Genomic DNA, 144,179 nt, shown 5'->3' with positions numbered 1-144,179 from the left:
CAAATCTCTCGAGATGGTTCCACGTTTCTAACCATAGGAAAGGAAAATCACAGTTGAGATCTCCTTGATTGTCTCCTTTTTTTTGACTGTACTAAAGCATAAAAATACCATAATATGTGATATTTAGGAAACATACTAAGTTCAAATACTTGTTTGTGTTCCGTGTCAAAATGTCTGTTTTTGTTTTGGTCTGTGTGATCCCGCCTACTGCCAATTTACCCCATCAAATTCTTCCAAATTTTAAAGCTTTATTCTCTAACTGTATGTCAACAATTGTGTAATTTACTTTTATTCCTCATATGGGACTTTAGGAGAAGCATCTGAGTCAACGTGGACTAGCAATAACATTGTCCTCTTGGTACAGTCTGCTGTAGTCCAGCACTCAGAGACTGTAATAATAGATCAGCGAGTCATGATGTACAGTATGGTTCCTCTTTGCTGAAGGCTTTCACGTCATGAGTGTAATAAAGAGAGACACTTCAGCCTGTGTTCAGTGGGATAGCCGCTGAGCGCAGAGGAATCAGCTTGCACACCTCAGCAAGTTTATGGGCTGGTGAGGGAGATGGGAATTTCATTTGCTAGAGGATTGTGCAGGTTGATTGAGTGTATGCATATTTACAGGGAGCTTGAAAGAACAGCTTCATGACAAACAAGAGGTTTGATCTGATAGTATCAGAGAGAAAGTGAGTGCAAAAGACTGATGTGAAGAAATGCTACAAGACATGACATTAATGTCGTTGTACTGAACATTTTTTGGCTACTTTTTCTAGACAAGTATAATCTCAAAACCCACCGAAATATTTAAGATTAGAAAACGATTGACTACTTGTCTTGTAAATGTCAATATTGGTATCATTCACTATTGGGGTCATTCACTGAAATGCAAATTTAGCTGCAGCCAAGTGACTTAGCACGACCCACCTTTCACCATTCTGCGACCCACAGTTTGAAAACTCCTGTACAATTTATAGTTGTTTTTTTGCTTGTAAATGGTACCATGAACACCCAGTGCTCTTTATTTGAGAATTTCTGTTGATGAGTCTTCTGAGACGGCAGTCCAAGGTGACTTCCTCTTTAACAGCTGTCTAGGAGACTGATGATTCATGAAACTCCTGTGCCTGAGCTCAATCCATTGATATAGGTCATCTCCCACATAGACAGGAAGATGGATGGGAAAAGCCTAATTGTCTCTTGATTGGTCAGACGGCCCAGTCTGTTGTGATTGGTCTACCACTATCAGCATGTGTCTGAAACAAAACGCGCGTTACCATATCTGAATTTCAACGCCGAAGGCTTCCTTAACCGCTTGATACACAGTGATATGAACAATGGCGTCAGTTTTTCTGTATCAGTTCCAGTGCGAGTCCTCATCCTTTTGAAGTGGATTCGCAGTGCTGAAAACAGCTTCTCAACATGTGGACAACACGAACCAAACTGTTCTCAGCTACAGCAAAGTGTTTGAGGGTCAAAGTAGATGTTGTTCGTGGGCAGCCAATGAAAACCACAGACTGGCATAATTGCAAATTTGTTACATTATTACGTAGGAATGTAACAGGAAGTGAGACTGCAATTGCTCATGACTCGTTTCAGCAGTTCAGAATCTTTTGCTTCATGCACTTTGATCTTAAAAACTTTGCAGACCTTTTAATTCACAAACAACTATATTACACACTGCATTAAAGGGAATTTTCAATAAAGCATAATAGGGGCACTTTAAACAGAGCAGCTTTTAAAATAAATGTATACATATGTAATAATGTGGTTCATAATCTTTCATGTTTCCTTATAAACAAATGACAGATTTATTCTCATCCTCATGTAGAGTTCCTCTAAAGATCCTTGGGAGAGAGCAGAAGTGTTTCTCCCTCTCGTCAACACGCACACAGTGCGCTTTATGAATTGGCTTTGAAATGGTTTTGAAGTTTGACAGTGTTCAACAAAAGCTGTCTCTCTGAAGTAAGTAGCTGTCAGTTTCCGTTCTCATATCTGAAATGATATTTCTCAGCCCAAGCCCTGCTTCTGCAGTACTAGTGTGCAGGGGAAAAAAACACTAAAAGATAAAGCTGAATCATAATATTTTGTCATTCAATAATGAAAAAAAGAATAGAAAGTTTGCTGCAGATATATCATAGGTTTTTGTCTTTTATATATTTTAGGAAGAACATATAATGTCCATTTTGTTTACATTTGAAAGAATTTATCTCTCTGCTAATGCATTAAATTATGCATTATGCAGCATTAGAATAAAGCAGTAATTATATATTGTTTCAGAACAATTAAAACAAAGTATTATTATTTTTTTTTTTATAATTCATTAAAGCAACAAGCTTATAAGAAACATTTGTTTCGGCAATTGATCTACGCTTGTTGTCATACTGTCTGTTTTTGATTCACTGAAAGGAACCGGCTTATAAGAGTCATTTGTTAGTGAGCCCGACTACACTGGTGGAGCTGTATGCTTTTGATTCACTAAAAAATAACTGATTTATAAGAGCCATAGGTATTGTGATTTGCACTACACTGGTCATACTCTATGTTATTGATTCAATAAATTGAACCAGCTCATAAGAGTCATTTGTTAGTGAATCTCACTACACTGGCCATGCTGTACATTTTTGATTCACTAAATTGAACTGGCTCATAAGAATCATTTGATAGTGACTCTGACTACACTGGTTGTGCTTTATGTTTTTGATTCACTAAACTGAACTGGCTCATAAGAGTCATGAGCCCATGACACATAAGAGTAATTTATTTGGGAATCTTGCTACTAGTCACTCTGTACGTTTTTAATCCTCTAAAAACAACCACCTCATAAGAGTCTTTTTGTTCTTTCCCAATGCTAATTAGGGGTGAAACAAAATATTAGTTTTATTGTATTTTAATTGTAGTGTAGAAAAAGTTGTTTTCCTTGGAAAGTTTCATGCATGGTGAATGATGCCTGAATGGGGTTGAAGGTTCATTAGCCTCTTTTGACTCTGTCCTGGTGTGTGTGTGTGAGTGTGTGTTTACGGATCATTAGATCCTTGCACAGGTGGGTGCTGTAATCCCATTCTAATGACCTCATCTGTCCTCATCACTGAGCTGCAGATGCATGGAAGCAAGGACATGCCTCTCTCTTTCCATTGTTCCCTCTTTCTTTTGTTTTTCTCCAGTAATCTTAAAGGGGTCCTATTATGCCCTTTTACGAAGTCTTAATTTTGTTTTTGGGGTGTACTAGAATATGTTTTCATGCTTGATTGTTCAAAAAACTAATTATTTTTCCTAGAGATGCACCGATTACAATTTTCTGGGCCGATTCCGATTTCCGATTTCTCATTAAGTTTGACCTGCCGATACCGATTTTAGCCGATTCCGATTTAATTTTTTTCTAACCACTTTACAGCACACACAAATATTTATTTTATATCTTTTCTGTAATAGAACATTTTTCAATTTGCATAGTTCACACACATACAAAGTGCAGTGTTATGGAAGAACCATTTCCTTTTCACATTCAATATTCAATAATTTTTTTATATATGTATTTAGCAAACTAAACGGCTGTATGAAAACAGGGAATGGCAATAAAATAATATATAAATAAAAAATAAAATAAATATAGCCTTGCAGTATAAAGATATTTCTCAAAGCACACACACAGGCCTATTGCAATCACCTGTACAGACTGAATAATAAAACAAGTTTAAATGGGTACATTTTCTATAAATATTAGTCTTCGTTTTCTTTTCTGACATAGCCTACTCCAGTTCTTGTTAAAACACGCAAATTCTGTGCATTTTGGGCACTTTTTTTTTTGTGAAACCCTATTTAGGCTATTTTGTCCATCAAAAGTGTGCTTTCCCTTTAATTGAGCGTGAGCAGTGCAGCAAATAGACTCGGCGCCGAAACACGCGCTTCACTGCTCGCGACGCTCCTGCTTGACGCTCACGCGCTGCTCCTGCTCCCGTTGTGAATGCACTCAGTGATTAACATGCACGCCGAAAAAAAAAAACGCTTGCGGTCTGAACGGACGTAATTCACGAGGTTTTCTACATGTGTGTTCTGTGTGCACGTGTGATGCTGATGTTGCGCGATGTTAATCATGCGGCGCCCGAGTGCATTTGACCGGAATAAAATCGGCATTTATCAGACCGACCGGCCGGTCGCCGGCCACGGCCGATCACGTGAAAATCGGCCAATTCCGGTCACCAGCCGATCAATCGGTGCATCTCTAATTTTTCCACATTATTGCAGCTCCTCTCTCCCCAGTCTGGATGAACGCGTTGTTTTCGATGAAGCCCCTCCTTCCGAAATACAAAATGTGCTGTGATTGGTTAGCTGGCCCAGTGTGTTGTGATTGGCAGCACGTGTTCGGGAAATGTCCCGCCCCTTCATAACCGCGAGCTCTACTCAGATGTAAATGGCGTCAACTTCAAACCATTTCGAGACCGTGACAATGTTAACGGATCGTTCAGAATGGATTTCAAGCACGGACTTCGCAAGCACGGATTTCACAAGACGTTTCAGAGTGGTATGTTTTTTTTTCGTAATTTTATTATAGATACCATGTTGTCCACCATTTAATCATATTTGTCAGAAAACTATGGTAATACAAACAGTAATCAATCACAAAATCATGGATAATTTTCCTAAGGGGCGGTGAACAGTCTTACAAAAGCGAGAGCTTACAAAAGCTACAGTAAACACTACATCAATACTGTAATGTTAGTTAGCAGGTTAGCGGAGGCAAAGCTTTACCCTTTGTTTAAATCATGCTTATCATAGCAACTACATAAACTTAGAATTGAAACTGTTAATAGAAAACACAACTACAAATAATAAGACATACTTACAATTTGTGATCCATAAACAACAGATCGTCCCGACAATATGTGAATCGCTACGTCTTTCAGGAGAAGCTTTTGTGTGTATAGCCTGCGTTGTACTCTGTCTGTCTGCTGTTCTACGTAAAATGTGGAGCGCTCAGACAAACGTTGAGTTTGTAATGTTCTGGTACTGTGTTAAAAATAAATTGTAACCTCTCGAAGTTCGTCAGCCCTAGGGCAAACTTTTTCCGGGTTGGAAAAAACAGCTACAACACTCTTCATCTTCTCTAGCCTCGCCAACTTTTTTGCGTATTCCTTGGGCGGGGATTATTTAAATGAGGAACATTATGACTTCATAAGATCCGGAAAAAGTGTGCTGTAGTCCAAACGAGCCGTTCGTTGTAGTTCTTGAAAAGTGAAATCTGTTAGATTACATATTTCCCTTTGGAGTGGACTTTGAGCTTTGTAACCTTGCAGTTCTTTTTTATGCTCAAACAGCAACATTACAGAATAACTAAAATTGAAAAAGTGAAAAGGCATAATAGGACCTCTTTAATGCTTATTCACACCGAATAGATTTTTTGCTTTGTACTTGATGTGCATAGGCCTTGAATTATTTTTTATTATTTCTCCAATGTATATTCATTTTTATTAAACTACAAAACATACCTGCCATTTTTATAACTTCTGCCTAGGCCCACATATCTTGATGGTGGTGTCGTATATCTGACATCAGGCGCCCAGGAGACCCACATTTATTAGGCGCTCATGTCATTAACTGCAGAGCGTTGATCAATTCTCTCTCCATTAGAGGAACTGGAGGTTGAGAGGTGACATGAGAGACCTGCTGGGTGGAGGAATGACATTTAATTTGAACAAATTGTGTATCAGCTTTCATTTTCTTACCAATACATGACAGGCAGATTAAAATGGATTTCCAATAAAAAAAAAAACTATACTTTATTGCACTAGATGAACTAAAGAGGAATCTTCTCTTCTCTTCTCTTCTCTTCTCTTCTCTTCTCTTCTCTTCTCTTCTCTTCTCTTCTCTTCTATCTATCTATCTAATCTTGCAAGTTCTGGTATTTTCTTGTGCTAGAATTTTCTAGAAATATTAACCTATTTTTATTTACTATCCATACTGTAGCCAAAGGAAAGCTGGTCTCTGATCAGTGTTTTGCTATTTATATGGTAATGAAGATGACTTTATGAGTCTCATCAGTATCAAGTGTTGTTCAGAAATTAGTTTCAGAGCTGACTGCAGGCTTGATAACTGTAGTAATGTTGATGCATTTCAAATCAAAGAAACAAAGAGGTCTAGACCTATTGCATTTCTAAGCATCCGTGATTGTGGTAGTAAATATGTGTGTCTGTGTGTGTGTGTTTGTGTGGTGAAGCGCTCTTTTTCTGCCTCTGTAAATAATGAATGAGAGGATTGGATCATCTTTGTCAGGAGGAGAGACAGAGAGCAAGAATGGAAGAGGGAATGGGAGAGAGGGAGGGATAAGGGGGTAAATAGAGGGCAAAACAATGACACAAATATTGGGAAAATTGAAACTCAAGAACTAATTGAATTAGTATTATTAATTTTATTATTATTATTAGCTACATTTGCAATCAGCTGTGATGCAGTGGTTTGTGTCACATTGTGCTGTGGGAAATGCAGGTTTAAGCATGTGCCATTTTCTCTATTCCTTCCCAATAGTTTCTTGTTACTCACCTAATTTTCTGTCAAGTAAAAAAAAAAAAAAGGTGGAAAATGCTACATATGTTCACATAATCTATCTCAGAAATTGTATTTCACCATCCGCACTTTCAGATGACCTGGCAACCTTCGAAACTCACCTTTAAATGCTGTATTGACCCTCACCAATCATGTTTCTCCCTCAAAATCATTCCCTGTGTGATTCCATCTGTGATTCAGCCCACCTGCCCTGTCTCACCCTTCTGCTAGCCTCTGTGTCCTTTTCTTGCTGCAGTAAACAGCCAGTCTCACCTCATGACCTCATATAGCTCCAAATTTTCCGTTCTCTTCTCTAACAACAGCCACGTGTCAGCCAAGCAACCCTAACATGTTTTTCTCCCCACCTTTGCCATTTTAACTGCCAAGTTATTGCCAACACTGTGTCACCTTGCATCATTCCGGTGCCTTGTCAAACACAGTGCGTGTTTTTTGTTCCATCTGTGCCCCTGAAAGTTTGCGGAAATGGTAGCCTTTATGCCAGCATCCGCTGCTGGACTTTGAAGGTTTGTGCAGGAGAGGCCACACGCCACGCATGCTAATTCAGCTTTAAAGAGTTAGCAATATCTGACTAAAAAAAGCTCTGGGTTGCATGAACACATGATGTAAATCTTTGTAACAATGTTCAAGCTCAGGGAAGAAGGATGCGGGAACCGGCAAACGATCAATGTAAAGTTCGATCATGAAATAAACAACAAAACGAAAGTAAAGCGTCCCTCACGGACAACAGCTGCATACATTAAAACAAAACAACAACATAAAGTCCCAGCCCTGGTCCTCTCATCCTTCACTGTCTTCACTCCTCCCTTTATGGTCATTATCAGGTTGAAACTATACATGCATGGTCATAGACTATGTGAATCTGCTGATTTATGATAATTAGCTGTTTCAACTAAACAGTTACGGTCATTTTCTGGGTTAAGCTGATCAGTTATGGTTATTAACTGGACATTTGATTAAAAGAGTTGTTTTGGTCATTAGCTTATTTCAGCAGGTCAGTTATGGTCATTAGCTGGTTGAAACTGGTGATTTAGACTCATTTGCAGGTTTCAGGTAGAAATTTATGGTCATTATCAGGTTTCATCTCTTAATTTAATGGTCATAAGCTAGTGATTTGTGATAACTAGCTGGTTGTAGCTGTACAGTTATGGTTTAAGCAGCTCAGTTATGGCCATTAACTGTTGAAACTGGTCATTTCTAGTCATTAGCTGTTTGAAGCAGGTTGTTTTTGGTTATTAGCTTAATATGTAATGTATGGTTATTAGGTTACGACTTGGTCAGTTATGGTCATTAAAGTTGAAACTATTAATGTATGGCTATTTTTTTTGGTCATTAGCTGTTGGAATCTAGTCATTTATAGTCATTTGCTGGTTTGAGTCTAGTTATTTGTTTACTTATATCTATAGTTTAGACTAGCTTGTTGTGGTCTTTAGCTGTTTGACGCTGCATGTTTAAAGACTGGTCGCGACTGGTTGTTTGTGGTCATTTTCTGGTTGTTAAAAAGGATAACATGAGAGAAGAATATGAATAAACCCAAACCCATCTGTGTGTGTGTGTGTGTGTGTGTGTGTGTGTGTGTGTGTGTGTGTGTGTGTTTTTCTGGACACATTGCTGTGATGCTCAGCAGGAAATCTCAGCTCCTGTGGTGTGTGTGTCTCACTGAGCTCCTCTCCATCACACATTAGAGAGCAGGAGAAAGAGAGAATCAAACAAAGATTCATTCATTTTCATTCAGTCTCATTTTCCCATCATGTTGCACACACAAACGGATCACCCTGTCTGTTCTAAGCCACACCTAGCCGTCACAGTTATTACACTGCGTGAATGTGTGCATCTTTTTTTCTCTCTGCCACTCAATCATACTGCGATTCACCCTGATATATTCTGTATCAACCCTAATGACATTATTATAGCTACACACACACACACACACACACACTCTCTCTATCTCTAATGGTGATGACAGAGGCACACATCTCTCTCTCCCACGTCTATTGCCTTGAGCAAAAGTTCTAGTGTCATTAAGCACACGCACACACACAAACTATTTTTATATCACATTGAGGTCCTTATATTAGCTCTTTTTTTTTAAATCAAGCTTAGTGTAATTAACCCACACACTAATCATTCAAAGAATAAATCATTTTTGACAATTTTTCTTGACCATTTATCAAAAATTAGAGAGTGTGGCTGGGCTGAACGATCTAATTGCAATTTTTCTGATAAAAATTGTGAATTAAAATGGAATTTTTAAAAGACTTTCAGGATTGATTTTTGTAGGGCTACACAAGTTGGCCATTCTTCTTCTCCCTCTTCTTCTTCGTCTTCTTCATCTTATTAATAATATGCGACCCAAACTCAGAGCAGATGTGGAGATAGAGTTTGTGTGAAGCAGCATTTACTGTGAACTTGAGAAACTGATAACACTGTATCATAAACTGCTCATGTGTAAATGAACACAGTGCTGCACTTCACTATGAAACTTGCAGCCCATGTATTTATCTAATTAAATGGATGGCTCATCCCAAAATGAAAATTTTGTCATCATTTAAAATATCACTAAATGACTTCAAAATATCTTCTTTTGTGTTCAGCAGAAGAAAAAAGTTCATACAGAGGGTGAGTAAATGCTGACAGAATTTTCACTTTTGGGTGAACTATCCCTTTTAGCATTTTTACAAGTGAAATAAGACATTATTTGGTCTTTTTATTTCCTCTTTGTTATTAATGACATGTGGTTTTTCAGGACATTTGTTCCCCTCAACCACAGCTGTCCTCTCCTCACACATCTCTCCTCCTGCGTTACCCCTTCACTGAACGCCTTTTCATCATCTTTTTCCCTTGAAAACCGCTATATGCTCTTTATCCACTCCTTTGTATACAGACTCATTGACTGTGACAGGCTCTTATCTGCTGCCTGGCTTAATGAGTTTCCCCTTCGCCAAACACACACACTCTCCCCTCCTTTACGCAACTTTTACTCCCCTGCGTTAGAAGGGTTTCCTAGGCCACGTCTCCGGCTCGCACCGCCGATCAAGCACCGATCCTGCTCGAGCATGACTTGTTGTCTTTTAATTGGTTTCACCCCACCTCTTCCTCTGGCTCTCGTCTCCCTCTCAATGTTTCCTCTCTGCTTGAATCGCAGTGAAAAGAAAGCTGGTCTGAAAAAGAGAGATGGGAAGAACGAGAGAAAGGAAGATAAATAAACTGCACTCTTTTAAATGCATCTTGGTTTTCAAAGGTGGAAAAGAAGTGGAGAAGTTGGGATTTTGGGGGTTTTCGTAGGGTGTAAGGATCCCCTCCACACCACCTGAAAGGGCAGACATCGCTATCGCTCATACTTGGGGTTAGCGTAATTCATCTCACACTGTTTGTGCTACATACATGAATGATACCTCAAATAAACTCCAAACAGAAAATGGAAAATGTGCACTTTAAATAAATAACCGAAAAAATTAAGTGTGAAATGTTGGACACTCAATTGTCGCAGCTTTAATTACGTAGCGGACTGGCTTTCAGACTCCAATGTTGAATGACAAAATAACCTTAAAAAAATCATACACTAAACGGATATGAGTACATAGTGCATGAATGAAGGAGGGGACTAGAGACTAAGATCATAGAGACTTGAGGACATGGAGCAAATGTTGGTTTTTTCTTCTTTTTTTATAATTATTATTTAATAGAAATCTTTGTTCCTCTCTTAGTCTTTTAAATAATGATTTGAATAATGACATAACAGTCTGTTTGCGCTGAGAGTAAAGATTTGTTTATTAATTTACTGTTTATTGATCATAGTATATCAGACATGGTGCTTCTAGTTTTTTTACATTCACTCTAAAAATCTGGTTTCTATCACTCAGTCTGCGTTTGAACAATCTAGCTGAAATCTGTCCACATAATCAGGACATAATGTAATTATTATATTGCTCATTTCACATTTATATGTTTATTTTAATCGATGGAGTTAGTGTTGAGATGTTTGAGGTATATTCTGCATTTGTGTGCTGCCCCCTGGTGGTTCATAGTAGATCTCTCACAACATCTTTGCGCTTGGAACCCCACTGCATTTAATTTGCATCTTATTAGATGTTCTTTCATTTTTTTTTTTTTTTTTATCTTGCTGTTTTGAACTTTAATTTGATTCTGAATTTAATTTAGGTAGACCTCATCTGAAACATCTACACAAGGCATTATTCTGAGATTATGTTCTTATCTTAGACATATTTAAGTATAATTTAATCTTTCCCATTTATACTCACATTTCCACAGCTATGCAGTTATTACATTCAGATGACAGCTGATTATATTAATAATAATAAAAATCAAATATGACAGCCAGTTATTAATTAAAAAATCACAGTTATTTAATTGAAAGTGAGCAAGCGACAGTAAAGTCATCGGTTTGATTTTCAGGGAACACACATACTGGTAACACGTACTTTACTTTGGACAAAAGAGTCTGACATATGAATTCATAAATGTATAAAATGCTTCAGAGGTGGATGTAGTTCAGCAGTGTAACTGCAGGTGGCGCTTTGACATCAGCACCTGCCTAAATAACTGATCAATACAGATATGAACCTGACTGATCAATAATTCATTCACAGTGTCTGGATGAAAAAAAGATTCAAACTCTTTCACTGTTGAATTGAGCTTTGTATCAGACAGCCTGAAGGATTTTTTTTTTACTACTGAAACTCTAAATATAGTGATTAATTATTATTAATTAAAGGGAATTTTGTCATCATCCACTCACCCTCATGTTGTTCCAAACCTGAATGAGTTTCTAACAAAAAGACACAAAAGATTATATTAACAACACCCATTGACTTCCATTGTATTTTTTTTCCTATACTATGGAAGTCAATGGGTGCCGTCAATATCATCTTTTGTCAACTGTCTTGTTATCAGCAGTCTTTCAAATATCCTCTTTTGTGTTTAGCAGAAGAAAGAAACTCATACAGGTTTGGAACAACTTGAGGGAGAGTAAATGACGACAGAATTTTCATTTTTCGGTGAACTATCCATTTAAAGCACTTAAATCAATTATTTGTCAGCTAAATGTTATATTACATCTACATTTTTTAGAAAGATTAATCTGCCTATATTGAATTAAACAGCTTGTTCACTCTTAAAAATAAAGGTTCTGTATTGGCATCAGTGGTTCCATGAAGCACCTTTAACATCCTTTCCATCAAAAAGTGGAAAAACATTCTTTGGATCATTCAAATGTTCTCATTCAAAAAATGTTTTTTTTTAGCTTATCACTGAAAGGTTCTTTAAAAGGACCAATAAACGGTTCTTCAATGGCATCTCTGCATCTCTTTTGGAAGCCATATTTTAGAGTGTAACTGTCTTCGATATCCAAAGTTTGAACTCTGTTTGTTCAGAAGTGTTTCCATTGACTCGCTGCTGATCCCAGAGCAGTATTCTGTGTATTCCGGGTCACTCTGTTTGTGTTGAGTTTCAGGAATGCCGTTAAATTCAGTTTTCACAGTCTGCATCTGTGAAAAAAGCCTGTGAAATTATATCATCGCCAAATTGTCTGGAGGCAGCGCTTAATCTCATTAAATATGTAGAGCGAAAGCCAGTGTAATAATCATAATGTTTTAATTACAAGGGGATTTTAAACGCTAACCAGACTGTATTTTTCTCCTCTCTATTGTGGTGAGGCTTTTCCTGAGGTTTATCTCGTTCTCATCCAGAGATTTGCCTTCCCTGCTCGTTCTTCAACTGCAGTTTTATCTCTTTAGCCCGACGGGAGATGATACGGTTGGTACGATGGCTGTAATTCCTCTGACACGTTTTCACACACACGAACAAATGAGAGTTATGTTGTTTTTGCCTAAAGCGTTTCAGGCCCACCCAGACACTCCACGGCACACAGCAGACTGTGAATATTGGCTATGATCACAGATGCAGAGTAATTCTTAGCATGATGTGACGTATATTGGTCTTAGACACAAGCAGCTCTCTGAAACTTTAACCCCACACTGTACCTGTAGTGAGCAGGGGCGTAGCACAAGATCCTGGGCCCTATAGGCAGTCCTGATGGGCCCCCATGTTCCTCAAAAAAAAAAATAACAATAATAATATGGCCTCTGCACACATGAATCTGTAGACCTAGATATTTATAGCGTAATAACTATTAACTGTAAATGCTTAGAGTAGCCTGATAATTTGTCATGTGTGCACACACATTTCAAACCTCCTTTCAACATTCTCTAGCCTACTTTACTGTGGTTACTAAGTTTAAGCTAAATGATATTACAATTTTTTTGTATATAACACTCAACGTAAGCTATATAATTGCTAATTATTGCTAATTTTAGATATTATAGCCTATTAATTTAATTTAATTTAAACAGGTTTCAATTTAGGCTATTATAATGGTGTGTTGTGCAAACAGCATTGTTAGTGTACAGTTTATTTATTTAGCCTTTACCTCAGATTACATGTATAACCAAATTATCATCTGAAAGTGTATGTTCTGCTCTTTCAATGGGTTGTCTCTCAGTTGATTTTAGCACTAACGATCGCGGAGATATTCAAGCAGTTTAGCACTACAGATTTCGTGTTAGTTTGTGCTCACCTTTCTTTGAAAATAAGTCAGTTACCAATTGTTTCCCCTCATTTTGTTTTCTTTCCTTCTAATGTCGTTCCTTTCATTTTGGGGGGCCTGATTTGCCTTGCTTTGAGAAAGACATTTCTACAGCAGAAGTGTGCGCTCCTCCAGATGCTGAACTAACTAACATAAACAAAATGCGTGCAGATGGACTAAACCATTTGGCGCATTAGCAAGGGGTGGGACCAGTCAGTCAATCAACAAAGTTATTCAGCCAATACACTTTACATTTCATCTGACATTCATTATGAAATTTAATTAGGAAATGAAAATATCCAGGTAACATAAAACATATTCCAGACTTTTCAAGGGCCCTCTCTCCCTTTGTGGCCCTGGTAATCAGTACTGGTTTTACCCCCAGTCCGACGCCCCTGGTAGTGAGTCTACTGTAAGTCACTTTGAATAAGAAAGCTACTAGTAAATGAAGAGTGTTCACCATCATGATGAAAATAACGGTTTTCTATCCAAGTCAATATTGAGAAGAGGTCGGTCATAGGTCAGTTTAAAGATTTAGCTTTCTTCTGAATGCAGATAGCCTACCATTCAAAATTTGGGCGTCAGTAAGACTTTTTAAAACACAAAACAAATTAATACTTTTATTCAGGAGGGATTAATTTAATTGATCAAAAGTGACTGTAAAGGCATTTATAATGTTACAAAAATATATATTTCAAATAAATACTGTTCTTTTGAACTTTCTATTCAGCAAAAAATCCTGAAAAAAAAAAAATGTCAACATTGATAATAATCAGAAATGTTTCTTGAGCAGCAAATCAACATATTATAATGATTTCTGAAGGATCATGTGACACTGAAGACTGGAGTAATGATGCTGAAAATTCAACGTTGTGTCAAAGGAATATGTTTCATTTTAATATATATTAAAGTAGATAATAGTTGTTTTGAATCGTGACCATATTTGCCAATGTTACTGTTTTTGCTGAATTTTTGATCAAATAAATGCATGGTTATTTACTAAACAATCAAATTATTAACCTATTCTTTTCCATTAAGCCCCACAAAAGCAAAACATAAAAAGAGTAATAATTCACAAATGTATTTTTGAGTCATCTAATAGATTCAGATGGAAGATAAAATTAAGTGTCACTGATCCATGTGGTATAGTTGATGTAGATTGGATTTATTGTAATTCGTGTAGAATAGATTACACCACTAGGGGGTGTAGCATTTCCAAATCCTCACAATCTTCAAAAGTCTCATAAGGAAATGTTCCTCAAAAGTTCTGTATTTTAAAATACTAAATTAAGAATGCTTCTATGCTTTCCTTTTGCTTGCTCAGCTGTGTGTATGTGAGTGGGCATTGTGTTTCACTCTCTCTGTGATTTGTCATTGTGTGTGTCGACACGAAAGTGTGTGATGATAAGCCACTATGACATCTCTCTCTCTCTCTCTCTCTCTCTCTCTCTCTCTCTCTCTCTCTCTCTCTCTCTCTCTCTCTCTCTCTCTCTCTCTCTCTCTCTCTCTCTCTCTCTCTCTCTCTCTCTCTCTCTCTCTCTCTCTCTCTCTCTCCGGTCACTCACTTCTCTGCCATGTGGCATAGCCTGCTGCATCCAGACATGTCACCATAGCAACACCATCATCTCCTCCTGCAGCACGGCAGCCGCGCACGAGTGTGTGTGTGTGTGTGTGTGTGATGTGATGTATGAATATTTCTCACTAGATCACACTCCATTCAGCCTGCAGGAGCTGCAGTACATTACATCCAAGCTTTTACACGTGCGTCACTTTCATCTTGTTTCGTGACATAATACAAGTAAAGATATTTTTGAGTCTGCTGTAACAAAAATACACCTCCATCTGTTGGACAGAACTGAGAGGAAATGAATTCAGAAATGAACATGTTAATATGGTAAAATATAATTATTTATAAAATTAACTTCTAAAGAAAAGTTGTTTATCTAATATTGTTAATCAATCACACACACACACATTTATATATATATATACTATATATATATATATGTATGTATATATATTATATGTGTGTGTTTGTGTCTACACCACTTTTTAATAAATGTTGTTCATTTGAACTTTCTTTTCATCAAGAATCCTGAAAAAGTTCCCCAAAATATTATTTAGCACTGCATAACTGTTAACTATAGAGGCTTGTTTCCGCCATGGAATAAAACCATTTAAAAGATAATTGAACTTTTTATCTCGCAATTCATACTTTTTTTCTCACAATTGCGAGATATAAACTCGCTATTCTTTGAAATAAAGTCAGAATAGCGAGTTTATGTCTCGCAATTGCGAGAAAAAAAAGTCAGAATTATGAGAAGTGGCAAAAATTTCTTTTTTTATTCAGTGGCAGTTGATTTTTTATTCAACATTGATGATAATAATATGTTTCTTGAGTAGCAAATCTTCATATTAGAATGATTTCTGAAGGATCATGTGACACTGAAGACTGGAGTAGTGATGCTGAAAATGCTGCAGCACAGGAATAAATCACCTTTATATATATATATAAGACAATATACAAGACATCTGCAGAACACACTGTCATTTAAGGTTTGGCCTTTAATAAATGTGATTCTCTATTTTCCATGTGGCACATGTGTCATGTAATATAGACTGTTGTGTGGTCATGCGTATTTCCTCAGGCTTTTACGTAAAAGCAGAGCAACATCAAAGAAGATGGGCGAGCTGCAAGGTTGAGACTGTTAAACTGCGTCAGTTTATGAAAATTAAAAAAAACCACCAGCCACATGTTGCCTCGTCAAACTCAAAGTGACTCTGGTTGATACGTGTGTCTGTTGGTCTTAAATGTTCACACTACAAATTGAGATATAAAGTGGCTAAAAAAGTATTTGAACAATTAAGTTCCAAATTCTCAAACTTCTAATGCAATGATATTCACATGTTTATAAAAATGCATGAATATCATTGGATTGGACAAGTTTGTTTGGTTTTAAGTGGCGAAACAATAGATATAAAAATAAGGATACAAAGACTTGTGATGAAATGTTACCGCTCTTAGCACTCTTGTTTTTGGCTAATATTCTAGTTAAAATATAATTTAACAATTCATACCAAGACATCACATCTTTAATTCAACAAATATAAGTTAAAAAGTGGAAAAAAGTGCTCATATTCAAGATACAGCTGTATATCTTATGAATGTTTGCTTTTTACTGGAAAAAGTTAAAGAAGGGTAATTAAAAACCCATTAAGAAGTCATTTCCCCCCGGTTTGGATCATGTTCATAGCTAATCATTAGATTTCATCATTATCATCGTTTGTGTGATTTATTATGTTATCTGCTGTACAACTGTGACTTTAGTGTCTAAATAGGTAAAAGTCCTACATGTCAGCACAGACTTTTGTCTGTCCTCAAAAGGTATGTTCATATTTTCACCTAATAATTGATGCTCAAAAGAATTGTCTGTTGTCTCAACTGAATAATATTTGTGACAAACTTAACCTTTTCACGATGAATCAACATCGTCATAGAATCCAATTTGAAGCCTATGACAGAAAATTGGTCCCAGATGATGAGTGAGCCTCATTTATCCGTCTGTGTTCCCATACGCATTTATAAAGATACGTCAAGACAAGCCTTTTAATAACTCATTTGAAAAGAACCATAAAACCTTCAGCCACAGAGACTAATGCACAGCATCTGTCACAGATGTCTGAAAGACCAGACACTGTTTGCTTACAGAATGACTGGTCAAACTCTATCTTTCAGCAAAAAAAAAAAAGTGATTTATGTAACTTAAAATTATTACATGTTTTCAGTGGAATCATATACACTCACCGGCTACTTTATTAGTTACACCTGTTCAACTGCTCATTAACGCTAATATCTGATCAATGTATGGTCAAGACGATCTGCTGAAGTTCAAACTGGGGAAGAAAGCTGATTTAAGTGACTTTGAACGTGGCATGGTTGTTAGTGCCAGACAGGCTGGTCTAAGTATCAGAAAAAAGAAGAATTATCCGGAAAAGAGAAAATATCCAGTGAGTGGCAGTTCTGTGGGCAAAAATGCCTTGTTGATGCCAGAAGTCAGAGGAGAATGGCTAGACTGGTTCCAGCTGATAGAAAGGCAACAGTAACTCAAATAAGCACTCGTTACAATCCGAGGTCTGCAGAAGAGCATCTCTGAACACACAACATGTCCAACCTTGAAGCAGACGAGCTGCAGCAGCAGAAGACACACACCGGTGACACTCCTGTCAGCTGAGAACAGGAAACTGAGGCTATAATTCACACAGGCTCACCAAAACTGGACAATAGATTGTAAAAACATTGCCTGGTCTGATGAGTCTTGATTCCTGCTGTGACATTCAGATGGTAGGGTCAGAATTTGGCGTAAACATCATGAAAGCATGGATCCATCCTGCCTTGTGTCAACTGTTCAGGCTGCTGCTGGTGGTGTAGTAGTGGTCTAATGGTTAGAGAGTCAGGCTGGCAACCCAAAGGTTGCGGATTCGAGTCTCATTACCAGCAGGAAATGATTAAGGTTCCCTTGAGCAAGGCACCTAACCCACAATCACTCCCCGGGCGCCACAGCAGAATGGCTGCCCACTGCTCCTGGTGTGTGTGTCCACGGTTTGTAGTGTGTGTGTTCACTACTCACTGGCTACATTTACATGCAACCAAATAATCCATTAGTAATCAGATTGACGGCTCAATCGGATTGAAAAGCCTTCATGTAAACACCTTAATCGATCCAATTGAGCTCGATCCGAATGAAATTTCGATCGGACTGAAAGGGGTGATAAACAATGTACATATGAACCGGTGTGCCGTGCTGCTTACCTGTATGTCTCCAAATTATGACCAGAAATGAATAAATATTAAGTCTGTTTAAAACAAATAAAGAACCAATGTAAGAGAATGGTTACTATGTGCAAACAGCGGGAAACTGTATATTCGTGCAGAAGCTTGTGGCATATAAATGCGCATCAACCCGATCACATGTTTAGTGTTCATGTAAACACTTCGTTCAGATTCACCAATCGGACTGAATTCATTCCGATTGAAACACAAGTTGTACATGTAAACATATCCACTGTGTGTGTGCTCTAACATGGAAGGGTTAAATGCAGAGGACACATGTCAGGCCTTCACATGTCACTTTCACTTAATGTTGTGGTGGATATTTTCTTGGCACACTTTGCGGCCCTTAGTAGCAATTTGCCACAGCCTACCTGAGTATTGTTGCTGACCATGCTGACAAATCTGCAGCAATTTCATCATACTATCATATCAGTATAGACCAAAATCTCTCGCAAAGAATTGAGGCAGTTCTGAAGGCACAAGGGGGTCCAACCCAGGACTAGCAACCAAATAAAGTGGCCGGTGAGTGTAAAATGTTTTAGATTTTCATTGTAAGATTGAGAACAGTTATTTTAAGTCTATTTCAGATATTCCTTATAGCTTTAAGTATGAAACTACTATTTGAATCCTTTGCTTGACCTCATTAGTATTTACTGTATTTTTTTCCTTTGTTATTTTTATTATTCACCGGTCAGAGCTTTAGGCTTGACCTGATATTGGCACCTGCTCCCCTAGTGTGTGTCTGTGTGTGTGTCTGTGTTTATGCCTGGAGCTTGTGTTGAGTGAAACGTCTGTATTCATTTCGGTCAGATTGAGGAATGGTAACAGAAAGAGGGCGACGCTTCATGTGTTTGTGTAAGAGACGTTTAAAATTCTGGAGCTTATCCTCCATTTATCCCGAAGTAAGAATGTTAAAAGCATTTACGGAGAAGCACTGCCGTGCCTCTGAGGGTTTGCCGTTAAATCCTGTCAACGGTTTTGGGAGGTGTGGAAATTCCTCTTCCTCTCCTTTACGTCACTAACGTCTCTGAACTTATGATCCGCCCACATGAAGTTGAAGACAGCAGCTAGTTGTGTAACACACACACACATAATTCAAAAGAAGCTTGTAAAACAAAACTATATTTAAACACAAAGCAGCAAGTCTGTTCTAGTCTTGATGTTGTCCATGTCTTTATTCTTCGTTCACTGCCCACTACATTTGAATCCTCTGATGCATGAATTTTCAAATAAAGAAACTATACTACTGTACTATTCAAAAGTTTGAGGTCAGTAAGATTTTGAAAAGATTTAAAAAAAAAGAGGTTTCATATACTCACTAAAGATGCATTTATTTAATAAAAACTAGAGTAAAATGGTGATATTGATAATATTGAAATACTGTTACAATTTAAAATAGCTGTTTTCTATATTCATAGTTACTATCTAATATGTAATAGAAGATAATGGTAAATCTTTCAGGGACTCTTGGTGCATCAAATCATACAAAGTATCCAATTAAATTTAAATATGTTTTTTTTTTTTTTATATATATATATATATATATACATTTTCCCAGATATTATATACATTTATATAGATGGTATGGTAAAGTATGGTTAATTTGTTAACATTAGTTAACATGAACTAAATATGCTTTAGTGTGTTAATCTCAACATTTACTACTACATTTTAGTTAACATTATAGTTAATGCACTGTGAACCAACAAGAACATGAACATTTTAATGAACCAATATTAACAAAGGTTAATACATGCTATTAATATTATACTGCCCCACCCCCCTAAAAGTCGCTGTTTCGATTTAAATAGGCAAATGCTTAAGAGCACTGGATCATTATTGCAGTGATTATTAAGTTTGGCAACTGTTCTTCTAACCCTAATTGAAGAAGTGTGTAGCTTTTCATGTCTTAAACAACCATGTAGAAAGACACATCATGGCCATATTCCAGGAGATCCTGACCAAAAATTGATGCACCTCTTGATGGAAATAACATCACAATATTTATTTCCATCAAGATGTGTACATTTGTGTATTGACAATGCAAGAGTCCAGCACTCTGTAAAGTCTCCTCCAGCACATCCCAAAGACTTGCAATGAATTGTGAAAATTATTCTTCACGTTCCCATTCTTTCACAAGTTGAGCCTGATGAATCTTGACTCTGTCATCCTTGAATATGGACATGCTGTGTCTTCCTACATGGTTGTTTAAGAAATGAAAAGCTACTGTACACACTCCATCAATTAGGGTTAGAAGAACTGTTGCCAAACATATAACATGCTAGAAACATAATAATCACTGCAATAATGACCCAAATCCAATCACAGACTCTTATATAACTATACAAGAAGATATGTATAACTGCTATAGCTCATCTATGGCACACATTTCTATTCAAGAGTTTAACATTCTGGTGAATTGAAGAAAAGTTTAATAGGTTCTCGTCATGGCACAAGTTTCCATGTTAGCTATGGAAAGGTCAATCATTAAAACACACCCTTCAGTGAGATGGAAACCTGTGTGTGTGTGTGTGTGTGTGTGTGTGTGTGTGTGTGTGTGTGTGTGTGTGTGTGTGTGTTTAATTGCGTCATAGCTGTAAGAAAAGTGAGGTGTTCATAGCAGACCGTGGGATTGGGTGGAGTGTGTGTTTACACGTGAATGTGTCTCAGGATATTTAGCCCCTTTTTAAAGGATCTTGAAACCCCCTCTTTCAGTACTGATTTTCACACTTCAGATATGAAAAAGGCAGATGTTTTAACTTCTTTTATGAAGTATTACGTTATTTGGGGGGGTTCATTGTGGAGAGAGCAGTGTGATTGTTCTTTATTCCTCACGTATACACTCTGAAAGACCATAAAGACAACACAAATGCAAACGTTTAATGTACACTTTAAAAAATAAAATAAAACTGTGGCTGCCGGTAGCATAATTTTAGTTTTTATACCATCATAGTAACACAAATGACAGTTAAAAAAATAATTTAACAACATAAGATGTAACAAGGTGGTATTTAAAATAAATAAATAACATGTCTTATTATGATTTTAATGTATTTAACAATGTAGCTAATTTATTACTGTGCGGCAATGCTGAATTTTCAGCATCATTACTCCAGTCACATGATCCATGATCCTATCAATGTTGATATTACTATCAATGAAAACAGTTATGCTGCTTAATATTTCCTTGAGGAGAAAGAACAGCATTTGTTTTTCATTATTTGACCTCTCTTGACTATACTGTAGCTGCTCTAGTGTTTTCTCTGTGTGTGTGTGTTGATGGGTGGGTTTATGTGTGGTGAGTAAATGAGAGAGCCATTCCTCTTGCAGCGCACCGGTCTGACAGTTTTTAAATGCAGCCTGCAGCCTCACACACATGCAATTACGTGTGAACGAGCAAATGTGTGGTACTGGCAAATTAAGACTCTGACGGGGTGTGTGTTTGAGTGTCTGTGAATAATTGTGAATCTGTGTGAGAAACAGAAATTTGGCTGCTAATGACAGAAACAGACAACAAAGATGGATGGATGGATGGATGATAGATAGATAGATAGATAGATAGATAGATAGATAGATAGATAGATAGATAGATAGATAGATAGATAGATAGCTAGATAGCTAGCATAGGTTACAATACCTATTCAAGTTAGTAGTCACAAAAACACAAGTGTGTGTGTGTTATTTTGTGTATTTGTGGATTCAGATGACATGCTTTTTTTAGCACTGTTGTCAAATTGATTGTCTAATAGACTAAAATAGCCCATTATCACAGCCTCATATTTTCCATTCATCCTTAGAGAATTGAGAGGTGTGTTTCCATGGAAACAGGAGAACAAGGAATCAAGTGTTTAGGAGTGGAAGAGTCCTGAGTGTGTGTGTGTGTGTGTTTGATTCTGCCTGGAACATCTGAGGTGACCTAATTGTTCTGGTTGTTTTTCTGTATTTGTCCCGTCCTGCTCCTACAGGACATCTTGGATCACAGAGAATGACTCTACAATGATTCTACACATTCTACACGCTGTGCTTCCCTCAGAGGTTCTGATTATTCTTTAAGGGTTCATTTTACAGTAATGACTAACTGATCGTGCATTTCATTTTGTATTTCACCAGTGGTTGATCAAAAGTGTTTTTATCAATTCTTTTTTTAAATGTTTACTATTGGTTTCCCAACCCTCCCCTCTCAAGGCTTGACTATTTGGTTTCATCATTGATGAATATGTGCCATGGTACAGTGGTTATAGCTGTGGTTCTTATGTAGTAACTCAAGTTTGAGTCCGGCCTGGGACATTTTCCGTTCCTCTTACCCTATCTCTTCATTTTATAACAACTTTCATTAGATCATTGGGAACATTTTAATGCTTAACAGATCAGCATTTCATGTATATATATGAATATATATGGAAATATGTTAATCATTTTATATATTTCCTTAATATTTAATTTATTTTATGCTAAATATAAAAGAGATAGTTCTTTCATTAATTACTCACCCTGATGACGTTCCAAACTCATAAGACTTTCATCTTCGTAACACAAATAAAGATATTTTTGATGAAATCTGAGAACTTTCTGTCCCTCCATTGACAGATACGCAACTGACACTTTGATGCATCAAAAAGTTCATAAAGAGATCGTAAAACTAATCCATATTCGTTTTAAACGAAAGTCTTACTGGTTTGGAATGACATGAGGGTGAGTAATTAATGACAGAATTAAAGTTTTAGGTTGAACTAACCCTTTAATATGTAATTATGTAATATAGGATATTAATCATATCATATAATATTAATATGTTGAAGGTTAATAACTTTTTTTGTAAAAAAACAAAACAATATGTAAGCATTATGCTAATATAATGTAATAATGTTTGTTACATTTATACTGAAACTTTTTGTAAAGTGTCACTGATGTAAATTTTTAGCGTCTGAATTGGATGGTGTACCGCTCTCAGTTCTGAGACAGTTTGGTATTACATTATTTTATATATAGCTAAAATACATTTGACATTATGTGTGGGATTACGTCAATACAGCCCCCACGACGAATGAATAAATTTGTTCTTTCTGATCTTCCCTCACACAACATCCGTGGTAGGAAGCGTGGAGCAGCGGATGGTGGGCTCGTCCCACTGCGGTCACAGGCTTTACCGGTGGAGTGAGTCATGTTTGGGATGAGCCAGATCCAGAAGGAGTTTAATCCCACATGCTTATCTCTCTTCCCAAAGTCTCTGACTTTCTCCTGGTTCATGAGGAGACAGCTCCTGGAAAGAGACGGCTCTTCCAGAACGTTCCTCACTATGCCCTTCACATAAAAGGATACCAGTAGATTTACTGGTGTGATTTACGGTTCTTCCAGAGCAGGACATAATGTTGTCAAAATCAAAGTGAATTTCAAGGGTCATATCAGGTACTGTAGGTCGAGGTAACATCTGCACTTTGCTTCATTTTTGCAGTGATGAAGTGTAAAAAAAAAAAAAAAAGTAAAATATCAGTAAAAAATATGTTTCAGTATTTATGCAGGAAAACAAGATTGTATGTGTTTTCTACAGTAGCTTTAAGGTCTGAAGGTACAGTAATGTTCATGTCAATAGAAAGATCATAGATATTAATACTATGCATTTATTGTTAATTAGTTCTATTCAGTTTCATTAGTTTAAATATATATTTTAAATAATAAATAATAATAAAAATATATTTTTATATAATATAATATATTTGATGTATATTTTCATTCCAATCTCTTACATTAAATTGTAACAGTTCACAAGAAAAATAGCCGAGACACAAAATTAACCAAGAATATATATATATATATATATATATATATATATATATATATATATATATATATATATATATATATATATAATGTAAACAATAATTTTTGGTGAACTGTTACAATTATATTTTAATTATGAGATATATATATATATATATATATATGATATATGTTTTTATGATATATTATTTCTATTTATTATTATTATTAAATACTAAACTCATTTTCTTGTAGTCGTAATATTGAGTGCATCTAGCTGATGTTACAGTGTGTAATTTTAGCCAGATGCTAACCTCCGTTACGCAATTCTGACCTAATTTGTTGGAAATGTCATATAGGAAAAGGTTAGCACTTTCCAAATATTCTTACACTGTTCATTGGGATTTGTTCCCAATTAGACTATGAAAACCTGTGGAGGAGTCAGCAGTCATAGATGCCTGTGTTTGTGTCATGTTTGCCATGAGTATGAGGCGTGAGTCACATTCAGAAGGTCACAGACTCTCTTCTTCTGTCTGCTTCTTAAAGGAGCAGTTCGGACAGATATATTGCGTTGTCCCTCAGGCTGGCACATGACGCAGACACGTCCTTTGAAATGCTGTGAATTGCTGGTTGTAAACATTCAATCCAAACCTTACGAATAGTGGCTCATAGTGGGAGTGTTTAGGGAAACCTGTCTGGAAACACTCATCATATTTTTGCTATTTTGATTGGTGGAGGTAGTGACAGAAACTGCGCACTTCAACTTTTTCCAGTGGATTACTGCAGTGGGACCCAGCATGTTTGCATGCATCACCCAAGCGGTTTGATTGAGTTTCCAAATGAACATGAGCAGATGGGATCTTCATAACCGACTGAATTTGACTCAAACAGCTGGTCTTGAGATCTCTGTGGCTCCGCTCAGTCGTTTATGCTTTAAGAAAGAAACTATTGAAATGTAACAATTTTCTGCTAGTTAATGAATCAACTTCTTGCTGTTAGACAGAATCACACTGAGTTATAATTTATAATTATAATATATTGAGACAAAAAGCCTACGCCACAATTTAACATAGTGCTGGTTTACAGCCCAAGTTATGGTTAGGGGTACAGTCATGCAACCGTCTATCAAATTAATATTAATTGATATACTATACTGACAGTAAATAATTTTTTAGAACTTACATAATAATACATTATTTTCATTGATTGTACAAATCTGAACCTGATGCAACTCTAAACCTGGACTAAAACCCAACAGTTTATCAGACGCACTCAGTTTGGGTCGGATAGCAGCCGTCAAATCCCAGTTTCCATATGGTAAGTTTGGCTTATGAAACGCTAATACTTTTTTCTTGACCTAAAATGACAGCTGAAACCATAGCAGCATTATGACACCATTAAGTCAGGCTTTTTACCCCGAGTTCATGTAAATTACCACTACTGTGCTCGTGTCAAAAGCCTTATGAGCTGAATTTCATGGCCCTTTGAGCCCGGCCGTTTATATTCCGGCTCAGAGAAGAAAGAAGGGAAGCCCATGCTTTGCTGTCACTTTGTGAACAGTCAGCTTGCGTCTGCCGCGCGGCCCTTAGGGATGTGCGAGCGATTGGGCGGTAGAAGGGTTGGGGGGCTGTCAAAGCCGACTTCTCCTGCTGCAGCGTTTTAATTCAAGTCTAAAGTTTATCTGTAGCTGTAGGTGGAGAAGTGGTGAACATAGAGAAAAGAGCTCTGAATTGGGTCACATGTGACACCAGAAGAAGGATGGTAGATTCACTGATGGCATTTCGAGCAGATCTGCAGGAAAACAGGCAGCAAAGTACTGTACCCAAGCAAAGCTTTTTTCCCTTATCATAACCCACTGACCATGTTCAGCAGTGCTGTAAGCCGGTAAGATCCTGTGGGAAGTGCAGGGAGTTTAGATTTTACACCTATGGGTTTCACGTTAAGCTGTTTCGGGTTTACGAAAGGTTGTGTTGTCATTCTTAAGGATAAGACCCAGTATTCAAGAACTCTCAAACTCTCTCGCCTGTTCTGTGAGCCCAAGGCTTTCTGTACTTCTGTCTGGCTTTTATATTTGAGACTAAAAAATCCGGCCACAGCAGTGATGCGATGTGACACAGTTGGGGCTAGCAGAGGATGCCGCTAGAGATTTAGGGCGTACCACATAAACAAGGACCCCCGCTCTTCCAAAACAACACTCCATGCTTTTCCTGTCGTCTCATTTGGCTTGCATCTCCCCAAATTAGAGTAATTTCACGTCAATGCACATACTTCATTCTCTATCAGCCGTTGTTAGCCTCCATAACAGGCAAATTGTCTTGGTGTTTAGCATTAGCTGCTTTTTTGCACGTAGTGATGGCCTAAATATTCCACTATACCGAAATATTCATCCGAAAAAATAAAAAAATAAAACCACTTTCACCTGAAATAGTTTTGGGTGCCGAAATCATTGACCATGCAGTGATGTTAAATGAACACTCCTCCGATCATAGATAAATATACACAAATGCCTCGTTAAGGCTGTTTCCATGAGCCGCTATACGTAAGCTGTCCGCCATATTGGAACAGTCAAAGCCGTGAACATTCGAGAGCAAGCTGACTATGCGTCTGCAACCATACTTATACACTTGTATGAATATCTATATCTGCAATAGACTTCAGCAGATGATATCCATACGATTTAGTTGATCATTTATGTTAGATAATTCGGCATATGCTAAAAAATATTAATTACCGCAGTTTAAAAACTTGTAATATTGAGGTGCATAGATATAAATACACATAAAAACAAAAACCAACACATTCTCAAAACATCATCTTTCTCCAGGAATTTAAATCTCAGAGGCTGCGCAATATTGTGGTATCTTGGAGAGCTCATTCATTTTTTTTTAATGTGTGTGATGACAGCATCTGAAATGTTGACTGTTCCAAGATGGCAGACACATCGACAGGTCCTGAGCGGTCGAATGTGCTGGGATCTATGTATGCATATCTGTCTCTGATGATGTGATTTGACTGGTAACAGTGTTTGTTTCATGCACACAATGTGGATAAGCTACACAGGTAAACATGTTAGCAGTATGGATGCATACAAATTTTGCTAGCGTAACAATATGTAAATTAGCTCCAGCTGAAATATCAAGAAGCGACTCGTTTCTAACCTTTATGTTTGGTTTAATTTATTACCTGAGAACACGACGCCCTGAACAGCATACTTACTGTAGTTCAATTATCTAAATTTAATTACAGTAACTATATCTAAATGAAAACTCTAGCATCTATGGCTCAGATTCCTTCTCTGATCTAGCTCTAGAGTCTAGGGGATTTTTTAGGCAGCGGCTATTTGCACTAAGTGCGAATAGCAATAGATGGATGCTATTTACACTGAGTAAATAGCAACTAGAATCTATTTACACTAAGTGAAAATAGCAGCATTTTCTTAGTGATATGCTTTAGCGAGAGATTGTAATTACACTATGTAAAAATAGCACTGTTTTCTTTGCAATAATTGTAAATAGAAGTTAGATGCTATTTATTGTGGCAGATACTATTTGCACCTCAGTGTTATTGTACATTAAATGGTATGCAATAATGACAGTGTAAATGATTATATTTATTACAATTATTAAATGGGTGCTGCCTTATTGGGACAATACACTTACCCCTAACCAATAAACACTTTATTATTAAACACACGTTAGACACTTTATTTCCACTTTTCGTACATTTTCTTCATTTTTATTGAAAATAAATGCCTTTCCAATCTGATATGTGTTGGGAAAAGGGAGTAGAGCGAGTTCGGCAAAAGGCGGACACGAACTCGGGTCCATTTGCATCAAAACTTTCTACCACGTGTCTTACCCCTACACTATTGCTACTATTGACTATGTAGCAGCTTTCGTAATTTTGTTTGGCCCAACCTGACGTCAGTGGGCGGAGCTAGTGTAAATAGCTTCTGCCAACAAGGTGTAAATAGACACTACTAGACAGAACTCATAGACAGAAATTACTAGTATATTTCACAGAAACAAGAAGTAACACATTGTATTAAATGTGGAATTTAGAAGTAGAAAGACTGAAATAGTATATTCTTGTAAAATGTACTCCAATAATCTTATTTACCATTTCAAAAATACAAGCTCAAGATCAAATGGTAAAGCAAACTTTATTTTTCACATTATTTTGAACTATTTTGCAGATATAAGTGAAAATGTAATGGCTTTTAATATGTCCTTCATATGTACATAGCCTTATTGCTAGACTTTTGCATGCTGCACAATTAGAAGAAGACAGGATTATCATTAGAGAGGAGATGTCGGTTTTATCGTATGCCAAGACACCCGCCACCGGCATCCTTTAAGCTGTTTAATGGATTCCTCTCTGCCTTTAAATCTAATCTGGTTAAGAAGGATTGTCATTACTGCTAGACTGGACCTCTATAACCCATCTGCAGCAGGCCCAGTCAAAGACCTTAAAGACCTCTGGACATTTCGGACATAACCAGCTACTAAGTTAATATTGTATGTTACAGTACGTTAAGAAGCTGAACCATCAAAAACCATAACCGTGGTCCATATTGGCTTGATGTTAAATCAACTCATTGTACATTGTACTCCCAATACAGTAAATTGCAGACACCCGTTGTCCCCTGCTACAAAACTGAAAGGACAGCACAGATGGCTAAGTAGGTTTTTCAGGTTGTGCATCACAGAGATGCTCAGAAGTACAAATGAAAGCTATTTTAAGGACCCACTTGACAAATTTGTAGCTTGTGAGGAAAACGGTTGAATTTTAGTTGTTTCCACCAAGAACTGAGCGTATATTCACTCATCAGACGTAGGTGAGCTAGGTCCACGTGGGTGGTTTTTATATTAAAACCATTGTCTTGTAAAATTGCCCAGCTTGTTGTATTGGACCAAGATGCCTGAAGTCAATTCCAAGGGGGATTTGTCTTGTTTTTGCATCTTTTTTTCTTATTGCTGGGATTATCTGACAGTTTTGACTCCATTTAACAAAGTAATTACTTAATTATTTATAGAGAGATGGCACCGAAGGATGTTTGGCTAGAGCCACTGCTTGCTTTCATCCTCAGTTCATTATTTCCATATCACAAATCTTCACAAAAGCCTCCCGTTAAAAACTCTTTGAATATTTGCCTCGATTTTATGTCTCCTAGCAAAGTGAAACAAAGTGTACTCACAATGAAAGAATTTAATTAGTCCCGTATTATGCGGTTCTCCCGGTTTTCCCTCCTGTTCTGTATTTGGATTATCCCTGACACGCAGGGTCTGATTATTTTCCGAGCAGTGTGCTTCCTCTTTACTGCTCTTTATAATGTGTTGTTAAATTAAAAACACTGATTCTAGTCTCCCTGAAGCATCAGGGCAGGAAATGAGAGCAGTAGTCGTGTGTTCGGGAACATTTCCTCTGTGTGTGGTTGGTGGTCAGAATCAACATTGGTTCTGCTCCAGATCAGAGCGAAGCGTTTGGATCGGGTGAAGCTCTACCACATGAAGCACTGCCGTATGCTTTACAGTACAGTTTGTTGTGACAACAGATGGTCTTAAAGTTTGATGTTATGTTGTTAGGGTTATTGAATGTTGAATCATGCTGTATCATACTACACTGTACTATACAGAACTGTACTTTACCACACTACATTACCAATTATTATTCGGCCCAAAATAATATACTAGTTTGTACTATTCATCACTGCATTGTACTATATAGGCTATACTACATTGCATAACACAATGCTGTACTATACTGTACTTTATCAAACATCACTATACTCCACAACTTTGTATTGTAATAAATTATACTGTACTGTACAATATTGCACTATACTGTAATACGGCACTGTACTGTACTAAATTATACTTACTGTGCAATACTGCACAATACTATACAGTATAAAACATTGTACTACCATGTGTTACACTGTAATGTAGGGTTTTGTACTGTACTGTACTGTACTTTACATGTTCAACTTTCTTTAGTGTTTAATGTTGCTGTTTGAGCATGAAAATGTCTGTAAAGTTACAAAGCACAAAGTTACTAAGACAGTTATTCTCTATATCAGTGTCACTGTTTCTGAACTCCGTGAAACGCCTCCATTGTAGTCTTGAGTTTTCCTCCGGGAATGAACACTTCACAATATTCATCATTTAAATAATTCCCTGCAAAGGCATACGCTAAAAATAAAAAAGGTGAGGCCTAGTTTAGTTGCATTAGTAGTGTAACACTTGTGGTTATGGTAAGGGGCGTGGCTTTTCCAAAACGCTCTCAAAGCAGCTGACCAATCACAACACACTGGTCCTGTCGACCAATCAGAGCACAATGCACCTTTCAGAAGGAGGGGCTTCATAGAAACAGCAACTAAACAGAGCGATACTGACAGACTGGGAATAGAGGTGCTGCAACTCAAATATCAAATATGTAGGATGTAGGTCTATTTTTAAAACATTAAACATTAGTTGAGTAATTGCACTGAGGCAGAAGAAATTGTATCTGAATTGGTACAAACATGAAATTAGCTGTTAGTGATTTAATTTGTTCGGTAGCAGCTCTCTATAGTGTCTTAATATTCTGTTTGTATTTATTTATTAAATATTTCTCAGAGTAGATGCAGATCTTTTAGATGAATTTAAGGAGTGCATTTCTGGTCTTGGTCTTGACACTGTCTACTGTACTATACTATAGAAATAATACTGTATTGCACTGTATTTTACTATACTACAGTATGTGCTACTATTCTTTCAGTACCATGGTATATCAAAGTACCATGGTATTCCCATCTCATACTCTCAATACTATAGTACTGTACTGCCGCAGTACTTTTTTTGTACATATTTGTTTGTCTGTTGCCAGTGCCGCCCACAAAGCAGATCACACACACACACGCACGCCCTCACTCCTGACTCACAGGAGCTGATCTGAAAGTCTTTCTGCGGTACTGCTCTAGATGTGACAGTGTCAGCTGAGATGAAGATAAATGAGTTCAGGTTTCAGGAAGATGTGTTCTTTTATCTCTGGAGTGACTCTGCTTTTGACAGCTTAGGGTCACAGCAGCTCCTGGAGAGATTATTTTTGGGAAACCTCACAGCGGGATGCCACTGTTTTTGTTGCGTGTGTGTCGAATTTACATGCATGCCTTGCTTTATATCAGCGCTTGTGTCTGTTAATTTTCCCAGCACATAACCAGTCGGCAGTCCGCACTTGGCCGTCCTTGTTCAAATATTCCCCGATGATAGTGTGTTATTTTGAAGAGTGGAGTCCAGCCAGCCGGCTGAGTGTTGAATGTGTTTGGGTGACCTCCACTCCTGTTATTCTGGGTCAAGCTGAGTTGTATGGCTCACTGCGTAAGCGAACACACACAACAAACCCAGCAGGACAAGTTTAGATGAAGCGTGATTAAAAAAATATGTGGTGTTGTTTATTCATTGTCCTTAAGTTAGAACCGGGAATCGCTTGGAAAAAGTTAAATGTTGTTTTTGCTTTCCAACATACGCGTCTGTAAATACTGGATTCTAACTATATTGTATGTATTTGTTTATATATATATATATATATATATATATATATATATATATATTGTGGCGGGAAGAGCAAACGACAGACACAGTGGGAGTGGTGTCAATCAGTGATATGGCAATTTTTAACATAAATAAACATAAAATGTCCAAAAATGGGGAAATAAATTGTTAAAATAAAAGGGGATCTGGTGTCCTCGTTGTGCCAGGGAATCGTGAAGGACGTGTAGTGAAGAGATGGGATGGGTCCAGATAAGGGGGCGGTGTCCGGCGGTCGCACACGCTTCTCTCTCTCTCAGGTCTGAGGCGCGAGGGCTGGCAGCTTCGGCATCGCGGCTTGTCCTCTTTAGCCATGACAACTTGAGGAGAATAGCGGCCCTGCATCCTAGCTTGTCAGTGGCATCACGCATGATTCTCTATTCCGGACCGCGGAATCCCTCCGCGCTCCCTTCCTGGACCCACGAGGACACCAGTGTGCATGCACGGGGAAAGAGACCGGTCTCACGAGGAGAGGCACGCTCAGTATTTAACAGCGGCGGTGATGAGGCTTCATTCTCATCAGGTGTGCCTCATCACACACTGCCAATTCTCCTCTCCAATCACACCCACTCCAGTTGGGAACCTGGCGAAGGGCGGCGGATTAAGGGACAGGGTGGGAGGGATTGGCAGTCTATCCGTCACATTTTATATATATATATATATATATATATATATATATATATATATATATATATATATATATATATATATATATATATATATGAAGAGTTCAGATGCAAAAGCCTCTAAGTGCCATCTGAAATTTTCTTCTAGAATGATCATTTTTATCAAGCTCGTATATTTAAGTTCAGTAATTTCACTTAAATGGCAATGAAAATTACCTATTAATTGTCTTAATTAAGTGAAATTACTGAACTTAAATATACAAGCTTGATAAAAATGATCATCGTAGAAGAAAATTTCAGATGGCACTTAGAGGCTTTTGCATCTGAACTCTTCATATATATATATATATATATATATATGTACAGTGAGGAAAATAAGTATTTGAACACCCTGCTATTTTGCAAGTTCTCCCACTTGGAAATCATGGAGGGGTCTGAAATTGTCATCGTAGGTGCATGTCCACTGTGAGAGACATAATCTAAAAAAAAAAAATCCAGAAATCACAATATATGATTTTTTAACTATTTATTTGTATGATACAGCTGCAAATAATTATTTGAACACCTGTCTATCAGCTAGAATTCTGACCCTCAAAGACCTGTTAGTCTGCCTTTAAAATGTCCACCTCCACTCCATTTATTATCCTAAATTAGATGCACATGTTTGAGGTCGTTAGCTGCATAAAGACACCTGTCCACCCCATACAATCAGTAAGAATCCAACTACTAACATGGCCAAGACCAAAGAGCTGTCCAAAGACACTAGAGACAAAATTGTACACCTCCACAAGGCTGGAAAGGGCTATGGGGAAATTGCCAAGCAGCTTGGTGAAAAAAGCTCCACTGTTGGAGCAATCATTAGAAAATGGAAGAAGCTAAACATGACTGTCAATCTCCCTCGGACTGGGGCTCCATGCAAGATCTCACCTCGTGGGGTCTCAATGATCCAAAGAAAGGTGAGAAATCAGCCCAGAACTACACGGGATGAGCTGGTCAATGACCTGAAAAGAGCTGGGACCACCGTTTCCAAGGTTACTGTTGGTAATACACTAAGACGTCATGGTTTGAAATCATGCATGGCACGGAAGGTTCCCCTGCTTAAACCAGCACATGTCAAGGCCCGTCTTAAGTTTGTCAATGACCATTTGGATGATCCAGAGGAGTCATGGGAGAAAGTCATGTGGTCAGATGAGACCAAAATAGAACTTTTTGGTCATAATTCCACTAAACGTGTTTGGAGGAAGAAGAATGATGAGTACCATCCCAAGAACACCATCCCTACTGTGAAGCATGGGGGTGGTAGCATCATGCTTTGGGGGTGTTTTTCTGCACATGGGACAGGGCGACTGCACTGTATTAAGGAGAGGATGACCGGGGCCATGTATTGCAAGATTTTGGGGAACAACCTCCTTCCCTCAGTTAGAGCATTGAAGATGGGTCGAGGCTGGGTCTTCCAACATGACAATGACCCGAAGCACACAGCCAGGATAACCAAGGAGTGGCTCTGTAAGAAGCATATCAAGGTTCTGGCGTCTCCAGACCTAAACCCAATAGAGAATCTTTGGAGGGAGCTCAAACTCCGTGTTTCTCAGCGACAGCCCAGAAACCTGACTGATCTAGAGAAGATCTGTGTGGAGGAGTGGGCCAAAATCCCTCCTGCAGTGTGTGCAAACCTGGTGAAAAACTACAGGAAACGTTTGACCTCTGTAATTGCAAACAAAGGCTACTGTACCAAATATTAACATTGATTTTCTCAGGTGTTCAAATACTTATTTGCAGCTGTATCATACAAATAAATATTTAAAAAATCATACATTGTGATTTCTGGATTTTTTTTTTTAGATTATGTCTCTCACAGTGGACATGCACCTACGATGACAATTTCAGACCCCTCCATGATTTCCAAGTGGGAGAACTTGCAAAATAGCAGGGTGTTCAAATACTTATTTTCCTCACTGTATATATATATATATATATATATATATATATATATATATATATATATAGTTTAGTCATGAAACTCTTCCGAGCAGCTGATGATTCTCTTAAAGTCGACGGCTTTGTCCAATCAATCTGTTTCTATGTAGCCTATTTATTTCCGCCCAAAACCGGCTCAACTCAACTAAATTTTCCTAGCCCTCCTCCTTCCCCAGCACCACCTGTCTAGATCTGCTAGAGGATTGGATTCCCCCTACTTTCCTTGCAGCAGCTCACGTTCTATTAACTGTATTTATGTGCACGTTTCGGCAGTAGCCTTCGCTCATACAGCAGCAGTATCAGCAGCGTATATTTATTGGACACATATCTTGTTAATACGTGTTGAAATAGACGAGGCTGAATAAAATAATATGTGTTTGTTTATTCATTGTCCTGAAGTTAGAACCAGAAATCACTTGGAAATAAAATGGGATGTTGCTTTGCTTTCCAACATTATGTGAATACAAATGTACGCTGTGTTTTGTTTTGATGAATGATGTGCTTAATGCTCCTTGACTGCTCTTTCGAAGATATACATTTCATAAAGCACTCGCCTTCCTGTGTAACCGTCATCCTCTGGTTTTCGAGAACACAACGTTCACATGGCCAAACAACACAACTATGAGATCCCTCCTGCTCTTGACTAACGATACATCACTTTGCTTCAGGATTTCTTGAGCTTGTAAGGACTAATAGCTTTTGTTGGCGTAGAGATTTTAACCTCTGCTCTCGTGTGGGAGAACTGAATGGGTATGAAGCGGTATGAAAATTAAAGCAAATGTGATCTGTCCCAGTCAATGACAGTCCATCATTTCATTGTTAAATCTTTTGCTGTTACCTTGTCAAATTGTTTCCAGCATCCAGTACCTGTGATAGTAACCTACATAAGATATTTCATATACGTTTCATGTAGTTTTACAAAAACTTTATGAATGATTTATAGGAACAATTTATTTGCTGCATTATCTAGTGCAGGGGTTTTCAAACTTTTTGAGGCCACATACCACCAAATGATCATCCATTTTTATTTTTAACATTTCCACGGACCCCCTAGCACTCCCTTGTGGCCCCTGGGGGTCCCTGGACCCCAGTTTGAAAACCCCTGATCTAGTGCAATGTCTGATGGAAAGAGAGTGAAAAATGATACTGTTTTCACTCTTCCTCTCTGTTTGCAGCTTGTACTGATATGAAATGATTTGAATTTAACTCTCAGTAGTGAACATTAATGGTAGCAGATGGAAATGTTTGATCAGTAGTTAAGTGCCTCACGGCTCACTACTGATCATTAGCACAGTCGCGTCTCGTCTTTTTCGCTGTAGCTACAACAACCACAGCAAAATTTCTCCTTCATAACATTTTTCGAGTTTTAAGTTTCCTTATGTGCCTAGCTAACTGATGCCATGTCTTATGAGGAGACACTAGTTGAGATCTCAGAACAGCATCACTAATCATAATGAATGCTTATTAGCATCTTAATAATAAAGTATGGGAGCATTAGTGTGTATAAAATTAAAATTCTATTTGTAATACAGGGACATTAAGATGTGAATTATATTAAAATAGTCATTTTGCAGCATGGGGTGGAGAAGACAGCGCAGGAGGCAAATGGAAGCTAATGATGAGTTAATTATGCACGCTTCATTAAAGCAACGTGCTGCGGTCTCACGTTTTTTTTAGTTATGTGAATAACAAATCAACCAATATTTGCGGATAATTTAGTTGTTTTTTGCTGCACAAGGTTGTACTTGAATTGTTGGGATAGATTTACATATAAAATATGATACTTTTTTTTGCACACCAGGAAGATTTATATATATATATATAATTTTTTCCTTTATTTTTTTAATTCTACAATCAGATTTAATTTAAAAAAAAATCTAGTTTTAAACAAGTTATTTTTACACTTTAAATAAAAAAATAATAAAGATGCATAACATAAAAGTAGCACGGATGAGTGTTTGTGCACGTTATGTCATTAAAAGAAGTATGGTTACTTCTCAATCTAATGAGAATAGATTAAATAGTGTGTTTATTTTGGCTTTACTCTTAAGTGTTTTTTTTTTTTTTTTTTTTTGAAATGTCCTACAGATTAGCTTGAGGATTTTATTGTAATTAAAACGCCGCAGATCTCCATGGTTTGGTATAGTCTCAAGTGGTTTTCAGGGTCCAAAAATAGACTGAAAATGTCAACCTGCAACTACATAGCCAAAGCAAAGGTTGCTCTAATGATGAAGTGTGTGTGTGCGTGTGTGCTTCATTCTGGTCTCAACAGACTCTAGTCAACCAGCCCATGATATTACACACCTGCAACTGTTTTAAAGAGGACCTACTATGCTTTTTTAGTGTGTAATGTTGCTGTTTGAGCATGAAAATGTCATAAAGCACAAAGTCACTCCAAAGGGAGTCATTCACTTTATCAGTAAACACTGTTTTTGAACTCCCTGAAACATTGTAGTCTTGAGTTTTCTTCCGGGAACGAACACATCACAATATTCCTCATTTAAATAATTCCCTGCAAAGGCATATGCAAAATAAAAGGGGCCTGGATGAGTTGTGTTAGAAGTGTGGCGTTACCATTAGAGATTTGTCCAAAGCCATACCTTATTCGGAAAGGCACAGAAAATAAATAACGCATTCTACAGAGTCCCTAAAGGGACATGGTTGGACTTGCTGCGGTAGTCAGTGTTACTTGGTGTTCAGCCATACACCGATTACATTACTTGTAATGTAAGGGACCTGACATTTCTGAAACACACTAGTCCAGCCGACCAATCAGAGCACATTGTGGCGTTCAGAAGGAGTGGCTTCATAGAGATAGGAACTAAACAGAGCGTTACTAACAGACTGGGAAAATGTCGAACATTCAGGCATGAAAACATTCTTGTACACCCCAAAAACTAAATACATTTTCACCATATATCTCAATCTCAAGCCATCCACACTGTCTCAGGAATTATTGGTATTATTCTTGTGCCTCACTGATAGATGTGGTAAAATAACGGTGATCTGCTCTTTTCTAGCAGAATGGTAACAGAGGTTGCCTTGGTAATGAATCAAAAGTATGGCCTTCAAATGAGACCACCTAATCAGATCTGCATTTTGCCTTTTGTTCTTCTAGTTGCACTTCTCTTTGCATTTCATACGCCTAGTAAGATTATGTATTCAAATTTGTATAATTGCATAAACACAGAGATGCAAAATGCACACATTTGCATTATGGGTAACAGGATTATGTGCGTGTTGGCTTTAAGAGGCACACAGTGTGTTGATCTGGGAATACTTCAAGACTCTCGAGACCCCAAATCTTCTTATTACTTCTCCCTTTCATTTCACAAATGACTGAACTCTGTCGCTGTGATTATGAGTGAGCATCTCAACCAATCCATTAACCTGAATTTGAAATGTTGAGTTGAATTGGACTCTGTCAGTATGCTAAAATTGACAGCTTCGTCATTCTCGGGTAACATCCATTGTCTCTGGTCATAGTCTCCTCTGGTCAACTGTTTTCATATGGGTGTGGTGGCAAAAAAACTAGGTTTGTCGATGGTGGGAAGTCTTGGAAATTAAATTAAAGATGCCAAGATCCTTTATGATTAGTGATGATTATATAATTTGAGATCAGGCTGGGACTTTAGGCCCCAGAAATTTTCGAAACCTGTGAACATAAAGGAAGATATTTTGAAGAACGTTTTAACCATTTTTGTCTATACAATAAAATCTGTGGGATCCAAAACAGTATTGGACCCCATTGACTTTCATTGTGTGGACAAAAAACATTAAATAAATTATTATTTATTATTATTTTTTTACTTTTAAAAGGAGTTTTCCTTTTTAGGTGAACTATCCCTAATGCCTCTTTTACTCACCCGCCAACAGCCCTAAGATCATAAAATGACATGATATACGCTACAGATGGTGGGATATTGATCCAGAAGTCATTATAGACATTAGTTGAGTATTATATTGCAATTGGTCGATGCGTATAGAGTATAGTCAATGCATATATAACTGGTGTTTTCAAACAATGGTGTCATTCTGTCTTTTATGTTTCTAACAGCAAGGCTCATAACATTGCAATATCAATACTGAAGGCTCTGAACCAGACCCTGTAATGTATTATTTATTAGCCAAAAGTTAATAAAAGGGCGGAAATTTAATGAATTATTTATTTATTTTTAATGTCTGTGTTTCAAAAGTTTGAGGTCAGTAAGATTTATTTTAATGTTTTTAAAAGAAGTCTATCATGCTTACCAATACTGCATAATTTGATTAAAAAAATACAGTAAAACAGTAATATTTTTAAAAATATTATTACTATTTAAAAGAAGTGTTTTCTGTTTGAATATATTTTAAAATGTAATTTATTCCTGTAATGCAAAGCTGAATTTTCAGCATTACTGCTCAAGAAACATTTCTGAAACAGTTGTGTTGCATATTTTGTGGAAACTGATAAATTTTTTCAGGATTCTTTGATTAATAGAAAGTTTAGTAACCAAATGTTATCAATATATATTTCATAGCTTTGGCGCCCATAGGTGAATAACCATGTGTGCTTGTATTATTCACATGTATAATTCGCTTGGGATAAAAGCATCTGCTAAATGAAGAAATGTAAATGAAAACCTCTTATATGCAGGATTTATGTTCTTCCAGTGTCTCTCTAAACTGCTTTATCATTCTATAATGCATTAAACAAAGACAGAGAAATAGAGGTGGATCTCTGAAGTGATTAATGAGTGTCTATGAGGAAGAAATAATGAATAAAAAACACAGAAATATGAGATCTACTAATCCCTTCAAGTAACCTTCGCCTCATTTGACTTCCACTGCGTGCAGAGAGCCTGGAGGAAAGCCCACAACATGGAGAACACTGCGTCTCTCTCTCCCCCTCACATACACACACACACGATGCAGAGAGAGTTACACACACAAGCTGTCAATTCTAATCTACTGTATTCGCACATGTAAGACATGCATAGTTCCTTCCATGCTCAACACACACACACACACACACACACACACACAGAAGCTAATCATATCCAGCCTCTGCTGCTTCATACCGCTCATTTGCTCTGACGTCCTAGATGGGAGGTGTGTGTGTGTTTATGGGAGTGTACACCACACAGCTGAGAGAAAACTAGTGCTTATACACTGGTGTCAGGCATGAGCCACTAGTTAGTGCTGCCGTCTTAAAGCCACACCTGCTTGAGTTTAAACCGAGAGAGAGAGAGAGAGAGAGAGAGAGAGAGAGAGAGAGAGAGATCATGGACAAGTGTATTGAAATCCCTGCAGTCACCAGCTGAGCTCCATTCGCTGCGAGTGGGCTGCTGTCATACGTTTGCTGCTCTTCTATATTCCTGCCCTTTCCATGATACTGTCATTTTTTTCCTGCTGTGGATTTTCTGCGCTACTTCAGGAACAACTGGGATAAAATTGAATCGAGAGGTAAACTGATTCACATTTGGCGTCTTGGACTGGTCAACATACAGGTGGATCGCTTCTTTTTTGAAGAAGAAGACCAGAATAAGGCCGTTCGGACTGTATTGGGAATACGGTTTTGGATGCTACAGTGTGTGGCTAGATATACTGGACTGGTTGTGGGTCCAGGGGAAGATGCCTGCTATCCTGGTGGTCACTAACATGAAGTCTGGACTGCCGAAGCCGATCCACAGCGCCCTCCCCATCCCTCAGGTGCCCACCCGTGCTGTGGCCCCCCGGCCCTGCTTCACCAGCATAAACCACCAGCCTACTGACAGTGAAGAGGACACACAGGTTAGACTGATGTGTGTGTGTGTTTAGTGCTGTGAGGAGTTTAGGGTCTTTTTTATGTACATATACACATAACATATATATATATACTATATATATATAGTATTTTTTGTGTGTGTATATATATATATATATATATATATATATATATATATATATCTATATCTATATATATATATATATATATATATATATATGGTTAGTTTATGTGCATATAGTTTAAATGTACATTAATATATATATATATATATATATATATATATATATATATATATATGATGTGTGTGTTTAATGGTGTTTTTTTTCTTGCAGTGAAGTGATTTTATATACATCCTAATAAACAATATGTAATAATAGTAATGTGGTAATGCAAATTACTAAATATATACTATTACTACTACTATTTTCTATGGATCTTCAAAGAATAGCATGATACATGTCCTGAGAAATCATGGGAAAAAGAGTACCATGGTAGTACCAAAAAGAAAGCAATTTTTTTATTTTATTAATGTTTTAGATTAAAACTTGGTCAGTTACTATACTATTGCATAAAAGTCAGTATGCACCAATATTACATTTGTGCCTGATACGATTTTTATCAAATTATGCAATTTTAACAAATTACGTCTATATTATTTTGTCTTAATCTTGACATTTGCTGAAGGTATTAAATTATTAGTGTTTTTACAGATTAACTTTAAGTGAGCGTTTGATGATGGCAAAGGTAATAATGTAAATAAACAATTGAATATTGCCCATTTTTATATATATATATATATATATATATATATATATATATATACAATATTGATCGATACTGATCAATTGAAAACATCCACAGTAATACTGGTTAATGATACCAATATAATGTATTGTGCATCCCTAGTGTCAAGGATGTCTTTGCCTTATATGGCTATATGCAGATGCTCAAGATAGATCAGCAGTAAATCTGTGTATATTTCTCTTACAAAACAAGACTGTGGTTATACCATGGTTCAGTGATGGTAATACCATGGTACTTTGATACACACCATGACACTGATCAATTACTATATTCTGTTACCTTTTTACTGTAAGGTACTTCCAAACCGTGGTATTTCCATGATATATTTTATGTTAATACCATGGCGCTTGTTTTGAAAGGCTATTTGAAAAGTTTTTGTTTTAGCAGCCTGCTGGCGTTGAACTAGTGTGTGTGTGTGTGTGTGTGTGTGTGTGTGTTTGTTCTCCAGTCAAATCTAAGCAAGTCAGGGTGGCTCGGTTTATTTTTGAGTTAGTAAGTCTGCTAGGCAACCCAGGAGACATCTCTCTCTCTCTCTCTCTCTCTCTCTCTCTCTCTCTCTCTCTCTCTCTCTCTCTCTCTCTCTCTCTCTCTCTCTGTCTCTCTCTCTCTCTCTCTCTCTCTCTCTCTCTCTCTCCCCCCCCCCCTCTCTCTCTCTCTATCTCTCTCTCTCTCTGTCTCTCCCTGCAAACACGTTCAAATGCCATTTAAGGCTTTGTCAAATGAAAAGGAGTGTGTGTGTGTGTGTGTGTGTGTGTGTGTGTGTGTGTGTGTGTGTCTGATAGGAGGGTACAGATTGAACACAAACTGATCTGAAAGAACCCATGAACCATAGCTTAACCTTTGGGTATGTGAACGTAACGAAAACAAAACAAAAAACCTACATGATTTCGAGTGTGTATGTGTGTTACAGACACATAATCTGACTGTGGTTAATGTTATTATTCACTGCACACCATTGCACAATCATTCTGTTGACGATGCACATTCAAATCTGCAGCTCTGGCTCATTGACACAGGCTTTAGCAGAACCGAGTGTTGTACTGAGAAACAGTAAATTTAGCCGCGTGTGTCGATCAGCTGCGCTGGCGGTCTGTGTTTAGAGATAGTAGATGATGTATGTGTGAGGATAGATAGTATGTGTGTGTGAGATACAGCCAACATAGTAGCTGAATGTGTACCTGTCCTGCTTTCTAGAGATTTTCTTTTGCTTTGGCATTCCAGGAAGAAAGAAGGAAAGAAAAGCGGTTCTTTTGAACTTCCTATCCTGAATCCTGAATAATAAGCATCGCGATTTCCACAAAAATATCATACAGCACAACTGTTTCAACATTGATAATAATAAGAAAGGTTTCTTGAGCACCAAATTAGCCTATTAGAAAGATACAACTATAATCCTTGATGCAATAATTATGCAAAAAGTGATAAAGTCTGCATGAAACAGAAGTTGCTTTTCTTCCCTTTCGTGACGTTTATCTTCTTGAACAAGAAAATATGTAAGACACGACTTGACTTTGTCCATCAGGAATTGATTGGATGGTTGTGGTTTGCTATTGGTCGATGTCATGTGAATGACAGGTTGTCCCGCCCTCACGCCAGTAAACACATCATCAGAGAAGAGAAGAGAAGAGAAGAGAAGAGGAGAAGAGAAGAGAAGAGAAGAGAAGAGAAGAGAAGAGAAGAGAAGAGAAGAGAAGAGAAGAGAAGAGAAGAGAAGAGAAGAGAAGAGAAGAGAAGAGAAGAGAAGAGAAGAGAAGAGAAGAGAAGTCTCTGTAAGAGGGAGGGGAAGCTATTTTAGTGAAAGATTATGAGGGCACATGGATTTAAAAAAAAATTACTTCATGGTGACTTTAAGATCAAGACTAGTGTAAAATGCTAGTCAAAGTATGAAACTAATCCACGCAATTAACTCATGAGGTTTTTGAGTTCATACTGTAGATTAAAGGGATTATGCTGAGGGAAAGAATGGATGAAAGAAAGTCAGGGCAGAAGGCACACTCAATCCATGAGGAGAAGATCAGTGACTGATGATGTAGTCAACAGCGCTCTCTAGTGCTGTAAATATGTACTGCACTCTCCATCTCTCTCTCTTTCTCTCCCTCCGTTTCATTCACATGGAAGTAACTACCCATAATGGTATCACTGATTTAATTTATTATGATGAGCTTGATTTCACAGTTTTAACAAGATCTTTTAAACAAGTATACAGCCAAAAAAGGGGTCATGTCTGGTTTGTGGACATCATTGTATGCGTCAAATAAACACTGTAAGTTAGATTGTGTATATAAAATAAACACATAAAAACACTGCATATTTTCACCATTTGTGGCCATCTGGTAAAGAGATTAGATCCCTTCATTAAAGATGTAAGAACTCTCATACATGAGCATCTCTGCATTACATCTGAAGCATGTTATTAAACTTCACTGAATCTTGTCGCTGTCATCCATTTAGCTAATGAACTGATAAGAATTATACCTTCTCCACAAGACAATTTATTACTCTTTTTTTTTTTTAATTAGTAGATGTTTCACAATCCTGATTAAAAGATCATTTACTTGAAATATGCACAGCATTATTAATAATATGTGAAACATTATTCCACTTTAAAATGAATATATTCATATCTATTTGAATATATTTTAAAATGTGATTTATTGCTGTGATGCAAAGCTGAATTTTCAGCATCATTAGTCTTCAGTGTCACATGATCCTTCAGAAATCATTTTAATATGCTGATTTGGTGCTCCAAAAAATTGCACACATTTCTTATTGATGAAAACAGTTGTTTTTGTAGAAACCATGAGGCCTTTATTTTTTTTTCTCAGGAAAAGAGCTTTTGAACAGCATATATTTAAAATACAAATCTTTTGTAACACTATAAATGTCTTTACTGTCACTTTTGATCACTTTAAAGCGTTAATATATTTATTTTTTAATGCGTTTTATATATACTCTTCTACTAACACAGCTCTGACACACCTTTATTATGTTTAAGCCTCATATTTATTTATGTATTTATTTAATTTTTATATTGTAGTTGTACTTTTTGTTGTGGTCCTGTTCTTTTCCTACATTTAATGTAGCATTTTATCTCCTGTATTGTTTATAGCTTTTTACTTTTTACAGTTGGCATATTGAGCACCTTTATTCTTCTGTATTTATTTATTTGCTCTCCAGTATCACACTTGCACACACTTGTCCCGTGACTGAAACCTGTGCCTTTGTGCTCCTGCTCATTGACTTTAATGCTCTTTGCCCTGGAGGCTCTGGCTTTGCCTCTTTCTCCACATTGATTTGCTGGTGATAGTGGTTTTAATTTGCTAATATAGTGGACTGGCTGTCTGCACTAGAGCACTGAATAAGATAAGGGATATTAACATAACAATAGAGCCATGCGTTTGCACGGCTTTCACCTGATGGTCACTTGAATTTATACATTCTAAATCACCACAAAGGTAGGAAAAATTGTGAGTCTTTATGCATTTCAGAGGATGCCGTCTCAGTCTCATCATCGCATGGTTTAAAGGCTAAAGTCTGAATGACTGTAGTTGAACAGAGAGTAAAAACAGCTTGTACAGTCTGCAATATATTTTCTTTTGTGTTTCATGAATGAAAGAAAATAAGATGGGTTTTGATTGGCACAACCCATGTCTTTGAGTAAACAATGTTTTGGGCGAACTTTTCCTTTAAGGATCTCTGTAGTGTTATCCAGAATGCATTGCTCTTGGCCATTGCCAGGGTTTTTCCTGCATTGGTAAATTAATCTTTGTTCCGCCAGAGATTTATGTGATCATTAAATGTGGCGATATCTGCCGTTCTCTTTAAAACGCTCCCGTGAGTTTTTGTGGAAGCGCTCTGTGAACTTCTATACTGTGTTTTTGAAGCATTGAGCTTTGTAGCCAATCACAGACATATCTGTTGAGCATGTGACCAATCAGATGTGTTTAAGTTAGTCAGAATCCACTCAACATCGCTCAAAACAGTAGAGTTTTAGTCCAGCGCGAGTTCTGCACACTCGCGCATCCTTTCGTTATAACCAACAAAGTATAAACACAACGTCAATAGGAGATTCATTGCACGGCGTAGACAGCTTCATTGATTATAATGGAGTGCAGCTTTGTGTGCCTCGCATTGAACTGAAGTGCTTGACCGCTTCAGTGATTATAATGCCAGCGATATTTGCTTGCTTTCTGTATACAATGTGTATTTTTCATGCTGCTAACTACACATTGCAAAGTTTCTGAGTTGACAACCGTATTTAAATGCGCGATTGAATCCAATTGATTGTGATAACCATAGCAGTGGATGGAAGTTGGAACAAAACAATCAAATGATCTGTGCAATAAGTCTTGGAGTGTAAAAGCAAAATAATAGACCTGTCACTTCTACTTTGTAATGTGTAACTTTGTTGTTCATTTTATTTCTAACTTTTCAAATCAGTCACTCAGTGACTTTTTATATACATGTAGGCTACATTTACAGATTTTTTTAAAGTATAAAATAGTTCTAAGCACTTTGTTTTATTTCATGAATAAATAGGACAAGTTAATATTACAAACGGCTTCTTGGCATTTATTGGGAATTTATTGTCAGTACTGGGCTCTCAGTTCACATGTGTAGGGTACTCTGATGACCGTGTTCGTCCGCCACCACCGAAAACCATTTTTGACCCTGGAAAAACCCTCAATGCAATAGCATGCTCTCCATTTTTTGAGCTTCTACTTCCGTAACATGTACGCAGCCAGCATCCTAGTACTGTCAGAATATGCAGAGAGTCATCTAAATCTGAATGCACTGATAGCGCAAGACTTTCTGTCACCATCTGTCTCTACTACTGTAACACACCACTGTTCCCTAATGGCAGGAATGATACTGAGCAGATCTCTGTGTGAGAGCACTTTTAAACACTTTGGAAGCTTGTTTTTGGTGATGTGTGAACAGCAGGTGTCCTAAAGGCATGACAAACTGCCTGCATTAGTGTGTGCGCGCGAGAGCTTCCTTTGAGGCCTCCTATCAGAAATTCAAAAGAAAAACTGCAACCCGTCCTGCTCGATAAAACTCAACAAACATCCAATCTCAGTGGATCAAATAAAGTTTCTTTTTTTTTTTTCTTCTCCTTAAAGTGTCTTGCAAAAATTTGCATATGAAATAGATGATGTTGGGCATAACGGGACTGGCAGAGACTGAAATAGATTAAAGGAGAAGATGGTTTAGATGTGCGGATATTTGTGCATCTCAGATTGAAGAGAAGATTTGAAAGCTTTATTTAGATATTAGATTCCTCTGAGGACATTTACAGCACAAATATTGAAGATGTTCATAGTTTTACAGAATTGCATGCAGCCCAAAGGATTGTTTTACTGACATTCATTTATTTATTTTTACTTTTTTTATGTGGTAACAAAAGCATCATAAGATTATTGTAAATATTGATTATGTTGTATTTAATATTTAATATATTTAATAACCACAATTACATGCATGTTAAATATTTTATAATAATATGTGTCATATTTGATATATTTATAAAAACAAATTGTATACAACTTGAAGTCGCAATGAAATGATTTTTGCGACCCACTTAACTTTTTAAAAATGTGATGTATTTCTGACAGTGTTCTGGGACTTGATTTGATCAATTAGGAACTGATTGGATCATGAAAAGTGAGTCAGGTTTAGATGCATTTTAGAGGCAGAGTAAGTAATTTTGATGATGAAGACAGATTTGTTTTCGTTGTTTAAATATTTTTATTTTGAATTGTACAAAATAAAGCCTTTGTAATTATACATTTGTACATAGACATTTAAAGCAACACTAAGGAACATTTTTTACCTTAAAATAATGTTTCCAAAATCGTATCAGTGGTTCATCAAGCGTAACAGGGTGAAAGGCACTTCTGAATTCGCTGCGGAAGCCCAGCCTGCCTGAGGAAGGCCTGGAATACACATATGTACTAACCCATTGGGGTAGTGAAACCCCACTACTCAACAGGGACGACAGAACGAGTCTGTCAAGGGGAAGACACGGCTGAACTGCACGTGGCATCATGGGTCACCGTAGAGACCACTGGAAAAAACACCCAGTCTACTAGCAGCTCCTACTAGAGGTAGCAGACCTGGCGCCAGGCGGTCCGCCACGCCTGGCACCGGAGGGGTGATGGAGGAACTCACAAGGCTCACCGACGTAGGGCGCCATACGGAGCAGAAGACGCACGTATCCGGCCGAGGCGCAGAGTGGCGTAGCAAGCCGACACAACCTATTCCCTCGCACCACTGGCCGTAGCGAGTATTCGGGAGGAAACAGGTTCCACACGTAGGCTATAGAATCTAGCGAACGTGTTCGGTGTCGCCCAGCCCGCAGCTCTACAGATGTCTGTCAGCGAGGCGCCTTGAGCCAAAGCCCAGGAAGCGGCAACACCTCTAGTAGAGTGAGCGCGCAACCTGGGAGGACAAGGCTCACCCAGAGACTCATACGCTCGGGTGATAGCATCCACTAACCAGTGAGCTAACCTCTGCTTGGAGACAGCCTTCCCCTTCTGCTGGCCTCCGTAACAGACAAAGAGCTGATCTGAGGTCCTGAAGCTTTGCGTTCTGTCAATATAAACCCGCAGGGCGCAGACGGGACAGAGAAAAGCTAGGGCTGGGTCTGCCTCCTCCTGGGGCAGCGCTTGCAGGTTCACTACCTGATCCGCGAAGGGAGTGGTAGGAACCTTGGGCACATATCCGAGCCGGGGTCTCAATACAACATGAGAAAGGCCCGGCCCGAACTCTAGGCACGATTCGTCGACCGAAAAAGCCTGCAGATCCCCGACCCTCTTGAAAGAAGCCAATGCCAACAGGAGCGCTGTCTTAATGGACAGGATATTCAACTCAACTGTTGACAAGGGCTCAAAGGGAGGACTTTGAAGAGCTCTAAGAACCAGAGCTAGGTCCCAAGAGGGTACAGAGTGCAAAACACGAGGTGGATTTAACCTCCTAGCACCCTTAAGGAATCTGATGATCAGGTCGTGCTTCCCCAAGACTTACCTTCTACTGCATCGTGATGCGCTGCTATTGCAGCGACATACACTTTGAGGGTGGAGGGAGACAGCCTTCGCTCCAACCCATCTTGCAGGAAGGAAAGCACGACTCTGATCGGGCAAGTTCGGGGGTCCTCCTGACGGGAGGAACACTATTCGACGAACAGGTTCCACTTCAACGCATAGAGGCGCCTCGTAGAGGGGGCGTCAGGCGTTCAAGCCCTCAGGCAGGATGAACAACGTGCCGACGTGGTCATGCTCTCATGTAGAGAGCACAAACCACCCACGAACACAGTCTCAGCATGTTTGTGATGCGCTAGAGGAGTGAGTGGTTCGTGCTCACTGTAACCCTCAGATCACCAATGTTATTCGCCAAAGTAGCCCTCTCCTGGTGCACCAGAAGAGAAACTAGATCGGGAAATAAGCAAAGGGACTCACCTCATAGAGGCACGCGAGTCTTGATCTTGACCACGCATCTTGAGCGCCGAATGACGCGCGCTGGGTTGCCGTGACAACCCGCGCTGTCAACCGGCCCTCGACGGCACATGGCACGCTGAACGGCTCGAGCCTTTAAAAAGGGGAGACGAACAACGTGCCGACGTGGTCATGCACTCCTGAGAGAACATGAACCACCCACGAACGTAGTCTCACACACTGATTAGGCATGTGAAACAATGAACGTGGCCGTCAAATGAGGACAGGAAACGATCGCATCCAGAAACACACGAGTGAAACGTCATCCTGAAAAGGACGCGATCTTCACTCGTGTTGCTCTTTCAGGAAGAAAGTACTCTCTTTATTGTGCTGAAGCACACAGGGACCCAACGCGGCAACACAGCGGGGAAACTGCAAGCCCGCTGTGCGCACTCAACCGTTTACCAGCTGTGAAAACAGCTTTTGAATTAACAGTGTGTAGACGCAGCCGGCAGACAGGAAATCGTGCGGTCGCTGAAACGCCGTCACGCCAACACAGAGAGATCCCTTCCCGAAACAGCAGACTCGTAGAGCGTAAGATAGATACAATCTTAAAGCTCATTCACTCAGAGAGGACACAATCGGTTGGCTCCGAAGCTAAAAGCACTATGCATGCGTTGCTTCCGCCTTTTTATACCCGCGCTGGTAGGCGGGCTGCGGAATGCAAATCCTGCATGCCAATTTTCATTGGTTTGTTTTAATTCACTCGTAGGCAATTGGTCTCCCTAGCGTGATCCCAATTCGTCAGGGAACTCCCCTGACGACACGTCGGAGTTCCCAGGACGAAAGGGAACTACAAATTTGACTTGCTTTACATCAAGCGTTTGGCGAATAACATTGGTGATCTGAGGGTTACAGTGAGCACGAACCACTCACTCCTCTCCTCTTTTCCTTCGTTTCTGATGTCGCAATACATCATACTTTCATGAAATCATGCAACATACTCTACCTTGTCAGTGGACATCGTTCATTCCAAAGCCGGTGATAGATAAACAGCGAGTGTGCGTGCGACAGTAGGCTGCGGGCGGCGAAATTATTTACGACAGCGGTAATGGACAATTCCGCTTCCAACCTGTAGGGCGACCGAAGAGGAAAAGTTCCTTAGTGTTGCTTTAAATAAACTATAGCGAGAGTGAGTTACTTTCAGTTTTCAGTGAAGGATCCAGTGCGTTGCAGTGGCTAAAGGCTGCAAAGAATCATAAATAAGGAGAGAATGCTGTAAAATCTGAAAAGTGTTTATAACTGATACATTAAACTGGATGACTAGTCGGCCAAACGGAAGGGGAAAAACTGAAAGAAATAAAGCCAAACGTCGTTGTGTACAGGTGAGAAAGCTGCTGCCACAGTGCTCCACTTTTACCATAATGATGTTTAAAGAGTAGACAAAGTATGATACAATTTTTAATGATAAACCTACCCTTTCAGTAACTGTTCTGTAATAACCCTCTGTTGTTCCGACTGTCCGTGGGCGGGGATACAAAAATGCGGAAGTACAATCAGTAGTTTTCACAAACATGAACATCTGACTTTTGCTGACAAATAAACGTGAATGTCTCGGTCCAGGGTAACACGGAGAACGAGTAAACATTGTTCATTTACATATACTATGGGCATTTGTAACTATACAAAGCAGGTTGAAAATCGACAAAGTTACACTTTGAAGAAAGAAATTGAGGTCAATTTTGATTTCATCTTGGCTTTAAATGTAATGTAAAGAATAACTAACTTGAGAGACATTCATTAGATCTTATGATTCTAGACTGAGTGTCTGTCTTTTTGTGACCTGCATATGTTTAGTTGTACTTCCTCCATCTGTCCTTGGACATGTCAATCAAGACATCTGTGGTCCTGAGTGTGTGTGTTTAAGTCTCACCCTTTTGTCTTCTCTTTATGGTACTCCATCATAGAAACGCCACCACGCAGAGAAACGTGTGGTTATGTGTCCGGATGCTGCTTGGTAATTTGAGCGCTGATCTGGCGTGACGTGGGCGATGCGAACAGTATAAAGGTCAACATGCATTTGTGTACAGGTCGAGGTGAAAGGTCACAGCTGATGAAGCTTTGAGTGCTTGACCTTTGTCGGTTCATTTTGCCTGTTGAAAGCGTGAGATGTGATGTTTGCTGGGATATAGGTTATTGGTCATTGGCTTTGATTTTGAATGAAATGATTCAGGTCCTTACTTTGAACAGGTGGATTCTGGGTAGGATTAGTTTCCTTGCATTTAGGTTGTATTTACCCTTTTAGTTTGGTTCTCTTGGTTCTTTTGGCCCAGACCAAAAAGAAAATGATACATTTAGTCGTGGTTCACTTGGTACCGAACTGTAATGGGCAACGTAACTCCTGAGAAGAAAAAGGTATGCTTTCTGTCCTTTTCAGGTTTGCATCTTGTGACATCACATCCTGTTTTTGGTTCATTTAGATGTCTTTGGTCATGTTCAGATGGCAACGTTCACACTTACTCAAATGAACCGCTCTAACCGAGCAATCGCACCAAATTTCGTTTGGCCTGATTTTATTCGAAATGATGGATGCTACAATAACATCACTGATAAACCAATAGCTTTTCCGGATAAACAATTATAAGCAAAACAATTCTTAACAACCAATTGGATTGAAGTACTGTTTAAAATTATTTATAAATATTTTTTTAAGCACATGTCCAAATATTTCTTAAGATCATCCTTGCATGTATACAGTATATAATACATAGTACATACTATGTTAAATGCAAGGAGTAATTATTTGGAATTATTACTGTTACTGCTGGCTGTGTTGTGGTTAATTTGACATGAAATGTAGCAAAAGAAGCTCATTAACATGCAGTGGAAACACTGCAGGAGGAACTTATTCTGGCAGCATGTTAACATCAGGAGTTCTTGATAAAACACTCCTTCATTAGCTGGGTGGTAACTATGGCAACCACCCACAGATGTTACTGTGGTGTTGTGTATGTAGGATGTCTAACATCACAGTTACATTTGTATCTTGACTGCATCATTTTTTGTCAAAAAATGATTTGGCAAATGAGTACATTTTATGTATGATACATTTTTATATTTGAATTAACTGGATCTCTAGGGGTGGAGGGATGGATGGAACAATGGATGGATGGATGGATGGTTGGATGGATGGATGGATGGATGGATGGATGGATGGATGGATGGATGGATGGATGGATGGATGGATGGATGGATGGATGGATGGATAGATAGATAGATAGATAGATCGAATATTTTAAACATTTACAAAAAATATTGCTGAAAAAATATATTTAATACATATATTAATATTTAAACTGTCTATTCATATAATTATACAATATATATTGCAAAATATTACTATTATTGATATCAAATATGTTACCATAACAACAATTACAAAACAGCATAAAATACCACAATATTATATTATATTCATATATATTTGTATATTGTAAGATTTTATTTTTAATTGATTTTAATTAATATATTATACAATTATATGAATAGATTGTATTTAAATATTAATATATGTATTACATATATTACCACAACCAAATATTATACATTAATTTTAATAATAATTCAAACTTTCTAAGAAGCTTTAAGAATCATTTTGGCATTTTAATTTTTGTTTGAAGTTTCCTTATGGTATTTTAACAAAGCCTAAAGCATTACCATGGTATAGTTTGTAAGGAAGCAAAAGGAATTGGTCAAATTCTAGCCATCAGAGTCATGACATCAGCAGTTGGACATTCCTTACAAGTGTCTCCAGCCCCTCCACCACAGGCTCTATTCTCTTTCAGGAGACCCAGGGTGCCTCTGAATCCCTCGTGATTTTGTGTCATAGCCCCAGAAAGCCCATATGTCCCACCCACCCCCTAACAGCCTGGCAGTGGGGACCTATCCACCCCCTAACCTCCCGAAAAGCAGATGATGGGGGTCTCCCAAAACAAAGAGCGCTCTCCACGGGGTGAGGCCCCTGCATTGTCCACACATACTCGGATTTATTTTACCATCCTTTGGCAGAATGAATGGCGAGCGTAGCCTGTGATTCAAAGCTGTTGTTTTTTTAATGAGCTTGTTCACTATTGCCCGACACATGTAGCGTCCGCCACATATCACTCGCCACTACAGCACAATAAATCTGTTGAAATCTTCAATGTGTTTTCCGCAGACTTTGATTGAGTTGTAAAGAGGCAATTAGCTTTAGATGAGCCTGATTTAGGTAGAAAACGGTTATATACAGCATTTGAGATGTGACTCAACTGTTGTAGGATTGATATACAGTAATGTTTATCCATAAAAAAAAGCATCCTAAAATCCAGCGAGAAACTAAAATGCTATGTTTAAAATATTGTAATTTTTGTTCATTCAAATAAAGCTCAAATTACAATAAAATGTTTACTGATATATATTTAAATATATATTACTGATATATTTTTATATATATAATAGATGAAAAACTGAAATATAAAAAAAACATTTAAATTGCTTGGCAATAAGTTGAAGTACTTAAAACTGAGATACATAAACAAATAAATAAAAATATTAGAAAAACAAACAAAATCAAAACAATGACTAAATGTCAAATTAAATTCAAATACATTATAATTAGATACTGGTATAAATAATACTATACACTAGTTTTATTAGTTGTATTTAGTTTAAATACATGGCTCTGTTAACATAAATTATTTTATACATAGATTAAAATAATAAAATAGATCAAAATTAAATTAAATAAAATATATATTATTTATTATTTATTTTATTTTTATTATTTTTATTTTTATCCAATGTAATTGTTTTGTTAGTAACTTTAGTCTAGCTTTTTTCCCAACTTTATTTATAATGACTTTATTGGCTTAATTGAAGTCTATATTAAGTACAGCTCGCTGCATTGCAAACTTTAGTTTCACTGTAGCTTTGCCAACACTGCTAAAATCTCTCAACACTGCTAGCTCTAGTAGATCCGCTCTGTCACAGTTTCAAAACATCTGCTGGAGTAAGAAGCCCTGTGTGTGTTGTGTATATTAAAAACATGCTTGGCTTTGCAGCCTCTAGGGTTCTTTAGTGTGGGAACGAGGGCAGAAACTTGGGCGATCCCCAGAAACTGAAATTTGGCTTGTAATTTGTGGTTTGGCATGGGTTTTGGCGAGAGCTTGAACATGGGGAACACCTCGTGTCTCCACACCGCAGCTCATGCCAGCAGTCTGTACCACACACTCCACCACAACTGTGGAAAAGAGGAAAAGAGGTTCTGACCTGTGTGTTTTCAGACCCTCGGGGTCTACAGAAGGGTGTGCTTCACAAATGCCGCGCGACAGCAGACAGATCTGAAGTGTGGATCGTCATTAGAGAGATCAGCCCTTCTCACACTGGACTAATTCATCATCTTGTCACGTTTTCTCATTCCTGTTATGAATAACTGTCCGTTACTTCACTGTGTTTGCACACTAGATGTCTGGTGACGGTTTGTTTAATGAAACTCGCTCACCTTCTTACAATCGCCCTGTAAATGACAGACTTTTAAATATTCAAACCTAGATCATATCTATATGTTTAGTTGTTTAACTGTATACAGTGTATAGTTATAGTAGTAAGAGGTACTTGTATTCTTATGTGTTTGTTAAATGTATTGAATTTAGATGATTTATTTTCTGCTTAGCACATTTCACCTTAAGCTGAACCAAATTTGCATACTCATATGAAAAGTATGTGCTTGTAAGCATGAAGCAACACCAGTAAGACCAGTTCTTACATATCTTATTCACATAATACAGAGAAAATATCATAAAGGGATTTTTTTTCCCCTGTGGAACGCAAAAGATATTGATGCAATGAATGTTGTTTTGGATTTTGACATTGGACATTGACTTTCATTGTATGGACGATGCACAGACATTTTTCAAAATGTGGAACCAAATTATATTCATGTATGTTCGGTTCTTTTAACAGTTTTAGAAAGTTTGCATTTTGCCAATGCCGACTGACACAATAATACAAAGTCATACTTCATAGACACTTACATAGAAAGCACATCTTTCTATTGTTTGGCCAGTGTTTTTTGATTGTGTATAAATGACTCTTTTGAACCAATTCTTTTTAATGAATCAATCAAAAAGACTCACAAATCAGACTTACAGTTGACAAATGAACATAATGATTGAACATAATACAAATATATATATGTCAAAGTCAAGATGGACAATTCTTGTTTTTTATGAAAAACTGTTAAGGGGCGGGACAACCTGTCACTCACATGAGATCGACCAATAGCAAACCACAATCATCCTATCAATTCCTGACAGACATAATCAAGTCCCGCCCTATGTTTTTTCTTGTTCGAAAAGCCTTTTCACTCATATTTGTATCACAATACGGAAGAAAAGACTATCGCAATTCGCAACTTCTGTTTAATTATTGATGACATATTGAAGAAGATTCTTTGAGCTAAAGGTTATATCAGAAAGGTAACATGTTTAGGTGATGCAGTTGAGATCACTTGTTGGTGATTGTGAGTTGGTTAATAGTTTCAGTGGAGGGATGTTTGGAGGGAGAGGGTGTAATGGAGGGGTGGTGTGGGGGAGGTAAAGAGGGATTCCCTCATCCACTGCTGACGGAGAACTGCCTATCCAGCTGGTGTCTCCTCCCCACCCCCTTCAGCTGGTGTGTGTGTGTGTGTGTGTTTCAGACCGGAGGCAGCTGCCCTCAGTGTGGCACAACACTAGCGGTGAGAGCTCTGTCTGATTTACTTTCTCTTTCTCTCAATCTCTGGTTCCACCATCCACTCCATCACTCTTCTCAAACTCTCCTTCAAACCTACTTCATTTGAACTTCTTCCTTTAGCATGGATCTTCCATCCTCCTCCTCCTCTAAAGCTCTCTCTCTCTGTGGATGGTTGTGATGGATGCTGCTCTGATGGATTGTAAATGGGATCCGTGTGTCTGGACGGCCGGCAGGTGAAGTGAGGAAGATAAAGGGTAGAGGAAGATGAGTGTGATGCTGTGGCGCAGGGATCAAAACAATCACAGCATGAAACTGGTAAAATACTTCCTTTGGTTGTGGGCTTGAGGAGCTGTTGGGTAGACTTGATTTGTTTTTTATTCAAGTTTTGATCTAAACTTTATAAATTATTTATTGCATCAGAAAACCATTAATTATTTTTTGTTTATAATTTTTATATATATATATATATATACTCAAAAAAGAGCAATATATATAAATAAATAGTAATAATAATGGTAAATAATAAAATAAAAATGTTAAATATTGTCACATGATGGACTACTTTTAACAACATTTTTATTTTATTAGTTTATTTTATTATTAATTTTTGTAATATTTTACTAATACATATTACATTATTTATGTTGTTTAGATTTTTCTTTAGTTATATGAATCTTTCAATCTGACCCTTTGCAAACCATGCATTTTCTATGCAAACGTTGCGCTTGTGTTTAAAAAACAAAACAAAAACGTTTGCATATTTTGCATATTTCCAGTGACTTAATATACTTGTTGTAGGTCAAAAAAATTCTTAGCTTCTGGACATATTTTGTCTCTTCTGATTGAACCAGGTTTTTTCATGTTTAACCGTGTCTTTATTGCATTTAAACTTATTTGGGATTCATGACTTGTTGTTTATATTCACATACGTTGTGCTAGAAAGCATATGATTGTTGTTGTTGCATATGATGTTTTCTATTACTAGAAAACCTAGACTGCAAGGTTTCACTTATTGTGGATTTTAGACCTGTTCAGAATCACATTAAAGGAATACTGTAGTTCACTTCAAAATGAAAATTCTGTCAGCATTGACTCAACCTCAAGTTGTTCAAAACCTGTGTGAATTTCTTTCTTCTGTTGAACACAAAGGAAGATATTTTGAAGAATGTCGGTAACCAGACAGTTAATGGACCCCATAGACTTCCATAGTAGGGAAAATTTACTATGGAAGTCAATGGGGTCCATCCACTGTTTGGCTACACACATTCTTCAAAATATCTTCCTTTGTGTTCAACAGAAGAAAGAAATTCACACAGATTTAGAACAACTCGAGGTTGAGTCAATGCTGACAGTTTTTTCATTTTGAAGTGAACAAATCCTTTAATGCAGAAGTCTCTTGTTTGTTGTTGGTTATAATGCAGGGTTTTCATTTTTATGTGCTATGATACAGTGTTTACATTAGACTTTCTGACAGGTTATAATAAAGCAACAGTTCAGCTTATGAAGAATTCAGTTTTATTTCTGAAAACGCCTCATATGTTCTCCCCCCGCACACCGTCACAGTCTTTTCTCTAGCTTGTGTCCTGGTCTTATCCTCTGCACGTCAAAGCCACAAAGGCAGGCCGCTTATTGCTTGTCTGGAGATGAGGTGATAAGGGGAGCTGTTTAATTATGTATTACATGTGGAGCCCAGCACAAGTGGCAGTGCACTGAATATGTTTAAGGTCGGATGTGTGTATGAGAGAAGGAAGGGAAGGAGATGGAGGCTGAAACGTGTCAGCGTGACCCGATAATATCAGCAGGGAATATTGCAGTGACACCTCGCACCTCGCATTCATTCATTCGCTTCATCATTGGACGTTTAAATATCCTGGTCTGTGCGGCTTTTCAAACCCGAAGGAGAGTGAGATGCACATCTCGTCTACGTTTAATTAGTGATGTCCAATCTAATCCAGACTTCATTTCATATACTCTGCGGTATGGTCCATTTGTGCAAATTAAATTGACCACATCATCCAAGGACTTTTACTTCAGTTATTTTACCGCTTCATTGTTTATTGATTTTTAAAACGTTATGAACCGTTATGCGAATTGCAATATGGGAGATTTTTAAAAAGAGCCACTGATTTACTATCGAGGGTCATCAAACATTGACCTCAGAGGTCATTCCTAAATCATCTGTTTTCCTTTCACTTTTTTTGTCACCTTGCTCATTTTAACAGTATTTTTTATTTCAGCGTTTATTGTTTACATTTACGAATTTGGCAGACGCAAATATGTATTTTCCCTGGGAGTTGAACCCATGACCTTGGGTCAGTTTAACATCAATATCAAACATATGCCTTTTTAAATGACTGTTTATTGAGAGTGAACAGGATTCAGGACAATAAACAAAATAGTACTATGGTATTACCATAGTTTTTTACATAATAATCCATGGTTTTTGGACATATGCCTTGGTGCTTTCATGTTTTTAGACATTCTATGCTAGTACCATTGCATTCTGGAGTGCTATTGAATGTAAATACCATGGTTCAAGAATTTTAGTACCATAATAGTGCCATTTGATAGCATTACTTTACCATGGTACCACCACAGCACTTTTTAGTGTAATGATACAATGATGAAATCTTTTGGTATAAAACTATGATACTTTCTTATATACCATGCATGGTACTAAAATTCATGTACCATGGTATTTATATTACTGAATTCATAGTACATCTAATAATATCATAGTAGTTCTATGGTACTTGTCACCAAGTCCCCAAGAAAAATACTGTCCACTGTCACTTTAAATATTTAAATATTTATCAAGAAAGTTCACGGTTCTCTGATGTTGGTTAATGGTCACATGACATTCAGGTAAACAAATCAAATCTTTTAAATATAACATATTTTTAGCAAGTGGACATGATGTAGTCTGGATTTGAACCTTCATTTGGAGCACATGGTAACTGCTGAATACACTGGTATAATGGAGATTGTAGAGGTTATGAAGAGGTTCTAGTACTCTGAGAGGTTATATTACATTGTGTTTAGGGTTGAAGCAGAAGTCTACAAATGTTATTCTTCATATTTCAGCAGAGCAGAGATGATCACGTATTCATACAGCACAGGCTGAGCGGACAGCTGTCTGGTGAAGGTGAGGAGTAGTTAATGGTGTTTAGCGTCCCGCTGAGAAGCCAGACCCGCATCGCCCCGTCTGTTGGAGCTGACGGCCTGGATGAGTCTCGTGGCCCCGTCCCTGCAGATGGCAGATTGTGTGAATATGTTGAAACTAAAAGTGAACTGTTTATTTTGAGAAGCACAGCTCGAGTGTCATCAAGTGGTGCGTTCCTGTTTTCGCGCAGATGGCGCTGAACTTTCGGAGCCCTCATTGGAGAAACGTGTCGAGTTCTTCATCTTGAAAGCAGCACTTGTGCGAACGCCGAAACATTTCCTGCTTTCTGTTTGGTCTGAATGTGGCTCTTAATCCTGATTGAACTCTCACAGTCCCAGAGGTGGCGTTTGGCGGCACTCACATTAATCTAGTTCTCGCGCTTTCATCTGGAAACCACAGACATCTCAGCAGTCAAGAGCTGCTCTTGGAGCTTGTCATGTTAGCACAAGGCCAAAGCCACTTGAAGTGCTTGTGGTGCTCGGAAAGCCACTCGCGCAAAACATGTGTGGACTCTACTTGAGTTTCTAATTTTAACTTAATATTTATTTTTTATTTTTTATTTTATCATTTTATTTCATCGTTATTCACCATATTTTAATTTAATTTTACATTTTATTCACAAAATACACTGATATTAATTATATATATATATATATATATATGTGTGTGTGTGTGTGTGTGTGTGTGTGTGTAATTAATTAAATAATTAATTAATATCCGCATTTTTTTGTAAATACAATTAAAAATTAAAATATGATGAATAATGATGAAAAATTATAAGATAAAAGTTGGAAAAAACTAAAGTTAAAATTAGAAACTAAAATTATATATATATATATATATATATATATATAATGATTTACTAATTGTATTTACCCCTTTTATTTTATATTACTTTTTAATTTGATTTATCCTGCATGTTTAAGAAATTGGAGTTATCAAGTAGGAATGTCCCACATCCAATTTTGGATTGTTTTTATCTTAATTTTAGCGAATTGGATTATTTGAATGGTTTGTTTTAATGCACTAGTTGAAATCACTGATTCATTTGATTTGATTTCCTGCCGGGCTTTTGACTTATTTTCTGTAGTGTAATGATTCTGAATTAGTGTATATTATAACAACAATAATATATACTGTATATATTGTTCTATATTATATAATATTGTTCTAAAAGTTAACTCTTTTATGTAATCTGGTGCTAATGCTGTAAATTAGCACTAACAAGTAACATAAACAAGTATCAGTTAAACCTATAGCCGATACTGATAAAAACCAAAATACCAAAATTTGCTGACATATATGTCATGCATCCCTAAGCAGAATTGATGTGATATACGTGTGAGAATCACATATATAAATTAAGGTTACCATCTCAGCTACTATGACTGTGTTTTACTGACCAGATCTTTTTAATATAGCCAGCTAACAACCATTTTTTAAATGATAATATGATACCTTTGGTTGCCTAGCAGAGTTGTCTATTAAATGGCTGCTTTTATTTCTGCAATCTCTCTGTCTGAGAGGCAACGCTTTTTCCCTCTGTCATCTTCATGCTTTTGTGTGGTAACTGTCTAAAACGGTCCATTCTCCTCCAGGAATTGAGGTTTCCTTTCCCTGATGGCTGACAGGACGGCTAATTTAACTATGCCGAAATCTGATCACAGGCTGAGGGAAAACACTTAAAAGCAGGGCACTTTTAGGTCACACGGGGAGTATAATTACGGTTTCGGGGTCATGGCAGAGATGCAGAGAGCGGGGCATGAGAAAACTAAGGACAGACCTTTACAAAAGCATCCAGTGTGTGTGACTAAATGTGATGAACTACATCTGTTTGAATAGTAATGTGGGTAAATGCACATCTTTGTCTTGGGTGCTCAGAAGATGCTTCTTTATTTTCCCTGTCTGTCTGGATGAGAAGCTTTAATTGTGCACTGTTTCTTTCATTTAGGGGGGAAAAGATCTGTGATCATGGCCGTGTCCTACAGTGTCATCCTCTCTGTTTCATACTCCGTTCTCAGTTTGACCCTGTGTGTGTGTGTTTCTTATTCAACTGTCAGTGTATTATTATTTTGGTCAATTTCACATTCTCATTTTAATCACATAACTATTTTGAATTAATCTAAAAGATTTTAAAGAGCACTTTTTAAGCCCTTTTACAAAGTTTTGATTTTGTTTTTGGGGCCTACTCGAATAGGTTTTCCTGTTTCATTCAACACAACGTTTTCACATTTTTGACATTGTTGCAGCACCTCTCATCCCAGTCTGTCAGTATCGCTCTGTTTAGTTCCTGTCTCTATGAAGCCCCTCCTTCTGAAAGGTGCAGTGTGCTCTGATTGGTCGGCTGGACCAGTGTGCTGTGATTGGTCAGCTGCTTCGAGTGTGTTTTGTAAATGTCACGCCCCTTACCATAACCACGAGTTTTAACACACTACTAACGCAACTCATGCCTTGGGCGGGAATTATTTCAATGAGGATTATTGTGACGTGTTCGTTCCCGGAGGAAAACTCAAGACTACAAGCGAGGTGTTTGTCGGAGTTCAGAAACACTGCGCACTGATATAGAGAATAACTCCCTTTGGAGTGACTTTGTAACTTCGCAGACATTTTTTATACTCAAACAGCAACATTACACACTATAGAAAGTCGAAAATGTAAAAAAGCATAATAGGACCCCTTTAACACAATGCTAATAAGCAGGACAAAAGCAAAGAGGTGGATATTATTTTCCCATAGACCATCTCTCTTGAGTGGTTTTCCATCTATTCAGCCTAGTAACAATGACTGTCCTAGTTATGGATAAACCTTTAACATTGCTTTGTACTTTAACGGCTTTACACACAACAACGTGTGATTAATAAACGGCATCAAACCTCTGACCACAATGCAATACAAAATCCTCCACTCTTATTTTATTTAAATAATTAATTAAATTTACTAATATTTGCTAATTTACTAATATTCTTTTTGGCCTTTATTGTGCAGTACAGCAGAGAACTGACAGAAAAATACAGTATAGGTATAGCGAACAAGATTTAGACAATCTCAATATAGCAAGCATTTCCACTTCAAATGATGAATCACCATTAAACATCAAACACGTAATGCATTCACATCAGCCAAATGAAGGGGGCGCTCTCTGTTCCCATGACATCATCATTGATTACACTCTCCGCCTCAAATTGACTCCCTTTGACCTCAAGAATCAATCAATGCTCGTTCACTTTCACTACAGCCTCACCTTCATGAGCCACAGGGGTCTTCATGTGTCCTTCAATCCTCTGGACAGCTCTCAGCAAAGCAGCTCATTATTTCTCCATATCTCAAAATATTACATAGAAAACATGTGTTTTTGTAGAACTTCTAAATAACTTAATCATGTTTGTGGTCTGGCAAACCAGTATACCAATAAAAGAAATATTTGTGAATGTAAAATATTTTTACTTATGCAATTAAAAAAAAAAAATTAAATGTAATCATTACTTTGTGCTGCTTAATATTGTTTGTAGAAACTGTGAAGCATTTTCAGGATTCTTTGATGAATAGTATTCAAAGAATAGAATTATTTATTGAAAGGTTAAAAAAATGCATTTATTTGAAATAGGAATATTTTGTAACATTGTTAAAAGTTTTCGCTGTTCCTTTAGATATAGATTTAATGCATCATTGCTGAATAAAAGCATTCATTTCTTTTTAGAAACATCTGCAGCTAAGAGGAAACGTTCTCAGAACTCTGGCTAACGTTCTGGCAAGGTTCTCTCAAAGTTATAAACAAACATTCTTAATAGAATGTTTTTTTAAGAGTTGTCTTGAATAAGGTTCTCAAAACATTAGCACAAAAACATTTTTTATACATTGTTCATGAAATGTTTTAGTTACTTCTGTAGCACTTTATTTTACAGTCCTGTTCCAGATGTACATACTATGTACTTATTATAATGTAAAAGATACATCATGCAGATGTGCTGGGACACAAGTGGAACCCTTATTACTATGAATTGAATGAACATTCTGGGGAACATTTAGAAATATTTTTTCCATAACTTAATGGGAACATTAGAAAATGTTCTTCGATCATATTCTTGTTAGCTGGGCTCCTGATCCCAAACTTTTGAACGATTGTGCGTATTTAATTTTATTTAACAAAATATCCAGGATATTTACATGCAGATGGAATTCAGATCGATAGTTCTTGATGAAATACTAAGGTGTATGGTACATCAGCAAGTGGAGCCTCTTGACTGCAAGATAATGAACATTAGGGTCAAGTTGGAGTGACCCGGAAAGCTCAGCCAAAGGAAAGATTACATTTGCTTTAGAAATTGAATTTGTAGGCCGGTTAGAGTAGAGGAGCATAAATAAATGAGGCATCTGTGATCTGTGTGTCTGGCCGTGTGCATTATTAGATTAGAGCCCTAATCAAGACACTCCAGAGGAGAATTACACACTTTACACCACTCTGGGACACAACACAGATGGCAGGAGAGAAGACTGGCTTAACTTCGTATTTTAATAGGGGGAAACTGAAAGGGATTTTGCATGAGATCATATCTTCTCAATGCTGTTCTTAAGATGAAGACCACCGTTTCAACCTATTTGTTTAGGTTGAATGTGAGTGAGTTTTGTGAGCGAGTTGCAGGTCTTGATTCGATGGTCTTGTATGATTTAGCACTAGCCTTGATCTTTGCATTTGAAACTTGCTGAGGGTTATGTTTGGTTTTTGGGGGGATGTGGTGCAGAGGGGGTGTTTGGACCATCCGTCACCCTTCTCACCACCCCAACACACATTCCTGGTAGTTGTCAGCACCTCTCGGGTAGCCGTCAGACCTCCCACATGCTCTGTTTCTCTCTGTACATGTAGAGCCGATGTGCATGTGTGTTTGCAGATGTTTGTGTACATATACATTCTGTATGTGTGTGTGAAAATACCGTTTTAAAGATCTACTTGACAACAGTAAACCTTTAGAGACCAATATCAGCTATGTGTTTTTAGTGACTGGAGCAGGAAAAGAAGCGTTAGTCTTGGCTACCACAGCTAGGTTTCCATCCAAAGTTGTGAATTTAACTTTTGTGCAAATTTGACAATGAGAGAGAATTAAACCAAATCATTCTGACGACAGACTTTGGCTCAGGCATTTCAAAATGATCAAACCAACGCTTGAGATGCTGTGCGATGGGATTGGTCCGCTGGTTTGTCCAGTTATCCAATCACATCCTCTTTTGAATAAAAGAGGTTTTTTGTTGCGCATCGAGGAATGTTTCCTTCATAGTCTATGCGCATATCTAAATAATGTATCCGCCTCAGTTGAGTGGAATACGTTTCTATGTGTATTTTTTAGTATTGTTGCACATCTTGGCATTTCCAATCAGCGTTTTTTTTGTTTTGTTTTTTGCGATATGCCAAAATGCGCAAAAAAATTTATGGAAACATGTCGTCTGTGTTTTTGTTGCATAAAACTTTGCATTTCTTGATATTTGGGTCAGTCATATAAGATCACGACTTAAAATACATTTTTGACTCATTAAGAGGAAAACAATTAGGAAATGAAAGTCATTTGCAATCATCAAGAGTAAAACAGATACGGGACTCCTCTCCTACTAAATTATTTATTTAGGATTATTTAGATATTTTATTAAGTTTATTCAATTGAAACATAGGCTATTTAATTCTTATAGTATTCTCTGTTTATTCCATTAGGATCCTTTAGGATTATTTGCTAACTATTATTTAAATTATATAAATTTTTTGTTTTGTTTTTTTGGACTAGGTGAAACAGTAATAATCTGAGATGTCTCTGCCTCAGCATTTGACACGTGTCACATGTTGACACGTAGAGTGAGGTATATCTTAAGCAAACGATGCTCCAGAATGCATCTCATAGCTAAAATTATCCCCCCCCCCCCACGTCGCTGACTTGATTACAGGCGTGAGTGTCGCAGGACGTCCTCTGGGCTTCAGTGTTTATGAGCGCGCTTCACCTGTGAAAGCATTATGGCTCTGAACGTGAGGATGTACGTCCCAGAGAGACGCCACAGCAGGTCGTCCGGCCATCACTACAGAACGGTAAGAGCTCACTGCTGTGGAGATATCTGTAGGCAGTCAGCGGGGGATATATTTACAGTAGATACAGTCCAGACTTACCGCGCAAGTTACTGCAAGATGAGCCGAAGGACTTTTAAGATGTTTGTGGGTTAAGATTAGGACTGGAGGTTGCATCTAAAGTTAGTGCATTTCAGCCAGGTCAGTGAAATATAAAAAGCAACAAGTGGCAAAAGTATATGACTGGTCAAGTTCTGTGTGTTCTGTATCATTTCATTGGCATTTACTTATATTAGCCTATACAATTTGTAAATCTTTCTGGTCTCATGTTATTCAAAAGAAAAACTAATCGTTGTCTTTTACGTCAAGTCATTCCTCACCTGATAGGATTGAATCAACAAGAATATATTGGATTTTACAGATGAAAGTAATGTTTAGCGGTCAGATTAGGTAGAAAGTGCTTGTTACTTACTCTTGAAGCTATTATTCATAATTCATCTTATTTATTTATTTTCCAAATGCTGTTCCTAAAATGTTTTAAAATATGAATGCTGGTGTTAAAGATTTTGCTGAACAGCATAGTTACACTACTGTTCAAAAGTTGAGGGTCAGGAAGATTGAATGTTTTTGAAAGTTTCATATAAGGCTGCATTTATTTAATCTAAATATTGTCAAACATTATTACAGGTTAAATAACTTTACTATTTTAATATTAACTTTTCAGCATCATTTTCAGCATCATTACTCCTGTCTTCAGTGTCACATGATCCTTCAGAAATCATTTATTATAAAAGTAATGTTGAAAACAGTTGTGCTGCTTTCTATGTTTGTGTAAACCATGATGAATGAGTTCTTTATCTCAGAAAGTGCACAAGAACAGCATTCAGCATTTGAAATAGAAATCTTAAATGTCATTTTTGCTTCATGTAATTCATCCTTGCGGTATACTTTATTTATTTATTTAAATAAAATCTTACTGATCCCAAACCTTTGAATTGTAGTGTTAGTCCACAAGATAAACTAGTAGCAAACCAGCCAGAATCAGCATTGAAATGCATGCTGGTCTAAGGGCAGTTATCTGACCTAACGTTCACCTCAGTAAATGATCTATTGTAATTACTTTAAAGTACTATATTATTTAAAGGCCTCTCTCTTGTGCACCTGAATGTAAACTCTGTAGCTTCTGCATGTCGTGCCTGTGGGAACAATTCAGTGTCTGTGACTAACACGGGCCGCCCTGTTATTAGTGTTTGACATGAGAGCCTTTGTAGTTGAACAGTGTTCGACCTCCCCGCTTTGAGTTTAAAGATGAGTCCAATTGACAGCTGTTGGTAAATCGTTGAAAACTTACACACTGAGGAAGCCCGCGGTTGATATTCCCCGTCTTACTCACACAGGTAGTTAAACACACTCATTAGCAAATGCGTGCAAGAGCCACCTGTTCGTTTGTCAACAAATCACCCCTCAGGAACGTCTGTGAAGTCCGAGAACAGCTCATACTCGGGTCAAGTGTGTGTGTGATTAATATTCTTACAGCAGTGGGACTGAAGTGTCCTGCCTCAGTAACTCAGAATGTAATGTCATCATAAGTGCTGATTCAGATGACATACAGTATATGGAGGTTTGTTGTTAGTAATAGCATCAGTATGAAGGAAAATATCTCAATGGAGATATTTCATACAGATATGTTAACTTCAAAAGTCATTTTTTTTTATTTTACACATAAAGAAATGCACTTTGGGTTCGGTAAGATTTTTTTTTTTTAATAAGTCTATTCTGGTCAGCAAGGCTGCATTTATTTATTATTGAACAAACTGTAAAAACTAATATTGTGAAATAATGTGAAATGTGTTCTCTTTTTATATCTTTTCAAATGTAATTTAAGTAAATAAATAAATGTACATTAAGAAATAATTCTAATATGCTAATAATTTGTTGCAGTGGCCAAGAAAAGGCATTTAATAATTAGATACTTTCTGTTGTGGAAAAATAATAATAATGTAAGAATACGCCTGGGAATACAATAGAAATCGGGATCCGAACACTTTTGATTTAATGTGATTATGCATTACATGCCAAGATCCAAGATCACTGACCTTTCAGCCAGTGAAACATCAAAAATGATACTGCAACTTTAAGACATGATACAAATGTTAGCATGGTCTTAATGCTGTAAAGGACTAAATAACAGATCAACTAGATTCAATACTGGTACCCATTTCTTTTGACATGAAAGGTAGTGTTTACATGGCGGTGACCTGGTTCACGAGTGTCATCTGTAATTTCCTCAGCATTACTTCTCTTTTGTTGCTTGGAGGCATGTTTACCCTTACCTTCACTTCACCGTCTTCCTCAGCTTTAATCACATCTGACTCACTTAGCCCACTAAACTTCAAAGCATCAGATAGATAGATATGTACATTTCTCCACTGCATTGGTCATTGCTCTCTGTAATTATGGGCTTTGCGGGCTGTTTGAGTATAGATGACTCCAGCGAGAGCGTGTTTATTTTGATGGTACAGGGACTAAGGGTGCACCTGTTATTTCCCATCTAGGAAACTGATTCCTCACATGAGTAACACTGCAATAATACCAGCAGTCTTTATTTACTCATGAAACACACCACACATGCTTTACAACCCCCATGTGGGAATGTGTTTGAATACAGCCAGGCCTTTGATTGTGTGTGGAAAGCCTGCACCTCATACAACAATAAAACAACTCTCTGAATCATTTAAGTACTGTCAGTTGTGTTGTTTATTTGGGTATATAGCCTATAGTAGGCTATTATTATTAGTTCTTTGAAATTGTGATGTTGAAATGAATTGTGATGTTGAAGTGAAAAAAAACAAAACACATTTACATACCTAAAAGAACATGTAAAAAAGACAAAAAACTAAAGATGTGTTACATGTCAGCTTTTCCTTTATTTTCCATTATTTGGGCAGTTTTAATGCTCGTTGCACTACGTGTTTTCCGCTTTCCTTATCTTGTAACTGGACGCGGGAATGTTTTTTGGACAGCAAACAACACATGACTCCTTTCAAACCCATTCAGAGGTTTAATTTAAGCTCCCTCGGGGTCTCCCTCCTCCTGTCCCAGTGAAGGGGCTTTTCTGTGATGTCAGACGAGAGAATTCGAGCATTATTAGCGCTGAATAACTTGAATAAGACACAATGGAGTTGGTTTGAATAGCGCGGAGTGACGCGGCGAGGCGAGGCGCTCAGTCTTCACCAAGTGGCGGTTACGTATGTCGTCAATCCAAGTGGTTTGAAACTTTTTTGATGGATAGATTTATAAGCGAGGTTTCTCTTCTCGTCTTGACAGATCTACACGGACTGGGCGAATCACTACTTGGCGAGGTCTGGACACAAGCGTCTGATTAAAGACCTGCAGCAGGATGTGAGCGATGGCGTGCTGCTGGCGGAGATCATCCAGGTTATCGGTGAGCGATTCACTTTCTCTAAAACAGGCAAAAACAATTGAGCAAAGAATTTCTGTGTAAGATGCAAGATGTAGCCTACATAAATTGTATAAAATATATTTCAGTATTTTTTTTTTTAAGAACATAAAATGCTATAATTAGTATAATTTGTTCGCTAATAATTACTTTTTATTTAATCATGTTTATATATATATTATTTTTTGTAAGCTTAATGCATTAATGTTACATAGATTAATTATTTAAAAAAAATACATCACAGAGTATTATAAATAAATAAACTGTGACATGTGATTATATATTTATGCATGTGTATTTGATCAGTACTCTCGAGTTTAAAGCATACATTTATTATTATTATTATTATATAAAGGATGATATTTTGCTTCATTCATTTATTTATTTAGATTTTTTTGTTCAGTTTATCGATTTATTAGATTAGACTAAAATTAAATAATATTGGAATAATATTACATAATCAAACTATTTAAAATAAAAAATACAGAGTAATATAAATACATAATTTGTGACGTATTATATATACATGCATTTTTCACTTGCGTTATTTTTTATTAAATTATATTTGAAATGCATTTCATACTATTTGTTTGTTTGTTTGATCCCCCTTGAAAACGAGATGATTGATCTGAAGGGGTTTATCCTTAAGAATAAATTAGTTTTTATATATTTGTATTATCAGCAATGCTTTCACCTTTTTCAGTCACTAATATTTTAAGTTTGATTAAACTGTCATGGCACACTGTTAATTACCGCAGTAGATCCACCAGTTGTAATAGGAGTTTTTATTGCTTTAATACTATTTAGATACTTCTGAGTGCTCAGTAAGAAAATTGATCCTTGCGATTCTTGCCATGAACAAAAATAGTTTTTTTCTTTACCTCTGTCCTCTAAAAATATGTTGTAAGAGCCGGAAAGCATTTGGTTTCTCAACAGCAGAAAGTGCAGTGTTGTGGGGTAAAGTGGTGTTATATGACTCATCATTGTGGTCATCCCACTTTGTCCTCTTGTCTTCTCTATATCTCATGGGAATGACACACTGGCCAGTTGAAGCTGAAACCCGACCCGGTCTGACAGACACAAATGCTGCAGGCAACCAATGACACGATGCTTCACATATTTACTTTTTCATATTAAAGGGAGCTGATGGCTTTCGACCAAAAAAATTCAAAAGGACATTTTAAAATAAGAAAATGTTTGTAATGGTGACAGTAAAGATATTTAGAGCTCACACCAGTTTACAGCCCCCCAAAAAGTATTTGGACATTTAAAATGTATAGAATCATCAATGTGATTTGTTTTAAAGAATGATATGAATTCTGAGGTCTAGAATTTATTTGCAGATGCCACTTTAATATGTTTTTAGATCTAATGCAATGAAATGAATGCACTCTTTAAGTATTTTGAGGACCAGTGTATAGTTTAGACCTCTAATGCCGACCTATATACTGATAAAATAGTGATTAAATGAGAAATTATTTAGAAAACATGGCCATCCAAATGGGGAAAATGGTGATGTTTATTTGATGTTATATATTATTACTATTATTTAAAAAAAATAAAAAAAATAATTAATTAATTAAAAATTAAAGAACGATAGAAATTAAATCTGAGGTCTAAAACATGTTTGTAGATGCCACCTTGATATTTTTTTTTTAATATTTCTAATTTGATATCTTATGCAATTAAATTAATTAATGCGTTCTTAATTGTAGCTTAAGTGTTTCATATCAAATAATGATTGTATAACAAATTGTTTAGAAGACATGGCAACCCAAGTGGTAAATGTTGATGTGATGTTATATATTATTATTTCAAATTGTGATATTAAAGTGAAATTAGAAAATACCATGGTATTTGCGTGTTCGCAAAAAAAATATCATGGTATATGTAAAACGTTTTTTTTAAATAATATATATATATATTATATATATATATATTATATACGCGATATCTATACGCAAAATCAATGCATTCTTAAATGTGGTTAAAATATTGTATATAAAATACTAATTCAACAACATTATAAAATAATGATTAAATAACAAATCATTTCAAAGATGGTCACCCAAATGGTTCTCCTGTAGTCACAGAGTCCCTCCACCGACAGAGCGTCTCAGATGTCTCTGTCTTCCATGCTTACTCACCTGACATCTTACACATTCCCAACACATTTTCCCACAGCGCAGGAGGTAAAGGGATTCCGGCAGGCATGTAGCTGTCATTGTAGGCGTGTGTGCAGTTGTCATCTGTGAGCGAACGGCCCAGTTTCAGCTGCCGTGGGGTGAGGGGGGGGGGGGATTTGGGCTGGGCCCGTCGGGATGCAGTCAGTCACCCTCAGGAAAACCCCAAAGCAGTCGCATCCCAGCAGGCCCTGCCACACAGTTGCTCAAGCTGGATCTAGTTTCCACACTAGGGGTCAAAACTCAGAAAGGACATACTGCACTTCAGGCTTACAATTAAGGAAACCTGCCAACTTGTGTTCTTTTGTAAATTAATTTGTCCGTATTTCTCTCTTTTTTTTCCGGATACCGCAGCAAATGAGAAGATTGAGGATATTAATGGATGCCCTAAGAGTCGTTCTCAGATGGTAAGGACTTGTTTTATTGTCTTCTGGTTAGTGTAATTTTTGATAATTGGAGTATATGTGCTTTAAAAGGCAATGGTATGTCTGTCCAGGGAAACACTAATATATTGGACGTTCAGAATCGCTTTCTCACAGCATGCTTGGCGTACAGTATGGACTTGCACTTTAATACTGTTATTTTTGCTTCTCTTGCGGTCTTTCTTTATAAACATCTGGGGGTAGTTTGGCAGAAACTTAAAAAACTCCTGAAACCATCAGTAAATGTATAGGTTTGGAGGAAGCACAAGCCCGATTATAGACATAAAGATCTATTTTAGCCAAGCCTAGCTAAGCAAAACAAACTGTAGAAGTCTGAGGATCACTGGTATCACACATGAGCAGAGAAGCAGCGGTTGCTTTGACATGTCTCCATTACAAAGGCAGCTGTCAAGCCTGATTGGACGCAACCGAGGAATCATTTTCAAAGGGCTTTTTTTATGGCAGATTGATCCATACGTGTGTTTTGTTATTTCTAGAGGTTTTGGATAGTAATGCCTCCGTTGAGGCATTGCTCTTGTTTTGACAGTGATGGAACCCAGCTGAAGCCAGCGGATGTTGGGTTTGGAGGCTGGTGTGCTGCGATCTTTGGCCAACTAGCTTCACTAGAAAGACAATGCTCCTTTAGTTGATAAGGATGGGAATCGCCAAGAACGTAAGGATTCTGTAATTCACCCATGAATGATCGTTTACTCACCCTCATGATGTTCCAAACCTGTATGAGTTTCTTTCTTCTGTTGAACACAAGAAGATATGTTAAAAGATTGTTGGTAACCAGACAGTTGACGGTTGCCATTGACTTCCATAGGAGGAAATGAAATGCTGTGGAAGTCAATGGCTAAAAAAGGGCTTCACTGGTTGCACTGTATGTTTTTGATTCATTAAAATGAATGGACTCCTAAGAGTCAGTCTTTTAGCAGTCAGTCCACACTGGTCGCTGTATGTTTCCCAATAGCTATGTTTCCATCCACTTATTTTTATGCAAATTTTGGGATATCACATAAAAAACGCTGGATGGAAATGCCAAGATGCGCATAAATTCAAAAAAATTTGCATTAAAAATCGGTTGAATCTGATAATTATTTTATCCGTTAAGAAGACATGCACATAGATTACGAAGGAAACACATTTACCGAATAAATCCCTCGATGAGCACCAAAAAACTCAACGGAGTCAAATTTTTCCTTAACAGAGGATGTGACTGATTGGATACCCGGACTAACCAGCGGATCAGTTTCATTGCACGGCATCCCAAAGTCTGTCCTCAGAGTGATTTGGTTTAATTCCCTCACGGAGCGACTCACGTGACTGCGTTCACAAACACCAGGCATTCGAACAAAGTCATTTATGATGTAGGAAAAAAGCTCCAACTTCCATTTTTATTACAAATCTTTTGCGCCAGTTTCCCAGGAAGTGACGATTTTGTTTTCTAGAACACATGGGATGGAAACAATGCTTTATTCGTAAATGTTTTATGCGATATTCTAATTTTGCGCATTTGTTAAATTCGCAACTTTGGATGAAAACATAGCTATTGTAAATGCGACCGAATAGTTAGAAACGAATGCATTTTTGGAACCTAATTTTTTGAAAATCAAGATATTTTTTTTTTATTAGGGATGCACCGATTTGAAAATTTTGGCCGATTTTTCTTATTGGGTCTATAATGATAACATTAAAAATGAACGTATATCGGCCGATACCGATATGGTGGCCGATATATCATGCATCCCTATTTTAAAATAAAACTGTTCAGATTAAGTGCTAGAACTCGTCTCCCAGCCCTAATGGTTAACCAGCTTTACAAAGAACGTTTGCTGGTAAACAGATGTGAGAAGTAGATTAGGAGTTTTGAATGGCTGGGGTCTGATCTCTTTTACCCGTCTCTCTCACTGACTTCCCCTTTCTCTGGCTCCATCAATTAGCTCCGTCCCCTTAGCAGCAAATCGCACCATAATTTACTACTTTTAGACAACACACAGCCTTTGTGTTCCCATTTTCTTTCTCTTTTCCTCTTCTTTGCTCACAGCTTTCTCTCGTTCTGTAGCTGCGTGAATACTCTGCTCTTTTGAATTTGGTCGTCTTCTATATCTCAGCCGGTGGTAACTGTATAAGCATGTGCGTATATGCACTTTTTTTTTGGATGTCTCAGCAGGCATTCTGCATCTCAATGCAGTTTTCCTGTATGTGAGTCAATCTGAAGCTGTTTAAATTCCAGCGTGTGTATTTGTTTATGTGCTTGTGTGTCTTTAGCTAGGAAGCAAAACACTGCTGGAAGCAGGTGCAAGCAAAGCCATTATGCAAATATCATCATTGTGTGTTTTTATCAAGAGCGGGAATTGCACAATCGCTCAGTGAATGGGCCTCTGGCAACAGCTTACACTGGACATACAGGCACTTGTGTTGATTAGCATAAAGATCCATTCGGTTGAGGAATATCTCTGCAAACGCTAATTGCTGACATGATACTTAACCTCAGCATTCAGATGGGTAAATATGTAAACACATTAAACTAATCAATGGACTCATATTGTAAACTAGGGAATTTGAATGCATTTGTCTCTCTTGCTTTGGAGGACCCTAATATTTGATGCAGCTCAGCATATGTTAACTTTTATGGAACAGTTTTGAGTGCTTACCATGAAATGTGCCAGGCAAGCCATTTTACTTCCATAATGCATCAGGAATGGGTGTTATAGTAGGGCTTTAAGAGGGCTTGGTTTAAGAAAGTTGTTTCTAAGGTTGAGCAATTCATTACAGTTTGATGAAAGTTATGAGGCAATAAGATAAGATTCTTAAAAAAAAAAAAAGCATTCGCTGGTGAGTCATGCACAATAAGACCAGTACAATAAAACAAACCAAACAAACTGAATGGTAATGATTTTATGTTTTTGAAAGAATTCTCATCAAGGCTGCACTTATTTGATCCAAGATACTGTAAAAACTAGAATATCCTGAAATATTATTACAATTTGAAATAACTGTTTCCTATATTAATACATTTTAAAATGTAATTTATTCCTGTGATGCAAAGCTGAATTTTCAGCATCATTACTCCAGTTCCAGTCTTCAGTGTCACAGATCATTCAGAAATCATTCTAATATGCTGATTTGGTGCTCAAAAATATCCTCTTCATTATCAATGTTAAAACCAGTCATGCTGCTTCATATTTTTGTGGAAACTGTGATCATTTTTTTTTCAAGATTCTTTGGTGAAGAGAAAGTTCAAAATAACAGTATTCATTTGAAATCGCTATCTTTTTGAATATCTTTTGTAAAGGTCTTTACTCTGACTTTTCATCAGTTTAATGCATCGCTGAATAAAAGTATTATAAAAAAGAAAAGAAAAAATTTGTTACCCTAAAGTTTTGATTTATTTATTTATATTTATTTTTTGCTGTAATTGATATTGCATTAAGTAATTCACAATTGTTCTAAGTTCAAGTGTGTGTGTGTGTGTGTGTGTGTGTGTAAGATAGCCATTCTTAGTTCATTTACAAACTACCATTTATGTGAGCAGTTTTTGAGCTATGTAAAGCACTTATCGCTGTACTATCAACTGCTTAAAACCTTTTCTAAATAAACGTGGAGTGTTGGTTTCTATTTAAACAATATATCTGTTACCCCTGGATATTTGGTGTTCATTCGATAGCCATTTTATCAGTCTAGGCTATGGCATCAGATTCTCTCGTTCACCTTTGGGATTGTTTTTACACCTGTTTGTTCCGTCGGATCCCTTTTAGACCATCTCCTCCTCCCCTTTAAATCACCCAGCAGTGCAGACAAAGCAAAGCAAGCTGCTCGCTAGATACGCTGCGTTTTATGTCCAGGGCTGTTGACACAGGACTGCTAAAACACACAGGAAATCTCAGTGTTGTAACTTTACTGCTGGTGCATATTGACACAAAGATGGTTGCTTCAGCTGAGTCATTCTCTGCTCACATGTCAGGTGGATGTTAGCAAAGCAGAGCAGAGCACTTTGAAGTGGAAGAAATTACTTTTTAAGGACAGAAAATGATGGGAGAGGAGAGCGTTGCATATACAATAGGCCTTTATAGCATGACCACTTTTCTGAACTCTCTTGTCTTTTGTTTTGTTAGTTAAGGGGAATGAATTATAAGGGGAATGATTGGCACGCTAATCCAATTTGGTTGTCTGTCAGTCATCACAGGAGGTTGTTTGTGTGGGATTTGTGCTCAGGATGTGGAAGGAATCAAAACTCAGGCCACATTCTTTTGAGGAGGCGTCCATCACTGCTTGTGTTCTTCTTTTTCTTTTCATAAGTGCTAAAAGTTGGACAAAATTCATCGTTTGTGTTGAGTAATTGTGAGTGTGAACTACCGTAAAAAAAAAAAAAAAAAATATTATATATATATTTTTTAAAGAAATTTACGGAGCCACTAAAGGGACCTTTTCAAAAATAAAAATAGCGATAGTTTCTCGTGAGCTCGCGATAGTTTCTCACGCGCACGCGATAGTTTCTCGCGAGCACGCGATAGTTTCTCGTGCGCACGCGGTAGTTTCTCGCGAGCACGCGACAGTTTCTCGTGAGCTCGCGACAGTTTCTCGTGCGCACGCAGTAGTTTCTCGTGCGCTCGCGACAGTTTCTCGTGAGCACGCGACAGTTTCTCGTGAGCACGCGACAGTTTCTCGTGAGCACTCGATAGTTTCTCGTGAGCTCACGGTAGTTTCTCGTGAGCACGCGGTAGTTTCTCGTGAGCTCGCGACAGTTTCTCGTGAGCAGCACGCGATAGTTTCTCGTGAGCACGCGGTAGTTTCTCGTGAGCTCGCGACAGTTTCTCGTGAGCACGCGACAGTTTCTCGTGAGCACTCGACAGTTTCTCGTGAGCTCGCGGTAGTTTCTCGTGAGCACGCGGTAGTTTCTCGTGAGCTCGCGGTAGTTTCTCGTGAGCTCGCGGTAGTTTCTCGTGAGCACTCGGTAGTTTCTCGTGAGCAGCACGCGATAGTTTCTCGTGAGCAGCACGCGATAGTTTCTCGTGAGCTCGCGACAGTTTCTCGTGAGCTCGCGACAGTTTCTCGTGAGCTCGCGACAGTTTCTCGTGATCTCGCGACAGTTTCTCGTGAGCTCGCGACAGTTTCTCGTGATCTCGCGACAGTTTCTCGTGAGCTCGCGACAGTTTCTCGTGAGCTCGCGACAGTTTCTCGTGAGCACGCGGTAGTTTCTTGTGAGCACGCGGTAGTTTCTCGTGAGCACGCGGTAGTTTCTTGTGCGCTCGCGATAGTTTCTCGTGAGCTCGCGATAGTTTCTCGTGCGCACGCGATAGTTTGTGTATTTGTATTTTTGCAAAGGTCCCTTTAGGTCCCTTTCAATATTCTTATTTAGCAAAAAATGCTTAAAATTCACTGGCAACATTGAAACCTGGAGTAATGTCTGCTGAAAATTTGGCTTTGCTATCACAAATTATGAAATTATTTTAACATTATTTTACACTGAAAGTAGTTTTTGCACAGGACACATTTTAATTTTGCTTTATTATACTTTACTATACAGGGTCTTATCATTAGCCAGTCAAATGTTGCAGTACCTCCTCCATCAGTTGCTTTGACCTTATTACCTATTTTGAGATTTTTTAAAAAAGGCTTCAGCTTTTTAATGATATTATTATGTTTTTACTACAAGCTGAGATATAATCATTTAAATGTAGGGTGACATTTTCCTCTTTTTTTTTTTTTCAGTGCATAAAACTTGTGTGTTTCTGGGTCATAGTGACTCTAAATTATGTGTTTGTTTTTTTTTCTTTGACGTTTCGCAATAAAATAGTTAATTGTATGAAAACATAAACTAACTTTCAGAACTGAAAAATGCATAGCACATCTTTTTGACATTAGACAGACACATTTGAGCACATGACCACCACATTTACACACCAACAACACATATATTAAGAAGTAATAAGGAGGAACGAAGATTTTATTCTAAAACTGGAAAGGATCACAAAATTATTTTAATATAATTTTCACATTTAAAAGCATGATATGACAACTTTAAAGCTTAGTGTCCATAATATTGATGGCATCAGATATGTTTGTTTAATTGATTTTATTCTAATTCATTTAAGTTTATTATTTATACAGTATTTACTGCCATTATATAACATGACCAGTTCCCCTGTCAGTCATCACCTTTAAATACACACATTCTCTCTCTCTCCTCAACTCTAACTCACTTACACATAAACACACTTACACACAAGGAGGAGTTTATTAGAAAACCAGTGGTGATGAAAAATATAATGACAGAGAGGGGGGAAAAACAACCAGAGGGAGAGATGGAGACATATAATAAGAGAGAGTTAGTGTGGAGGGAGTCTCATATAGAAGGAATGTATCCGGTATATTTTCACATGTGTGCGTTTAAGCATGTTTATGTGTTTGAGACAGACAATAGTTCTCTCTGTGTGTGTGTGAGTGAAGGTGTTTGTTTAGCAGGCCGTTTCTGCCCTGTTGTGTTATAGAGCCGCTGAGGAACAGATACACTCCTACAGTCTCTCACAGGTAACATGCAGCGAGCTGAGAAGCAAATAAAACTCTTTCTTCAGGTACGGCGTCGTATTGCTTTAAGGACTTCCTGGATTGATTATTGACATAGGATACTTGCCAAACATGGAGTAAGAGAGAATTCAAAATGCTTTTATATTGTTATTCATGATATAGACATGTAAGCTGCGTATAGTCTGTAAATTGGAAAACAAATAGATTTTTTTTTCTAAGTACAAAGCTTCTTTGTGTTTTAATTGTTTCAGTATTATAGAAAGAACTTACATGGCATGTTCGGAAAGTTTTTAACATACTTTCAAGATCTTTGGCCAGTCAAACATTTTGATGGAGTATTTCAGGCCATAAATGTATTTGAAAAAAGCTTTAACAAAAGTGAATTTTTTTCATTATTACTGTTTTTTTTTTTTTTTTGATAGAATGAAATGTTTTGAATGATACTTGGCCATTTTGAGATTATCAGCATCGATCGAATGCTTGGCTATTTTTTAGGTTTGTCTTCCTTTTGTCATTTCTATTATTACTATGAATATTTTTTGCTTATTAGAGTATTGTAAGATTCGGTTAGTAACATTCTAACATCCACATTATAGAAACCAACCGTGGAAGTCAATTCTCCCATTCATTACGCATTAGTAAATTTCTGTGGCTTATAAATACTAGCGTGTGTTTGCTTTCGGTTTAAGTGCTTTTTATGCTCTATGATCAGTTGTTTGCTTTTATTCCAGTAGGTTCTGATTTCTATTGACCCAGTGAGTTTTTAATGCTGCTATTATGAGTGTCATTCAGAGTTGCGTTTGCTGTCATGCATGACCTGCAGACTAACAATCACAGAAGACAATGTTGTAATATTAGAGCTAAATTGCCCCACACCCCATTTTTTTAATGCATTCATATTGACTTGATAGAATATTATGCCTTGTAATTCAATTCACAGAGAGAAACAAATTATAGATTCCATTTCACCCCTCTCTCTGAGGTATTTTTATTTAGAAACGTTATTTTTAGTCCAGGATGTCTGGAATGTGGTTCCTTCAAAGGTTCAGTGGAATCTAGAGCAGATTCTTTACTCACGTTTCTATATCTCCCTTGACCCTTCAGGCCAGCAACTGTTAGCTGACAGCAACTGGGATATAGTCAGCAAGGCTGAAATGTGTTGCTATAGCTGACATAACTGACGCGTGTGCTGACTAACCCATGGCAGATGACCAGTTATTTAATACAGAACATTGGCATTAAATCAAAGTGATGCTCTTAGTTATGTGGCTTTTACAGATTTTACATACTTAAATATGCATATTTTTGATATTTACCCCCAGGGTGTTATTTACCTTTATAAAGGGCTTTAAATAAAAATAAAAAATAAAAAACATATTAAATGTATGCATCATTTTTCATGTCAAATTATTACATTTGATCAATAAATTCAATTATGATAAGACACTATAGGGCTGTTACCAATCAAATTAAATAATTTACACTGTAAAATTACAACTGCAATAAATAATGTTATGAGAATAAAAATTGTAAAGCCCCCCTGTTGTCAATAATTGTAGCCTATCCCTCAAAACTCATATTTGATCACCAAAATGACATATTTAAGCGTTTTTTCCTTGAAAAACATTTCTTTATGCCATAAAATAGTTTGAATGTAACTCTACACCCTTGCCTCATTTTGTATACGTGGTTCTATGAATATGCAAATTAGCCCCGCCTCCACTCACTCACACCAGCTCAGAGATCCACTCGTTGATGATCCCACTTTGACGTGATTGGTTACAAGGTAGTTTGTGACGTCAGAAACACCAGCGATTTCAAACGCGTTTTTGAGACTGTCTTTGGTTCACTGCAGTTTTAAAGAGAAAATACTCTATGAATTTGAATTCATGAATTTGACTTATGAATTTGAACATGGTTTGTCTTAAACCATATTAAAAAACACCACATAGACATATAAACAACATTAAAAACTAGATTTTCTAAAACTAGACATTAATACATTTTTGAATAGCATATACAAATAAGAAATGTTGGGAAAAATGCAATCATACTTTAAATCATGAAATTAAACTGCTAGTAGGAGTCATTCATTCAACCGATTCGTTATTCAGATAATCGTTATTCGTTATTCAGTAACAAAACACTCACCTGTCAGTCAATAAATAAGAAAATAAAGTAGCTTATTTGAAAAAGTAACTTTGTTGTAAATTGAACAGTAATGTGTTACTTTACTAGTTACTTGAAAAAGTAATCTGATTACATAACTTGCGTTACTTAAATTGCGATTACCAATTATGAATAACCTCGACCCTTGAGTATGGTAAATATCATCAACATTAACATTAACAATCATTAACCTTTAAGTATAGCCTATTACATCACTGTCCTCTCAGCCAATTGAGTGACACTAGGATACGGCTGGGTCAGCGTCGTGGCCTCGACAGCGTCTCCTAGCAACAGGGCACATGTGATGCCCTCGACGATTGGGAGCAAAGGCTTTGCATACTGCTTTGACTGAGCAGCCAATCTATGAATTCTCTGATAACACTACTCCTCCTAGAGTGAGTGAACGTCCAGTCACGTATTCAGACAGAGCAGATGTGAAGCAACCTGAATCTAGGCTGCAAGGACACAGCATCTGTTTCGAACTAAACCAGTCTGTGTTTGTATGTGTGTGGGTTTTTTCATTATCTTTTTAAATGATCGTTACAGTGCTTATCAAAATATTCTCTATTAATTTCTCTCTCTCTGTCTCTCTTTAGATTGAGAACATTGATGCCTGTCTGAGCTTCCTAGCAGCCAAAGGTGTGAACATACAGGGACTATCAGCTGAAGGTAAAAAGCCTAAGTATGAAATATGGTAAAATTGGAAGTAAAATTTCATAACAATTTAATCTCAGTTAGTTGCTAATTTATGTGGTGGAAAACATTGATTGGACAATTACAGCACACAATTTATCACTTAATGTGTTTCCCTTCACTTTTGTCTTCGGATCACAAGTGGACGATGCTAAATACAGGTGTAAACAGACTAAAATGTTTTGAGCTTCTCCACTTTTGACCACTTCCAGAGGTAGTTGAAAACGCATTCGACCGGATTGCTTTCGTATGTAAACGCTCATGTGATCGAATGTGTTCAAACACCCACAAAAGACCGTCTACTCTTCGCCTACTGACCTAATGCGGAAACATTATGGGAAGTGCGCTAGCCAGACGGGATTTAAACTTTGTCGGCTGGAGACCCAAGTTTGGTTTGAAGATAAAAAATGTACCAAGCTCAATGTTCTCTCACCATTCCTGATTTCTAACACTCACTCACAGCGTTCGGCTGGTCTTGCGGCTGTCAGAGCAGAAATGAAAGCTAATGCTCTTTGTTTGTTTTTCTGTTGTCTCCGGTCGCGTTCATATGTAAATTGCGTGAGCTTATTTTTTCCATTAGATCGAAAGATCTGAAAAAGCCCATACTGTACATTTACCCGCCCATAGACCCTCCCCTCATAGAAATCAGGACAGAAGTGGTTGAAAGTGGACAAAAGATACAGATTAAAACACCAGGTGTAAACAGGAATGTGTCTCCCTCGTCTACTTGTGATCCAATCGACCAAAACTCATCGTAATACCAGGTGTAAACAGAGCCCTCAGACGCTGCACTAAATAAAGGCCATAACAGTTTATTTGACTATACAAAGCATATTAATATTTAACAGTGCTTGCAATTAGCGCCCTTCTAATTACTTTGAGAGAAAAGTGTCTGCAGAATGATAAACTGAACAGCAATCTCTTGTTGAACGTCTCTCCCTCACAGAGATCCGGAATGGAAATCTGAAAGCCATCTTGGGACTTTTCTTCAGCCTGTCTCGATACAAGCAGCAGCAGCAGGCGTTCAGACAGACACACACGCAACACACACATTCACACACTCCCTTAAGCCAGCAGAGCAGCGCTCCGGCCCAGCTGATCTCCACCTCGCATGGGACACACACCTCAACCTCTCACACACACAGAACACAGGCAGAGATGCAGTCCAGGTAAAATATCTATCTATCTATCTATCTATCTATCTATCTATCTATCTATCTATCTATCTATCTATCTATCTATCTATCTATCTATCTATCTATCTATCTATCTATCTATCTAACTGTCTGTCTGTCTGTCTGTCTGAATGTCTGTCATTCTATCTATCTATCTATCTATCTATCTATCTATCTATCTATCTATCTATCTATCTATCTATCTATCTATCTATCTATCTATCTATCTATCTGTCTGTCTGTCTGTCTGAATGTCTGTCATTCTATCTATCTATCTATCTATCTATCTATCTATCTATCTATCTATCTATCTATTTATCGTTCTATCGTTCTATCATTCTATCTGTGGTTCTATCTAATGTACATATGTTATATGGATTGTTTGTGGATTGATGGCAATCTATCTGAATGTGTTTTCATTCTCTTAGTTTTGTGATGTTGTTAGTCATCACTGTCTGTCTGTCTGTCTCTCTCTCTCTCTCTCTCTCTCTCTCTCTCTCTCTCTCTCTCTCTCTCTCTCTCTCTCTCTCTCTTTCTCTTTCTCTTTATCTCTCTCTTTACCTCTCTCTCTCTCTCTTTATCTCTCGTTCTTCTCTTGTTTCTCTTCTTCTTTCATTCTAGGGATGGCTCTCAGAGTAAACTCAAGTTTTCCATTGGTCAGAAAAAGTCTTCTAGGTAGCGCTCTCACTCCCATCCTCCCTCTTTCCTCCTCAGTCAACCTGCTTGTCATCACCCTCCTCTTCCTCACTTACTCTCTGCATGTTATAATGTGGTCTAATTCTGCCCATGTATGTACAGGATTGTTCTGTTAAACTAACGCAAATATTAGAACTGGCCACAATGTATTCATTACAACAAGCATTGACCAGTACTTATTATTTGCCTTGTATATAATTCATTATAAAATTTGTTTATTCTTACATCAATAATGCCTTACTTTACAGTTATAATTGTGCTATCTTGTCATAAATGTAAACGCCGTTATAACTAAAGAGTATTCTGCATTAAAACACATGACCAAGACAATATTACAGGTGTTTTATCATGTGTTGTTATAGTTAATTACACTATTTAAAGCATGTGCAGGTCAATTGTTTTTGTAAAGTTTTTATGGGTATTATTAAGCAAAGTATCTGTGATTTAGAAATTTTTGAGAAAATATGTAACATTGCAGTGTTTCTCTCATGATTTTGTGAGGCAAATTCTCAAGGGGGGTTTGGGGGCATCCCAAAATGAAGAGCTCCAAGAAAAGCTAAATTATTTAAAGGGGACTCAACCTTCATTTTAGTTTTGATATAGTGTCTCAATCTACATTACATTCACACTGGTGTTTTAGGAAGCCAAACAATTAGAATATAATACTAATACTAATAATTTTATATTATTATTCTTATTATAGCATATATAGTAAAACAAATGCACTGTAAAATGAAATTTCGTAAGTATATTATTTTACTTTATGGTACAATAGGGAAATTACAATACTTTTTCTCCTAATTTCTTCACTTTCAAGAGATAAACTCTTGAGCTTTTATTTTGATGGAAACTGCAATTGAGTTTTGTTTTTGTCTTTTGAAAACCGGTTTACAAACGCATCTCATTACAAATCTAGTGAAATGCTGTAATCATCTTTCCACAAAAATGCTGGAAATTATGCTAATGGGAAAATAATGCATAACTGGTCCCTGCTACGTTCCCAAATGCATGCTAAACTCACAGCACATACAGAGATGGAGTTCACTGCATTCATTCACTGTGAAAACACATATACTACATACATATTTGATTAAATCACAGTCTTTTGTGATTTAATTAGGGCACAAAGCCATATTGCCCTTTCGATTTTAGTTCATTTCACAGATACTTTGCCAAAGTAATGGCGCAAGAAATAATGTCCAATTCTGGTGAAGATTTAAATTCTGGTGAATAAATTCGTCCAGGCAGAATGTGTGTTCTGTCAGGTGATGTTACCCAAAAACATGTCCCTGTGGAAATGTCTGCTCAGTGAGCCGTGATAACTTTAAAATAACCTCTCTGTGTGATGCCCTGCTTGAGTATGAGATTAATTATTAATAGTGGTTTGTGGTGTGTGACAGAAAGGTTGAGGTTGTAATTTTGCTTTGAATGAATGTGTTCATGCACTCAGTCACCAAGTGATGTAAATGCATTTCACTCACATGTGTAATGCATTTGAAAAATACACTCCCCAGTTTGAATACTGTCCCAGGCTTTAGTATGCCACCATTCATTTTTGGGCAACATGTGGAACAATGTTGTCATCTAATGGTGGATAGTTGTAATTGCAGTTCAGCCTTCCACAGATGTGAGATGTGTTTTAGCTGAGCAGGGAAATAAATATAGAGGAAAATCTCCCTAAAGCATTGCTATTTTACATACTTATGAGAAAATGTCAAGGCCACACAATTGACAGCAATGTGATTAGCATAGGTCACTACAGATGTTCCTGTATTTTACATGACATTGACATGACATTTACCTAGACTTGATTGTTAGGGGAGATTAGTCTATTTGTCTGTCAATCATCTTTAAGGCTAGGACTGATGGAGAAATGCCACATTATAATCACAAATCTCCCTCATAGAGGTGGTATTTACTGCTATGTTTGTTATATGTCAGTATATGACATATGCCATATCTTTTTTTGAATATATACTGTAGTTTATGATTTGTTAAGATCCCTTTAATGTTAAAGCTAAATATTTAGCTTCTATTCTACCCTGGGCAGCATCAGCACAAAGCTGTGGAGTTGAACTAATTCACTAAACCCTAACCACAGGCAAACAATGGTTGAAAAAGATTTATATATATATATGTGTGTGTGTGTGTGTGTGTTTTTCAAGCATTGTTTGCCTTATATGATTGTTATGCATTAAGCATTGTATATGTATATTATATATATATATATATGATTGTTATGCATTAAGCATTGTATATGTATATTATATATATATATATATATATATATATATATATATATATATATATATATATATATATATATATATATATACAGTGAGGAAAATAAGTATTTGAACACCCTGCTATTTTGCAAGTTCTCCCACTTAGAAATCATGGAGGGGTCTGAAATTGTCATCGTAGGTGCATGTCCACTGTGAGAGACATAATCTAAAAAAAAAAATCCAGAAATCACAATGTATGATTTTTTAACTATTTATTTGTGTGTGTGTTTTTCAAGCATTGTTTGCCTTATATGATTGTTATGCATTAAGCATTGTATATGTATATTATATTGTATGTGTATGTGTATATATATATATATATATATGATTGTTATGCATTAAGCATTGTATATGTATATTATATATATATATATATATATATATATATATATATATATATATATATACAGTGAGGAAAATAAGTATTTGAACACCCTGCTATTTTGCAAGTTCTCCCACTTAGAAATCATGGAGGGGTCTGAAATTGTCATCGTAGGTGCATGTCCACTGTGAGAGACATAATCTAAAAAAAAAAATCCAGAAATCACAATGTATGATTTTTTTAACTATTTATTTGTATGATACAGCTGCAAATAAGTATTTGAACACCTGAGAAAATCAATGTTAATATTTGGTACAGTAGCCTTTGTTTGCAATTACAGAGGTCAAACGTTTCCTGTAGTTTTTCACCAGGTTTGCACACACTGCAGGAGGGATTTTGGCCCACTCCTCCACACAGATCTTCTCTAGATCAGTCAGGTTTCTGGGCTGTCGCTGAGAAACACGGAGTTTGAGCTCCCTCCAAAGATTCTCTATTGGGTTTAGGTCTGGAGACTGGCTAGGCCACGCCAGAACCTTGATATGCTTCTTACAGAGCCACTCCTTGGTTATCCTGGCTGTGTGCTTCGGGTCATTGTCATGTTGGAAGACCCAGCCTCGACCCATCTTCAATGCTCTAACTGAGGGAAGGAGGTTGTTCCCCAAAATCTCGCAATACATGGCCCTGGTCATCCTCTCCTTAATACAGTGCAGTCGCCCTGTCCCATGTGCAGAAAAACACCCCCAAAGCATGATGCTACCACCCCCATGCTTCACAGTAGGGATGGTGTTCTTGGGATGGTACTCATCATTCTTCTTCCTCCAAACACGTTTAGTGGAATTATGACCAAAAAGTTCTATTTTGGTCTCATCTGACCACATGACTTTCTCCCATGACTCCTCTGGATCATCCAAATGGTCATTGGCAAACTTAAGACGGGCCTTGACATGTGCTGGTTTAAGCAGGGGAACCTTCCGTGCCATGCATGATTTCAAACCATGACGTCTTAGTCTATTACCAACAGTAACCTTGGAAACGGTGGTCCCAGCTCTTTTCAGGTCATTGACCAGCTCCTCCCGTGTAGTTCTGGGCTGATTTCTCACCTTTCTTAGGATCATTGAGACCCCACGAGGTGAGATCTTGCATGGAGCCCCAGTCCGAGGGAGATTGACCGTCATGTTTAGCTTCTTCCATTTTCTAATGATTGCTCCAACAGTGGACCTTTTTTCACCAAGCTGCTTGGCAATTTCCCCGTAGCCCTTTCCAGCCTTGTGGAGGTGTACAATTTTGTCTCTAGTGTCTTTGGACAGCTCTTTGGTCTTGGCCATGTTAGTAGTTGGATTCTTACTGATTGTATGGGGTGGACAGGTGTCTTTATGCAGCTAACGACCTCAAACAGGTACATCTAATTTAGGATAATAAATGGAGTGGAGGTGGACATTTTAAAGGCAGACTAACAGGTCTTTGAGGGTCAGAATTCTAGCTGATAGACAGGTGTTCAAATACTTATTTGCAGCTGTATCATACAAATAAATAGTTAAAAAATCATATATTGTGATTTCTGGATTTTTTTTTATAGATTATATCTCTCACAGTGGACATGCACCTACGATGACAATTTCAGACCCCTCCATGATTTCCAAGTGGGAGAACTTGCAAAATAGCAGGGTGTTCAAATACTTATTTTCCTCACTGTATATATATATATGCATCATTTTGTGGAAATAAATGCATTGTTGATTAAGAATTGTAAATTGTTGAATTATTCAGAAGCACAATGAACTATTTGCTAACTTATGCTGGAGGGATTCGCTATTGAAGCATTGGACAGATCCTCTGTCACTTCAAATAAAAATACACACCAAAGCAATTTAGAGTGTTTTTTAATGGAAGCTTGTTTCCGCCACAGAATAATAATAAAAAAAAGAAGATAATTGTGACTTTTACACAATTCAGACTTTTTTTTCTTTTTTTTTGAATTATTGTGAGTTATAATACCAGAATTGCGAGAAAACTTTTTATACGTTTACATCACAATTCTGACTTTATAACTCGCAATTGCGAGTTTATACCTCTCAATTCGAAGAAAAAAAAAGGCAGAATTGTGAGATAAAATGTCGCAATTAACTTTTCTTTGTTACGTGTCGGAAACAAGCTTCCGTAGTTTTTACTGTTGGAGAGACAGTAGTTTTTATTTTCATATCATCATTAACTGGTAATGAATTGAATAAGACTGGGGCAAGAAAGGCACAAATATTCAGAAGACTGTTTCAAAAAAAAAAACACTCCAACAACACCTGAGTAATGTGACAGTGAGTTCTGCGCTGGCAAGAAGCATGTCCATTTTCTTCATAAATTGTACAAATCTGGTTGTGAATGTCCTGGTTCTCTTGCCGTCACAGATTACCTGGGCCCACCTCGAGGATGTCCACTGCGGGCAGTGAGAGTTCTCCTCGAGGGTCCATCAGTTCAGCAGGGAATCGCCGCAGTCAGGTGTTCAGCGATAAAGCCAAACCTGCAGCAGCTCAGGCCAAAGGTAACACAACTTCACCGACTTCTGAACCCAGACATTACGTCATAGCAGATAAAAGCGGGGCCGTATTTCATTAAAAAGGCTTTTTGTGTGGCAGCTTTAAGCACATTTACCTCTACATGGTCCTTCCAGTTTATTTGATCTGTGATTTGATCATGCCTTGGAAAAATTAGTCAGTTGTCTGTATTTTATTTATTTATTTAAATAATGCTGACTAGCTACACCCCCTGGCAACGTGTTTTTTCACAAATTGAATAAAGAAAGATTCTCATGTTTTAGCTATGTAGGGCAAAATTCGTGACACGCATGAGGTTTGTTTATGGTTTGTTTGTTTTTCTCCAAAAATTAAATATCTTCTGTTATTTGTATTTTAAAGACTAATTAAGTATTCAAAGTTATGGGGCTAATCTATATTTACCCTGTAGGCTGTGTGCAGTGTACATGCAATTTATAGGATTTTTTTTATATAAATTATTTTATTTTTTTTGTATCCAGCAAGTATTGCATTTTTACATTGTTACAAGATATTTTAATTGTAGACTTGTTTCTTTTTTTTTTACTTTTTATTCAAGGAATCATGAAAAAAAAAGGATCATGATTTCCATAAAAAAGTTTTTTGATAGTAATAAGAAATGTGTCTTGAGCACTAAATCAGCATATTAGAATGATTTCTGAAGGATCATGTGACATTAAATTGTATTCTGAATTTGTGTATTCACTAAAACAATATCTAAATGTAAAACTTTCATCTTGGTTAACATTATCCAGTAGCCTACGTGGCCTCGTAAAGTCAGCAGAAAACATTTTCTGGAATAACATGCGCTGATGATTTATGCACAATAATATAAAGCGGGTCGATTTAGAGTTCATGTTGACTTTAAGCGGTCACTGTGTTAAAATGGGCCGACCACATCTCTGTGTTCACCGACGGAGTGTGATGTGTTTGCAGCAGTTAATGTAGCAGTCAGTGCTGGAAATAACTGCTTATAATGACCTTGAGTGAAGCTAGTCACACAAACCCTAGCTGAGATGTTTGAAAGATGTGTGTGTGTGTGACACAGGCTTTGAAAGCTGAGTGAATGGAGTGTTTCTGCATTAATTGAGCTCCAATTAGTGTTTTTTTTGGGCATGAGAATGTGGCGACAGTGAAAGAGAGGCAGAGAGAGGAGGAGGTTTCCACAGTGTCATGTTTTAGGCACTATCCTGTTTTTCTACTGTATGTTTGTTTACATACTGCTAGGTATTGAAATTCCTAGGTATTTTTCAAAGCAGATTCTTCTGATGGCAGACTTTGACAGTTTGCTTAAAGTATTCTGTATTTTGGTGAATCTCCTGTCTGACTGCAAAATCTTGTGTGCAGTTGAAGAGTTCAAATGTGTTGGTCTTGTGACAGTGAAAGTTAGTAAATGGTGTCAGCCGACTGATTCTCCCATATTACATTTAGCTCTGTTATTCTGACTGTGAGAATGTGAATTACAGAGCAAAGGAGTTCTCCTCCTCTCTCTCTCTCTCTCTCTCTCTCTCTCTCTCTCTCTCTCTCTCTCTCTCTCTCTCTCTCTCTCTCTCTCTCTCTCTCTCTCTCTCTCTCTCTCTCTCTTCTCTCTCTCTCTCTCTCTCTCTCAATTTTCAATTTATTACTATGGAAGTCAATGGCCACCATCAACCGTTTGATTACCAACATTCTTAAATTATCTTCTTTTGTGTTCAGCAGAAGAAAGAAACTCACTCAGGTTTGGAACAACTTTAGGATGAGTAAATGATGACAGAATTTTGTCAACTAAACAACTATCCCTTTAAGTAAATTCAAAGTTGTCACACAAACTGCAGATGTATTTGTAGAGTTGTAATTTTAGACAGAAATAAGCACAATGTCAGCGCATGTCAAAACACCTCCAGGGCCCAGAAAACACCTCAGACCCCAGAGGGTGAATTGAAATTTTCTTGTACATGTAAACATGATGACTGTATTCAACAGAGGAAAAAACACTGACAAGCTGCAATATGGAACAAAAGCTGTCACTGGGGCAGTATCCTTTCATAAAAGTACTATTTTATACCCCTAAAGAGTACCTTAAACATTAGTACATATTAGCATCTTTTGAAAGGGTCCCCTTTTTTTCTGAGAGGGTTGGTCAGCCCTCGTGGGGTGGTCATCTGAGTCTAATGATAGCTGTTATTCTGCCGTGGAGAAATAATCACTTAAATATGGACTTTAAGAGGAACTGAGAGAGGCCACAAACCCTGAGGGCACAAAGTTGCTGTAGAGATTCCTGACGATATGGAGGTGACAGCTAGATTATTTCTGCCTTTTCGTTGTGCGTAGTTAGTTTTGCTAACTCATTGTTGCATCATTTGTTTTGTGGTACAAGATCTTTTTCTCTCTCTCGACTTTAATCTCTATAACTAAGCCAGGTCTTTTTTTTTCTTTTTTTGTTTTTTTGACCTATCCCCCTCTCAGCCCCTCTCTTTCCTCTCTCTACCTATTGGAAGTCATTAGTGGTCTGACCCACTTCTCTCTGGCTTGCATGGCTAATTGGACCTTAATCACTTCCTAATTGCCGCTTTGTTTCTTTGCCGCTCATTAAATGCTAAACTGAATGAGATGGGAACAGTGTTTCTCCCCATGTCAGATCACTGAATAAAATATGCAAATAAAAACAAATGCTGAACCTGAAAGATAAAGAAACATTTGAGCTTTTTCTTTAGCAGTGCAGTCAATCTTAACTTAAGTGCATAACATTTCAGTGTGATATATATCTGAATAAACATCACTTCATTTATCTGTGAGAAACATTCGGCACTCAGGGAATCTATAGTTTTATATATCTCTTCTGCTAGATCTCATTTGTAATGTGCAGCATTAGTATACTGTTTTTCGAGTTTTTGGGCACTTGAGGTCTTTTGGACCACCAGCCGCCTGACCGAGCGAGTGTGTTCAGCGTGATCTACAGGCTCAGAGGGAGGGGGCTGGAGAGAGAGACAGCGGGGTGTTTGCGGTTAGCGTTTTATTTGCAGTTGTAACTCCTGCGAGTGAACTCCACTACTGAGACTCTACAGGCTGGACTGACTGAAACCAGCACACTTTAACAAATGGACTTCTCAGGTGAATGGGAGACCGATAACTTGCTGATTTAAATGTTATATTTTTCTTTTTGCAAACAGTTTTTTTTTTTGTATTATGTCAGTTGTTTAAAGGAAGTTTTGATTGTGTATGTCACACAGAACACAATAGCTAAACTTGGCCTCTGGCGTTTGAATGGGCATTGAAGTCTTACTCGCTGTTTTAGTGTAAACAGTTTAGAATGGATCTCAGTTGGCTGTCTGCTGCTCACTATTAGAATAACATTAGCTCAAGAGTAACTAACCTTTTATGGCCAGGGAGACCGGTTTCAATATGCATCTCTGGTTAAACTTTGTTTTTCTTAGCATTAAATCTACTTTAATTATCACTTTATTTCCCTTATAGGTTCTTCTTCCACAACACTGCACTGGACTAAAGTCCAATTTAGTTTTCAGATCTGATCTTTAGTATCACTGTTGTTATTGTTGTATCTGTTTCTATAGTAATGATATCAGTGCAGTTCCAAGAGACTTTCTCATACATTATTTGATGTTTCCTTTGATGAAAAATCACTTGAAATCTGATCATTCTGTTTGACTCGTTTGCAAAAATGAGATTTTAATTGGATTTCAAAGCACAAATTGGATCGGGTTTGTATCCATCAGATTGCTGGAGGAAAAAGATGTGAAATCTGATCTGACCATTCCAGTGTTGTTACTGTTAACTATAACTAAAATTTTGGGTAATTGAAAGAAGCTGAAATATTAGATGAGATCCTTAAACTTTAAAAACTTTTCACTGAAGAAGTTGATGAAGTAAGATTACTAAAACTGAAATAAAATGAATTAAAGCTACATAAAAAAAAAAGAAAAAAACATAAACTAAAATGAAAACTGAAGGTATGAAAATAAAAGTCAATTCAAAATATTAATAAATGCTATAGTAGTACATAAATAATCTTAAAGTCTAATCAAGTTTTGAATGTTGTTTATATGTCTGTGTGGTGTTTGAAATATGCTTTAAGACAAACCATGTTCAAATTCATAAGTCTGCACCATTGCTCAGTATTTTCTTCTTAAAACTGCAGTGAACCAAAGACAGTCTCAAAAACTCGGTTTGAAATCGCTGGTGTTTCTGACGCCACAAACTACCTTCTAACCAATCACGTCAAAGTTGGATCATCAACGAGTGGATCTCTGAGCTGGTGTGAGTGAGTGGAGGCGGGGCTCATTTGCATATTCATAGAACCGCTTATACTAAATGAGCAAGGGTGTAGAGTTACATTCAAGCTATTTTAAGGCATGAATAATTTTTTTTCAAGAAAAAAAAAAGTTTAAATATGACAATTTGGTGATCAAAGATGAGTTTTAAGACTCAAACTGAAACGGTTCTGATTTTAAGTGGATTTGAATTTGAATTTAAATTTCATCTAAATGTGGTACACATATGAATGTGTTTTGAATTGAACTCCTTCTCCAACATATGCAGTCCAACTGTCTCAATGTCCATTATTGACTGTTTTTGTGTTTCATCCTCACCTCTCATGTGGTTTCCTCTCCAGAATCATCAGAGAGTATCACCTCACAAGGCGTGACTGAGTCATCCCTGGTGTCCACCTGCACCTCTGTCAGCACCAGCACTGTGGCATCTTCATCTTCATCTTCGTCATCAGCCATCCCCCATCCCAACTCGAGTAGCAAACCCTGGAGAATCAAATCTCAGAGCACCAAGCACACTGCTACCTCCTCCGCTTCCTCAACGGTGCTTTCCATCAAGCCAGATCTCCAAGCCAAGCAGCCCGTGCCTCCAGATCCGACACCGAAAGCTGTGCCTCAGAAGTCCATGCTGGAGAAACTCAAACTTTTCAATAGCAAAGGAGGTTCCAAATCATCCGCGCAAACAGAGGGCGCTGTTACGCCGACAGGAGGAAAAGATGCCGGCTTGGGTTCGGAAAGAGTCGAGGCTGGTTCCAATACAGAACCCTTTGAGGAAACGGATGGTAATGTCAGACCCACGAACGGATCAAGTTCTTTTAACATGACGACCAGCAGCCCAAAGATTGCACTGAAGGGCATTGCGCAGCGGACATTTAGCCGGGCGCTCACGGCAAAAAAAGCCTCAACTAAAGCTGTAGAGAAAGAGAAGGAAAAAGCTAAGGACAAGGACAAAAACGGGAAGGAGTCCAAGCGTGTCCCTGCCTTGGAAAAGGTAGAGACCAAAGAAGAGGTTAAGGAGGAAGTTGTTCCCTCAAGCGGAGTTGCTCTCTCAGAGGCAGAGCCCAGGAAAGCCTCCAAGATCGGCATCTTTATACCCAAAGGTGGCAAAGTGGGCGTTACCAAGAAAGATAGCTCCGCCCCTGCACATAGCGGAATTCCAAAACCAGGAAGTAAAAGCACAGGAAATGGAGCGGTAAAAAGCTCAGCGCTGCCTCTCGGTGGTAAAGATAATGAGAGGCCACGCAGTATGCGTCTGGGAGGGGGTCTGGGACTTCAGAGGGACAGTCGGCATTCCTCGTCTTCTTCCAGCCTGGCTTCCACCGAGGGCAAAGGACACCAAACGCACAGTGGTGCCCCAGTGGCCAACGGAACACAATCCACGGCCTGCAACACGGTCAGCGTGCAGCTGCCTCAACCCCAGCAGCAGTACAACCACCCCAACACAGCCACCGTAGCACCCTTCATGTACAGGTGAGACTGTTGTTGGGATTTTCAGCTGAAAACAGGTCTAAAAATACCGTCGAATTAGATTGAAGGACGGACTTGAGCCATAGGGGGTCTTTTAATTTGGCCAAGTTTGCAACCAGTGTTGTTATTGTTAACTGAAACTAAGGGTCCGCGTACAAACCACCATTTTCAACTAAAAATGGAAAAAAAAATATGCATTTTGGACGTCCATTTATGCGACATTGGTGTTTTGGGGGCCTGAAAACAAAGTTTTGAAAACGATTTTTTAAAAAAACGATACCGTTGTCATCTCCATGTAAACTACACAAACGCAAATTTGTGAAAACATCGACATCATGTGCATGTGCATCACGTGTTCAGTCTATAGGCGCTTATTGTTTCTTTACAAAGTGACATCGCCAACTACTGGCCTGGCTTGAATAATACAGCGTTTACAGTTGTTTTCACGCATCCATGTGAACGGGGATCGTTTTGACAACGTTGTCGCCTGTACGGGAAAAGGAAAAACTTTTCCGTTTTTTGTCATGTAAACGTACCCTTAAACTATTAAAATTGTTTTCATTAATTGAAGTTTAGCTGTAATAAAATAAAATAAAATATAAATACTGATAAACTTAAACTTTTTTAACTTTATTTTAAAGTATAGTTAAAGTACTAAAATTACTAAAACTGGAATAGAAATAGATTAAATCTAAACAGAAGTATTTAAAAATGTAATAAAAATGACAAAAGCTTAAGCTTTATTAAAACTTAAACTTTAATAAAGAAAATACTTGTACATGAATTATACTAAAATAACAATGAAAGACATTAATGATATTAATCGGAAATAAAAATCAGATTTTAGTTCAAATTCGGATTTCAGACCATGTAAAAATGTGGAACAAATATGAATGTGGTTTGAACTGGGTTGTAAAAATCAGATTTGATTTGTATTTTGCTGTGAACTAAAATGTAAACTCCAAAAGAGGCATATTTTCCATTTCCTACACATGCAGTCCAACTTATAAAAAGAAAGAAAGAAAGAAAGAAAGAAAAAGAAAGAAAATTGGAAGTGTTACCTTAGAAACTAATTGAAATAAAATAAAGTTTAAAATTGACATGAGTGTGAATTTTTTTTTTTTTTTTTTTTACATCTAGTGCAGAATCCTACTTTTATGCATGTAATACATATTAGATGGACAGATAAATAAAATGGATTAATTCCAAAACAGGAGCACAGCATTGCTCATTTGTATATAGTTTATGAGACCTCATTGCATATGGCTCTAGTAAGTGTGCATGCATGTTCACATGTGTATGACTCCCCGTCAGGCTCAGCTGTGAAGCGTTTGACTGGTATTTCCTCCGAAACAGACTCTTTGCCCTGTGTTTGTTTTCCATAAAGGATTCCATTAGTCAGGCCATGACTTCTGCTGACAACGATGTCATAGAAAATGTGTGCATGCTTATCTACATGAATGATCACTTTTTTATTTTTAACCCCTGTGTTTTTAGGTCTCAGAATGAGATAGATGGAAACATTGGCTCAAACCCAAGCTCTGGATGCCTCAGTAGTGACTCCTGTAGCTTCAGTAAGATCAGCCAGTCTTCAACTGAGGACCTGTCAGGTAACCTGTTCAATTTATATCAGAAGATAATAATATAAATAATACATATTTAATACATATTTGAATAATAATAATAATAATAATTTATATTTATATATATATATATATATATATATATATATATATATATATATATATATATATATATATATAAAGGATTATGTTCTGAAGTTTATTCCAGTAAGAAATTATGATTAGAATATTTACACAGTTTAAGTTTGGGATCAGTAAGATTTTTTTCTTAATTTTTTTGAAAGAAGTCTCTTCTGCTCATCATGCCCGCATTTATTTAATGAAAAATACAGAAAAACAGTAATATTGTGAAATATTATTACATTTTAAAATAAGTGTTTTCTTTTTAATGCATTTTAAAAATGTAATTTATTCCTGTGATCAAAGCTGAATTTTCTAATATGCTGATTTGTTGTTCAAGAAACATTTCTTGTTAATGTCAGTGTTGAAAACAGTTGTGCTGCTTAATATTTTTTGTGGAAACTGTGATAGATTTTTTCAGGATTCTTTGATGAATAGAAAGTTGAACAGCATTTATTTAAAATAGAAAAGTTGTATAACATTTATACATTTCTTTACTGTAACTTTTATTCAATTCAATGTGTCCTTGCAGAATGAAAGTATTAATTTCTTTAAAAACAAAATCTTACTGACCCCAACATTTTAAACAGTAGTATATAAATACTGATATATGATATAAAGTGTGAAAATGAATGTCCTATTTTCAGGTGAAGATCCAGAGTCCAGACGCCTGAGGACAGTCAAAAACATTGCTGACCTGAGACAAAATTTAGAAGAGACCATGTCAAGTTTGCGGGGGACGCAAATCACACACAGGTAGATGCATCTACAGTATTTATTTCTTATCACAGCCTGGAGAACTTTCACAAAGAATGCACCTATAATCTGGTGTTAAAGAACCCAGAATCCTTCCTATATGAAGAACCTGCAATGAAACATCCAGAATCTTTTTAATCTCCAAAGAACCAAATAGCCATCTCAAGAACCACATCCAGTGGCTAAGATGGAGAAGAAGACGGTTATTTGGTGAACCATTAAGGAAAGCACATTATTCTTCTATCCTCCATCCCAATCAAACTGGCAAAAACACAGGCTGCCATAAAAGGACACTTTTTTTTTTTTTGCACTATTGGTGTTTTTTCCATCTCATTCTATTCTTAAAACCGTTTTTGTTCCTCTTTTTGATTATTCATCTAATTGACCTAGACTGCATTGCTATGATGGCATAATGCAGTAATTGTGAACTGCTGAAAAAGTCCATTTTAGGGCAAAATGAGAGCAGCAAGGCATTTTTGTTTCCTGAGGTGTCAGAATATTTGTTACAATTCCTCAGTACTATTTATAAAAAAATTCTCATAAAAATTCTCATATTAAAAGGAAATGTTGTAATTGAATGCTGTTTGGTGAAAATACCATAGTAACTGTAGTTTTGAGGACTAAACTATACTTGGTAAAACTTGGTATGAGCTACCAATGTAAAAAAAAAAATAATAATAATAATAATAATAGTAGTAACCATGGTATTTTTGCAGACATTTTACATACCATGGTACATTTTATTTTAGAAGTTCATATGAACCATGTGTTTCCATTTACGTATTAATATGGTATGTGTGTGATTGTATATACACACACTTTAGATTAGGGTCCAATTCTCACTATTAACTAATTATTAACTACAACTTTTGCCTCAGTAAACTCCTAATTACTGCTTATTAAGAGTTTGTAAGGTAGTTGTTGAGTTTAAGTATTGGGTTGTATAAGGGTTGTAGAAAACGGTCGTGCAGAATTAATAAACAGCCAATATTTTAGTAATATGCATGTTAATAAGCAATAATAGTGAGAATTGGACCCTAAACTAAAGTGTTACCTTTAAGGACACAGATACTCAAATGAAAAGGGAAGTTGTTAAAACAAGGAGCAAGTTAAGTTTGATTTCATATTGACTGAAAATGTTTTTTTTTTCTCTCTCTCTCTCTCAGTACACTGGAAACCACTTTTGATGGTAGCGTGACCACTGAAATGAGCGGTCGCAGCATCCTCAGCATGGCATCACGTCCTGCGCCACTGTCCTGGGCCAGTCGCATGGGCCCGTCCAGTCCCCGTCTGCAAGCAGGAGATGCTCCCTCAGTCGGTAACGGGTATCAGTCCCGGAGCGGAGGGGTGGCGTCCGGCCAAGGCCGGTATCTGTACCCGGGTCCTCTCCGGAAGCAGCTGGCAGCGCGTGGCAGTGCCCTCTGTGGTCTGGAGCTGGGGGACAGGGTGGAGGATCTGGAGCTGGCGGGAGTGGGGCTGGAAATGAGTGGATATATGAGTGATGGAGACGTGCTGGCTAAGAACGCCCGCACTGATGAGCTGACCAGCGGGTGAGTGTGAAACATGGTTTTTCAATGGCTGATAAGTAAAGGTGTTGTCTTCATGTAGTTTAGTGAAGATAAAAGGAAAATTAAAAGGCAGTTTAAAGGTGATAAAGTGATAATTCTTTGTTGGTCCTAGAAGATATTCAGCCAGTTATATTCCTAACCCTTCCTGAGAAGTGAGTCTGTTAAGTGCCTTAGCTTAAGGGAGTGGGTTGATGTAAATGTATCTCGTTTCTATTTACTGTAATGAGATTTTCATTACAGTTCATAAATTTGCACATTACCATGTGGCATAAAGATAATCAAATGAATCATGCTTTCTGTGAAGACCTGTGAACTTATCCATGTGGGCATTTTAGTGTTGTTTTATTGCAGTGTAGCCACTAGAGGGTGAGATAGGTCTCTAAATATGAATTTATATGTTTTTTACTGCATTTTCTTATTGAGATCGTAAGTCAATGTGTGACTATCACAGTCAGAAATGAACTTTTCCATTAAAGGGCAATGTTCGCCTCCTGGAATTAATTTCCAGGGGCATTTTTTTTTTTTACCTTTGTAAGGGCAAGTTTTATGATTACCTTATTAAATCTAATGGATAGTGTTAACTAAGAGCCACATTTTACATTTGGGCATTGGTTTAGGATATGTGCTAAATCAGTAAAAGATTTACAGTTTAAAAGTTTGGGGTCTGTAAGATTTGATCATAAATACAGTAAACAATGTTGTGGAATATTATTACAATTTAAAATAATGGCTTTCTGTTTTAATATATTTTAAAATGTAATTTATTGCTGTGATGGCAAAGTTGAATTTTCAGAATCATTACTCCTGTCATAATTGTCACATGATCGTTCAGAAATCATTCTAATATGCTGATTCCTTATTACTATCAATGTTGAAAACAGTTGTGAAGCTTAATATTTTTGTGGAAACTGTGATACACTTTTTTTCAGGATTCAAAAGAACATTTGTGTAACATTATAAATGTCTTTACCATTGATCAATTTAATGCATTCTTCCTGAGTAAAATGACTAATTTCTTTAAATAAAAACCAACAACTTACAGACCCCAAACTAGTGTTTTTTGCTAATTTTACATTATATGATAGTAGACGTGTTTTGACATTTTTGGGGGGACGCTCTTAAAAGCTGAAATGGATTTATTTTTCCCTCTCTACTGCCTTTGCATCAGAGCTCAGGAGAGACGCTAGTGAAGGGTTTGGGATCGTGTGTGTTTTTGATTTATATCAGTGTTGCCCTGATTCACTGGTTCAATTCTCACTTGTAGGTTTTAATTCAGGTGTTTGTTAAAAAACACTTATGACATCTAATGACGCAGGTGAGCACATTAAATGCAATACTCTCACCTTGCGCTGGCCCTTTGGGCAGGAATAAAAGCGTCTTTGGTGCATTCGCATCCCCTGTACTGAGTGTACAGACTTGGATTTAACTCCCACTTCATGCTGAAACAAGCTCTCTGCATACCTTGACTGTGATAATGTGCAATTTAAACCTCTCGTGTTATTATTTCCTCACAATCACAGTCTTCCTGTGAGGTTTAAGCACTACAAACCGTTCTAGTGCCTGTAACATAACCAGATTATAGAGAACGGGCCAGGAGACAGACAGGCTGTAATTACACCTGGCCGTGAGCCTGACTTCTGGGTGCAAAATATCGCTAAGATGTAGTGTTGTCACGGTACCAAAATTTCAGTATTCGGTACCAATACCAGTGAAAATCCACAGTTCTCGGTACCAGTTTCGGTACCAAAGCTTAATTTAGATTAAATTTACATAATTATATTAAAGTGTATATCACAGTTACAAAGATGGAAACTGTAGTATTAAAAACACTTTACAATAAGATTCCATTTGTTAGATAACATTAGATAAAATGACCTAACAATAAACAATAGTTATATACTGTCGCAATTATTCTCCTTTAGGGGTTAATTTAAAAATACATTTTTAAAATCAAAAGTTAACATTATTTAATGCACAATGAATGAAGTGAACAAACATGACCAATCAAGTGTTTGTATTAAATAACATTCACAAACATTAATTAATGTTGTAAAAAATATATTGTTCACTCAATGTGTTATGTTAGATAACGCATTAAGTGATGTTAATGAATGGTATCTTATTGTAGCGTTACCAAACTATACAGGAGATAAAACGTGTTTTATTTGACTTGACTGTACTTTTATTTAATCCAAAACTGCATTCATATTTAATTTTAAAAGGGCTTTTTAAACCTGCTAGGAGTTATCCAGCCAAGAATAAGACTAGAACTGATTTTCTGACGGACTGATATTAATGACGGCTTTTTATTTCTCATCTCCATAAATATATCTATATAGTTCCTCTCCTCTATATATAAATAGGCTATATATAGTAGTAAAGCTAATGCAAGGGCTAGAAATCAATTAATTATTTGCTAATACTTCCTCGTCATCATGGAGAGCGCAGTTCGCACCGCTTTCTCCTTTCCACAAGCGCTTGTTCTCCCGTGGCGTCTGTTGTTGCTATGCATCCATGAACATAGGCGCGCATGGAAAAACGAGCGCGCCGCTTCTATTATGAGCGCGCTTGCCGCGCGCCATTTGAAATAACGTATCTGCACGCGCAAAAACATCAGCACCACATCAGCAGCACCGCCGGTCGCCATGTCTTTCACGAGAAAACCTGGTACCGTGATGTTTAAAAAAAAAATTGTACCGACTTGGTACCGAAGTACCGGGTCTTTTGACAACACTACTAAGATGTTAATTAATATCAAATTTAAACGTCTGACAAAATCCTGTCACATTTTGCTCACTTTTACTGCACGTCGTAGGGGTGCTATTGTAATTTTGACATTTTGAACGTGAAGCCCTTAACACTGACACTTAACTGAAAGGCCAATACAGACCCAAAGGAGTCTCTTATGTGCTTTAGTAAATGTCTCTTAAACTTGAGGATACCCTGCACAATAGATGATGTCATGAGCATTGAGGCAAGTGAAATCGGTATTGGGAGGCTTTATAGATCTCAGAGTTCACTAACATGTTTGAACCAGATCCCTCACGGAAAGGAGGCTCTATAATACCGCTGTTGGATCTGATTTCCCAAGTCTCAAAGTGGTTGTTTTCACAGTCCAATCTGGGCTGACGGGTTAAAAGCTTTACTGTAGAAATGCACCCCAGGCTGCTGGATGTATGAACACATATAGGTTGAGCTAATATGATCTCCTTCCTCTATTCATGACAGCACTTTGATAATGGAGCGACAGGTTTGTCACATTACATCATGTGTATCGTGCTGAAATGAAAATGTTCTTTACTTAAAAGAGGCTTTTATTACTGACATTGTAGTTACGGTGTCTCTGAGGCTACTGACATTTCCACAAAACAGATAATCATCTGGAATGAGATGGAAATGCTGGGAATTGTGCCATCTGTGGAGGTGTACACTGGTTAAAGTTTGACCATATAGGATAGTCCTGCATGGGATTTAGAGCTTTAGTTTGTTTAGGCTGTGCGTTTGTGTTGTTTCACACATAAATTGGTTTTTAAAGTGTAAATTCATGAACTCAAATTACGTGGAAACCATTTTGAAGATTGTCGCGAGATTGATTGTCTAATGTTCGGGTTTCTTTAGTAAAAAAAAGTACATTATTGTAGGATATTTAATATATGCTGGTGTTTTTGCATTTGTATTTTCTGAATATATCTCTTTTTTTAATATATGAGCAATATGCTTAATTTTCTCAATTATCTCAATTTTCCAGGATTGATTGATTTATGTGTGTGTGTGTGTGTGTGTGTATGTGTGTAAATGTATGCATATACAATCTTGAGACAATTAGAAGATTGTCTCAGGTTTGATTGTCTTATGTTCAGGCTTTTGGGATTTAAAAAAAAATATTAAAAAAAAATAGTATTTTTTTATTCCTTCAAAACCTCCCAAAGAACATGTCTAGGAAGAATATTACCCAAATTTCACAAGAAAAAAAATAAATAATTAAATTTAGCATAAAGGCAATGAAGCCTGATCATTAAAGATATATTGCATTCTGACAGTAATGAGAATTTGAAAAGTGTGCCTAATTGTCATTAAAATAATTTAAAATAATGAATTGATTTTTATATATTGATTTCATGACAATTAAGCAAACTTTGCAAGTGTTTATATGTGTGTGTGTATCTTTACTTTTCGTTTATCTCATAAATAAATAGAATTAGAAATAAATGTATATTGTGTACAGCAATTCCTCCTTGAAATATCCATTTTGCTCTTCAAATGTCAGATTAGCACCAGTTTAGTCTTACTTTTCCTCTCTGAACTCTCTTTCTCTTCCCTCTCTTTCTCCTCATGCGTTGCCCCTCTCCAAAAACCCCTTCAGGCTGTCTTGGCCCGGTCTGCTCATGGGGTGGGGGTTGTGTTTATGTGAGGGCGTGTGTGTGTGTGTGTTTTGGGGAAGGGGGTGGTTGGTTTAGCCTCCTCCCTCTTCACCAAACAGTCCAGCACACCGGCACAAATTTCAGCCATTCACACACACACAAGAGTAGAGACATAGAATATAGTCCAGCACTAGAGAATACACATGCAAAACCTATTCATAACCTCACACACTATTGCAAACAAATTCATCAGAGAGTCCAGAAAGCGTGTGTTGAGAGGAGATCTCATCTCATCTGATGGATGTTTAAGACTGAAAGGTATGTCAGTCATTGTTGTCAATCTGTATGCGTAATGTGACCGTTATTAACATTTATTGATTGTTTTTAGACTGTTTCTGTTTAGTGTAATCTAGATTTTACTTGCAGCATCAAAATGCATTTTTTCTTACAAATAAGTACAGAAGTACAGAAAAGTATGATGCTGTTCTCTATTGATGCTTGAAGTTGGATTGTAAATGTGATAGCAAGTGTTATGAAAACTGTCTAAAAAAAAGTCACGTTACAAAATGTAAGGGAAACATATATATATATATATATATATATATATATATATATATATATTTATTAAGCATGGTTTTCATGAGAATTAAGATTTTATGGTGAATTATAACCTATATTTCTTGGTATTTTTTGTGAAATTCACCCATGCGCTCAGAAATGTAGAGGGAAATTGAGAATCGGAGGTATGAGGAGGTGATTTGATTAGAGATGTTGATGAACCGTTGGCCGTATAAACCCAACAGCTCCATCTATTTCAGCAGAATATTCTCAATATGATGTAACAGTATTTTACACAAAGAGCCACTGTACCGACACACAGCCAAACACTAACAGACGCACAACTGTCTTACCTTGAGTGAGTCTGCTTGAGCATGAAGAAGGTGTTTTATTCCAGTGTCCGGTGGGAGCTATAGGAGAGTGAGTGACGGCGAGCAGCCAGGAATCAATTGACAGGGCAAATATTTGGAAGAGTATCCGATTGTGTTTTAGTTATGTGAGGGTTTGTTTTTCACCAAGTGGTCCTTTCTCCCACCTAAATCTCATAGGCGTTTGTGAATGAATGGATAAAGAAATGAGTGATGTTGCTTGAGTGAAACTGTTGAGTTTTACATGCACACATCTGGTATTATTAGATGGTAACAGTTAGTTCAAGACTGATGAAGGTAGGATTTTCTTGCCTTTTTTTTGGAGTGATTGTGAATCATTGGCCCTAATAACCTCATGTCTCTCTCTCTCACACACACACACACACACACACACACACACACACACACGCACGCACGCACGCACTTCCTGTTGCCTGATTTAAACCAGTTGAGGGTTGGATGTCATTAGTCATGAGGGCTGTATTAAATGAAACACTGTTTAGTTTAGTTGATTAAGGTTCTAGTTCCAGTCTAGTTCTACCGAAACTAGTCAAACATCCTATTTGCCATAAAAAGCTAGACTGTCTGAAAACTAAGATGCGTTTTACTTAGACTGATAATATAGAATATCATTCTCTGTATTGATATGTTTATTTATCTGTAAAGTCTGATGACCAGCATTATTAGCAAATATTTAGGGCCCCAAAATACTGCAGTGATTTTGTGTGGTCAAATTGACTTCATTGCAGCCTACAGGAACTCTTTGCACTTTTCCCCTCCACTCTATTATCTGGAACTAATTAAAAAAGCAGTTAATATGTCAGAGTGGATCTCTGCATTATCTAAATCATCGTTATCGATTGTTATCTCTATCTATTATATATTTAGTGGTCAATTTATTTCAAGATGTGTGACCTCCAAATCTGTGATGTGTGTCAGTGAGCAGTTTCATTGCTTTTGAATGTTCTTTATTTCCTAATCTTTTAATTACTTATGTAATATCTGTATCTGTGTGTTTTCTCAGGTACATGACGGATGGGGGATTGAGTCTGTATACACGGCGATTGAACCGGATGCCGGATGGAATGGCAATGGTACGGGAAAGTCTGCAGCGTAATGCCTCCACCGGCCAGGGAGACGCCGACAGGTACCTTGTACTTCTTTCTCTTGTATTCTTTACATACACAAAATGTGGATTCACTTCTACATTTAAAGGCACACTATGCAAGATTTGTATCTTAATATAACAGCTTCGAAATCATTTCGATGGTAAACGAACTCGTAGTAGGGCGAATCATCCCTGATAGCAAAGCGGGGGGGGGACGCCGCTGGCAGAACCAGCAATGCAGGTTTGAGAGGTGGCGCCCCGACAAATCTCGCGAGAATCACGACTTGCTTTACGGCACGACGTCACATACATCAACAACATATGAAGCAGCCTCTATAGAAGACACTAGCACGCATTTCAGACGTGAATCATGGCAGAGTCGACGAAGAAAGCGCGGTCGGAAGAGTGCAGAGACGGCTCTGCGTGAGAGGTATTTACTCCACAGCGACTCTAGGGGTCGCTGTTTGAGAAAAACGGAAACTGCATAGTGTGCCTTTAAATGTCCTTGTCTTTCCCTGAAGGTACACTATGTAACTTTGTAAATACATCATCAATCCTTCTTCCACTTCCTTTTTTCTTGCACTGATTGATTCACTATGATAAGCTTATTATAAGTGTTATATTTTAAGTATATTTTAGATCTAGCGGGATGGTTTCCACAGGAAATTGCGTACATACATCACTCGCCCGTGTGTGACTCATCATTTCTGTAAATAGAGAATAGTTGCTCTGGCTGCTTTGATGCGTGTCTGGTGTAGGAGTGGCAGAGGTTAGTTGTCACAACGAGCGAGAAAGTTTGAAATGGAGCCGCTAAATCTCCAACCTCCGGGGAGTCACCGCTTTAAAAAAAAAAAAACACACAGATCAGAGGAGAGTCTCCTGGCAAAAGGAGAACGACAGAGCTCGTAATAAAACAAGAATCAACATTGGCTTGGCTTTTCAGAGATGCAAAGAAACTGAGGGACTTGAAATATTTTTGAAGATGGAGGTTTTTATTACTCAGCAAGTAAGGTATCTTATTGAACTGATAAATTTCCATATGTCGCTCTCTAACAGAGTTCATTGTAAAGCATTATCTGTTGTGAAGGGTCATTTTGGTTGTTGTAGTGCTGTGCTGGAATTGATTTTCATAGAAGTACCGTGTCTATTAATGGGTAAAGCTACAGTAACATCTTCAGCTAGTCAATTTGAGATCCTTTCCATCTAAACTGGTTATATCTCTTAAGTATAGTAGTGAATGTTTTATGAGCAGTGGATAAACATATTAATCCACACAGTCACACAAAGCCGAAGCACAACCAAAACGATGTTCTTCCGTATAATGCATGCAGTTTTTTTTTTTTTTTTACCGACAGAGGGCCAAAAGTTGCATAGCGTACCTTTAAAGTCTGCATGAAATGGAAGTTGAGAGTCTTTTCTCTCCTGTTGTGACATACTGAGAGAAGATTATTTTAAAAATGCATAATCATAATATCAGCTTCTGTAGCAAATCATGTTTAACTGCTTTGTCTGAATCCAGTCCTATCACAGCTGCATTGGTTTTATAGGCTGCTCGAGGTCTATATTAAGTTCGCTGGGGTAAATCCTGTACTGGAGGTGGCTCTGGTTGTTGATGGCACGCTCCATTACAGAAAAGAAAAGAAAATAGGTCTTCTATTGAGTTGAACTTGCACACACCACTAGCTTTCAAAAGAAAGAAAACAACTGAAATGATTGCTTGTCACCACAACCCTCTCTGCTGCAGATCTATGTTGTAGTCTGTGGGTGTAACCCTGCAGAGTGGGTGCAACTGCCCCCTTTTTAAACGATGATATTTAATTAGCATGTGTATTTATATGTATTTGAGTCATTACCTGGCAGAAAGACAGATGGGTGCGTGAACCAGATGAGATGCCTTTCATTCTGGTATTACGTCACCACATTTAGTTCTTCAGCTAGATGGGAAAGTAAGTTTTAGATTGTTGAAAAAATTGGAAGATTGTGCTTTTTTATTGCTCCCCTTTTTAAAATCATATCATGTGCACTTCCTAAAAAAAATGGAGGTCTAATGCTTTCTGTGTGTGTTTTGTTGGATAAGTTTTTTCATTCTACTATTGAATATATTGCACATCCAGAGGCAAACCAGCATTTAGCTGCTTCCTAAATTACATGCTCATTTAGATGCGGCTGTTATACCATGTACAGAATTTTGTTGAACGCACATTAGCAAATCAAAATCATTGCTGCAATGAGTAAACTAAAATTATTATTGTTCACATGTTGAGTTTTTCAAAATACCTTAACAACTACATACCCTGGCAACCACACATAACATATAATTTTTTTGTCTGAAAATGAATTAAAAAATAACAAAATTAAGAAAAAATAGTTCCTATTAAAGTCAGGCTCCTATACTATATATATATATATATATATATATATATATTAAAAAAAATTCTGTTGTTTGGAATACCTTTTTGTAGTACTTGTTTTAAGCTACACTGTGTAGGATATTCTCCCATCTAGCGGTGAAATTGTTTATGACTACCAACTGAATATTACTTTCTAGCCCTTCCCATTCCGAGGGCGTTTTAACTCCTACGGTGGCCGTATTAATTCAAATCTGCCGGCAGTCGCGAGTAATCTCCCCCTCGCATTCGTCACGGTGCCACTGAGTGTAAAAACGCGAAAGGCGAAGCTTGGATTTCCAGGTATGTCCCTCTTTGGCTAATGTATTTTCAAGATGGAGACGCAACATGACTGCCGCCATTCGAGCGACTCGCTCACATGTATTCTAAATGGCAGATTCTACGCTTATGAGAATACTTGATTAGTTGGTAGAAGAAATTACACATGAATGAGCACATATCATTTTGAAAGAACAAAGTGTTTTTTTGCTAAGAATCAACTTAAAAAATTACACAGTGTAGCTTTAATATACATCATGGCATAATTTAGTCATGTAAATGACTGAACTGATTTGAATTCCCTTCTCCGCACTAGAACAAAAGATCTTGTTTCTGTGTAGGACCATTTGCATGGATCTGATGCTGACTCATGCTGCTTTTGAATGTGATCAAGACTGTTCAGAGACATCAACCTATTGTGTTACATATAATTGCATTTGACCATTTCACACTAAATTATTGTGTTTATTATTCAATATTTGGGAGGATACTGGGCAGCGTTTAGGTTTACCCCATATACATTTAAATATATACACCCTTCACCCACACTACAGTGTGTCTTGTTAGGACTTGACCACAGGACGAGCACATGGGGGAATTCCTCTCTATCTTTCCCATCTCTTTATAGTCCCGTCCCCTCATTTTCTCTCTGTCCCCCTCAGACTCAACACATAAGAGGAAATGTACAGCACGATGATGAAATGATATAATATGCGTGTTTCTTGCACCATAAATAGCCTCCCTCTATTTTGGACGCTTCCCCTCCCTCTTTTCTGAGAACAAGTCCCCTCCACTGCGCTGAGGATGTTGTGGTTAACCTCCAGGCTCTAAACATCTACCACTGTCTCTGCTGCCCTGAAACTCATCCATCTCTCCCTCTCTCTCTTTGTTTCTCTCTTTCAGCCAGATCTATTTGTTATCTTCTCCCTTTTTGTTCTGCGACCCAATCACCCTTCCTTATTTCCACCACCCTTTTACCACACACCACATTAGTCCGTTTAGTCTTTTCCCTCAGTGCACATTAGATCATGAAAGCTTCTCTGTAAATTCAGTATCAGAAGTTGTTGTTTTTTCCCAATTTATGATATGGGGAAGTAAATGAGACAAAATAGTTAGATGTTAAAGCAAGCAGGTCATATGGCATTTCTTGCATGAAATTACTTTGTTTTCACTGTTTGCATTAGAGAGATGCACAGGATTTTATGTTGATGACTTGATTCAGTCTATTTAAATTGGACATGTATTACATTTTTGTAGCATTTTATTGTTTTTTTGTCACTTATGTTTATCAAGACATCGTAATTTAGTTTTTCTTGATCATTGCTTAACAGTATTTTAGTATTTAAAACAAATGCATATTAAATAATTATATTATATGACTGTACTATGTACAGCTTCACAATACATCTGTATCCCCATTCTTCTCTGTTAATACATGCTTCTTGTAAAACCCCATTAAAGGGATAGTTCACCCAAAAATGAAAATTCCTTTACTCACCCTCATGTCATTCCAAACCCGTGGGACTTTTGTACCTCTTCAAAACCCAAGTGAGGATATTTTTAACTAAATCTGAGAGCTTTCTGTCTCTCCATTGACAGCTACACAACTACCACTTTGATGCTTCAAAAAGTTCATAAAGAGATCGTAAAACTAATCTATATGAATTGAAATAAAAGCCTAAATTCAATCTGTTCGTCATATATTTGTCAGATTGTCTTTTCAGAATTTTTTTACTAAACCGTATGGATTCATATGGATTATTTTTACGATTTTCACGTTTTACCTCAACCCAAAAAAAATTTGTGAAAATAACCTACATTTTTTTACAAAGTATAGGCTACATTATCTGCAACATGGGTTAGAAACATTGCTAACGTAAAAGTTACGAAGAAGTATCAGAAAATAAATTTTATCGGAAGATGGGCATGCTTTTAAATCTACACCTGCCATGTGAAAATATAAAAAGCTAAAGCATAGTGGTACATTGTACCCCTGGTGTGAGTAAAAATCCCCTTTTCCAATATATGGCCCTATATGGAAATAATAAATATTGCTATCAGTTAATCAAACAAGTCATTTCTCTCTTTTGTTTGTTGTATTCTTGGAGGAGACACTCACACCACGTGATACTCCTCACGACGTGATGATATTATTTAAAGCTCATATAATTAACTATGAATCATCACGATATTTTGTAGCTCACTAATGAGGGGGAAACATTTCACAAGTCCCTGGCGTCTCCTGTTTTAAATAACACTTCTTCTGGCAGGAGTGGAGATAAAAGGGAGAGAGATAACATGAGAGAGGCCCTGGGAATAACACAGCCGTGCTTCTCTGCCACATGTTTGAGTGTAAGAGGTTTTTAAGGTCAGAGCACTTCAGATGACCCCGTTCTGACCTCTGGACAGGCATTCAAACGACAGAGAGCAGCCAAACTGTAGTGAACACTTCTCAGACTGTGAGAAGATTGAAGCGTAGGAAAGAGAGAGACAGAGTGTCTTACATTTTCCCGGACAGGTGCAGTGGATCACATGTGATGTTGTACGATCCTTCTTCCCTCCAACCATCAGTCTGATCTGTCCACAGCACACCTGTGCAGCTGGAAGACACCTGGGTATTTAGGGCCTCCAATCTCTCTCATCTGTATGTGTGTGTTGATGTTGGTGTCCTGACTGGGGCCTCTGATATACACATGGTGATGAGCTGAGTTTTTCAGATGCCAAGGGTTGAAAAATGTGCAGCTTTGTGTAAATCACAGCACTCATCACTGTCACTTTTTACCCAGCCGTCCAATCACAGTGGCTAAAAACGCTTTGGTGGACACAAGGCCTTAGAGACTTCTTTTAAAAATCCTATTGACTCCAAACTTTTGAATGGAGACATTTTAATGATAAGCTTTTACTTGCAAGAAACCTTTTCTGATCTGGCCGTGAAAAAGAGAAATTCTTCCTTACCCAGATGTCCTCCTTGCCCGCATCTGTCAAGATTCCTAGTGCCTGAGAAAAACTTTGGTGTTCAGAATGAACACAATGCCCTGGGAAACAAGGAATCTGGAGATTTAAGTTTAGGATTTGCAGCGTTTAGAAAGCAGAGCAGCGAAGTGAAAATGATGAGTGACTTTTATGTAATACTCAAACTGGATATATCAAGGTTTATTTGCATGTTATCAGTTGTTTTTAGAAATAGTTCAAAGAAATCGAGCTGGTAGTAATATACAGAGAACACGTCATCATTCCTTCTAAGTATATGCTGATAGAGAGATTGTATGAGATACATTTAACAGATGGATCTGTTCTTCTCAGGGTAAATTGATATGGTGGAACATAAACTCCACTTATGGGGATCTTCATCGCAGTAGTATTTCATGTGTGTGGGTCGCTGTTTATATGCATTAGTCTGCACATTTTAAGTGTGATTACACACACACACCACAGGTAACTGGATCAACATGATGATCATGCTTAAGCATTCAAAGCAGGCAGACCTCATGACCAGATACAGAGAAACGCTAAGCATCTCACATACAGAAATACACACGATTCCTTCAGGCCATGAGGGAAGCTCTGTTGCTAAGGAGAGTCGGGCAGATGAGAGTCTCTCTCTCTCTGTGTGTGTGTTTGAGGGACAGATGGGGGGATGTGAGTGCTAAATTCAATACATATGTGTTTGTGTGTAGGTGCTGGACTTGGATTGGTTTTTGCTAGAGAAAGAGAATCATCGAATCATTCAAAACTTTGAATATTCTTATTAATTTCTTGATCAAAATTGACTCTCTTAACTAACTTTTTTGGGAGTTTATATATATATTTGTAAGTAATAGTTCTGTCATTACATTTAAATAAACAAACACTTCAGCTGTGCTGCCATTCCGGATTGCAGAAGAATTCCTATTTTCTACTTATATGTTTGAATTAGATCATCGAAAGTCAGCAGCAAAGGCATTGGTTAATAAATTGAGATTAAGTACATAAAGTATATTTGTGTTATTTAACATTGAAATATTGCAGGTTTGCGTAGTATTCTGAGTTTTCATATTCACTTTTTTTATTCATTTTGAGGAATACTAAATCTGTTTTTGTGCAAATGAGATGGGTAAATGCCTGCTCACATTTAGTCTACAACTACAATATCAATGTTAACACAGCGAACACAACGCCTCTGCACTTTCCTCAACATGGGGACAGGAGAGGTGTCCGTCAATAAATGAGAAAACAAAGTAAATTGCGTTACTTATTTGTAAAAGTAAAGCAGATATTTTGTGGTAATTTTAAAAGTAATGCATTACTTTACTAGTTACTTGAAAAATAATCTGATTACAAACATGAACAAACCTGGCACAACACGTCTAGAGGTGCCATTTGAAGAACATGAATGACTTTTGAGAGGGGAGATTTTTCAACAAATAAGGACTTAAATTCCAATCTGTTCCTCACATGGCTCTCTCATATGGATTGCTAATGCACAAGTCATGTGGAACGCCTCAAAACATAGTAAATATTTGTTGAATTTAACAAAGCAGGCGTTACATTTCTGGAAACATTTTGAAGTGAATATTTAAACGAATCAGCGAATCAGTTCAAATGAACCGTTTAATTAAAACGGATTTGTTCGAATGAATTGGACCGACTCTAAATCTAAGTCTGATGGTAAAAGAGACCTTGATTTATGAAACAAATTGGTGAAATAGTGCATGTAAAAAGGGGGAAAAACGATAACCACAGACGAAAGAATAAAAAGCCTGTTTGACCTCTCATCGTTTTGTGGTCAGAGAGAGCTTTGTCATTCTCCGACCGCAGAGCTGAGCATGGAAAGGTCTGGAATGCCCCAAACTGTTTGGGACGTAACGGTCTTCTTAAAAGCCTGCCAGTTAACCTACTCCACCCCACACACACACACACACACACACACACACACACTCGCCTGGTTTAACCCCGACTCCCTCCTTCCCTGTACTAAGGTTTATTGCATTGATACCAGATTGTGTGAGGGGGGTTTTGAGAAGTGGTTAAAAGCCGTATAATCAGTATCTTAATGTATATTTTAGTAGAGATTTTGCTCCACAAGCACAGAATATATATATATCTATCTATATATATCTATCTATCTATTTATCTATATATATATATGCACACAGTATCTTTATTTTTATTTAGTTATTTTTATGCTAGCTTTTTATGCTATCTGTCTATATATATATATTTGTTTTTTGTTTTTTTTCATATAATTGAAGGTCTATGAAAAAATTCAGGGAAAACTGTATAAAATGCTTGTATAAAAATTATTATTATTAAAATAAATAAACGTTTAAATTTGACATTAGTGTTTTAATAGCATTTAAATACTAGTTGGAAATCATGAGATTATGAGATCTGTCTGTCTGTCTGTCTGTCTGTCTGTCTGTCTATCTATCAACTGTCTATCTGTCTGTATATCTGTCTATCTGTCTGTCTGTCTATCTATCTATCTATCTATCTATCTATCTATCAACTGTCTGTCTGTCTGTCTGTCTGTCTGTCTGTCTGTCTATCTATCTATCTATCTATCTATCTTCTATCTATCATCTATCTATCTATCTATCTATCTATCTATCTATCTATCTATCTATCTATCTATCTGGGTCTGTAACATTTTTGAAAAGCCTTGTTCTAAAAACTGCAAAGGGCATTTTCGGGTAACTTGACTAGACCCAGACAGAACATGCAGAATTTGTATTTTCTATTTATTTTTTCATGGGAAAATCTGTAGATTTCAGTAGAATTCGTTTAAATATGGTAAAAAAAAAAATATGGCTACCAACTCATATTGGTAGGTGAAAGCATAATAACACAATTATTTAGCAAAAAAACTATCGGAGGTACAGTGTGTGAATGATGGCTGTTGTGATTCTCCGTTATACAGTTTCTTTGATAACCATCAAGATTTGTGTGTGTGTGTGTGTGTGTGCGTGCTGAAGTAAGTGACGTCACCCTGCAGGTTTTAGTGGAGGTGCTGTTTAACGCAGGTCTGCTGGTTAGCCTGTGTGCTTGCTGGACACAGTAATGGCAGGGTAGTGAGCCAGAGAGAAGCCCTCATTCAAGCTCACTCAAAACGCTGATCTCTAATTAGCATCCTAGACCCAGTAGGGTGGTTCCTGCATGTGCATGTGTGTGTGTGTGAAAGCGAGAAAGAGTGTGTGTTTGTGTAAATGTGTGCGGTTTTTTGTCTTTTTGGCCTCCATTATCACTGTCTCTTTGTCCTTCTCACGCTCTGTTTGTCTGTGTGTCGATGTGTGTGAATGAGCGTTTCTCTGGGTCCCCGATCCATTGCGAATCCAGCGATCTGCAGGGTTACAACGTCCCTCTCAGGGATCAGATTACCAGAGAGAAACAGACCGAGAGAGAGAGTGACAGGAGGCAGAGGTTTCAGGGAATACATGGATTGTCGTGCAAGTTAAGAAAGGAGTGAGGAATAAATACAGCAAGAAGGAACTTTTTTATTAGTTTACTTTTTGAACATTTAATATCATGAGGCATCTTTTCCCTGAAATCAATCTCCTTATTCCCTCCCCGGCTACCGGCAGTCACGGACATCGAGTCAGGTAGAGTGTGTTATGTGTGAGATTTCAGGAAAAACAGTGTGTGTTCTTTAACAGCTTATTTACAAAACCTTTTTGTAGAGCAAAAGGAGTTGTAGATTTGTAGTTTGATCTTCTGAAACAAGCTCTTTAAGGTTTATAGGAGGTTGTGCGGGCATCTGTTAAGACTTACCTAAGGCAGATTTTGGTTTAAGGGATTTCTTTCAATCAAAGCCAGTCTATATGGGATCTTTGGAGACATCAGCGCTGCTTTTTGAGACTTGAGACTCCTACTCTTTATGTGTGTCTGCAGTCATGTCAAAGAGAAAAATTTACATGATAAAAGCATTTATACTAAACTTTGATGCTGATGTCAACATGCGTCTATGCAGCAAAAAAACGAGAAAAGGATAACAAAAGGAAGTATGTTGTTGCACTCTCATGATGGATGGATGGATGGACGGACGGACGGACGGACGGACGGACGGACGGACGGACAGATAGATAGATAGATAGATCAATCATTGGTCACTTGTACCCCTGTGTGTTTGAGCTAGTGTGTGTTTGTTTGTGTTTTCTTTTGTTGTCATAGTACGGTCTGAATGATGGTGGCCACCCGAGAGCGAGGGATGCTGTTAAACACAGCGATCAGTTACTCTGGTTAGCCACTGTGACCCTCATCAGATCCAAAAATGTACAGTCATGTGCAATATTAAAAGCCCATCATATAGTGTGGGCTTTATAGCTCTGATGTGGTTCAAAAATCACCACTAATGCTGTTTTTTCCCAGTCCAAAGATGTGTTTCTATATAATGTTTCTGCTGATGAACAGAACTTAACAAGTTCCATAATATTCATATCTTTGGAAACAAAGGCTCATATAATGTCTAAATCTCTCTTTCAGTTGGGATGACAGCAGTTCAGTCAGCAGTGGGATCAGTGATGCTATTGATACTGATGACATCAACACCAGCTCCTCCATAAGCTCTTATGCCAACACCCCCGCCGCGTCCCGTAAGGCCCTGAATGGACAGGTATGACCCGCGCACATTTACACACACGTACATTACAGTACGCATTTATTTATGAATATTAACATTACATATCTGTGCATGCGCCTTTGTGTAAAACCTGAAAGTTTTAGATCTTATAAGCACCAAACTGCCATTTTTCAGTTAATTACTCAGCTCAACTCTATAAAAATCGTACAGAAATGTAGTGTATAGAAAATCTTCTGGCTTTGTTAGAGATGCAGCTGTGCATTGATGTCAAAAGCATAAACTTGCAGTCCCAGTTGAAACTGGAAACATCAAACATCAAGTTCATCAAGAAAAGAGTTATTTACAGAATTGCAATAGCATTTCATAGTATTACTTTTTACTGTATTTTTGACCAAATAATGGAAGCCTTGGTGAGCATAAGAGTATAAAACATTATTGTATTTTACCAACCCTAAACTTTTGAACTATAGTGTAACTGGACTGCAAAAGTTTTCAGCCATTTTTTATTTCTTAATCCCCCCTCTATATAGCATTTATTTGTGATCCAACTACATCTTAAACACAAAGAGGTTGTCCACCGGTGCGCTGTCTGTCCACCCCCTTTCTTTCTTCTGGTAAAACCCCCTTCTTTTTCTGTTTACTTGAACCCAACTCTCACATTCCCCTGCTTAAGACCCTCATAAAGTGCTAAATAGGTGGAGTAGTGTCAATATTTAAGCCAAAGCAATTGACATGCCTCTTGGCAATAAAACAGTAGAACAAATAAGCGGTTAAGAGCAAACAAGTTTGACTTCAGGACTATAATTTCTCATTATATTGAAATGCTAAGTTTGGTAAGTGTGTGTGGAATGAAAACCTGCAAACTCTAAAACCACCAAATCTACTGGAAGTTGTGATGCATTTGTTGTTTTATTGACACTGTAATACATTTTGATGTAGAATTATACAGGTAATCATAAGGAAATATACTGATAGAACTGATAACTCAATTCTAAAGAGTCATATAAAGAGTTATATAATTATTGATGTATTTATAATGTTGATTTGAATTGGGTATTGTTTTCCATATCCTCAGACAGACACAGAGAAGCATTCAGCAGGCGAACGCAACACTGCTTGGTCCAGTGAAGAGGTCAAGAAGTCGGATGGGGGTTTGGATTGTGGCATCAAAATGGATGGAGGTCTGAAGTGGCGGAGGAACCCTTCAGATGTGTCAGAGGAGTCCGATAAGAGCAGCTCTGGACGGAAAACTGCACCCATCTCTCAGACCGGCTCTTGGAGGAGGGGCATGAGTGCACAGGTGGGCGTGACCGTACCCCGGACCAAAAGTTCAACCGGAACAACGGGAACCGGCGCGATTAAGACACAAGGGACAGGTAGGTGTTGTGTTTCCAAGAGCTTTCTGAATATATTTCAGCTGTAACTGGTCAGTGATGGGTTTTTTAAGCGTGGAATTCAGAAAAGTTTAATTTGCCGCTTCACGATTAATTGAAATAAAAGTACACTTAAGGTACATGTTTCAGAGTGAATTGCGGCGCTGTGTTTTTTTATGTCTGCAGCACATGATCCAGAATTTTCAGTGATCCAAATTCTCCACACAAAGTCAATCCATTCATATGGTCTTGAGTTTGAATTGCTTGTAACATGCATTTGGGAATGCAGAATGCACCAAACTTGTAATGAGGAGCACTTATAAACCAACTGTTGTCAACAAATGAGTAGCTTTAAAGTCGGCATGAAACGGAAGTTGAGATTGTCATTTTTTCCTTGTTGTGACGTATATCCGAGTGAAACGGCTTCTGAAATTAGAAAAAAATGTAGGGCGGGGCTTGATTTCATCCTTCGGGAATTGATTGGATCGTTGGAGGTTGGGCGTTGCAAACAAAATGGAGGCAGATTTGAATGCCAGTTTACATTCAGTTGTGGAGGATTTCTCTCCACCGGACTCCCCCGTTACCCTCCCATGAAGGATTTTTTATTGAGGAGCCCGGCGACGAGAACGGGAACGAGCAGCTAAATTTTCAGGCAGGAATCAGCCCATATTTATATGAGCCTCCCGCGAAACGAGACAAACACCGATAGCCGCACCCTCATCGGCTCTGGCCGCACCCTTTCGCCATGGCACGTGACCGAAAGAGAAGAGAGGTCGTTTCGAGGGGGGAGGGAAGGGTAATGTATTTGATTAAAGATTATAAGGGTACATGAATTTTAAAAAAATAATGAAGTGCACAGATAAATCATTTATAATAAACACTACAATATTGCATATAAAAAGAAGATTTGTCAAATTTGATTTCATGCCGACTTTAAGGCCTTTCCGCCATAATAAAAGCATGAGAGTTTAACTTTTGAAAATGAAGAAAGTACTGCAATTATTATTATATTACAGTTGTACTGTAAAATATGTTTTCTTAAATACTGTTACTTTTATTTGCAGTGAAATATTACAATACCAATATTTCATATTTGTTTAATATTTTTATTTAGTAATAATAAAAATCATAATAGAAAATAATAATAATAATTATTATTTAGTGTTATTGATATATAATAAAAAATAGCTAGATTTTGCAGCCCTAAATAAAAGCATTCTTTTTTTAATATTTTTTTGTCAGCAATTTTTATCAGTTGTACTGTCAAATAAAAATATTCTTATTTTTTCTTAATTTTTTTATTTGCACTGAAATATTACAATCGTAATATTTCTTATTTTGTTTAATATTTTTATTTAGTAATAATAATCATAATATAAAATAATAATAATAATGCCAAAATTGTGCTGCCCTACAAACAAGCACAGCAAATTTTTATATCACAATTCCATTTCCCCCCCCCCCAAATCATGCAGCCCTAGTTTAATTTAACACACAGTGAAATCCCACACACAGTGTTGACATTATCTGCAAGTCTTGCATTATCAACTCTTCCAGCTGTAGTGTTCTTTTCTCCAATAGGTAAAACAGATGACGCTAAGGTCTCAGAAAAAGGCCGTATGTCTCCCTCTTCCAACATCGTCCAGCATTCGTCCTCAGACGCAGGTCGAACCAGCGGAGACGAAGCCAAGAAAACCCCAGCAGGTCGAGTCCCCACAAGCACATTCGGTTTCAAGAAGCCCAACGGCGTCCACACTGTGGTAACCACCTCCAGCATTACACTGGTCACAGCGAGCGGCGCCACCATTACCAGCGGCTCCGCCACCCTGGGCAAGATTCCCAAATCCTCTGCACTTCTTGTTGGTGGGAGAGGGTCTTTAAAAGGGGCTGTGGATGGTTTATTGCCCCCTCAGGAGGACGGATACCTGTCCCCCAGTGCTCGTTCAACGCTGCAGTACCGTAGTCTACCTCGACCGTCCCGTTCCGGAGCCGCGGCTCGCAACGGGAACCGATCGTCCACAAGCAGCATCGAGTCAAGCCTGAGTTCCCGAACGCCCGTCCTTACTACCATAACAGCCAATAAGCCGAGAGATTCTGCTCCTAAAACCAACGGGCACGCAATCCAAGCCAATCAGACGGACAAAGAGAAGGGCGTGACTTCAGAGATGGACAACCTGAGATCCAGTCCGATTGTTTCGGGAGGAGGGGCTGCTACTATTCCACAGACAGCGAGGCAGGGGAACAAGTACAGTGAGGTCTCGTCCCCTACATTGCGAAGGTACAAACAGGGTGGTTCAACATACCACACAGAATTTCACCCTTATAAATCTGAGTTTTCATTGACGCTTCCTCAATTAATGGCTCTATTCATCTTCTCAGTCCACACTTACATTGCCAAACATGTGAAAGAAGGAATGAGTTTTTGTAACCTCCTCCAGTTCCATAGTTAGGGTCTTTCTGAAGCTGTTTACTTAACCTCAAGTCATAGATCACGACTGTTCGGGGGGACTCACGTTTTTTGCTGCTCGTGTTATTGATTATTTTAATCTTTTCCCACTATTATTTAAGGATAGAAACATGCTTTTTTCTCTTCAGCTTCATGGGTTGAAAGGGACATGGTGAACATTAAAGGTTGGAAATAAAGAGAAATATGACTTTGCAAGCATCACTTATACTTAGTATACTTGCATATTGCTCATACTTCAGTGTTTAACTCCTGCATGTTTGTGTTATGGACAGATTCTTTATTTTTTATGGATGATAAATAGGGGGGAAATTCCCATAGATTTACTTTGAAGGAAAGAACAAGCCATCTAGAGACCAGAAAATTATAGACTCTGATACACAACACCATTCATATTTTTGGTCTAAAAAAGGTACTTTATTAATATAATTGGATTTTTAATAAATTCTCTGTTTCTCTCAGACTTTTTGGAGGTAAGGCTGCCAAGCAAGCCCCAGTAACCACAGCAGAGAGCATGAAAAACTCGGTGGTCATCTCCAACCCCCACGCTACCCTTGGGCACACCCAGTCCTCCGGCGGGCCCTTGGACTCCCCCTCCACAGTGCCAGGTAGTGGCAGCAGCAGTCCCCTGTACGGGGGTCGCGGCGCCAGCGTAGGGGGCAGCGAACAAGCTTCGAGCCCTGGCTCGGTGTACTCTACAGGCACAGGGACCTGGGGAACCACCATCAGCAGCTCTTCGGCTCTCGGGTACCCCTCTGTGAGCAGCATGCACACCAGCAGCGAGTCCATTGACATGTCTGTAGGCAGCGGGCATCACCGTGAGGATGTTCACCTGGCACTGATGAGAACGGGTAGTGCCAAGACGGGCATGTCAGAGAGGTGAGTCTGGAAGAGAGTAGGAAAAAACTCTCTAATACTGGTCTGGAATATTGAAATATTGTGATGTATAGTTTGGTAACACTTTCGTTTAGGGTCTAGTTCTCACTATTAACTAGTTGCTTATTAGCATGCATATTACTAGGATATTGGCTGTTTATTAGTACTTATAAAGCACATATAAATGGTTTATTCTGCATGACCATATTCTATATCCCTTATACAACCCAATACTTAACTACCTTACTAACTATTAAAAAGCCGTAATTAGGAGTTTATTGAGGCAAAAGTCGTAGTTAATAATTAGTTAATAGTGAGAATTTGACTAAAATGTGACCTATAGTTCTAATCAGAATTACAGTATGTTTGATTCTGAATTAGAATCAGTGTTTTTATTCTGAAATGTCACATTTGCACTGCAAAGTTTTAGGGGGTAACCACAATTATATGTGGGAATGAATCTTCTAAATGATTATTTCCTGTGTGTACGGAATCCAGGAGTCGCTCCTGAACTCACACTGGCATAGTAATGGCAATAGAAGAATAGACATGACAGCTGCAGTGTGTGTGTGTGGTCTTCGAGAATCAGAATTCGAAATCGGAATGCAAATCCAAATTAGAATTCTGTTTTTGATTCGCATTCTGATTTGGAATTACTATTCAGTTCATATTTTCTATTCAGTTTGTTGAAACACGCCATATATATCAGTGGTTCCACCTGGATATATGAGGTTATATATAAGTGTGATTTTCTGAACTCTGGGAAAAGTCATGTAAATTAGATTTAAGTTCAGAATGAAAGCCAGTTAACGTATTTCGATTCAGATTCTTGTCACACTAAGTTATTTAATTGTTGTAATTATAATTAGCTCAATTACGGTAAATTGTAAATTATAATTTAGTTCTGATTAAAAATTCTGAATATCCACATACACACTGCAAAGTTTTAGGAGTGACAACCGCATTTAAATGCTGTGAATCCCCTACATTTCTGGTTCATACTATGATTCAGTTCATACTAAGTTAGATGGTGTTTGTTGAAAAACCCAAATGATGGATAAACTTTAGGATTTCAAATTTAAATTAATCAATCAATAGTTCACTTAAAAATGAAAATACTGTCAGCATTGCTCACCCTCAAGTTGTTCCAAACCTGTATGAATTTCTTTCTTCTGTTGAACACAAAGGAAGATATTTTGAAGAATGTCAGTACCCAGACAGTTGATGGACCCCATGGACTTTCATAGTAGGAACAAAATATCTTATTTTGTGTTCAGCAGAAGAAAGACATTTTTTACAGGTTTGAAACAACTTTGAAACAACAAATGATGACAGAATTTAAATGTTTAAAGGAAACCTATTCCTTTAACACACTTTTTTTTTTTAAAAGTTGTGATACTGCAGTGTGGAAGCCTCTTTGGGTGTCTCTAATTCTGTATTCATCTCTTCTCCAATGATCTTTTTCTCTATCAACCCTCTCCTCTCCCCTCTACATTCCCCAAGTCCCCTCTCCTCTCCCTCTGCGAGTCCTAAATTCAGCCGTAACACATTGCCACGGAAGCAAGACAGGTAAAATGTCCCATAGCTTCTGTGGACCCACTTCTGCTGCTTTTTAATACTGACATGGCTTTGTGTCTTTGTGTTTGTAGTTTTAAAGACTCATCAAAAATTCATCTAAATTGGGGTTTTGTTCCTAGTTTTGAGGCCATCTATGCCAAGTGAGGTCACCGTAATTTTGTTGAATATGAAATTTGTTCATATTTTGAAACAACATTCTTTTCCGGAAATTTAGCCCTAACCCTATCCCTAACCCTACCCATAAGTTATCCCTAAAATCAGAGGGAAATGATGTAGAAGCATCTAACCCTGGTTGTAAGCCTAAACTTGACATAAACTGTAAACATGTCCCTCAGCTCTGATTTAGACCACTTCTATTCTTTATTGCTACTTTATTGATATTACAGTATAACAAAAAGTGTTTATGAAAAACATTGCCTTTACCCTACCTTTAAGCACACTCTTAACATTTTGTCATAACTGCTGGCAATTGTTACTCTAGCCACGTCTAGTAGTGAAATCCATAACTTTGCTCAATCAAAGCCTTCATTACAAATATGATTTATTTGCCTTAAAATGAATGTGACCGCACAGTCAGGATTAGATTTTATTTTGAGTTCTAGATTAATCAAAGGATGATCACCTTTAATAGTGCAATTATAATTGAATTGTGCCTTATTATCTGTCTGGAAAACCATCCCTCATGATTAAGTTTCTCTCCTCCCTCGCTGATTAATTTTATCCGTCTCTCAGCGATTCCTGCAGTGATAGAAGCACGCTTCCCAAGAGGGGACTCAAGCACAGGTGCATTGTGGGAATATGCAGATCTTACTGCAATGACACCCACGCTCTCCTCCTTTCTGTTCTCTGATCTCTCGCACATGCTTCCATGTTTTAATATGCAGTGTGGCCACAGTTTTATTTTTGAGCACTGTTTTCTGTTGCAGTTTTGGTGTGAGCGCATGGCACTTGTCACTTTTTGTACAGAGTTCGTATCACATAATGTACTGTATGTGAATTAGCAGCTTTTTGGGAAAATTTCTGTTTTTCTTTCCACAGTTTTATTACTTTATTTGTCTGCAAAGTTGTAGCACAATTTTTATTCGTAATCTTCTCTTTTTGCAATTTACTGGTGAATTCTGAATAATTTTTTTTTTGTGTGTGTGTGTGTGTGAATGCAAAGTATATATTACACATTAATTTTAGTTATAGATATCCTAAAATGTAAAATATACATATATTTTCATATACACTACCGTTCAAAAGTTATCTTTTAGTAAGAAATGCAGTAAAAACAGTAATATTTTGAAATATTATTGCAATTTAAAATACCCGTCTTATTTTAATATATTTTAAGATGTAATTTATTTCTGTGATGGCAAAGCTGAATTTTCAGAATCATTACTCCAGTCTTCAGTGTCACGTGATCCTTCAGAAATCAAAGCTCAAGAAATATTTCATATTTTTATCAATGCTGTAAATAAGTACTTTTTGTGTAAACCTTAATACAGGATTCTCAATGACTGAATAGAAACTAAATTAAAAAGAACAGCATTTATTTGAAACAGAAATCCTTTGTAACATTATAAATGTCTTTACTGTCACTATTGATCAATTCTATCAACACTATTTCATAACAACTTTTGAACAATAGTGTATTATGGCATAATATTTAAAATACAATACTAAACAGTTAGAAATATAAAATGACCTTATATATACTAAAGTGTCTTTGTTTCCTCATGCATTGGTCAGGTTTCAGATCACAGTATTTGTAATAGTGACATTTGAATGCTGGTGTCTGATTGGATGATGCTCTTGCAGGTACGCCCCTTCACCACAGCTGCGTCAGGAAGAGGCGCGTGATTGGCTGCGCTCACATTCGGCTGGTGGATTGCAGGAATCAGCCAGTAACTCTCCCTTCTCCACCGGTTCCAGCTTGACGTCACCCTCTGGAACAAGATTCAACTTTGCTCAACTTGGTAAAATGCATATACTATGAATGAATATATAATACTTGATGAAACATTTTCTCTCCGTAGTCTGTCAAGATAATTTGACTTCATATTTCTGGAATGCACTGTATAAATGCGTGCCAGTATATCAGAAATAATACAAAAATAGACTTTACCTAAGTGTGCATTTTACTATTATTATTTGACTTATCTAATATGTTTTATGTCATTGTATGTTTTTTTTACAGGAAGCCCCACAACAGGTGCTCAGATAAACCTGGCCAGCCTTCGCAACAACAGCCTGACCAATCAGGACGTCCCGCTGGACAGCCATGGTGATTCCCGTCTGCGCAACTCCTGCATGTCGCTGGATGAGAAGACCCGCACCATGAGCCGGTCTGGATCTTTCAGGGACGGGTTTGAGGAAGGTGAGAAAGGGTCACTACCTTGGAAATGTTGCACTGAGTTCAATACATTCATACTCTTCAACACTTTTCAGTAGTGAACCATCTTGATTTAATTTTTCCATTGCATTGCATTCTGGGATTACCATATCCACAAATGATAAATCCAATGCCTTATAATTTGACCAAAACAAAGTATCTTAGAAGGCAGCTTGATGTTGTGGCCTATCGTTTGGAAGTCTATGCATCAGGAGCTCATTCACTGTTGTTCTTAAAGATGATAGAAGGAATGCTTGAGAATAATCTCGTCAGCTTGAACTTGAAAAACACTCACAGACATCTGAATCCAGCATAAGCCCATCTGTCTACCCTCAGTCTATTCACCCATTACACCAAACCAACAATCTCTGTTCTCTTCTCCACTACTGACTGCAGTAACAGACATTGAGTCTTTTTGAATTATCATTGTGTACATAACGCTTTGTTACATTTTAAGTCTTTTTATCTCTCTTTTTCTGCTCAGCCCGAACCTCCCGTTCACTCATTTACCTGTTGTGAGTCTTTTCTACAAGATGATTGACAAAGCAGCCAAAGACAGTTAAGCCATAAACTGGCACTCGTGGCACAGTAACCCAGTATTACACAACTGAGTATTTAGTGTCACTTCTGAAACAAAATACAGGTTTAAAGCCATGTACATTCTGTTCAGAATCAGAAAATGATACGGTATATGTTCCACTAACATGGGTCTGAACTCTGTGACTCTGAAACATGAGTGTTGTAAACGTTCCTGAGGAACAGGTTTAAGAAAGGACTTGATCCACACACAGGAAGTAAAGAAGATACATTTCATATCCTCAGCCTTTGTCTATCTATCTATCTATCTATCTATCTATCTATCTATCTATCTATCTATCTATCTATCTATCTATCTATCTATCTATCTATCTATCTATCTATCATCTATCTGTCTGTCTGTCTGTCTGTCTGTCTGTCTGTCTATCTATCTATCTATCTATCTATCTATCTATCTATCTATCTATCCATCTATCTATCCATCTATCCATCTGCTTGTATATCTATCTATCTTGCATCTGTCTATCTATCATCTGTCTGTCTGTCTGTCTGTCTGTCTGTCTATCTATCTATCTATCTATCTATCGTCTGTCTGTCTGTCTTTCATCTATCTATATATCTATCTATCTTTCTGTCTATCTGGCTTACATCTATCTATCTATCTATCTATCTATCTATCTATCTATCTATCTATCTATCTATCTATCTATCTATCTATCTATCTATCTAATTCTATCTATCATCTGTCTGTCTGTCTGTCTGTCTGTCTTTCATCTATCTATATATCTATCTATCTTTCTGTCTATCTGGCTTACATCTGTCTGTCTGTCTATATATCTGTTGTCTGTCTGTCTGTCTGTCTGTCTGTCTATCTATCTATCTATCTATCTATCTATCTATCTATCTGTCTACTGTAGTTGTCTGTCTGAAGCTCTCTCTCTCTCTCTCTCTCTCTCTCTCTCTCTCTCTCTCACAAACACACACACACATACACTCATTACAGATGATGTTTTGGTTTCTGGGTGGTCCTCAGCCAAGTTCATAAGCGCCGCTGGTCTTTCATTCTCACATCTGTAACCCCGCCCACATCACGCCCAGGCAGGCATTTGGCTGATCTGGCATCGTCAGGAAGTGCCAAGCGACCCGTTGGTAGACTGTGTTTAGGCTGATGCCTGTGATTTGTTTGGGAAATGATTTGAAGTCACACCTCTGGATCAGCGTTGCAATCTCTGACTGACGCTGTTATTACCCCTGATGAGTCAGATCTTGTCGGGGCAGGTGAAAGTTTAATTAGAGGTTTTAGTTGTTAGACGGTTGTGTGTGGGTCGATGCTTTTGTCTGGGTGTGTTTGTTTGTGTAGGTTAACTGGGGGTTAACATTGCTTTTATGAGAAATGAGCATTCGTTATTTTTGCTGGATGTAATCTGTATTGTGTACTTTAAAATCTACAATTTCCATTAAGTATTGATTTTAGTGTTAAAACTTTCTCTGCTGCGTAACATATGATGTACTAATGATCTGGGGTTTTTGTTACGTTGCCTGGCAAGTGGCAACAGTTTGTTACACCCCAACACAGTAGAATTGCAAGTGTTTCATACTAGAATAAGTCTTAATTTCTATAAATGTATGTTTATCCCTTTAGTTCATGGATCGTCCCTCTCTTTGGTGTCCAGTACCTCATCCGTCTATTCAACGGTGAGTTTTCAAAGTTTTTTTTCCCTTTAAAAGTTTTTATTAAAACAAAAGTTTTTCTTTCTTTGGTTCGTACAAAGACCAAATTGTCAAAAATTGTTATGCAAATGTTCAAGTACGATAGATAGATATTTCACTCAGTGATTGTATAGTATCTCAGGTCGAGTGCCACACCTCCATATGGGCGGCACCTTTCACCTGCAGTGTTTTAGCAACACTTCTCTCTCTGGCACACGTGTAGTGAGTCTTCAGTTCAGATGAGCTTGACTTCAGGAGCAGAGGAGTTAGTTAGTTACGTACTTATGTAGTAGAGATTTACCTAGAAAGGATCAGATTTACTAAAGTATAAAGACTGGAAAGACATGATGATGGCGACTCTCTCTATGGGGAGAGCTGTGAGTGATTGGGGATACACGGTAGGAGCCTTAACTTTTAGATTACTTTCATTCTCTATTTACATATATTTATTTTTGTATTCTATATTTATGCTGCATATTGTTAACATTCATTCTTAATTAAGTACCAGTAAACAGGAAACTTATGGTGTGTAATGTTGACTTGAAATGTGTATTTGTATCTTGCTGGACTTAAACCTGCTGGAGTTAATTGATTCCACAGTCTGTATTAATGCTGATCCAGGAACAGATTCAAGCAGATCCTCCTTCTGGTTGTGTTTTGTCTGTAGGTGGAGGCTGTAAAGTGTTTGTGTATGTGGGTGACAGCTGTCACGCAGAAACACAATGTTCCTTAGAAACAGACATACAAAAAACAAAAAACTCTGTGATTCATTCTGTACTGCAGAGTACTGAACGTTCATCAAAAGCCAGATATAATGACAGGACAATCTTCAGTCTCAGAGTCAACAAAAGATCAGAGAAGTCAAACAGAAGCTCTTCTGATCAGAGCTGCATTGATAAAGTCACATTGTTGAGTCTGTATAATCAAACACATTTACAAAAAGCGAGATTTGATTAAATCGAAACCAGCTAGACGCCGGCAGGTTTGTCCCACATGTCATATAATGCTGTGACGGACAGATAACGCTGCTGTTTTAATGTCACTGTCAGTCTAGCTGTCGGACTAGTGTCGACAGCATTGAAAATCATTATAGTGTGATGTCGTAACACACCTTGTGGATGCCATTACACGCCAGACGCCACACAAAGAGCACTAGTTTGCTATTGTTGTCTTGAGCTTTCATGTGTCACCAAGCATGTTTTCAGAATGTTTGAATGATTTTGAAAAAATGAAGAAATGTTATGAAATATTTCATAATGCACATTATTTCTAGATCACTAATCAAAGAAGCTCTTTACTGACTCTTTTGTACCAAAGGTCAATTGTTCTTGCTTCCATTGAAGCTCAAAATTCTCTTTAGGTTATTTTCATATCATGCTGGATCACATGATCATCAGGTTTTACAGAAACTTTTCAGTTCAGCTGTGGGTGATCGCTGGTGTTATCTAGTAACCAACTTCCAAACAGTGAATCACTCTCAGTGATATTCAAATGTGTCCAACTTCCTGTTTGTCTGCGAGTGTACCAGTATGAACTCATAAATCACAGGAAAAGGAAAATTCCCTCTCTAGAGCTTTAGGGATATCATACTGTTCATTTTCAGGTGTGTGTTGCTGTCTGTGGTGTTCGTTTTATCCCCTCGGGAGAGAAAGCAGCTCATTTTTCAACTGCTATTCAAGAAAAGCTGTGCAAATATGCTGTTTAAACATGCTAATTACTATGTCTTTTTATTTCAACAGACGGAGGAGAAATCACATTCAGAGGTGAGGACATGTTTTTCCTTTCGCAAAAACAACACACGCCCCCCCACACGCCCGTGAAGCACACTGCCGTCAGTAGCGTGTTTATTCACCACCATTGACCTGTTGTGAACACAAACTGTGGGTGGATTCACGGTCGGATCTCGTTTCACCGCACATCTCTGTGATCTTTACGTCCACCTGTGCAACGCTCCTCTATTCTGTACATACACCTGCAAACTGTTTCCCCCCTTTGATACCAAATCACAAAGTTCTCTTTCCACGACACACCTGGATCCCTTGTGTGTGCCTCCTTTTCCTCTTCTTTTCATCTGCGGCTTTTTTTCTTCCCCTTTTCAACTTGTTTCTGTTCTGCATTTTTTTTTCTCTCCAGATCCGCAAGCTGCGTCGAGAACTGGACTCCTCCCAGGAAAAGGTGTCCGCCCTGACGACACAACTCAGTGCCAATGTAGGTGGACACAGATACATAGTTCTTTATTCTTTTATTATATCTATGGGGCATAATTAATTCCCAATTCCGTATCTAGTGTCAGTTGTCAACCTGAGGCGTCATATGAATGGTGTTATCGTAATCCCAGTGACGCCTGTGTGGGTTGTGTGGTTGATTAATGTCAGCGTCGATCATGACCTCATTGGAGTTTCCAGTTGTCTTTATCTTTATTCAATAGGGCTATATCTTCAGCAACACAGTCTATTGTATTTTTGTAATACTTTTTCCTGCACTTAGCCTGTACTTACCCATGTATTTAAACCTGTTAAGAAATTAAACCTGTTTTTTAAGTCTTTAGTGATTACTCTACTTGTATGAGAGTTGCAATTGCGAAAAAATAAAGTCACAGTTGTACAGTTATAATTGTGTGACGCTATTAAAGCAGTGAAGTAGAAATTGTGAGAGATAGCCACAATATTGAGGTCCAAAGATATACTATATGAGATATAAGATTGCAATTTTAAGAAATTGTCAAAATTTTTCATTTTGAGGTATAAAGTCGCAATTATCAGAAAATGTCACAACTGCGAGATGTAGAGTCATACTGTGAGATATAAAATGAGAAATGGTTACAGTTTTGAGGTAAAAGTCGCAATAATGAGAAAAAAAGTTGCTATTTCCAGAAAACGTCACAACTGTGAGATTTACATTTACATTTTCATTTATTCATTTGGCAGACGCTTTTATCCAAAGCATTTCAAGGTACACATTTACATTCTTATCAGTTCAGAGATATAAAATGACAATTAGAAAAGAAAAAAAAAATCGCATTTCTGAGGTAAAAAAAAAAAAATCACAATTATGAGAAGAAAATCACAGTAGTCACAATATTGAGATATAAAAGTCGCAGTTATCAGAAAAAAAGTCAAAATTGTGAGAGGTCGCTTTGTGAGATATAGTCAAGTTACAAGTAATGTTAGTTATGTAATCAGATTACTTTTTTAAGTCACGCAAGTTACTTTTTTCCCCCATTTATTGACTCTTCTGTCGCCATTATGAGAGAAAACATGAGTAAGTGCAGAGGTGTTGTGTGCGCTGTGTAAACATGATGGGTATTGATAGTTTTAGACTAAATATGAGCATTTACTCTTCTCACTTGTACAAAAACAGATTCAGTATTCCTAAAAGTGAATAAAACAGTTAAATGCAAATCTGCAGTAATTAAATATGTTAAATTACACATATATACTTGTATTTAATCTCACTTTATTGGCCAACGTCTTTGCTGCTGACCTTCGTCACCCCGAGGCTTATCCATTTCACTTTTGGTGTGGAAGGACAATTATATTTGCCAAAAATACAACTTTTTGTATTATTAAAAAACAAAAAAGCAAGCCCAGCCCAGGCGAGAAAAAAATAACACAAATGTAACGCATTACTGTACATTAAAGTAAATAAGTAGCGGAATTAGTTACTTTTTTAGGGAGTAACACAATATTGTAACACATTACTTTTAAAAGTAACTTTCCCCAACACTGATAGCCACAATTATGAAAAATAAATACTATTGGCGGCCAGTGTATATTTATAAAATATAATAAACTAAATTAAAAGACTAATTGCAGAACAGACTTGTCAGAACAGATATGTGCCATTTCCTCCAGAGAAACAGACTGTGTTTGATTTTATATTTTATGACTAAGGACAAATGGTACGGTACAGACCGTGTTTAGTGTTTTTGATATGTCCTTCTGAAGATAAATGCATGTGTAAATCATAAAGACATGTGTCTTATGCCTAAGGTGAAAGTATCCTGTCTTGTAAGTACTAACCAGACAAGATGTTTTAGAGGTACTAACAACAGAGGAGTTGTGTTCTAAAGACTAGATTTTCTATTTTTGGTGCATTGCCATGTTTTCCATTGTAAACACGTGTGTGTACAGTTTCTGACGTAACATGAATATGAACTCGTCGACTTGTTGAAAACAAAGTCGATTTTTGACTGGCATGGAATGAAGTGAAGGATTAGTTTTGACGTATGCAGAGCACTTTGCTTTGGTTTGATGATCATATTCGGTATGCAGACACAACTCTTTTTGAGGTGTTAGCTATAGAACAGTGAGAATATCCCAATAGGAAGAAAAAGAATGGGGAGAAAAAAAAGAATTAAAAACACAAATGGGCCCTTGAGACTCCAGTAAAACATGTCAAGGCCCCGGGCGGCCTCTCTGCTTTGTCTGTCTCAGTTATCAATGCTAGGAGGAGCTTCACTTCTTCATAATATTAACGCTGTAGTTGAGTTATCTGAAGCTGAGCTATCTATGGAACAGCAGAGGAGCTCTTGTGATGTTTGTTCTGACGGGAACAGCTCTCTGATATGGCTCCCTTTGAACCGCTACCCTTCCCATGGGTGCACAGAGAAACACGCTCCCTCTCAGACAGAAACATATAGACAGGGAGGCTTTACGGAGACAACTGACTGCTCCCAAGACCCTGTTGGATGTAAGGTGAGACGATGACCCAGAAGATACATTTATGCTTAGTGGTTGCTCTTTCATAGTTTATGAGTATTGGCTTTAAAAGTTTTAATATTCTCTTATATTTTCTTTCAAATATCTCATGAGAAATGACACTGAAACCAATGAGACAACTGTTTGTATATAAAAAGGAGCTGTAAAATTAGTTTAGATTTGAACGTTTTTTTGAGTTTGAGTTTAGATTTGAAGTCTCTTTTTGAGACTTCAAGTCACAATTTGAGACATTGTTGAGATTTGTTTTAAAACTCTAGAGGGTGCATGTGTGAATATTGAGGTTGTTTTCTAAGGGAAAAGTCTGAGCATCAAAAGACTTTAGAAAAAGTCTCAATTTTATCTCCATTTCATCTCATTGTGGAATAGGAGAAACGTTAAACGTTGAAATGTTAAAATGATCATTTGTATTATTTTTTTTAATTCCTACATGGAAAATTAGATTTAGTGGCAAAGGTAAATTGTAAATGAGAGGGTAAAGAAGGTTTTTGTTGTTGCTTGTTAGTCTGGGATACGGGCCAGAGTTTAGATTGCACATCTACGTGTTTGTTTAAAGGTAAAGATGGTTATTTAGTAAGTTTGAGCTTTGCTGCTTCAGTTACGTTTCAATAAACAGGTGGCTCATGCACGGCTCATGCACAGGTCATGTGGTTCATGCAGCTTTGAGCAAAATGCTTCTTTTTTTTTATTACTCTTGTTATCATCGCAAAGGAGAAAGCTTTGCTTAGACATTTTATTTTACTCCCTTGAAGGCAGATTGCACAATGTCCATGTATTATATGAATGGTGTATTATTGTGTAGCTGAGATGCATGCGTGCAACAAAGACGTCATTTTGAACTTCAATGAACCCTCTTTCTTTAGTTTACCTCTTCTCCCCTGTTGTTCTTTATTAGGCCCACCTGGTGGCAGCGTTTGAGCAGAGTTTAGGCAACATGACCATCCGCCTGAAGAGCCTCACCATGACCGCTGAACAGAAAGTAAACATCAGCACGCTTTCATTTGGATTTATCACACTTGTTCATTATTAGACATAGAGAGAAAATGATTTTGCAGATGCATTGTCAATAAATATATGCGTGTGTGTCAGGACTCTGAGCTGAACGAGTTGAGGAAAACCATCGAGCTGCTAAAGAAGCAAAACGCAGTAGCTCAAGCAGCCATCAACGGTGTCATCAACACTCCAGAACTCTCCTGCAAGAGTGAACGCACAGGTGAGGCAGAGAAGATAATCAATAAATCCACACGTGAAGAAATGTATTACAATCAGATTCAACAAACCCACTACAACTATACGTTTACACAAAATATATGAAGTTTTAAATGTGCTAAATGAGCATCTATCGTTCCCTTTAATGTGTTAAAATTACTCTTGTACTTTAAAGGGATAGTTCACCCAAAAATGTGTAGTTTATCATCACTACATGTGTACTCTAGATGCTTTTCAGACATCGTTGTGTTCTGATTGGTTGATGATGTATTGGTTAGTTTTGCAGTTTTTTACATTAATGGCACACTTGATGTCGACTAAAATCTCTGTCCATTTGTCAGGTAAAAATGGTTCGTCCCCCGGAGCGCAGCCGGACCTGCGCATGCGCAGACAGCACTCGTCTGACAGCGTCTCCAGTATCACCAGTGCCACCAGCCACTCCAGCCTGGGCTCCAACATGGACAACCCCGACTCCAACAGCAAGAAGAAGAAGAAGAACTGGGTGAGTCCACACTCCTCTCAGCAACATTTAAAAGGGTAGTTCACTCAAAAATGTAATTTTGTCATCGTTTTCTCACCCTCAAGTTGTTCCAAGCTTGTTTGAGTTTCTTTCTTCTGTTGAACACTAGATATTTTGAAGAATATGGGTAACCAGACAGTTGATGTGCCACATTGATAGTATTTTTTTTTTTTTTTTTTTTTTTTTTTTTGCCATACTATGGAAGTCAATGGGGCTCATTAACTGTTTGGTTACCCATATTCTTCAAAATATCTTTTATATTCAACAGAAGAAAGAAACAACTAAATGATGACAGATTTGTCATTTTTGGGTGAACTATCCCTTTATTGTCCTAACAACTGTTTAACCGTTGCAAATCTGTGTGCATCTTCATTCTGTCTTTTGTTTGTGTCTAACGTTTGTCTTTTATGTTTTTGTCAGAAGTTGCTTAAACTTAAAATATTATTATAAATACTACTAAGAAACACCTACCGTGATATGTAACTAAATGCTGACGCTTTTCCTGAAAACTGTATTAAATGCGAAATTTAAGGACCTGCCTTTTTGTAGTGGAGGTTAGTTTACCATGCACATAGAGTTTAATTTATTGTACTTCCTGTTTTGCTGTGTCATGCTGGCTGTAGCTGGTGTCCTGTGCTGGAGGTGACGTGTCAGATGATGAATATGAATACGTATGTTAAATAATAATGACTACAGTTACCCTGTTATGTTTGGACAAGTGTGACATTGATAGGCTAGCAGTCTTGTAGATTTATATACACTACTGTTCAAAAGTTTGGGGTCAGTAAGATTTTTTGTTGTTGGTTTTTGAAATAAATAAATAATTTTATTCCGCAAGGATTTTAAATTGATCAAAAGTGTCGTGAAAGACATTTGCAAAAAAAAAACAATAAAATAAATGCTGTTCCTTTGAACTTTCCTTTTGTCAAAGAATACTGAAAAAATACTGTCTGGTTTCTGACAAAAAATATTAAGCAGCACAACTGTTTTCAGCATTGATAATAATATTAAATGTGTCTTGAGCAGTAAATCAGCATATTACGTTGATTTCTGAAGGATCATGTGACTGAAGATGAGTAATTATTCTGAAAATTCAGCTTTGCGTCAGGAATGAATTACATTTTAACATATATTAAAATAGAAAACTTATTTTGAATTGTAATAATATTTCACAATATTACGGTTTTTAATGTATTTTTTTTATCAAATAAATGCATCCTTGTGAGCATAAATTACAGAGGTTTTTTCTTTTTTTTCTTTTGTTTTTTTAAACATGGAAAAAATCTTACCGATCCCAAACTTTTGAACGATACACCAACTTTTTGAGTTTTAAATGTTTAGTGTCCCAGTTTGTGTTGTTATTCTTAGATTGATTTTAGTTGTTTAAATGAGATATTCAGCTTTGTAGATGCATCACTGTCCTGGTGGTCCAGATGGTCATATAGTGTTTTGGAGAAGGGTAACCAGTTTAACTAGGTCCCTATCATCTCTTCCTGCACTGGATTTGTGTTATTGCTTGTGCATCGGTCCTCGTGGACGCATCACTGAGGGGTTTGTGTTGGTCTTGATGGGTTTTCAGGTTTTCATGGTGATGTAGTTCAGCAAGACTCTCAACTCAGTTGTTCTTCCCACAGTTTTAGTGGTAGAAATTGTAGACGGTGATCTGACAGTGATTTGCTAGTGTCATGTGACGGGACACAAACACACACGGCTGAATGTGCTTTTCTGTGTCTCTCTCTGTTTTTTCGCTGTGCTGTCGCTTCATATGGCAGGTGTATGAGGTAAGAGAGTGTGTTAGTTAACCCAGCTTCACTCCTAACCCTGCTAACCGTTAGATGCACTGCTCCTCGGCTCGCTGTGTTTGTCTCCTTCACACTGTCCTTCTCTTCTCCCTCTTTTTCCCCTTCTTTCCTTTATATTCAAAATAATGTCCTTGTTGAGTCATTATATTTATTTTAGTGTTGTCAAATCGATTCATTGTGATCGACCGCTTCTTACATTAAAGTTTGTGTTTGTATAATATATGTATGTGTATACAGTATATATATGTATGTAGACAGACATGCGCGCACACACACACAAACATACATTATATAAACACAAGCGTTATGTTAGATGCGATTAATCGTGATTAATCGATTTGACAGCACTCATTTATTTATACAATTAAGCTAATATTTATTTTAGTACAACTGAAAAATACATTTTTTTCCCCAAGTCATGGGTTCTTGATTTTATCATGAACTTCTTGACTTTTAGTTTTAGATTTTGAATGCTTAAATTCCTAAATGTTGAACTTCTTGATAATCAATTTCTTGATTTTGAATTTATTTGTTTTTCATTTTAAACTTGATTTTACATTTCTTGATTTAAACTTTTTAATTGTAAACTTCTTTATTCCCATTTCTTGATTATGAACTTCCTTTTGAATGTAAATGAATGTAAACTTCTTTGTTTTATTTTTTTTTCTTGATTATGAACTTTTTTTAATTTTTATTCTTTTACCCTTCTTGATTATGAACTTCTTTATTTTTTTATTTTTTTTTTAACTTCTTGATTATAAACTTCTTTGTTTTGAATTTTTGACTTTAAACATCTCGATTATGATATTATTATTATTTTTACTTACTGATGATGAACTTCTTGGTTTTGCAACTATACCGAAATAGATGTAATTGTTTAAAACTGTCAAAATAACAGTTTAAACGCTCAGCACATTCAAATCTATACATAAAACATCCCAGATAAAAAGGCTGCTTTATCAAAACTTTGATATGGATGATGCCCAGCCTTACCTTTTTTATTTTAGGCTGTTTCTCCCTTCTTTCTTTCTTTCTTTCTTTCTCTCTCTGTTTTCCTCCCCTGTTCTCACAGTACTGCTTCTCCTGCTCATACTTTAAGTGCTGCCCAGTCGTTTTCCAGTAACTCTCAGCCTCCTGATCTCCTCTTTGTTCTGTTTGCTGTCGTTGCAGCTGCGGAGCTCCTTCAAACAGGCCTTCAGTAAGAAGAAATCCCCCAAGTCGGCCTCGTCCCACTCAGACATTGAGGAGATGACGGATTCCTCTCTCCCTTCCTCTCCCAAACTCCCTCACAACGGCACCGGCACCTCAGCACTGCTGCTCCGCAACACGCACTCCAGCTCAATGTGAGTGTGCTCGTGTCTTGACCTGATCATTGTTAACTAAAACCAAAGGTGAAATCATGCATTAATCAGGACATGTATGCTGTGATTTAGACTGTCGGACTGTCTGGATGGGGAGGCGGAGACTGTGATGCAGTTGCGTAATGAGCTGCGAGAGAAGGAGATGAAGTTGACGGATATTCGACTGGAAGCCCTAAGCTCCGCCCACCAGCTGGACCAGCTGCGCGAGGCTATGAACCGCATGCAGGTGTGTGAGACTTGCTGTCCCACCAATCAGATTAATTGGATTGTTAAGTAGAAAAAGGAATGTTACATGTTTTATCCCCGTGTGGCTGGTCTGATAGGTGGAGATCGAGAAGCTGAAGACGGAAAATGATCGTCTTAAGTTGGAAAGCCAAGCCAGTGGAAGCAGGGCGTCCTCTCAGGTGTCCGTCTACAACCCAACTCCGACCCCCACGCCTGGCCTGTCTCAACACAGCCTCAATCTCACAGAGTCCACCAGCTTCGGTATGATAATGTTTTTTTTTTTTTTTGTGAAAATACTTATTGTGCTGCTCCCTAAAGGTTATTTTTGTAGCTGTATGTGAGGGAAAATCATAAAAGCGCATTACACAGTCCATCTTCTTTTAGACATGTTGCTGGATGACTCTGGTGGAGACGGAAGCTCTCGGAAAGAGAGCAGACATGTGAAAATAGTTGTCAGTCTTCAAGAGGACGTCATGTGGAAAGAGGTCAGTTCTCCCGCTTTTTTTTTTTTTTTTGCTGGAAGATTTTAAAAAATGCTTAAATGTTTTTTAATGATGTGTCTTCTGTCTCCCACAGGACAGCAGGAATCGAGATTTCCTGATCGGCTGCATTGGTGTCAGTGGAAAAACCAAGTGGGATGTTCTTGATGGAGTTGTACGGCGCTTGTTTAAGGTAAAGTAATGCACATACATCACTGTAATCATTTGTTGATGATGAGTGCTTTACATTCAGACACATTAGACTGATTGTGGTATATTGAAATACATGAATGAACAGTAGGTGTCGCTAATATACCAGTTGCCTAGAAGGCACAGAGATGACATGAAGAAAAGTGTATGTATGCTAAAAAGTGTGTAGACCGACTACTTGAGCTCTCTCTGAAGTTCGTTACTGTTAAATATACAACACTGATTCATTAAACTATTTTAATGATTTTTTTGTTTTATGAATTATTCTTTTTGAGTATGGGTACTTATTCTGTTGCGAAGTCGTGGTTTGCAAAAAGTGCTCTAGTTTAATTTGAGAAAGATGTGGAATCAACAGTGTTGGGTTTGATTATCTGTAGGAGTACATCAGGCATGTTGATCCGGTCAGTCATCTGGGTCTGAGTTCAGACAGTGTTGAGGGCTATCGTATTGGAGACGTGATTCGGTCCAGCGGGACAGACACACCTGAACTCCTGCCGTGTGGATACCTCGTGGGAGAGAATGACACGATCAACATCTCGTTGAAAGGTTCACACAATCAGAAAATCTTTTATTTGTTATCGCAATTTGTTATAGTTGTTCCACATTTCTGTTGTTGTTAACATTGCGCCTGTGCGTGTTTCTCTCAATTCAGGTGTGAACTCTCAGTCCCAGGATTCTCTGGTCTTCGAGACGTTGATTCCCAAACCCATGCTCCAGCGCTACGTGTCTTTGCTCCAGGAACATCGCAGGATCATCCTCTCAGGCCCCAGTGGCACTGGGAAATCCTACCTGGCCCACAGACTGGCGGAGCATCTGGCACTGCGAGAGGGAAAACTGCCCAATGAGAGCAACATCGTCACCTTCAATGTCGACCATAAATCCAGCAAAGTGAGAGTTGTTGTTTTTTCTTTTTTTTTAAATAAAAAAGTCAGCTCTCTCTAGTTTCTAAAAGAGCAAGGCAAATCCACTTTTTCCCTTTAGAAACAAAGCTTTTTATCTCCAAAACGAAAAAGAAAAATGATTAGATTCGATATGATTAGATTAGATTAGATTCGATATGAGCCGAAGACTAGAAATCCTTGGACATTAAAAAGTAAAGATGTATATATGTATTTTCTAGGAGTTGCGTCAGTACTTGGCAAACATAGTGGATCAGTGCAGCGCTGACGGACCGGAGACTGAAGCCCCTCTTGTGCTCATTCTGGACAACCTTCATCACGTCAGCTCACTGGGAGAGATGTTCAACGGCCTGCTGAACTGCAAATACCAGCGCTGGTCAGTCTGCCTTTCTTTTAGAAATACACGTCCATAGTTTGGAGTCTGAAAGAAATGAATACTTTTGTTCAGTAGGGACACCTTAAAGTGATCTAAAGTGGAAGACATTTGTAATGTTACAAAAGATTTGCTGTTCTTTCTTTTCATACTCCTGTTCATCAAAGAATCCTGAATTTTTTTTAATCACAATTTCCCCCAAAAAATTAAGCAGCACAACTGTTAATAATTGATAATAATCTGAAATGTTTCTTGAGCAGCAAATCAGCATATGAAAATGATTTCTAAAGGATCATGTGACACTGAAGGCTGGAGTAATGATGCTGAAAATTCAGCTTTGCATCACAGGCATAAATTACAATTTAAATATATTCAAATAGAAAACAGTTATTTTAAATAGTAATAATATTTCACAATATGTCTGTTCTTACTATATTTTTAGCTAATAAATGTTCCTTGATAAATAATAGTCTTTCAAAATCATAAATAAATTCGTACCATCCCCAAACTTTTGAACAAAAGTGTGTATTTATATAATTTGTATTAATCAAAATATAATGTGTTTATGTACACACTATATATTCAGTGTATACAATATACAAAATCACACTACAGTCAGTGTAACAAAAAAACACACACGAACACAACAACAAGTGAGTGTACAATTAAAGGTTTTATTTTGTCTCTCTGTTTTTGCAGCCCGTATATAATCGGCACGATGAGTCAGGCGACATCTTCTGCTCCAAACCTGCAGCTTCATCATAACTTCAGGTACAAAACTGCTCTCTATTTTGTTCTTCAATTAGCACTAAAAATTATAGATTGGTCTTAATGGGAAAAAACTGCAATGGAGTGACCTCTAGGTGGCGCCATTGCGCTATTGTTGAAAGCAGTGATGAGATTCGATAAGTCCTTTTCATTAACATCTAAATGAATAGTAGAATAGATAGATAGATAGATAGATAGATATTTTATTTTTTTAAATTGATTGTAACTTTTTAATTAACAACATCTAAGGCAGTGATGAGGTTAACGTGAGCAACGTGTGTTTTCCGTTTCAGATGGGTGCTGTGTGCTAATCACATGGAGCCGGTGAAAGGTTTCCTGGGCCGGTTCCTGAGGAGGAAGCTGATCGAGACTGAGATCGGCAGCCGAACACGGACCCTGGAGCTGGTGAAGATCATCGACTGGATCCCTCAAGTCTGGCACCACCTCAACCGCTTCCTGGAGGCTCACAGCTCCTCTGATGTGACCATTGGTACGGAGATAAACCAATATTAACAGACGTTCTCAGTGTTACTAATTTGCTCCACAAGTGTTGAATTCGAGTGTCACGTGTCTTCGTCCAGGTCCACGTTTGTTCCTGTCATGTCCGATGGATGTGGACGGTTCTCGTGTTTGGTTCACTGACCTGTGGAACTACTCCATCATCCCCTACATGCTGGAGGCTGTGAGAGAAGGTTTACAGGTAACATCTGCCCTCTTTCATAGGAAAATCCACCTATTCCGACACTAATGTTTTATTAAATGTAACTGTGAAAGTCCATGGACACAAAGCGTTTATTCAATCTCTCTTTGTTTGCATTTGTTTAGCTGTATGGTCGCAGGGCAGCATGGGAGGATCCTGCGCTGTGGGTTCTGGAAACTTTTCCCTGGGCAGCTTCTCATCAGCATCCTGATTGGCCAGCTTTGTTGCAGCTCCGCCCGGAGGACGTGGGCTTTGATGGATACTCCGCCTCCAGAGAGGGCCTTAACAAACAGAGCACTCAGAGTGACAGTGACGCCGACCCACTGGTGAGTAACACAAACAGCAGTGAACCCATAAACTCTTACTGCTCTAATGCTTTTATGTTTACATATCAAAATAAAGATATACTGTTTGCTGCAGTAGTGTATTACTAAAAAAATTATTCTTCAAGTTGGGGACATTATAAAGCAGAAAAATGGTCTTGGAAGGATTGCTCAGGAAAATCAATGATTGAAAATAATTGATAAACATAATAATTTGTGTAAATTCTCATAAGATGAATCAGTGGTTTACATACTCACCTCATCATGATCACCATGTCCTGCCGAATACAACATATTCATTTATTTTTACTGAGGTGAATTAATAATAAGAATAAATTAATCATGGGCAACAAATATGTCAGCAAGTAGAGTATGCCACTCAGTGTTATTTTAGTATTATTAATGTATGTATTTATATATTATGAATTATTATTAAGTATTTTTCTTTATATTTTAATTATAAAAATATTTCTAATTTTATATTTTCAGTTTTTATTTTATTTTAAGTTTGTATTAATTTTGCTAAGTGCTTTTGTCATTTTCATTAGTGTTTTTTCCTCAATATTTCTATTTAGCTTTAATTTATTTGTATTTGTTTTAGATAGTAATTTTTGTAAATCTAATATTTATATTTTATTTTGTTTAAGTTTTATTCATTTTTTTTATTTCACTTGATTTAAATTAATGAAAATGATTTTTAAAAGTTTCAATTAACAATAAAACTGATGTCACTATAATGGCATTGGTCACTTCTGTGTTATTACACATCCACACCAGAAGGCATTATTTATGACAAAAAAAATTATACATGTTGACATTGATATACATTAACATTTGGCAGGGTAACCTACAAAAACTGGTAAAGCACAAAGTTGATATATAATTATTTTTACGGAAAATAGTCTTATATTTTAGATTTTGTCATTTCTTTACTTGAAATACAGCACCATACATAATATCTCATATTTCTTCTGTCCTGGCTGTTATTCGTGTGTGTCGTGTGAACAGATGAACATGCTCCTGCGTCTGAAAGAGGCGGCCGGCTGCTCCAACCCGCAGAGTTACGACAGCGACTCCAACAGCAACAGTCATCATGACGATATCCTGGACTCTTCCCTGGAGTCCACACTCTGATCCAGCCTGATCCCTTACGTTACTCCCGCTGCGGCAGCGAAATCAAGTCTACATGAAACCACAACGGGTGCTGGTAACCCAAATAAAGACGCTTCATATATAAAAAGATATATATATATATATATATATATATATATATATAAAGAAATATATAAACGGCAAAACTCGACGGCACTTCAAGCTGCCTCTTGAGAACCACTTGTGTGATTTTAGAAATTTTACATCGGCAAAATCAGAAGAAAGTGCTTTGTCCCAATTTTTACCTCAAAAGTAAAAGTACGGTCACGTTAGCGAGATTCTGCGAATTGTCAATAGTGTAGCGACGTATGAATCCATGTGACCAACTTCTACCCGTTGCTAAATCTTTCGCCCTCACGCAAAATACAGATCGCGTGGATTCCTATTGAAAGAGTGGATTTCGCCTGCAAAAATTCGCCGTACGTATAAAAGTGACCGCACCTTAACAGTTGGAGAGACTTTCTTTACTACCCTCTACTGGTGAAATGGAGGAGTTGCATCTTTAGACCACCACCTTCATCGACTTTCCCTCTATTGATGGATTTGCTCACGACTTTACAAAACCAGCTTGATCGAATGCCGACCATCGCTTCATGTTTAACGTGATAAAGATATGGATGAAATAGCATGGTGCTACTCTTTTGAGTTTAGACTTATTTATTGTGACGATTGGGAAAAAAAACTCATTTATCATCTGGGAAGTGCTTTTGTTTGCCCTTCCGCATAATGTCTTTTTTAAAAGCACCTGCTGACCGCATGATCCAGTGTTGTACTGTAGCACAAAGCCTATCTCCTATCTATCTATTTTTTACACTCGATCGCTCTCTGTTTTTGGTGCTGAATGGAATCTGGTGCCTTACTCCATTTTGTAAAGAAAACGGCACTGTTTTATACTTCCGAAAAATGCTGATTTGATTACGTTTCGTAATTGAGCTACAGGGCTCTGTGCTACTCTTTGAGTTGGCCTATAATAAACAGCCTCATGTCATCGTGTCATATCAGAGGTGCAACAATGTGAGGTTTGGAAAACAGGAAGTGGATAAAGGGAGCCTCCATCCGTTTTGAAACTGAACTTCGTTCAGCCACACAGGCGCAGTTAAAAGGGACGTTTTACAATTTCTTGAAAACTTTCAAACATTGCATACGAGACAAATGATGCATTGTTGCCTTTATATACGTGAAACGCATATAATCACTACTGGCAAAGTGCATCTTGAGTGGTTAAGCTGTAAGGCTTTGCTTGGTGCTTGAAGACCTTCTCAAAAACATCTTGGCAAAAGCACCGTGTGCTGCAGGAGAAATCGTTCATTATTTGGTGTATGAGTATTACCTCATTGACCATTTTGGCCTTTATCATGTACATATCTTGCATTCAATGTGAAAGAGTAACAAAGTCCACATAGACATTGGATTCGTAATATACTGTATTTGCTGCTTCGTAATGCAAGGACGCTTCTGGAGGGTTTGTACATAAAATTTTATCTTTGATTCTCTATAAAGGAACATTATTTGGATGGATAGCAAGTTTCCTTGCATGGGAAAGCATTATATATATGGGGCTATTTCAGTGTTTTCACCTTCTTTACGTTGTCTAATGCTGTTGGAATGGCACTACAGGGTTTTAGTTACAACATTGCTTCCATTTCACTCCAGTGTATGATTCCTGTAAGTCATCGATCCTATGCAACATCATCGTGGATTTCAAACGGAAGCCAAATATCGAAGCTCTGTAATGCTGTCAGCACTGCCAATACATCGTGTGTACACTGTGTATATAATTTGTGAATAATTTTAGGATATGTGCCTAATATTCTTTGATGGATTATGATGATGATGATGATGATGAAGTCATTTTAAGCACAAATGTTGTGTGTGATTGTTGTAACTGAAATGGGAGGGCTTTAATCGAATGGAACTCGTGTCACTGAATGTGTACTTTGCTGAAACCTTGTTTCTTGCTGTAATATATCAATGTAAATATTTGACTACCCTGCAGGCTGCATTTTGCTGAATAATCTTTTTCTAGCCATTTATAACAGCGCTTGGAAATATGGAATATTTTGTGTACAGTGTCTTTTTCATCTTAACGGTCGTCTAGGTTCCCATGGATGATCTGTGAAACGCAGACGACCCACAAAGATTTACTGATCCCATTACCAGTTTTAAATTATTTCTAATTCAATAAACCTAATAATTATTTATTAATTGTTTATTAGTTTTATGATGTCTACATTGCTTCATACAAGCACATTGATGAAAAATAAATAAATTCATTTCATTTTGATATCAACTTGTTCCATTAAATCATATCATTAACAAAAAAAATAAGAGTAACACAACAAAAGCAATAATTTTACACAGTCCTCTCATTTCTTCATGCCGTCAATGTGTTGGCAAACCCTGGAGGTTGATTTGCCATGAGTTCACTGGAATTTTCTGTGAGGTTTTAAAAAATATATTAATTTATGATTAAATTAAGGGATTAATATAACTGTGGTTGTCTGAAACATCAAGAACTTGCCCTTATACTTCTAAATTCAAATTCATTCCATGCTAATTCTCTTCCCGGTGTTTGGACGACGAACTGACCAGCTCTATTTATTCCAAATGATTACTCAAGTAATCTCAGGCATTGTTCCAATGTTCACCTGTATCACTGAGAAAATATTTTGAAACGATATATTATTGAATTTAACATAAAGGTGATGGCTTTGCAATCCTGAAGCAGTCTCTAATTGATCAGTTAAGATGGGTCTACATAATTACTGTCCTGTTTTAATTATCCCCTGTTCAAAAATTAAACAAAAAAAATGATCCCGTGTATTTCAATGATTAAATGTGTACATTATTGAAAACACTGCAAGGACACATAGATGGCGCTGTTACTATAGACTACTGTAGTTTGATGCTGTCAACAAACGCCAACACACACACACACACACCAAATTCCAGCTTTGTGTTTTGTTGGATCAGTGTGTTCACTCCATTGGTGTTTGATGGGTAAGTATGAATATAACGTGTTTGCCAATCCAGTGAGTTACATATCGCATATTGAAAAGATGCAGATTCACCCATTCGGAAGCGATACAGCTCGAGGTTCAGAGACAGTGAAGAAGAGTTTGGAGGAGTTTATTGATTTAGACTGTCACTATTGATCCGTTGTGTTTAATAATCTTAAATTTGTTTTGTATTAAAGTATTTTAGTCATCTAAGGGGCCATTTACACAGGACGCGTTTACAATTTTTTTTTTTTTTTTTTTTTTTTTGCGAGGCCAATGTAATGAACACTGTAGCCTACAGTGACCCAAGACTCGAAGCCAATTGTTTCACATTTAGTATGCAGAATTATTATTTTAGTAAACACAACAACTCATTTTATTTTTTTTTGTCCAAAGTATCATATTTTCACACCACATGATTTATAGAGAATTATGGCATTGACACACATCCATCACCTTGCAGCACGTAAACACCATAGAAGAATAAATGTTTTAATCTAAAGAACATACAACAAAATGAACACTGAGTTTGAGTCATTTAACATATTTGTATGTAGGCCTATTATTAAATTTAAGGATGGGTGTGGAACCTTCAAAGGTCATTATAAGTTAATACTTATACAAGTATTATAGCAGTTCTTTAGATGCATCAAATGTTTAGGACCATTTATTTTACAGAACATATTTCATTCTGCCTTTTGTTAAGATTTGTACAATACAATTAAACAACACAGACATAAATTGTACATAAATTACTTGAAAGAGTTTACATGAGCATTAAGGTCATTCTAATAAAAAAATGAAAAAGATGCACAGTCTCATACATATTTAGGCTATTAATTTCCTTGTCATGTTTTAATTTCAAGATGGTGAATACACACCTAAAAAGAACACTAGAAAATCCCAACACAATAAGTGAAACATAACTAGTTTTGTGAAATGTTTAGTGATACAATTTTATATTTACAGATCTACATCGTATCTAAGGGTCTAGAAAGCAGGTTAATGTACTGTATACAGTGTACAGATATATCTCATAAAATGTGAGAGAGATAAAAGACATACTGTTGGTTTTGACCTCTAATGATGATAGTCGAGGAGTTTGGAAGTAGCTACAAAATCTCCTAAGCAGCTGGACATTCCAGCTTGAGCAAATGTATACTTAATCTTTGCTTAATAATTTTCTTTGATTTGCATATTTAGCAATTCCATACCATGGATATTGATCCGTTGGTTTTCTTTCCAGACCATTTTCACCTAGAAAAAGCTGCCAAAGACAGTTCTGCGCATGTCGAAATCTATGAAGGTATACTAAATATCCTCTTTGTTTAAGTGTATTTTTCCAAATGGGTTTATCAACAAACATAAGGTAAGGAGCCCGATTGAAAAAAAAAAAAAAACTTTGTCAAATATTCGACAATATTGTATATTTGACATATAAGCTTTTTTCCCTTGTCATTCACATTTCCACCATTATCTATTATCTCTTCCTCTTTAATAACCTGAGGAACTATTTCACAGGTTGGCCTTGCTCTGTATGTTAAGGTGAAGTCTTTGTGTGTGGTTTCATGTTCTTCTCTTGACCACTCATCACTAAAGCCATCTGGTTGAAAGGGTTCTGTTGAAGGATACAAGTTGTCCTCAGAGAAAGTCTGTCCCTCAGAATAATCTTTCAGTTCTGGGAAGTCATTAACAGCATCCCTTGGTTTGTTCAAAAACCAATTGTATGTTTTAAATTTAGGATCAGTTTTTCCTTTTTCCTCTAGAGTAGGCATCTCATCATAAAAGTATTGTTAGTGCCTCTTGATCTGTGATTTGTTCCATTTGGTAGTTTAAATTGCGTGGAAAATGATGCCATAGAGTTGAGACACAATGAAATATGGGTGAGCATGAGGTTTGCCATCTCTCTGCTCCAGCAATATGAAGTCCCCTGGAATTCAGTAGTACAGTCCCCGTTTATTTTGCCTTTTTGAAATTGTTTCAAAAGGGCAGGATCTATGAAAATGTGTATAGCCTAGGCCTACTGTTAAATCATGTTAAAAATATTATATAGCATAAGCCATTGGCATTTACCTACAAGAAAGTTAAGTGTAGCCTAGTTAAAATGTGGCAAAACTGCGGATAAAATTAGACAATGAAATCGGAAGCTTAATATTTTAAGACAAAAAGTTCCATTCGTGTATTTAGTTGTTCTGTCTTGTCAGTGACGTTAAGGCCAACCCGGAAGACTGATTCGCCACGCTTCCCTCCCTCGAGCTCGGAGATATGTAATAATAGTGTTAAATGTATGGGGACAATAAGGTCAGTGGTTTGAATTCATTCACGTTTTGTTCTACAACAACTTAAATGACCATATCCCCGGCTCAAACGTTAATTCTCGAAGAAACATAGGTTTTGTTCTACTATGCAACATGGCTTACGTGCGTGCCCATTTAATCCATGTTTTGTTGTAGTCATCAACTAAACACATTAACTAAATATTAGATAAATATGTATTCAGTGATAGGCCTATATGACAGTAGCTTTTCAATAGCGAGCTACATTTCGCAACAAGTAGCGGTAGAGATAAAATAGGCTAACCGTGTTTGTCACAATTGTAGCTATTGCAGTTTTAAAGCACTGTGTACAAGCAATAAAAAGTCTGCAAAGTTCGATTCTTTTTAGTGAATCGGTTCGCTCGGAAGGAACTGATTCGGATCTCTGTGCACGAGTCCTCGCGCGTCTTTTACCGAATTAGCCTAAGTTAACTTAGGCATATTCATTGATATTATTTCGTTTTGAATTTAATACAGTGATCTAA

General features: G+C 37.4%; 1 protein-coding gene across 1 annotated transcript; it reads left to right on the top strand.

Annotated features, from left to right (window-relative positions):
- The first annotated feature begins 38,994 nt into the window (after positions 1-38,994).
- nav2a (neuron navigator 2a) lies at positions 38,995-140,585 on the top strand. The gene is made up of 38 exons (XM_084107423.1): positions 38,995-39,684; positions 67,200-67,317; positions 69,870-69,922; positions 79,234-79,306; positions 80,277-80,499; positions 81,127-81,180; positions 86,208-86,341; positions 90,961-92,086; positions 93,581-93,693; positions 94,434-94,542; positions 95,709-96,092; positions 102,422-102,544; positions 112,630-112,759; positions 113,802-114,102; positions 115,681-116,377; positions 117,026-117,442; positions 118,943-119,008; positions 120,821-120,978; positions 121,200-121,379; positions 123,574-123,626; positions 125,381-125,404; positions 125,775-125,849; positions 129,255-129,338; positions 129,449-129,572; positions 129,910-130,070; positions 133,061-133,233; positions 133,324-133,477; positions 133,575-133,737; positions 133,861-133,961; positions 134,053-134,148; positions 134,543-134,711; positions 134,818-135,053; positions 135,286-135,440; positions 136,137-136,208; positions 136,499-136,695; positions 136,787-136,905; positions 137,031-137,231; positions 138,237-140,585. Exons 1-38 carry the CDS (start codon positions 39,526-39,528, stop codon positions 138,360-138,362), a joined length of 7,101 nt encoding a protein of 2,366 aa, XP_083963549.1. The 5' UTR covers positions 38,995-39,525; the 3' UTR covers positions 138,363-140,585.
- Positions 140,586-144,179: the final 3,594 nt, after the last annotated feature.

The sequence above is a fragment of the Abramis brama genome, assembly GCF_963993115.1.
Source record: "Abramis brama genome assembly, chromosome: 3".
Lineage (NCBI taxonomy): Eukaryota > Metazoa > Chordata > Actinopteri > Cypriniformes > Leuciscidae > Abramis > Abramis brama.
Note: the sequence above shows the minus strand (reverse complement) of the source record. Positions and strands in the feature narration are given on the sequence as shown.

Bases quoted from the DNA above. Each gene is read 5' to 3' on its own strand.
- nav2a (XM_084107423.1), top strand. From the start codon at position 39,526: ATGCCTGCTATCCTGGTGGTCACTAACATGAAGTCTGGACTGCCGAAG. The intron at 134,149-134,542 runs GTAAAGTAATGC...GATTATCTGTAG, and splicing joins TTGTACGGCGCTTGTTTAAG to GAGTACATCAGGCATGTTGA. The intron at 137,232-138,236 runs GTGAGTAACACA...TCGTGTGAACAG, and splicing joins ACAGTGACGCCGACCCACTG to ATGAACATGCTCCTGCGTCT.